Source organism: Nomascus leucogenys, chromosome 5 (assembly GCF_006542625.1).
Source record: "Nomascus leucogenys isolate Asia chromosome 5, Asia_NLE_v1, whole genome shotgun sequence".
In the NCBI taxonomy this organism is placed as follows: Eukaryota; Metazoa; Chordata; class Mammalia; order Primates; family Hylobatidae; genus Nomascus; species Nomascus leucogenys.
Genome location: NC_044385.1, coordinates 61,529,657 through 61,673,835, shown reverse-complemented (window position 1 = coordinate 61,673,835; position 144,179 = coordinate 61,529,657). Strand labels below are relative to the sequence as shown.

General features: G+C 40.1%; 1 long non-coding RNA gene across 1 annotated transcript; it reads left to right on the top strand.

Moving 5' to 3' along the window:
* The first annotated feature begins 55,833 nt into the window (after window positions 1-55,833).
* On the top strand, window positions 55,834-123,339 carry LOC100602322. The gene is made up of 2 exons (XR_122435.2): window positions 55,834-55,978; window positions 121,366-123,339. It is a non-coding gene; the product is annotated as an uncharacterized LOC100602322 (long non-coding RNA).
* The last annotated feature ends 20,840 nt before the right edge of the window (window positions 123,340-144,179 follow it).

Sequence of the window (144,179 nt, the reverse complement as noted above, 5' to 3'; positions counted from 1 at the left end):
TAACAGCTGATCTCTCGGCAGAAACTCTACAAGCCAGAAGAGAGTGGGGGCCGATATTCAACATTCTTAAAGAAAAGAATTTTCAACCCAGAATTTCATATCCAGCCAAACTAAGCTTCATAAGTGAAGGAGAAATAAAATACTTTACAAACAAGCAAATGCTGAGAGATTTTGTCACCACCAGGCCTGCCCTAAAAGAGCTCCTGAAGGAAGCAGTAAACATGGAAAGGAACAACAGGTACCAGCCACTGCAAAAACATGCCAAATTGTAAAGACCATCAAGGCTAGGAAGAAACTGCATCAACTAATGAGGAAAATAACCAGCTAACATGATAATGACAGGATCAAATTCACACATAACAATATTAACTTTAAATGTAAATGGGCTAAATGCTCCAATTAAAAGACACAGAGTGGCAAATTGGATAAAGAGTCAAGACCCATCAGTGTGCTGTATTCAGGAAACCCATCTCACGTGCAGAGACACACACAGGCTCAAAATAAAGGGATGGAAGAAGATCTGCCAAGCAAATGGAAAAAAAAAAAAAGGCAGGGGTTGCAATCGTAGTCTCTGATAAAACAGACTTTAAACCAACAAAGATCAAAAGAGACAAAGAAGGCCATTACATAATGGTAAAGGGATCAATTCAACAAGAAGAGCTAACTATCCTAAATATATATGCACCCAATACAGGAGCACCCAGATTCATAAAGCAAGTCCTTAGAGACCTACAAAGAGACTTAGACTCCCACACAATAGTAATGGGAGACTTTAACACCCCACTGTCAACATTAGACAGATCAACGAGACAGAAAGTTAACAAAGATACCCAGGAATTGAACTACTGCACCAAGCAGACCTAATAGACATCTACACAACTCTCCACCCCAAATCAATAGAATATACATTTATTTCAGCACCATACCACACCTATTCCAAAATTGACCACATAGTTGGAAGTAAAGCACTCTTCAGCAAATGTAAAAGAACAGAAATTATAATGAACAGTCGCTCAGACCACAGTGCAAGCAAACTAGAACTCAGGATTAAGAAACTCACTCAAAACCTCTCAACTACATGGAAACTGAACAACCTGTTCCTGAGTAACTACCAGGTACATAACAAAATGAAGGCAGAAATAAAGATGTTCTTTGAAACCAACAAGAACAAAGACACAACATACCAGAATCTCTGGGACACGTTCAAAGCAGTGTGTAGAGGGAAATTTATAGCACTAAATGCCCACAAGAGAAAGCAGGAAAGATCTAAAATCGACACCCTAACATCACAATTAAAAGAACTAGAAAAGCAAGAGCAAACACATTCAAAAGCTAGCAGAAGGCAAGAAATAACTAAAATCGGAGCAGAACTGAAGGAAATAGAGACACAAAAAATCCTTCAAAAAATTAATGAATCCAGGAGCTGGTTTTTTGAAAAGATCAACAAAATTGATAGACCACTAGCAAGACTAATAAAGAAGAAAAGAGAGAAGAATCAAATAGACGCAATAAAAAATGATAAAGGGGATATCACCACCGATCCCACAGAAATACAAACTACCATCAGATAATACTACAAACGCCTCTACACAAGTAAACTAGAAAATCTAGACGAAATGGATAAATTCCTCGACACATACACCCTCCCAAGACTAAACCAGGAAGAAGTTGAATCTCTGAATAGACCAATAAAAGGCTCTGAAATTGTGGCAATAATCAATAACTTACCAGCCAAAAAAAGTCCAGGACCTGATGGATTCACAGCAGAATTCTACCAGAGGTACAAGGAGGAGCTGGTACCATTCCTTCTGAAACTATTCCAATCAATAGAAAAAGAGGGAATCCTCCCTAACTCATTTTATGAGGCCAGCATCATCCTGATACCAAAGCCTGGCAGAGACACAGCCAAAAAAGAGAATTTCAGACCAATATCCTTGATGAACATTGATGCAAAAATCCTCAATAAAATACTGGCAAACCGAATCTAGCAGCACATCAAAAAGCTTATCCACCATGATCAAGTGGGCTTCATCCCTGGGGTGCAAGGCTGGTTCAACATACGTGAATCAATAAACATAATCCAGCATATAAACAGAACCAAAGACAAAAACCACATGATTATCTCAATAGATGCAGAAAAGGCCTTTGACAAAATTCAACAACCTTTCATGCTAAAAACTCTCAATAAATTAGGTATTGATGGGATGTATCTCAAAATAATAAGAGCTGTCTATGACAAACCCACAGCCAATATCATACTGAATGGGCAAAAACTGGAAGCATTCCCTTTGAAAACTGGCACAAGACAGGGATGCCCTCTCTCACCACTCCTATTCAACATAGTGCTGGAAGTTCTGGCCAGGGCAATCAGGCAGGAGAAGGAAATAAAGGGTATTCAATTAGGAAAAGAGGAAGTCAAATTGTCCCTGTTTGCAGATGACGTAATTGTATATCTAGAAAACCCCATTGTCTCAGCCCAAAATCTCCTTAAGCTGATAAGCAACTTCAGCAAAGTCTCAGGAGACAAAATCAGTGTGCAAAAATCACAAGCATTCTTATACACCAATAACAGACAGAGAGCCGAATCATGAGTGAACTCCCATTCACAATTGCTTTAAAGAGAATAAAATACCTAGGAATCCAACTTACAAGGGATGTGAAGGACCTCTTCAAGGAGAACTACAAACCACTGCTCAGTGAAATAAAAGAGGATACAAACAAATGGAAGAACATTTCATGCTCATGGGTAGGAAGAATCAATATCGTGAAAATGGCCATACTGCCCAAGGTAATTTATAGATTCAATGCCATCCCCATCAAGCTACCAATGACTTTCTTCACAGAATTGGAAAAAACTACTTTAAAGTTCATTTGGAACCAAAAAAGAGCCCACATCGCCAAGTCAATCCTAAGCCAAAAGAACAAAGCCAGAGGCATCACGCTACCTGACTTCAAACTATACTACAAGGCTACAGTAACCAAAACAGCATGGTACTGGTACCAAAACAGAGATATAGATCAATGGAACAGAACAGAGCTGTCAGAAATAATGCCGTGTGTCTACAATCATCTGATCTTTGACAAACCTGACAAAAACAGGCAATGGGGAAAGTATTTCCTATTTAATGAATGGTGCTGGGAAAACTGGCTAGCCATATGTAGAAAGCTGAAACTGGATCCCTTCCTTACACCTTATAGAAAAATTAATTCAAGATGGATTAAAGACTTACATGTTCGACCTAAAGCCATAAAAACCCTAGAAGAAAACCTAGGCAATACCATTCAGGACATAGGCATGGGCAAGGACTTCATGTCTAAAACACCAAAAGCAATGGCAACAAAAGCCAGAATTGACAAATGGGATCTAATTAAACTAAAGAGCTTCTGCACAGCAAAAGAAACTAACATCAGAGTGAACAGGCAAACTACAAAATGGGAGAAAATTTTCGCAACCTACTCATCTGACAAAGGGCTAATATCCAGAATCTACAATGAACTCAAACAAATTTACAAGAAAAAAACAACCCCATCAAAAAGTTGGCAAAGGATATGAGCAGACACTTCTCAAAAGAAGACATTTATGCAGCCAAAAAACACATGAAAAAATGCTCATCATCACTGGCCATCAGAGAAATGCAAATCAAAACCACAATGAGATACCATCTCACACCAGTTAGAATGGCGATCATTAAAAAAGTCAGGAAACAACAGGTGCTGGAGAGGATGTGGAGAAATAGGAACACTTTTACACTGTTGGTGGGAATGTAAACTAGTTCAACCATTGTGGAAGTCAGTGTGGTGATTCCTCAGGGATCTAGAACTAGAAATACCATTTGACCCAGCCATCCCATTACTGGGTATATACCCAAAGGACTATAAATCATGCTGCTATAAAGACACATGCACATGTATGTTTATTGCGGCACTAATCACAATAGCAAAGACTTGGAACCAACCCAAATGTCCAACAACGATAGACTGGATTAAGAAAATGTGGCACATATACACTATGGAATACTGTGCAGCCATAAAAAATGATGAGTTCATGTCCTTTGTAGGGACATGGATGAAACTGGAAAACATCATTCTCAGCAAACTATCGCAAGGACAAAAAACCAAACACCGCATGTTCTCACTCATAGGTGGGAATTGAACGGTGAGAACACATGGACACAGGAAGGGGAACATCACACTCTGGGGACTGTTGTGGGGTTGGGGGAGGGGTGAGGGACAGCATTAGGAGATATACCTAATGCTAAATGATGAGTTAATGGCTGCAGCACACCAACATGGCACATGTATACATATGTAACAAACCTGCACATTGTGCACATGTACCCTAAAACTTAAAGTATAATAATTATAAAATTTTTTTTAAAAACCCTAAAAAGTAGAAAGTGGGAAAGGCAATATACTAATATCACAATATGATTAATATGATAATATATTAAAATACTCTTGCATTTAAGGTTAAGCAGGGGTATTGAGTAATGATAAAAAGGAATTATAACATTCTTAAATTTCTATGCATAAAAAACACATCAGAAAAATATACAAGGCAATAACTATGCAAAATGCAGTACGTGATAGGAACACGTTTGTCACAGGAAAGTTTAATATACTGTTTTGGAAAATGGACACATGTAGCAGGCAAAATAAATCAGTCTTGCAGTAATTGAATACACAATCAACAAGCAATAACCTTAAACATAAGCTTGCATTTTTCAAAGGAGGCCATACATATTTGATACGACTTTCACACAAAAAAAGTGCTCATTAAATTACCTATGAAGAAAAAATAAATAGAGATTTTTAGGCCACAAAGACTACTTGAGGGGTCACAAAAATCATTTTCCTACTTGAATACTAAGAAACACACTCCCATAAAATTTTTGGATCAAAGACAAAGTAAAGAGGGAAATCACAACCTATTTAGAAAACAATAGGGAGAAAACTTCACACTAAATGTGATGGGGTAGAGCTGAACTTAGTGGGACATTTTGTATTTTAAATTATTTTGTTACTAAGGAATAAATACCAAAAATAAAGGAACTAAGGAAAAATAAAGACAGAAATCTATCATAAGGAATTAGAAAAGGAAAAACAAAAACTGCAGAAACTGGGAAGAGAGGGTTAATAAAGACCACAGCCAATCTTAATGAAATAAAAAAATGCAACAAGTAAAAATTTCAGAAAGGATACTTTAATCCAACATTTAGTTTTCTAATAGATCAGAAAAATAAAACTAAATGTTCCTGGTTCATGAAAAAGGAGAAATAAAAAGTAAAAATGGACACACTTTGAGATACCATTTATTGTAGTTGGTTTTTAAAAAGAAATTATTAAGAGTGAAGGAAAATGGTGTATACCTCCTGACCTGACAGTGTCAGTAGACACTGACAAAGGGAGATTATTTAAAATAAGGGGGTCAGGAATTTTGCTACTGATGAATGTATCTCTCAAAGCCTTTTCTAGCTTTTAATATCTTAGGATGATTAATTGACTAATGCTAAACTTTGAAGTATGTTTAAATTTGAAAAATGGAGGAGTCAATCAATGTGTTTATAGTAGTGACACTCAGTATAATAGTTATTGGTGTGCTACACACTTAAGTCTCTTGAATGTAGCCTTGGAAATCTGTTATGCAAGATTATTAATGTTACCCACAATCCACATTTAGTTTCTTTTAGTGTGTGTTTATATTTGAAAATATTACACATTTGGGAGAGAAGACTGATATCAGTCAAGATAGCTATATACAGCAGAAACCTGCAAAATATTTAGCAGTATGCTAAAGTATTCACACATGGAATTTCTCTAATTTTAAACAGTAGTAACAACAACATTAACTTGGAACTGGATAAACATATACATTATGTCACAGATTAAAGCAGCAGTGGTTGCTGTTAATATTTATAATCTTTATTCTATATGTGATACTTCTTCATCTAAAATAAAACTTGACCTTTGAAGAGGTTCGTATGAAAAATAAGAATGACTTTTTGTAACTGTAAGATGGAGTTTAAGAAAGGAGCTGAAAATTTGTGATTCAATTTTGTTCCAGGCCTTTATACCTCTCTTTTATGACACTTCATAAAGTTGCCCTTTAAAAGGAAACAAAACAAACACCAATGTGAAAACACTATACATGAGAAATACATTCAATTTTATCTTTTAACTAAAAACACAGAAATAAATTTGAAAAACAATGCAAAAAATGAAAAGAAAGAGAGATATAAACAGTAATAGTTCACCCACATAGCATTTTAGTGTCTATCTAATTTCATTTGATTTTCCAAAGTACTTTAAAAGCATAGAGGGTATAAATTTCCTTATTGTATATGTGAAGGATCTAAGATTCAAGAACAGACTTGATGAGATCGCATGTCCAGTGAATGGGCAATGAAGACTCCTAGACCAATAGTTTCATTCTACTACCCTATTTTGCCTATTCAAGGGAATAAAGTGAAGGCTGATTTCGTTTCATTTCATTCATTAGTCTATTAATTTATTCATTTGCTCTTTTTTAGCATTTCATGTACAAGTAAATCTTAGCTGTCTTAGGAGCAGGTGTAACCACGTTAAGAGTGATGATTAGAGATGGGGGCAGAGAGAGAGATGGAGAAAAGAGAGAGAGAGAGGTGTGTGTGTGGGTGTGTGTGTGTGTTTAGGGGTCTTTTTAAATAGCATACCTCAAGAGAAATCCAACCCAAGCAAAGTGAAAGTTGAAAGTAAGGACATGGGATATGTTTCCATAGTTTTCTGGGATGTAGCCTCATTTTCCACAGAATGACGTGGAGCCCTTTTCATCTGAGTCATTCGAAACTGTCCTAGACAAAACACTTGCAGTCCCAGCTTAGGGAATAATTTTGCATTGGCAAGAGCCTGGACTAACAAACTTATTTTCTCTGATTTTTACTTTGACATTACAGTGAATACAGTATCTTTAGTTTAAGCACACACACACACACCTGTTACATTATTTTTTTACATGGGTAGGAAGTTGGTATGTAGCACTGTGGACTAGATTTAATTGACGAGATCAGTTAAATAGGTGTTGCTGACTTCTCTGTTTCTCAGAGCACTCTCTAACTTGTGCTTTCTGCTAATGTGTTTTGAGGATGAGAGATAACAGCTTTTTCCCAGTGTTTTTGAGGAAGGGCAATGTCATTTTAGGAAAAAGAAATCTCTATGGTAGATATTACCTGTTCTTTTTGTTTGTATACACACACACACACACACAATCTCCTGTTGGTTCTTGGTTTTGTTTCTGTGAAGAACCCTAACTAATACATCATATAATGCAAATAATAGAATATGTGACCTTTTGTGCCTGACTTCTGTAACTTAACATAATTTTTCTTAGATTCATCCAAGTATATCAGTACTTTGTTTCTTTTTATGGTTGAATAATATTCCATGACATGTACATGCCACAATTTCTTTATCCATTCATCCAGTGACAAACGTTTGAGTTGTTTTAAACTTTCAAATGTTATGAATAATACTACTGTATTTTGTGTATAATTTTTTGTATGGACATATATTTTCACTTTCTCTTGAATATACACCTAGGAGTAGAATTGCTGGATCATAGATCATATGTTGATGCTATGTGTAATTGAGGAATCATCAAACTTTTTTCCACAGTAGTTGCACAATTTTATATTCCCAGTAGCAATGTGTGAGAGTTCCTATTTCTCCATATCCTTGCCAAACTTATTTTTCATTTTCTTCGTTTAAGATGTCCTACTCGGCGTGAAAAGGTATCTCTCATTGTGGTTTCGATTTGCATTTCTTCAGTGGCCAAGGATATTGAGCACCTTTGCTCTGGTCTAGAACCTGCAGTATAATTATGCATAGCAGAAGTGAAAGCAGCAATCCTTTTCTTATTCTGATTTTGAGGGCAAAATTTTGGGCTTTCACAATTGAGTATGATGTTAGTTGTGGTTTTCTCATAAAAGCCCTTTATTTTGTTGCAAAAGTTCTCTGCTAGTCCCAGTTTTCAGAGTGTTTTTGCTATGAAAGGATGTTGAATACTGTTAGTGGATTTTCTGCATCTATTGAATTCTATTAATGAGGTAAATTACATTAATTTTCTTATGTCGAACTGCCCTTGCAGTCTTGTGATGCATACCATTTGATCTCGGTGTATAATCCTGTTAATATGCTGTTAAGGCTAGGCATGGTGGCTCACACCTATAATCACAGCATTTTGTGAAGCCGAGGCAGGAGGATCTCTAGAGGCTAGGAGTTTGAGACCAGTTTGGAAAATATAGTGAGATCCTGTCTCTAAAAATTTTTTTTTTAAGTAGCCAGGCATGGTGGTATGCACCTGTCATCCCAGCCACTCAGATGCTGAGGCAGGAGGACTGCTTGAGCCCAGGAGTTCAAGTTCAAGGCAGCAGTGAACTGTCATTGCACCACTGCTGTTTAACCTGGGCAACAGAATTAGACCCTGTCTCAAAAAAAGTGCTGTTAATATTAATTTGCTAGTATTTTGTTGAGCTGTGGTGTGTGTGTGCGCGTGTGTGTGTGTGCGTGTGTGTGTATGTCTGCATTCCTAAGAGATGTTTGTCTGTAGTTTGCTTGTAGTATCTTTGTCTGACTTTGGTACTAGAATAATCCTGGCTTTATAGATGTGTTAGGAAGTGTTCTCTCCTGTTCTAATTTTTGGAAAAATATCTGAGTATAATTGGTGTTAATTCTTCTTTAAATGTTTAGTAGAGTTCACCACTAAAGGCATCTTGTCCTGGAATTGTCTTGTTGAGAGGTTATGATTATGGATTTATCCTCTTGTAGGTCCTTTGAGATTTTCTACTTCTTCTTGAGTCAGCATTTTAAGTTTGTGTGTTTCTAGGAATCTGTCCATGTTATCTAGATTGCATAATTGTTAGGGCATCTAATCTCTATAGTTTCTGTAAGGTTGACAGTAGTATCCTTACTTTCATTTTTGATTTTAGTTACTTGGGTTTTATCTGTTTTTTTCTCACAGTCTAACTGATGATTTCTCCATTATATTCTATCCTTTCAAAGAACAAACTTATGGTTTTGTTAATTTTAATGTTTTTATATCCTCTGCTTTTCTTATCTCTGCCCTAATCTTTATTATTTCCTTTTTCCTACTGGCTTTGGGTTTACTTTGCTCTTCTTTATGTAGTTCCTTAAAGTTTAAAGTAAGGTTGTTGATTTGAGATCTTTCTTCTTTTCTAATGTAGACATTTACAGCTATAAATTTCCCTCTGAGTACTGCTTTCATTGTTTCTTAAAAGTTTTGATATATTGAGTTTTTTTCATTTGTCTCAAAGTATTTTCTAATTTCCCTATTGATTTCCTTTATTGGGCTGTTTAAATGGGTGTTTAATTTTTATGTATTTGCAAAATTTTCAGTTTTTCTTCTGTTACTGATTTCTAGCTTCGCTCTTGTGGTTGAAGAAGATACTTTGCATGATTTCGATCTTTTAAAATTGACTGAGAGCTGTTTTATGGCCTTACATATGTTCTATCTATGAAATGTTTCATGTGAACTTGAGAAAGTGTATATTCTTTTGTTTGCTGAAGCATTCTGTATATATGTCTAATTGGTTGGTAGTGTTGCCCAAGTCTTTTGTTTCTTTATTAATCTTCAGCCTAGACATTCTATTATTATGGAAAGTGATTTGGTAAGTCTCCAACTATTATTGTGGAAGTGCTTATTTCTCCCTTCAATTCTGTCAATATTTGCTTCATATATCTTAGGTCTCTGTTTGTTACATCTGTGTTTATAATTGTTACAACTTCATAATGCACTGACCATTTTATCAATATAAAATGCCCATCTGTCTCCTGTCACAATTTTTGACTTAAAATTTATTTTTTCTGATATTAGTATAGCCACCCAGTTCTTTGTTGGTTACTATTTGCATAGAATTTTTTTATCTTTTCACTTTCAACTTATTTTTGTCTTTGGTTCTAAAATAAGTCTCTTGTAAGCAGAACATTGTCAGATCATGTTTATGTTATCCATTCTTCCATTTTCTGTCTTTGAATTGGTGAGTTTAACCATTTACTGATTATTAGCCATTTAAACTGTTTACTGATAATGAGGAATTTACTTCTGCCATTGTGCTATATGTTTTCTATATGTCTTATATCTTTTTGTTGTTGTTCTTGAATTCCTCCAGTACAGCCTTTCTTTGTGTTTGATTGACTTTTTTCTAATATACCATTTTGATTCCTTTTTTATTTTATTTTCTGTATATTTTAAAGTTTTTTTTTAGTGGTTGCCAGGGGTATATTAAATGTATAACTAGTTTGAAGTGATATCAACTTAGCTTCAATAATATACATTAACTCTACTCTTATGCAACTCCATATTTATCTTGCTGTTGTTACCTATTACATCTTTATATGTTGTCTGCCCATTAACATAGATTTATAATTACTGTTTTATGTAATTGTCTTTTAAATCATATAGAAAACAAAAAGAGTGTTCATAAACCAAAAGTGCAATAATATTGAGTTTTATATTTACGTATGTAGTTAACTTTATGAGTGATCTTTATTTCTTCATAGGGCTTTGAGTTACCATCTAGTGTCCTTTAGTTTCAGTTTAAAAAACTCCCTTTAGCATTTATTGTAGTGCAGGTTTACCTAGTGACAGATCCCTTTAGCTTTTGTCTATTGGGGAAGGTCTTAATTTAGCCTTCATTTTTGAAGGATGGTTTTTCCAGACATGGAAATCTTGGCTTACAGCTTTTAAAAATTCAGTACTTTAAATATATCTCACTGCCTTTTGGCCTCCATAGTTTCTGATGAAAAATCAGTTATTAACCTTATTGAGGATCCTTTGTACATGACAAATTGCTTCTCTTTTACTGTTTTCAAATTTTTCTGTTAACTAGGACTTTCTACAGCTTGATTATAATATGTCTCTGTAGATCTCTGAGTTTACTCTGCTTAAAGTTGAGTATTTTGTGTGTAGCTTCACATCTGTCATAAAACTTACAAAGTTTTTGGCCATTATTTCTTTGCAAATGTTTCTACTCTTTTCTCTCTATGACTTTTATAATGTGTGTGTTAGTATAGTTTCATAGTGTGCCATAGGACCCTTAGGCTCTTAATTTTTCTTCATATTTTTCTTTCTGCCTGTCAGACTAATTTTAATTACATTCTCTTTAAGTTCACTGATTCTTTCTTCTGTCTGCTTGAATGTGCGATTTAACTCCTCTAGTAAATATTTTATTTCAGTTGTTTTACTTTAAGCTCCAGAATTTATATTTGGTTCTTTTAAAGAGTTTCTTTATTGATATTCTCTATTTTTTCATGTATTGTTTTCTTGATTTCTTTTAGTTCTTTATCCATGGTTTCTTTCAGTTTTTGAATAAGACCGTTAATTTAAAGTCTTTGTCTAGTAAGTCCAATATCTCAGTTGGTCTTAGTTAATTTCTCTTTTTTTCCTATAAATGATCTATAATTTCCTGTTTATTTGTAGGTATTGTAATTTTTGTTGAAAAGTGAACATTTTGAATATTGTAATGTGGTAATTCTGAAAATAAGATTCTACCTTTTCTCCAAAAATTGCTTTTGTTGTTTGATGAAGGCTGCATTTGTCTCTTATGGAAGGAGTGTATTTCTTGTCATGTATGTTCTCTAAAGTGCCCATTGTGTTGTCTCTACAGTCAGCCAATGACTTGACAGGTATTTTCTTAAATGCCTGGGTCCAATAAGAAAAGAAAAGAAAGATACCTGTCTTTGAAAACTTCTAATGATATATGTGGTGGGAGTAGTGACTCCAGCGAGTGGGGGTTGATATAATATCTAACCTCTGTGCTGGCCTCTCAATGATGAAAAGCAGTGATCAAACTGAATCATTTCTATTTTGAGGGAACATGGTCTCTATTTCCCAATCTGGTTCTAGCTAGCCACAGCAGCATCATGGGTGCCATCTCCATATCTGCCTGTCACAGGGTTTGGGGATGGGATGATAGTGGCTAAGCAAAACACCAAAATTCAATGAAATTTACCAGTCTGTTTCTTCATCAAGTGCCTCCCAGGATGTTGAGAGTGTTCCCCTAGATTCCAGAGCTCCAAAATTGTTGCCTTACAGTTCTTGCCAGACAGCTTAATAGAAGTGTGTGTGTGTGTGTGTGTGTGTGTGTGTGTGTGTGTGTGTGTGTGGACAGATTCCTGGAGCTTCCAATTCCACTATCTTTTGTGATGTAACTTCTCATATTATATTTGTTCTTCTATTTATTAAGAAGAATCCAAAACAATGTTTAGACCCTTAGCTCTGGTAGAAATGATACATTCACTAATTTTCCAATTTTGCTGCTATGGACTAGAGACTAACAAGTGGGAATCTAGAAAATGTATCAGAATTTTAGATCATGCAAGGTGGATAAACTACTCCTTTGCACTCCAGAACCTCCTGGGGACAGTAGAGAAATAAGGTGATTTTGAAGACTATTGTGATAATGTGGAGGGTGTGTTTTAGTTAGTTTATTAAATTATAGATGGAAACTCCATTATTTAAGAGCATTAACTAATGTCAATAAAAGAGAACAAAATTAAAACAATTTCATATCTAGAATAATATGTTTAAGAAAAATTTACAATATGAATAATATGATATAAAACATCTCTTAGAACAGCTCAAACAAGGCATCATGAAAACTTGGGAAACTGTAGGTGATGACTTATCATGGGGCTTTTCCATTCCAGAGAAATACTGTTCTCTCCTGTGTACATTTTCAAGAGGGCAAGTTTCTTGACAGAAGGCGGTAATATCACACAAATGAAATTATAAGGGTCTCTATTAAAATATATGCACTTTTTGCTACTTACAGTCTGAAAATAACAAAATGCATTCATTTGTGATATTTATCATTTTTTCTTCAGTTTTTAGAAAAAAAAATGTTAACATATATACTTTTACTATATAATACTCTTAAATCTCCATGAAGTAAACTACTATTTTTATTTTCTGGTTACTAACAGGGTTTAGGGAGTCAATTCCTGATCTAAATTTATCTCTAAATTCTAATAGAAAATGAATTTAAAAATCATATACAAGACGGAAATTTAGAGATAATAAAACTCTCTATTTTGTAGGGAGACCGCAGAATGCTTATTGAACAAGAATCCAGTTTTATGTTTTGTTAAGTAAGAACAATTGTCTTAGGTCCTTTTGAATTTAATGATAAAGTATATTGTATATTTTAATGTATAAAAATTGTAAGCATTTTGCATAAAATCTCTATGAATCTGAAATGACACCCCAGTTGAGTTGTTTCTTCCCAGTGAATTTTATAGTTAGATCTTAAAAACGTGGGCACATTCCCAATAAATGCAGTAGATTATAATTTGAAAGGAGTGATAGTAATAAGCATAAAAGAAAACAAAAATAATGGCAGATTTAGGTTTTACTGGCACGTGAGAGGTCAACTTTTGAGATATTTGAAATAACATAGAGTCTCACTGTATATAAACAACCTGGTAATTTTTTTAAAGTTTCATAACCAAGTCAGCATTTCAGAGGGAAGAAATTTTGTTGAAAGCCATGCTGTATAAAAATTAGCTCCTGTATTCATTAACTCTATTGGGAAGCGAATGTTTCACCTAAGGAGGAATGTTTCTCAGGAAGCTAGTGTATGATATGTGTGTATTGATTAATTTTGTGTCTTAAAATATTTAATGCAACTTGATAAAAATCAAATTGACTATAGAGAATTAAAAATATCATAATATAAAAATTCATTTTAGGTATGTGTAAGTCGTTTTCCACTGAATTCTGTGTCACTTGAAATCCTTACAAAATTTTATAAAGAGATAATTTATAGATATGTGTCTGTATATGTATGTATGCACATGTACATGCATGATTTACATTTGTTTTTCACAGAATGGCGGCAATATTAGCTTTCCTTAAAGAAAACCATGACTCTTGACAGCTCTTTAAATATTTTGCAGGTCACTGTGACTGATTCAGTTCAAACATTATGTGGCATGAACATTTGCTCATGTGTCATATTGATGTTGATGATGTTAGCTGAGAGGGAGGAAGTACTTAACTGGAATACTATGCTTCTCAGTTTAGACGCTAATTTTCTAGCTATTGCAAAATGCATTTCATTCTCACTTTAGACACACAGGGTAAAAGGCAGACTGCATTCACAGACTTGGAGAGCTCATGGAAATTCATTGCAGTTCTTAGCGATTCCACCTTTGATTTTTCTCTTCAGAGATGAATATGATTCTAAAAACTACTCTAGGAGCTTTCAAACTTTTGTTTGGGATGCCACCATCTTTGAAACCTTTTTTTCTTGTTGGCTGGAAATTTTGTAAAATGTCTCTGAATTTCCCCTGTGACATGTCGACATCCAAGATGGTAGCCGTGGGAGGCCCCAGCCCCCTTAGTGGCGACTCCACTCAGGAATGTGCACAGCTGCAGGAACCTGGGCTGCTGCGCGGAGGGGATTGTGCAGTTGCTCAGCTGTGTGATCCAGTGAACACAAAATATTTCACTCGGAAACTAATACTGCTTTAAGGAAAACTTACAGGGGGGAGGGAAAACAGGTGAGACCAGATGATCTAATCCAATTAAAACCATGGGATCTTTCCTTCTTATCTTTAAATAGTTTGCTTCCAAACATACCGTGGTGTGATTGTTTCCCTTGTTCTAATGTGACACAAGGGTGTATTTTCAATTTAAATGCACTGTGAGGTGCCAAAAGATCACTAAGGGAGTTTGTGGACTATGTTTTCCTTAGAGCTCCAGGGCTCAATATAGAGCAATTTTGCTTGAGGAGAAATGGAGATATTAAATGAGCTCTAGAGGTCTCTTTATATCACATTTATAAAATGACAAATGGATTGAAGTAGGTTCAAACCACAATGCAAACTCCGGGAAAGTTCCAGGGTATGAGGTCAAATCTGCCTCTCTCTCTGCTATTCGTTTTTCTCTTCATGCCTTGGCTCTGTCTTTCCTTTGTTTCACTCTCTTTCTCTTGGTTCATCTTTTTCCCTTTTGTCTCTCTTTCCTCCTCTGGCAATTTTGGAGAGCGTAGCCTGTTTGTTCTTCATCTTTTCCTTATCTATGGACCTCATGACCCTTTTCTTTAAAGCATTTGTTCATGTCCGTGTTGCTTTTAGAAACCAACAAAAGTTTCTGACATTGTATATTGAATGTGACTGGGAGGAAGAAGCCAAAGTTGTACTTAAAGAAAAGAGATGCTTTCTAAGAGAATCTGGTAGTGTTTACAAACTATGTTAGTATAACACAAAATATTTATGAAGTAATTTCACAAAGGTAAGTCAAGCCCAGAGCCAGGATCTAAACTAAGGAACAGAATAGTTGTTTGAGGAATGAATGCTGTCTTCTCCCCTCTGTCCTCCAGTAAGGAAGCACACCACTGTGACAACTGAGGGGTTCAGAAGAGGGTGATTTCACAGCAGGTCATGAAAGGTAGAGGGCTGGTTAGAACTGGGCAGAGGTGATGACACAACAGCTTTGGAATGATGCTACTGTGAGGTGAGGGGCTTGAAGCAAATCTTCAGGAGCAAGCTGTTAGTCTTGATAAATAAGCTATTTTACTTGGTTCCTGTCTTATCTTCATGGAGTAAGTAGCTTAGTTATTTTTGCTTCTTCTCAGTATCATTTATCACAGGGACAGGAAAGTATTTTGGATTCATTTTTCAGCCTGCATCAACTTGCCGTGTGTACATCTCATTATGGTGCATCACAGTTAATTACTTACATGTGCTTTTCTCTCAAGACTGTGAACAATTGATAGCATTGAATTTTGCATCATGATAAACTTGTTGCCTGGTAGCAATTTCAGCCACATTTTGAAGTGAAATGGATAATGTAATGTCAAAACAAAAACTAACTCAACCTCCCCTACCGCATTCACCCCCTCCCCCACCCCATAATGAAGCACTGTGATCATAGTAATAGAGATGACCAGAGAACCTTGGCACTTGGGCTGATTCCCGGCAGCTGGACTGGCAGGATTTCATAGTAAGAATACAATTTTGTGATAGAGGTGAGTGGACCACATTGCTCATTCCTGAAAGGAGGCGTTTTGCCTGAGGTTGCTGTTTCTCATTGTTGCAGGCAAGCTTGGAAGACTTAGCTGGCTTCTGCTGGTCTCAGAGGTCAACAGGTACATTCACACGAGTTTTCTTGGAATCTGCATGCCATTGCACAAACTCTTTTAGATTTTGTAAACTCGGTAAAACCATTTCATTTATTCAGAAATAAATATAGAAAGATCTATAAGTTAACTAATGATATTTATCAAATGCTTATTTTTTGGGACACCATACCAAGCCTTTCAAGGTTCATTATAACTACGGACAATTTGTGACTCATGAATGCCAGGTGTGCCAGATTTCGTATTCTAAGGCAAAGGAAATATATATAGCAAAATAGGTTAGTAGCTCAGCTTCTTTGTTGAGATTTATTTTCAAAAGCAAATGTGACTTATTTTTTCTTGGCAAACTAGGGCCTGTCCTGAGAAGCATAACCAGGTTGGTGAGAGGATCTAGAATCTTGTAATATGAAGAGCAGGTGAGGGAATTAGGGATTTTAGCCTGGGGAAGAGAAAACATAATGGGAACAAGATAGCTGTCTTTAAATGTTTGAAAAGCTGTCAGGTGGGAAAAGGATTAGACAGATTCTGTGAAACTCCAGAGGGCATAAATATGGGTGGAAGTTTCAAGGAAGCGGGTTTGGGTTGAAAGAAATTTCTAACAATTTGAGCTATAGATAAAACAAATGATGTGTTCTAAAACACCGTAGGGTGTGTTCAAGAAAGGAATTTCTGCACCAATTAATCCATAGACGTTTGGATTAGATATCCTCTAAGGGAACTTTCAACTCTAAGGCTCTGTGTTTCTTGGGGATGAAGATCACACTTTACACAAAGAGTTAGTTTGGCTTGCCATAACCAGTCACAACAGCCAACTTACAGATGTCCTGAGAAGCAAACTCAAACACTGCTTATGCGGACCTCTGAGCCCAACCTCTGCCCGCATCTCCGTTTTCATCCAAGAATCCTCTCTTTCCCAGTGTCCAACTTGCAGCCTTCTTGGTGGTTCTAGATTTTTCTTTTTTGGTGAGAGCCATCATATAGGCCAATTTCTCTGCCTAGAATTTCTTCTTTCCACTTTTTCCTTAGCTGACTCTATGCCTCTCAATGTAAATGTCTCTCTTTCCAAATAAATCATTATTTTTCTTTTTCCTTTTTAATGTTGACAGGTCCTGTGCGATGCTTTGTTGCATGTATACACTGCATAATGATCAAATCAAGGTGATTAGCATATTCATCACCTCAAATATTTATCAATTAGTTGTGGTGAGAATATTCAAATTCCTCTCTTTTAGCTTCTTTGAAATGTACAGTACATTACTGTTAACTATAGTGACCCTCCTGTGCATTAGAACACCACAACTTATTCCTTGTGTCTAACTGTAATCTTGGACCCATTGTCCAAATTCACCCCATTTCCCCTCCCCCTTACCCTTCCCAGCCTCTGATAACTTCCATTCTACTCTGTACTTCTATGAGCTTGCCTTTTAAAAATTCCATAAGATCATAGTATCTGTCGTTCTGTGCCTGGCTTATTTCATTTAACATCATGTCCTCCAGCTTCATTTGTGTCGTTGCAAATGGCAGGATTTCATTCTTTCTGATGGTTGAATAATATTCCATTGTGTATTTGTACCACATTTTCTTTATCCACTTATCAGTTGCTAGGCACTTTGGTTGATTTCATATCTTGGCTATTGTGAATAGTGCTGCAGTGAGCATGGAGGTGCAGAGATCTCTCTGACATGCTGGTTTTATTTCTTTTAGATATATACCTAGCAGTGGGATTGTTGGATCATATGGTAGTTCTGTTTTTTATTTTTTGAGGAATTGCTATACTGTGTTCCATAATGGCTGTCCTAATTTACATTCCCACCAATATTTGTTATTGTTTGATCTCTTGATAATAGACATTCTAAGTGGAATATGGTGATATCCCATTGTGATTTGGATTTGCACCTCCCTGATGATTAGTCATGTTGAGCCTTTTTTTTATATATGCCTATTGGCAAGTTGGATGTCTTCTTTTGAGAACTGTCCGTTCAGGTCATGGGAAGCCATTCTTGATTCAGTGGTTAACTTCCTCTGTGAAGACCCTGCATGGTGTGACACATTGCCTTTTTATAATACCCTTTACTCTGTTTAAGAATTTTTTGTTCCCTGTTTGTTTTTCCTATAGGACTGGAGCCTGTATGAGGGTAGGAACGTGTCCCTTGTTCTTGGCTGTATCACCAGTTTTAGACAGTTCTGAGCAAAGGTTTCTGTTTAGAAACATTTGCTAGATTAATGTTATTCTGGTGCATTTAAAGAATACTCATGTATTGATATTGAATTTACTTTTCAATTTTCAAGAACTCATATATTGTGTGTGGTAGCAGTGTGTTGCTATGAGGGATGATGAGCTGTGAAGATTTAGAAACTGGGAAGCTTTAAAAAATTTAAAGCTTTTAGTATCTTTACAAGGTTGAAGGATTTCTTTCTCATGATAACGCCTTTGGAGTTCTTACATGTCCACACATAGCACCATAATTCTTCCCCTAACAGGATCAAAAATGCATGGTCAGAATTACCTGATTTTTGCACAGAGTGAGCCTAGCAGGGAAGAAAATGCTAATAGTGAGACAAGATGAAAAGGTAACATAAGAAAGTCAAGAAATCACTTTGCACATAATTATACTTGGTTTACTTCTCAGCTGCGGTTGATCTCAGTTACCACCTTGAGAGTAATACCCATTCTTCCCCACTCTAAACTCTAATGACCTAGTCAGCTGACCAACAGGAAACTGTTTGACTGTAACCTCCAGGAGAGAAATTTATAATACTTTATTGCAACCCAGTAATATTTACTTGTTTTATTGTCTGAAAAACTGTTCTTTATTATTCCTGCTGTTTTTGCCTAGGAAAAGTTAGTTTTCTTTCTCCAAGAGACTTTCCATCTGTTGACAGGCATTCACACCAGTTGGCATGAAAGATCATGGAACAGCTTTCCTGGTGGAGTTTGGATCCATGTTTATCATCTACAGTTAATTAGAGGTGATTTCCCTGAACTTCTTGGGTAGTTTTGAGACCAGATTGAGAGGAAGAGATTTTCGTTTCTTTGTGTTTGTGTAACCGCATGAAACAGTTTGTCTCCTCCTGCCCATCCATCCCGTTTTTGCTTTTGCTGTAAGAAAATAACTCCAGTCTTGTGCTACTAACTCTCCTGATAAAAATTATTGGCCTTTTGTTAGGCAAAACAAACTAAACTCATGGCCCAGATTCATGGATAATATTTTTGGGGTTAACTGCTTAGAGAGATCTTTAAAAGTTATTATTATCCAGAGAAGAGATAGTAATAATAGTTGGGGACCATTTTGTAGCAGTTACCACTGTCCTAGAAATTATCAGCACAGAATTGTTGATTTTCTAGTGAAAAGAGTAAGGCATACAAGTAGTTGTAATGTGTGTAGCGCAGAGAATAAGGTTGATCCATTTTCAGTAGGGAGTGGGACTTCAGTTATTTTTCCAGGACTGACGATGAGTCTTTGATGAGTCATCCTTACTCTCAGCTGGTTACAGTCAAGTCAACAAATATTTCCTGAGAAATATAGAGGAGCACTGAGACAAGTATGGATTTTACACCAAGGATTTCTTTGGGAATGAAGGTACAAGCTATCTGGGCCTGTGGATCTCATTGCATTGTTTGGGAATATATGGATTGGATTTGTGATGTTAGTCATATTAGCAAGATACTCAGGTCAACAGAGTCAAGAAGTGTGTGTGTGTCTCAGTCACATAATAGAACAATAAATTCTTTTGGTTGTCTTTTATTTTAAACATAGTGAGACCTTTTGTCTAACAAAAGCCAGGTGTGCTCATGTACGCTGGTGGTCTTAGCTACTCTGAAGGCTGAGGTGGGAGGATTGATTGAGCTCAGGAGGTCGAGGCTGTAGTGAGCTGTGATCGCTCCACTGTACTCCAGCCTGGGCAACAGAACAAGACTCTGTCTCAAAAAAGTAAAATAAAGCAGCAATTAGAGCATCCAAAGAGTGCCTCCAGATAGTCATGGTGAGAACAGGTCAGTCAGTTGGGAATTGATAACAACTGTGATGAAGTTGGCAACTGAGGTCAACTGCAGCAGTTTAAGCACTTTTGTAAACAATGCTTTAGATCCTATAGTTTGAGAACATTGCAATAAAGTCAGTTAAGGGAAATAAATGAAATTGACCAGCGAGAAGATTGTTAAAATAATTGCCCTTGAGAGACAAAGAAGTCTATCTTCTGGAGGTGCAAGCTCTCTCCACAGAGTCAAATGTCTTCACTGAGACACTTCCCTGGTATGACTTCAGTTACCTGGAGGTGCTGCCTGTGGACGCTCTAATCTTGGGGTGGCTCTTTCCAAACTCCTGCCTGTGCACTCATGCATTCCTGCAGAAGCCCACAGTGGCAGGGATTCCTGTCCTGTGCCGCACGTGCCTGTGGAATTCTTGTCTCTGGGAGTGTCAGGCTGTCACATTTGATAAATCCTAGATTTGAAAAGGAAAAAAAGAAACAAAACATTTATATCAAACTAATATGCAACGGCCAGAGCTGAGAAGAAAAATGGTCCATCCCACTGGCCTTCTCTCTCTCTCTGCCCTCCTTCTCCTCCTCCTTCTCTTCTCTCTTTCAGCAAAACCTGGCAAATTCTTACAAATTCAAAGTTGGAACAAGATTGTTTTCTCCCCAGCGCCTGCTCTTTAAGCCCTTGGATGTTTGTGGCCCCACTGCACTGCTGAGCCTGGCAAAGGGAGAGGAGGTCATGCAGGACAAATTGAAGCAGTGAAGGGATATTTGGCACCAAATTTAGCAAGAAATCCTGCAATCCTGTGGGCCAGCTGAGTCCATTACTGTGTAGGATACATCCACATGGAGCCTTTCTGTGGCCCTCAAGGACAACTGATGGAGCAGTGGCAGAATGCCATGTGGTCTTAGAAAAGGCTTTTAAATCTCTTGTTCTTATTTTCTAAAGCTCATGCACTTTTTATTTTTTTTTTTAATACTGGAAAATTCTTTTGCTATTGGCCTTCCATTACCTAATTAAAATGAGAACAGTGTGTGAGGAAACTAATGTAAAAAGCTCCTCCACTCTTGAGCAAGTTGCACTTCCAAGCCCTGTAAGATGCTCCCCCTGGAGGGCGACTCACACCCCAGGAGTACCCCTCCCGACTTTGGTGATTTCAAGCACTTCAGAAGAAGCAACATTTGGTATGTCAAAGAAGGGACGTGCGAGAAGGGGAGAATTTTCCACAAAAGCAGAGCTCGCTGCCAGAGAGCACACATGAGGCCTGAGCATTTGAGCAGAAACCACTCTCATGTTTGAAAGAGCTGCAGCGAGGCAGAGAGAACTGGAGGAGAAGGCTGAAGAAGCCAATGTATTTTTCAGAATGTGGCAAAAGTTCTCTGTGGTAATCCTACCTGAGGCAAAAATATAAAAGCAGATTTAGACCTCCTTATTATGTTAAGCCAAATGTGACCTTCACCTTCCAAGAAAGAAATCGAAAAAAAAAGTGAAAAGAAATTGGGCAGGAAACTGAAATCCCAATTTTTCATATGATCCAGCGTAGAGAACCTAAATCCTTTGTACTTTATATTCTCACTGTTTAAATGTAAATCGCATCAGATATGGTCTGTGGGCTCTGTGACGGTTAAGAACGTCAAGTCACAGTTCTGCCTTCCTTCCTCCACTGTGGAGGGTGAATGCATTTTCTCCGGGGGCAGCCTCCAGGGGGTGCCCCACACCGGGAGGAGGACTGAAGTATCTTGTTGTCTACTGAGGGCTTTCAGACTTAGGGACCTAGGCCACATGGTTAGGGGACAGGAGCAGAATGGGAATGAGCCCTTTCCTTTTTGTCTTTCTGTTGATAGTTCCATACTATTAAGAGAGATACTATTAGGGCTGTCTCTTTTCAGCTCCCCATCCACGTATTTGCCTACCTTTTTTGAATTCCTGCAGTGCTGCCTTTCTCCAAGTCCATATCTTGGCTCTTGTTGCATTTCCCTCAATCCTCCACCCAGTGGTGATGCTTCCCGGGCTGAGGTGTTGTTCGCCTTCACCTGTAGCTTTTATTGACTTCACAGCCAGCCTGCCAGCCTGAAGGTCTTGAAGGTGCCTCAAAGTCAGTATTTCCAAAATCAGAATTATTCATGCATGTGCTTATCAACAACATGCTGTGTACCAGATCCAACCACTTAACACACTCAGTGATAAAGCAGCTTTAGCATCATTTTAGGAGCATGGACTTTGGAGAAGGGAAGGCTGGGGCTCATTTAAGCTGTATGAACTTAGGCAAGTTACAGAACTTCTCAAAACCTCATTTTTCCACCACAAAGGGTGGATAACACTGTTGTCTTGAAGTGTCATTGCAAGAATAAAATGGGATGATGTTGTAAAGTATATAAACAATGCATGCTATATAATTGAGATCAGTAATATTAGTTGTTGTGAAAGAGATGTGTAAAATAAATATGGGAACACTTAACTATGTGTTAGTGCGTCAGGGACAGCCTCATAGAGACAGAGCTGTTGAGGTCTTCCCTCAGAGACAAGAGGCAGCCAGCCAGGCAGGAAAGCGGGAAGGGTGTTCTATTCTTCTATTCGTGAAGGTATGAGGAGGCAGCATGAAATAGCACAGGCATTTGGTAAACATTAAGTAGTGTAATACTGAGAGTGAGACTTTGTGCAGATAAGTGAGGAGATAGGTAGAATGTACACAGGCATCACATCATCATCTACCTTTGTGTTAAGCTAAATAGTTTCAATCTTATCCTGGAAGCTGTGGGGAACAATGACAGGGCTTTAAGCATGGGAATGGCATGATGAGATTTATATTTTAGAAATAACACATTGGCAACTGTGTGGAGTAGGCATTGGAGTCATGCCAGGCTGGAGGCGGTGAGACTAGTTAGGAGGCAGTTGCAGTAATCCAGGCAAGACTTGTTGAGGGCCTGGATTAAGGCGGTGACTTCGCAGATAGAGAGAATGGTGTGGATATGAGTGGATATTAAAGAGGTAGAATCTGTAGGACTTGGTAACTTTAGATGAGGGCTAAATGAGGAAAGAGAATCTGGGATGCTTGCCAAATTTCTGCTCTGGGCAAGTGGATGAGTCCACAGTAGCATCACTCAGTGAGATATGGAATACTGAAAGATGAAAACATCTTGACAATGGGCCCAGTTTGGGACCCAAGGAATTTTCTTTTAGATTAATTTGAGGAGAGATGGCTAATAAGGTCTGGTCATTTCTTTTCTTTCAGAGGTAGGGAACCAACATCCAGGAGATGGTAAATGGAGTAGTGTGTTCAGATGAAGAGTTGTGTGTTGAGTGAGAAGAGCCAAGGCCAAGATCTGGGAAACATGGGCACTCAAAAGAAGGAGAATGATGAACTAGTCAGTGACATAGCCTACACCAGCAAGCCGTGAAGCCCCAGAGAGAATCAGGAAAGATCCTTCAGTGTCACAGAAGGCAAAGGAGAGGCTGAGTCATGTAGTCACAAGACACAGACACATCAAGTTAGAGAAGAGAAAACTGACCACTGGGTTGGAAACATGGAGGCCATTAGTGACCTTGGCGAGAGCAATTTCATGGGCACTGTGGGAGGAATGCCTGAACGTAGTGCATCGGAAGAATGTGGGAAGTGAGAAAGGGTAGGTATCCAATATATTCTACTGCTTCAAGAAGCTTTGCAGTGAAAAAGGGAGAGGCGTAGAGAATGGAATTTAGAAAGGAATTTGAATTTGAAGAAAATCAAATTTGCTTTCTTTTTACTTTCAATTTATTTATTTTTGCAGTATAAATGTGGGAGAACACTCTGTGTGTGTGTGTGTGTGTGTGTGTGTGTGTGTGTGTGTGTGTGTTGTGGGAAAAATGCAGTAGAAGTAGAAATATTGAAATCAGTGATGGGATGCAGCCCTTGAGGAGGTGAGAAGGGGAGGGTCACAGAGCATGAGTGATGGCAGGGCCCAGGTAGAAAGGTCACCTCCTTCATTGAGACAAAAGAGAGTGAGGAAAGACCAGTGCAGGCATAAATATGTTTTAATGGTGGGAGAAAAGAGTTCTTTCTTAACATTATATTTGTATCTGTTAGGCAGGAGCAAGTTGATTTTTTGAGAATATGTAGCAAGGAGGCTTGAGGATGGAAATAACATTTTAAGTAGAGGAAAGAGCTAACATGCATTGCGTGCTTACTGTGTTCCGATTGGAATTTACTTGAAAGGTATTTTACTCTTTTAATCCTCAGAATCACCCTATAAGTCAGGTAAAATTAGCACCCTCATTTTACAGATGAGGAAACTGAGGCACAGATATTAAATATCTTGACAGAGGAGAGCTGGAACCCAAAGTTTTGCCTCCATGACCCATTCTTTTATGCATTTATACATCCATGGAGCACCAAATTCGGAAGTACTACAACTGATTGAAATAATAGACCATGAAATCCAATCTTTAAAGGAAAGAAAATTAAAACTCAAAAAGGTAACAGTGGCTTCAGATATTCCTTCACGATGTGAAGGAGTCTGGGATGGGCATCTTCAGAGAGTATCTGTGACCTGGAATGTGGCTGTGGCAAGACTTAAGAGTAATGAACCAGATCAGAAACAAACCCTGGAGGGGTTGCTGAAGAGAAGTGGAGTCAGACAAGTGAAACTACTCTAAGGTTAGGGTGTTGGCTGGATTGACTACTTATACTTTAGCTTTACTGAGATATAATTGGTATACAATAAACAGCATGTATTAAAGTGTAAAATTTGATAGCTTTCGACATAGTATATTTCATGAAGCAATCACTACAATCAGGATAATGAACCTAACCATCACCCTCAAAAGTTTCCTCACACCTCTTTGCAATCCCCCTCACTCTTTCCCGTTTCACTCTGCCCACCCCATGCCCAAGGAAACACTGTTTTAGTTCATTCTGGTTGCTATAATAAACTACCATAAACAGGTTTGTTTATAAACAACAGAAATTTATTTCTCTCAGTTCTTGGGGCTGGGAAGTCCAAGACCAAGGGGCAGGCAGATTCAGTGTTTGGTGAGGATCTGCTTCCTTGGCTCATAGATGGCACTCTTCTCTTTGCAGCCTCACAGGGTGGAGAGAGGAGGCAAGCTCTCTCAGGAATCTTATTAAGGACACTAATCCCATTCCTGAGGGCTCAATCCTCATGACCTTTGCTAACTCTAATTACTTCTTAAAGACTTTACCTCCCCATACCATCACCTTGGGAGTACAGATTTCAACACATGAGCTTTTTGAAGGGAAACACACTTTCAGACCATAGCACTGATCTGCTTTCTGTCACTATAGGTTAATTTGCGTTTTCTAGAATTTTACAAAAGCTAAATCATACCACATGTTTTTTTTTTTTTTTTGGTTGTCATTGATTTTTTCACTTGCCGTAATTATTTTGAGTTATTCACATTGTTGCAAGTATCAATAGTTAATTCCTTTTTACTACTGACTAATATCCATTGTTTGGTTATGCTACAATTTTGTAATCTATTCATCTGTTAATAAACCTGAGGGTTGTTTCCAATTTTGGGTTATTACAAATAGAGCTTCTGTGAATATCTACATATGAGTCCTTGTGTAAGCAAATACCTTCATTTCTCTTGGATAAATACCTAGGAGTTGATTGGCTAAGTCACATGGTAGCTATACACTTCACTTAGTAAGAAATGACCAGATTGACTTCCAAGGTCAAAGTGGATTGCATCATTTTACCTTCCCAACAGAACTGTATAAGAGTTCCAGTTGCTCTGTATCCTCTCTGAAACATGATACAGCCAATCTTTTTAATTTTATTAATTATAGTTAGTGTGTAATGATATCTCATTGTAATTTAATTAGCATTTTCCTAGTGACTAATGCTGTTCAGCATGCTTTAATATGGTTTTTGATATCTGTATTTTTTTGGTAAAGTGTCTAAACATTTTTTTGTCATTGTTGACTTATCTCCTTTTTTAAGTATGAGTTCTTCATAAATCTTTTGTACAAAGTCCTTTGCCAGATACATGATTTGCAAATATTTTCACCCATTCTGTGGCATGTTTTTCATATTCTTATGCAGTTAATATTTTTGGAAGAATAAAAGTATTTAATTTGGATGAAGTTCAATTTATGGATTTTTATTTTATACCTTGTGATTTTTGGTCCTATTTAAAACGTATTTGCCAAACCCAAGGACATTAACATTTTTCTCTTAAGATTCATTTGTATATGTTGTAAGGTTACATTTTTTTCTTTGCATATGGCTATTCACCTTATAGCACAATTTGTTGAAAAGATTATCCTTCCCTCATTGAAATGCTTTAAGGCCTTTGTTGTAACTTAGTTGATCATATGTGTGGGAGTCTATTTCTGGACCCTCTATACATTGCCATTGATGTATTTGTCCACCTTTATGCCAGGACCACATTGTCATGATTGTTGTAGTTTTATAATAAGCCTTCAAACCACATAAGTGCTGTAACTTTGTTCTTCTTTTTCAAAGTAGTTTTGACTATTCTAGGTCACTCACATTTTTATATAAATTTCAGAATCAGCTTACCAATTTCTGTAAAATCCTGCTGGAATTTCAGCTGGAAAAGCCTTGCATCTATGGCTCCATTTGGGGGTGATTGGGTCTTAAGAATTGGGTCTTAACCTTGAAATGTGTATTTCTCTATTTATTTAGGTCTTGAATTTCTGTCATCAATGTTTTGCAGTTTTTAATGAGCATATCTTGCACATCTTTTGTCAAATTTATTACTGAACACTGTATTTTTGGCCCTATAATCAATTATTTTTATTAACTTAGTTTATTTTAGAACACTTTTAGATTTGCAGAAATTTGAGCAGATAGTTCAGATATCAAATAATCACCTTTCACCCACACTTTATCCTGTTACTAACATCTTACATTAGTGTGGTGCATTGAAGAACCAATATTGCTCCATAATTATTAACCGAAGTCTATAGTTTATTTAGAGTTCTTCAGGTTTTTCCTGATGTTCTTTTTTCTGTTTTAGGTCCCTTTCGGAATACCACAATACATTTAGTTATCGTGTTTCCTTAAACTCTGCTTGGCTATAACATTGCTCAGACTTTTCTTACTTCGAGGATCTTGACGGTTTTGAGTCGTAATGATCAGGTATATTGTGGGATGCCCTCTATTGGAATTTGTATTATGTTTTTCTCATGTTTAGACTAGGGCTATGTGTTTGAGGAAGAAGGTCACAGGAACAAAGAGCGATTTTCATTATATTAAGAGTACATGCTATCAACATGATTTATGAATGATGATGTTGATCTTGATACCTGGTTGAAGTAGTGTTTGTCAGGTTTCTCCACTGTAAAGTTAGTGTTTTATTCCTCCTTTTCATATTGTACTCTTTGGAAAAAAAGTCACTATGCACAGCATACCATCACATAGTGGGAAAGTTATGTTCTGTGTTAGAGGGACAGAACTAATAGGATATATATGTGTGTGTGTGTGTGTGTGTGTGTGTGTAGGGTGTATATGCGTGTATATACACACACACACATATACACCCTATATATACATCCTATATATACATCTCATATATACATCATATGTATGTATGTATGTATGTATGTATATAAGTGGGAGTTTATTAAGGAGTCTTACATGATCACAAGATCCCACAATAGGCTGTCTGCAGGCTGAGGAACAAGGAAGCCAGTCCGTGTCCCAAAGCTAAAGAACTTGGAGTCTGATGTTCAAGGGCAGGAAGCATCCAGCTTGGGAGAAAGATGTAGACTGGGAGGCTAGGCCAGTCTAATCTCTCCACATTCTTCTGCCTGCTTTTATTCTGGCTATATTGGCAGCTAATTAGGTTGTGCCCACCCAGATTGAGGGTGGGTCTGCCTTTCCCAGTCCACTGATTCAAATATTAATCTCCTTTGGCAACACCCTCACAGACACACCCAGGAACAATACTTTGCATCCTTCAATCCAATCACGTTGACTCTCAGTATTAACCATCACATGTTCCTTCTCTTTTAGGGTGAAGAATACATATGATTTATTTAAAAGTCTTCTGCAGGGGAGATTTGTCTATTCTCCATTTATGGATGTGTTCATTTATTTATTTATACCAGTAAAGGCTCAGGGGTATTAATTTTAGTCTTTGGATTGCAATCCAGTACTAATTAATTTATTTCATTGGTCAAATTGTTCCAGCTTTCATCATCAGGAACCCTTACAGTTGGCTTCTATGCCTCCTTTGACATACCCCTATCAATCAATGTGTGATGTGTGCATTTTTTTTTAGTACTTTCTTACTTTCTGATATTATAAGATGCCTCAGGCTCACCCTGTGTATTTTCTGCTGCAGTCCTAGATACATCCATTTTCTCCAAGGGGTCCTGGTCCCTTGGAATTAGAAACCAAGATTTGGGCACTAGATACATTTGTTGCTACTGGATTTCATTTCTTTTAGGCCATCTCAACTGACAGAGCAAAGAAATAATGTGTATATATGCTAATCCATGTATAAACATGTCTGCAAATATTCCTACATACAACTATCAACATCAAGCTAGACATGAGTTCATACTGATGTCCCCAAATCTAATCCATTACCACACCCTTCTCCCCATGCTCATCTGTAAATTCTCACTACAACAGAGAGATACCTGACTCCTACTATCCACCATCTATTTACTTAATTTATCAATTACAGTATACTTGAGTAGCATTATCAGAATCATTAACCCCTTGCCCCATGGGGAGCAACTTTGTCAACTACAATACAATTGCTTATATGCAGCTCCTTTTGCCTTTAGTACTACAGATTCCATTCATTTCCAGAGGTATTGGTTCATCCCCTTGCCCCCACCCCCTTCATTTAGATTGTTTCACACATTTGTAATATAGTTAGACTCTCTAGTCAGTCTGCATTCTTTCCTTGGATGCCCTGACTCCCTAAATTATTTTTTTATTCACATACATTAAGATGCACTCTTTTAAAACTTTTATTATTTAATTTTATTTTTCCATAAGTTATTGGGGTACAGGTGGTATTTGGTTACATGAGTAAGTTCTTTAGTCGTGATTTGTGAGATTTTGATGTACCCATCACCCAAGCGGTACACACTGCACCGTATTTGTAGTCTTTTATCCCTTGCCCCCTTGCAACTCTTCCCCCAAAGTCTCCAAAGTTCATTGAATCATTCTTAGGCCTTTGCATCTTCATATCAATGAGAACATATGATGTTTGGTTTTCCATTCCTGAGTTACTTCACTTAGAATAATAGTCTCCAATCTCATCCAACACTGCAAATATTGTTAACTCATTCCTTTTTATGGCTGAGTATATCATGTATATATCACAGTTTCTTTATCCGCTTGTTGATTGATGGGCATTGGGTTGGTACCACGATTTTGCAATTGTGAATTGTACTGCTATAAACATGCATGTGCAAGCATCTTTTTCAAATAATGACTTCTTTTCCTATGGGTGGATATCTAGTAGTGGGATTGTTGGCTCTTGTGTTGTAAAGTTCTATGGATTTTAACAAATGCCTAATGTCATACATGCACAATTGTAGTGTCATAGAGAATAGTTTCACTGCCCTAAAAATACCTTGTATTTCACCTATGCTTCCTCTCCACCCTCCCTGACAACCACTGATGGTTTTACTCTTTCTGTGGTCTTGTCTTCCAGAACCTGGACAATTGGAATCATGCAGTATGTAGCTTTTTTGGAGTGGCTTCTTTCACCTACCAATATGCAGTTAAGTTTCTTCCGTGTTTTTTATGGCTTGACAGCTATTTCTTCTTATCATTGAATAATATTCTATTGTATAAATATACTAGTTTGTTTACCCACTCACTTACTGAAGGACATCTTGGTTGTTTCCAGTTTTGGGTAATTATGAATAAACCTGCCATAAATATTTCTGTATAGGATATTTGTGTGAGGGGAGTACCTAAGTTTTCCACTCAGTTGGGTAAATACCTAAGTATATGATTGCCTTGTTGTGTGGTTAGACTATTTTAGCATTGTAAGAAATTTGAACTGCACTGTTTTGCATTCCTACCAGCCGTGAATGAGAGTTCCTATTGCCTTGCATCCTCTTCAGCATTTGGAATCATCATTATTTTTCCTTTTTTTTTTTTTTTTTTTTTGGATTTTAACCACTCTAATAGGTGTGTGGTGATATCTTATTAATAATTTAATTTGCAATTTCACAATGACGAATGATGTTGATCATCTTTTAATATGCTTATTTGACATTTGTGTATCTTTCCTAGCGAGGTCATTGTTTAAATCTTTTCCCGTTTTTAACTGGATTGTTTGTTTTCTTATTGTCAAGTTTTTAAGAGATCTCTGTGTATTTTGGATACAGGTACATTATCATAAATGTGTTTTGCAAATATTCTGTTTCAGTCTGTGACTTTTTATTCTCTCTCTCTCTGTCTTTGTTTGCAGAGGAGTATCTTTTGCAGAGGAGTTTTTAATTTTAAAAAAGTTCAACATACCTATTTTCTTCTATCTTGGGTTGTGCTTCTGGTGTATCCAAACATTCATTAGACCCCAAATCACTTAAATTTTATCTTATGTTATCGTCTAGAGGTTTCATAGTTTTGCATTTTACACTTGTCTGTTATCCATTTGAATTAATTTTTGTGAAAGGTGTAAAGAGTATGTCTAGATCCTATGTTTTTTGCAAATAGATGTCAATTGCTCCAGCATCATTTGTTGGAAAGATGATCCTTTTGCCATTTAATTGACTTTACTCCTTTGCAAAGGATGTGTGTTTATTCTTTTGCCAATGCCACAGTGTCTTGCTATAGCTTTATATATTAAGTCTTGCATTTGGGTAGTGCCAGTCCACAATTCTGCTTTACTCCAGTATTTTGTTTGCTATTCTAGGTCTTTTGCCTTGCTATATAAACTTTAGTTTGGTTTGTCGATTTCCACTAAGTCGCTTGTTGGGATTTTGACTGAAATAGCATTGAATGGATAGATCAATTTGGGAAAAAATAATACCTTGACAATATTGAGTCTTTTTGTTCATGAATGTAGAATATCTCTTCATTTATTTAGACCTTTTTTGCTTTCTTTCACCAGAATTTTGGTGTTTTCTGCATTTAGATCTTGTAGATATTATTTATACCTAAGCATTTTAGGGTGTTTTTTTGGCACTGATATAAATAGTATTATGTTTTAAATTTCAAATTCTAGTTATTCACTACTGGTACAGGGGAAAACAACTTTCTTTGGTGTATTAACCTTGTATCCTAAAACCTTGCTGTAATCTAAGAGTTACATGCTTTTTGTTTGTTTTGCTTTGTTTTCTGTTTTGACAAATCTTGGAGTTTTGTTTTGACAAATCATTGTGTCCTCTATGAACCAAGAGAGATTTATTTCTTGATTCCCAATCTGTATTATTTTCATTTTTATTTGTTGGTTTATTACATTATCCAGGGATTCCAGTATGATGTTCAGTAGGAGTGGTGAGAGAGAACATCATTGCCTTGTTTCTTATCTTAGGGGCAAAGCATCCCAGTTTCTCACCATTAAGTATGATGTTAGCTGTAGGTTTTTATAGATGTTTTTTTACCAAGTTGAGGAAGTTCTCCTCTAGTTCTAGTTTGCTGAGAGATTTTATCATTCATCATTGTTAGATTTTGTCAAATGCTTTTTCTGCATCTATGGATACGTGATTTTTTTTTTTAATCTGTTGATGTGATTGGTTATATTAATTGATTTTCAAATGTTGGACCAGCCTTGATACCTGGAAAATGTCTCACTTGGTCATGGTGTATAACTCTTTTCTGTACCCGCAAGTGGATGTAGCCACATGTTACCTCTTATGTAAAGTCCTGCTTGAACCTCTAGGGAGTGAATTGCTTTCTACTTTGGGGGGCTCACACAAAACTTTGCTTCTACTTTATTATGGTACTTATTATGATATATTGTTTTGATGTATTTTAAGTTCCACCAGTGTAAGCATTCGAGAGCAGAATCGTTTGTTTTTTTGAATTATTTCTCTGTCTTTATAATCGTAGCCCCCAAGGTGTTGCTATTTAATGATAGTTATTCTCATTATTCTTTACATAGCTAATGCTTAGTTCTCTGCTTGACACATGTATGTATTCATAATTGTTTTTTGAAAGCAACAAAAATTAATTCCAAACACAGAGCATGTTTTGAAGCCAACCAGCAGAATGCTGAAATATTTTAGTGATATAAAGCTAGTGCTGATGGTGACACATAGAAAGGAATCCCCATTTATTTGTGCTGTTATTTTAAATTAATAAGCTGGTAGGCTTTATTAGTAATGCAGCTACAGATTTCTGACCTCTGGACCCCTCAGGACGTGGAAGGGCAGAGAAGGTAGATTTGGAACTTTATCACTTGTCTGGGCCACCAGAGATATGGATTAGATGTTTGTATTGCTCCATAAACATGCTGACATAGTGCAAGACTTTTGGGTTGCTTCAACAACCCTGTCTTGGCTCTGAGCTCAGATTCTCCTATCCCATTTCCAGCCTGTCCTTTCCTATCCCAGGAGGGAGGAGTAAAACAGGAAAATGTGTTTTGTGTAATTGTTGGAGGTTTGAGAGGTCTAAAATGAGTAGCACCATCTTGAGTCTGTACAGTCAATCAGAGCAGGAATAATGAGCAAAAAATATCTTTTCAACAAAGTTTCAATGAAATCATAACAAGAAAGAAGTGACCATTTAGGCCTCCTTCATTCTCCTTTATATTATGAGTCAGAAATTTAGGAGGACTTCCGAATGTTCCTACTCTTAAAAAATGAAGACGCCTATTTGTAAAACACTTAACCCAAGCAGGGAGCACAGCCATGTTTCTAGGGCATTCCTGATTGTTTTTGTGAGCCTTTGAAATCTTGCTATTGTTAATTGAGAATGTTTTACGGCCGTGAATGAATCGTGGAAAAAGCCTCTCAAAGTCAAGCTTGAGCACTCCTGGGCTATCATGAACATTTATCAGCTTTTTTGGTGGGAACCTTCTCTCCAGTGTAGTAGAACAGTCCTGAGAACCCCGTCTGCTAATTGCATTGAATTGCTTAAACAGGCTATTTTTGTCTTAGGAAATCACTACCCTTGCTGGAATGAACCAGGCTGTTTCTTCCTGAAAAATTTACTGTTGTCTTCTTACCCTGGTTCTCTCCTGCCCTCTTTGGGTAAACCTACATTCTAACCTTATTTATTGGTATTCTCTCTTTAAAACTTCAGATGTGCGTAATTACTTTCAAAAATAATAGTATAGAATTTTTTTGCAAGTACTTTTACTTTTGATTACTTCAACATTCCCATGAGATAAAGGTCAAAAAATTTAAGCATCACAAGATGATAGTTAAGGTCACACATTTGTAGGGGTGGAACCTAGGCTTCTGTCTCCTAAACCAGGATCACTCCACTGGACTACACAGTATTGATCACTTGCTACAGACTTTACATATATTAACTCATAATTTTGAAACGTTATTTAATGCCAGTTTTACATATGAGGGGACTGAGGCTTAGAGAGATAAAGCCATGCTCTCCAAATAATACAGTAATAAATCCCAAAGCTGGTTAATATTTGGATGCGATTGAGTCCAACCTTTGAGCCATGCTCTAACACCTCTGTGGCTTGGCCAGAGCTATTTTTCCAAGACCAAGGTCACTTCATTTGGTTGCTTAGGAAATGCCCACATAAAGGTGCCTAGCTTTGGAGATTGCCAGGCTGAAATCAGCCCAAGGTTTACTGGCTGGATTCATCAGGCCTTGGGCATGTCAGAGTCATCAGGGAGGAATAACTGAAACTGGAATGTCCAGTGGGGACACTTCTCCCAGGCTTTTTGGAGGGGTGCTTTTTCAGCACATGCAAAGATGCCGTATGTGCTGGCTGTGAGCCTGGCTGGGTTTTTCACGTGTATTCCTACCTTGGGATCATAGTCCTTGCTGTCTTATCCAGCCCTCCAATAAAATCAGGGGTATGATCAGGGCTTAAGAGGGAGGAGTTTAGAAATCCCAAAGTTAGTTTATAACTTTTCAGCTAAGTCATGAGGGAAAAATGTGATTTTCATTGGAAATTGCCTCTATCCCATTCAGGTAGAACTCAATATCTAGGCTTGAGATTATGTACTTTTATAAAGAAACTTCAGAGTTCATTGAAAATGTTATCAGCTACCTACTTGCTACTGATTTTAAAAAAAAGACTATAATATTTACTAAGCAGTTAAAGTATCAGGCTATAAACTGTAAACTTTCCTATTGCTGATATTTGATGTTTCTGGTGAAACTCAATTCACTGCCTGAGATGATACCTGGAAAGTCTGTAAAACTTCAAAGATCTATAAACGAGTCAACTTAACTACCCCAAATATCCCAGTGTGCCATTTGTACTTCAGCTTTCCCATGTGTTTACTGAGAAAGAAAACTCAAACCACACACAGGGGTTTGAAGCAAAGTGGGTCTATTAGTTGGGGATTCTGAGCTTCCAAAAGAGATGTAGAGTGATTGAGTTCCAGATTACATAGGAGAGGTTGTTAGCCTTTTAAGAGTATCCTTTGTTCAGGCCCAGGTAATAGGAACTAGAGTGCTCCTTAGGATAGGAAGAGATTTAGCAAGTGTTATTTACACAGTGAATACAATGATGGGCCCAATTGGTTTGCAAGTCAAGGAAAGTCAGGGAACTGGGCAGCTCACTGGGCTACACTGTGTCTGCATCACACTGCTAAACATAGCACCTATTGCAGGAGTGGAAAATGCTATGGACACATGAGTTACGATTGCTGTGAAAACCATAGCTTTGCATTTATTGACTTCGTTGTGTTTAAAGATTTAGTGTTGTGTCAGCATGTTTGAGGAAGGAGTGCAGGGTAGAATATATGTCTCACTTTCAGATGAAGGTCAATCTAACTTAACACATTCTTTCCCCCTTAACAGAAAGTTATAGAAAGCTGTCAGACTTCAACTCTGGTTCAATAGCTCCAGTTCCATTGGCCCGGCTTAGAAAATACATCAGTCTGGGTCCAACTCAAAAAATTTAGACCCAGAAGGAAAAATAAATTCCTTGTGAGGTCATCCCTCCAGTCTGAACACTATCTGGTAGACTCCTTGAGCCACTAAAATGGCAAAGATCTTGGCCGTCTGCCCAGATATTGGAGAGGATGGAGGAGTTAAGCAAAGGGGCCAGGAGTTGTGGCGCAGGAGAGCATTGAGCCTGAGCAGGGAAACAAGCGACTCAAGGCTCTATGGACTGAGTGGCTGCTTGTGGTGGAGCAGAGAAGAGCAGACTCCATGTGTGTGCTTGGGGTGGGGAATTGGGGATGCCTGAAAACTGTTCAGAGAAAAAGAAGATGCTTACTTATTACTTTACAAGTGTGGAGTCACAAAGAGTTTCAGAAAATGCAAAACATCACTGTCTGTCTTTTCTTGTTTTCAAAAGTCCAACAGAAATTTAAAGGTATAGAAAAAGTAGGGGCAGAGCTTTGATGTTTGTGAGCTCTATTTGGTAAGTAGATTGGGTGTAGAGTGTGCATCTGTGCTTCTGGCCTTGCTCCTCAGTACTCAACACCTCCTCAGTCTGCATTCACAGCCAGCAGCCTGTTGCTAACCTTTATAAAAATCAGCCTGAGATGGGGCATTTCAGCAGTGCAGCTCATAAGCGGCAAGCTGCGGAGATCCTTCTTTCTGTAGGGTTGTGTTTTCAAGCCGACTGGTTATCTGAATGAAGTTGAGAGGACCAGCAATCCCTGAGTCCTAATACTGTGTGTCTCAGATTTGCTTTCCAACAGTTGTTTTTTTCCCAGGCATTTGAGAATATTGGGAAAATATTATAATGTTTATTTTATTTTATTTTAAAAATGTTTCTAAAAAGCAATGTGGTACCTTTGTATTTCTCTCTGGATAAAATCATGTGAAATTATTTTTTATTGCTGGACAGACTGCATTGTTAACCCTTATCGTATGCAGTGTGTGTCAGTAATGCATTACAGACAGCACACACTTATTGGACTCTGTAGCCTCTTAAAATACGGGTGTAAAAGCTGCTGTAAGCATCAAAATAGCTCTGTTCTCCCAAGAGCAGTAGATATTGAGTTACTGATTTTTAGTTTGATGGATATGGTTTAAACACTTACTTTAAATAAAAGTACACATAAAACAGACCCCATTTTTGAAACACCTTTGATCTATAAGAGGTATGAAACAACAATAGATTTTACTGAGGACTAACATCTTCTCCATCAACCTGGTTGGCTTTTTACATATTTTTATAAAAGATAAATATTTTGCACATCCCTTGAGATGGAGAGAAAGTTCTAGAAAGGTGTTACAGTGCAAGTTTTCTTTTTTAAAAGCTGTTTTTGGTTTGCCAGAATCTTCTACTTCTGCAGAATTTCCCTCCAGCCTATTTCAGCCGAAGACCTAATGGCAGCTGATATCCATGGGAGAACATTCACAAGCCCATGCATTCAGGTCCTCTGGGCACTTTCATTATGAGGATAACATCTTTGTTGGTTTAAGTTACTCTTGCACGTTACAGGAGCCTGATATAGAAGGTTGCCTGACTTTATATTTCAAATTTTTCTTTGCTGAGAATACACAAAAAAATCCGTATCTTTGAAGATGGAAAAAAGAATAACCCGCACATCTGCATAATGTCCTGGATGTGTTCCTGACAGTAAAAACACTTCTCTGCCCACAGTTGGTGGGGAGAATTAGGCTGATAATGGTTTATTTATTCAGCATTCAAAACTTATAAGTATACTTAAAAATTATATGAACCTAAAAGTTTTACATATACCAAGCTAAAGTCATATGTATAATACTGAAACCATTTAGATCTTCATATTCATATGTATATGAATCCAAAAAAGATGGTCTTTTGTTATGACAAATGCCTTGATTGGTCATTTGGAAGACAAGTCAGGCTCCAGGGCTGTCCCCAAAGACAGAGAGAGGACGTGGCAGCCTCCTAGAGAGCTGAAGCAAGAGTTGGAAGAAGTAAGCACGTTTCTAGGAATAATGGATCAAATATGCAAATATGAGAGTAGTTTACATTGCCCATTGTCCTGATGTAAATTTTTTTGTATCTTCAAACCTTTAATAACTTTGGCTTTTTATGTGATAGGAATCATATAAAAGGGGCCCAGCTCATGTAGACTTACAACCCAAGGTGTGAGAAAAATATATTTTTTAATCAAACCAGCAGACAAGCATCATCTTGTGGACTGTGATTTTGTTTAGTCACTTTAATGTACACAGACAGGTTTCCATGTGCAGGAGAAAAAGGACTACCTTCCATGAAAATTCATTTTTCTACAAGAGTTCTTAAATTCATGAATGTAGTCACATTGACCTTTCTCTGGGGGTACGTATAACATGGTTAGGCATCTGTGTTAAATTAGATTTGAAAATTTTCTGCTACTATAACAGGTTTTAAAATATAGGACACTAGCATTTTTTTATTTCAAGCTGATTTCATATATCAGTTCAGGCTTTTTATTACTATGATATTTCACTCAGTTGGTTTTTTTAAATCCCTTCTGTGCAGTTAGATTTAATTGTTTTCATTAAATGTGCTAAAATAATATTTTAAATAGCTTTATAAAATTGGCCATAAAATGAGTTCTTGTTTGGGGAAAATATGCCATATACACATATAAATAGAGGAAAAAATTAGACTTGCAACATACTGGGTCTATGAAATCTGCGTAAATGTAATGGTGTAACATTTGCTTATTTTCAATAAATTATGTTAGATTTACTGATTTCTGCAGTATTATGGGAAGGTCGCATTGCAGATATTAAATCATGGTTCTATACAGAAGTCCTAATGAATGAGTTTTTAGATGGATGCTAGATTAATGAGATTTCTAATCTGTGTTACTGGGCAAGTTTTTCAAAAACAGATACAAAATCAATTACATAAATTGAACTACTGAATTAAATTGATCGCTTGGATGATTGTTCAAGCAAATACAAACAAAAGAAAATGTTTGAATCATTAAATAATGGAATTTACGTAGGGCTCATGGCGAATAATTCAGACATTGTGCCCAGATTTGCAACTGTATTTTGAGTGGTGCTCATTAGGTACAGAATCGCATTTGTTGACCTAATTGCCTATCGCCTGCATTGATCACGGTCCTTTGCAGCTTCTTTATGTGGCTGCACATCGTAGTGGCTGGGGGAGTACTCACGACTGGAGATCCTGACTTCCCTGCTCTGAGGGAGGACTTGGTCAGTGGATTTTCCTTAAAGCTCCCCAGGAGAGGCCAGGCGCGGTGGCTCATGCCTGTAATCCCAGCACTTTGGGAGGCTGAGGCGGAGTGATCATGAGGTCAGGAGATCGAGACCATCCTGGCTAACACGGTGAAACCCCGTCTTTACTAAAAATACAGAAAGTTAGCCGGGCATGGTGGCGGGTGCCTGTAGTCCCAGCTACTCGGGAGGCTGAGGCAGGAGAATGGCATGAACCTGGGAGGCGGAGCTTGCAATGAGCCGAGATCACGCCACTGCACTCCAGCCTGGGTGACAGAGAGAGACTCCATCTAAAAAAAAAAAAAAAAAAAAAGCTCTGCAGCAGAGTCTAATACACAGCCTTGGGTTGAAAACCACTACTCTACTTGCATTTGTTGGCTTTTTACATTTTTGTTAAAACAAGAAAAAAAGCAAAGTTTGTTTCTCCAATTCAGCACTCAACTGGGGACAGTACCTAGTATACAGTGTGGCCCACCATGAGCCTCAGGAAGTGTTGCCTAAACGAGCTGCTGTGTTGTCTTCTAAGATGACTACATGGCCCTCTAAGCAACACCGCTTCCAATAAGACAGTCCAGAAATTAAGCTGAGCTGCTGACAAGTAGAATCAGCCTTAACTCAACAAAATATGAGGGCAGAGGAAATTTTCTCAATGGTCCTAACTAGTTGACCTCAGGAGGAGGTGAAGAAAGGGGCTCTAAGCTCAGCACTTGAAGGCATGAGGTACAGAAGATTCTAGAATGGCATCATCATCCTGACACCCAGGCATCAGGAAGGACACAGAGAGGACCAGGGAGGTGTATGTTTTCTAATGGTGTGTTGTTCAGAGGAGGAAATGGCCACCCAAGCCCCATGGAACTGTATCCAGGCTTAAAGGAACTGAGGCTGCACCACCCAAAGACATAATGACTGCCCAAGAACACCTCAGACAGATAAGAAAACTTATCTGTTTGTGTTTGTTTCACTTCTAACCCAAACAGGTTTAGGTGAGAACATTACCAAAGTCTAGGTGTCCCATAAACCAAGTTAGGTGAGTCAAAATTTATCTAAGATTACAAACTTTGTAATAGGTAGTAGTTTTGTCTTTGATACTCCCATGCTTTTGAGTCTGATAGAATATTTGATTTGAGATAGTCTAATATTGTCACCATTAAACCAGGGCGTTGGTAGAAGATTTGTTTCCTCTAGGCTTTGGTCAGCATTAGGAATGATGATAAGATGGCAAGCATTTAGTGTGAATTTGCTTAGGCACAGGCACTATACGAAGTGTTATCCAGGCTTATGTTATGTAATTTTCCCAATAGACTTGAACCAGGATTCTGTGTTGCAAGTGACAGAAAACCCAATCCATACTGGCTTAAACAAAAACAGAAAATGTGCTGGCTCTTATAACAGAATCCAGGTCCAGTGGCAGTTCCAGCTTCAGCTGCAGCGCAGATGAAATTGCCGTGACCTGGCTTCTCTCCTGCTCTCGGCCTTGCTTCTCCTGCAGTGGCTCTGTTCCCTTGAGGCAGCTTTTCCAGGGCAAAACCTGACTCACCCCAAGCTTCATGTCCAGTGAGGAAGAGAAAACATCTTTGTTGTCAGCAGCAACAGAACGCATGAGATTCAGCTTGGTTATTTGCTCACTCCTGAGTCTATTGCTTTGAGCAGGGGACCACAGTGAATGGATTGACTTCGACTTGGGGCACTGCAGCTGCAGGTGGAAATAAGCATGAACGACACGAAAATGTGCAAATAAAAATCAAAGGCAGCTGTCAAAAGAAGGAGCCATCTGGAGGCTTGGAGAGTCGAAATTGTTCACCTGAGCTGAAACAGTTAGCACGTGGCCTTGTTGGCATTTGGAGGAGGAGGGGGTGACGGAGCACAAGTCAAGTGGCTGCTCTACAGGGTCATATTTTCTTCCCAATCATGTAGTGGGGACAACAGAGCCTGGGGGAGGACCAGATCCCAGGAGGATGAGCAGCCTTCCTTCCACAGGGTCCCTCTCCTAGTCTCTCCAATCGCAAACCCATGTTTTCAAAAGAAATTCTGTGAGGCACACAGCTGTGAGCACTTGTTTATAATAAGTTGTTTCTTTTAATAATAACTGTATTAAAATATTGGTCCCATGACCGTTTTTCCCCCACCTATTAAGAGGCATTTTCCACACAAGTTCTTATAATTGGCAGTAGGTTAGTCTTTTTAAAATCCTCAACCTTTAACAAATATTTTCACACTATGTAAGCCAAAGATAAAGAGGAAGGGCAATTTTTTGACAAAGAAAATTAAAGTAAACTTTGGCCATGCTTGCTTTGTGCAGATCAAGCCTGTCAATACAGGCTTGTGGGATTTGCTCTGCGATGTCAGGTATGTTGCATATTTTGATACATTTAGATGTTTTCTGTTTCTTCTTCTAGTTGGCCTTCGACTGTCAAATTATCTTTACCCTATCCAGTATATTATATGTGTAGTTTTTCCATTGCCTCTAGGATAGTTGTCGATTTTATATAACTCTTTTATGCTTTTTGCATTTTTTCTTTAAAACTCTTGCTAGCCACAAATTCAGTTTTCAGTCACAGACTGGTTTATCATTGACAGTTCCTCATCTTGTATATTACCTACTCTTATTCACTGGCTGCCAATTAAAAGACTTAGCCCTAATTCTATACAATCAGGTTCTGACACTTGAGGTGTTGCTTTTTTGTTTCTACATCATCTTGTCTGTGAAAACTTTCTTGTCCTGATTTGCAATTATATTTACTTTATATGCTACCATTTTTAGTTCATCTTCTTTAGTGTTAATTACTTGATCAAGAATGATGGATTCTTAACAGTATAGAGTGTAAACATCCTGAATCAAATGCTTATAAAGATGAAAATGTAAGTGTAACATTTTGGTTGTATTTGGCAAGAGAATCCTGAAATATTGAACATTCCCCTTGATAAGTTACCTCATCAAACCAGGTCTCTGTACAGAGAAAAAAGCAAAATAATTTAACTTTTCATACAAACAGTGCCTTTAGCCCCTAGGTTACAAACTCTAGTAGACTAGGTGAAATTCCATGGAGAATGATCTTCAGCAGTCATTCCGAATGAACACTAACAGTGCACAGGTTCTAGTCTGCCTACGGTCACCCATGAGCTGGCCTTGTCCCCATCTTTCCAGCCCACTGCCCAGAAAAATGAGAGTAGATCTGCCCATGAGAAAGCCAGAGGAGATCAGTGAACAAGACGTTTTGATCTAAATCAGAAAAAGGAAGTGGCTGCAATTTATCAAGACTTTTCTTGGTTGGTGGCTGGACACGGTAGCTCATGGCCACTGAGGTCAGTCACGCCATTGCACTCCAGCCTGGGTTACAAAGTGAGACCCTGTCACTAAAATAAATAAATAAATACATGCATGCGTACATACAAAGACTCTTCTCGGAAAGGGGAAGGATTTGGGAAAACAGGATGTTGCTTCCTAGGTCCACCTGACTTAGCCATATCAGAGAAAAGAACACTATAAAAGGCAAAAGAGGTGGCCAGGTGTCTCCAAAGAGGAGAGCCACCAGGCCTGAAGTCTCCAGGTTTCTTGGATGAACAGATTCAAGCAAAAGAGAAAAAAATATGAGGACTCATCAGTCTTGCTTCCTTGGAGGAATTGCCCAGGCCAGACTTTGTACTTCTTCATGCAAACATATGTGCACGTGCACATACACACCAGGAGAAACAAAAAAGAGTGACTGAGACAGGGACAGAAAAAGAGAACCAAGTAAAAAGAGATGGCTAGAACTTCTTTCAAGGGAAGTAGAATGTACTTACTTCTCTTGATAGCTAAGAAAATAATTGTCAAACCTTCACCCTTTCAACCAGTTTGAAAGCTTTACCTTGGGGTAAAATGAGGGGCTTATGCTAGAGGCTTACTAAGAGGAAGCATATGTGAAGGAGACAGGAGTCTCTGACATTTTCCCCATAGAGATCAGTGAATTCCATTATATCCTACCTTCAATACAGAGCAGGTGAGTGCAAATACAGAGCAAAATAGGTGTCTGCTCACTTTGTTTCACCATTTTTTTAATACTGTGGACTCCTTTGCCAATCTGGTGATGCCCATGGACCCCCTTCATGGAAAAATGTTTTTAAATACATAAAATAAATGACAAAGAATTATAAAAGAGACTTATGCTGAGATAGACTTCTACCAGTGGATGGCTCAGGGGAGGGAATTCAGGGAGCCCAGGTTAGGAATCATTGTTACATAGGGCTGAGCACCAAGCAAGGTCCCTGCAGGAAACAGGTGGCATACTCAGGCTGGGATAATTTGAGGATGATTTCATAAAAAGATATTTATAAAGCATGGGCAGATACGGGGAAACCATGAAGTGCAATGCAGTGCATGTTTCCAGAAAAGGCAGGCCTATGATCAACCCCAGATCCAAAGGAAAGAGGGGCAGCATTTACTGGAAGGAGGGTAATTTCAGAAGAGAAGTTACTCATCTTGAGATTGGGTCAACCACAGGTGACCCTTACAGAGAGGGAGTCAGGAGCATATATGCTCTCTCCTTACCCCTCGCCTGATCTGCTGGGATCCCCAGAGGTGCCATACATTAAGCAGACTTTTAAAAAGTGTAAATCAAATTAGGTTGCAAGAATTCTCATGTCCTAGAGCCAGAGCCAGCCCAAGCCCATCAATCCGCATTCGGGCCGACCTCCTGCCATTGGATATACAGCATTATGAAAAGGTGGAGCAGGGAAGGAGACCAGTCACCAAGCTCAGATGATATTGGTAAAAAGTGCCTTCACTGTAACCCGGTCTTTATTTTTGTTGGCAAATATTTAGAAATACTTTAAACCATATGTGGAATTAGGAGTAATTGACCCCCCTCCCTTTTGCTAGAGTAATTGTTCTTTTGTGATTTATTTAAAAAGCAACACCCACTGGTAGATTTCCCAGGAAATATCTTTATTTGCAGGTTAGCTGGCCCGAGATGTCAACTGTGCTGAAGGAGAAATCCTTTACAAGTTTCATCTTGAGAAATGGTTAAAATCACCAGATTCTTTGGGCACAGCTATTTGGTCTTTGAAAATATAGGTGGAGTACTTGAAAACTATTTGGAAAGTCATTTGTTCCAATGGGTTGTATTGTCATTCTGCAAATTACCCAAAACTATTTTAAAAATGAAAAAAAAAAAAAAACGATTATTATCTACCCACGGAGATTCATTGACAATGTATACACAATGTTCTGTGATGGTTTTGCCTCTTATAATAATAGAGGGTTAACAAAGATCTGACCCCACCTGTCCATGTTCCCCAGACAAGAGGCACGTATGTGGTCAGTTACCTTGGTGCGAAGATAGCGCCGATACAGAAATGAAAATCGTTTACTCTGGGAACTCAGCCTGCCAGCACGCCTGTGAAATGATTTGCATACGGTTGTACCAGGAGTTCCCAGAACTCGTTCCTGGGTGTTCCCTCCTCTATTTCCACTGCTGGCTGGCTGATTCTGGGTGTATGTCTCCATGTGTCATGATGTTCTCTTTTAAAATACAGCAAAGTTCAAGAAGTTTTGCTTCCTTAAAAGCACACTTGGTGCTCAAATATGAAATACTGAGCTTTTTTTCCACAGGGCATTTTTGTTTGTTTTTGAACTGCAAAGCAGTTTTCTGAAACTGATCTCCCAGAGTGAATGATGGGAGGATATTTTCTTCTAACGCTGGCTTTCCTCAATACTAAACTGCCACCATAGGTGTCCTGCTGGTTTATCTTCCTTTCCTGGAGATCCCAACGTTGTAGGGGACTTGATGACTAGAGAGGGCATTTGCAAAGATGAGGATGTCTGCAAAACATTCCCTTTTCTTTTTCTTTTTTTTTCAGGCAGTGATTCTCTGCAGAAGCATTTTTCTTTTTAAATGAATTCTCAGAGGGCAAGCAGAGATGAAAAGGGAGGAACAGCTGAATATTTCTGCTAGTGTTTTGACCAGAACAACCCTAAAATGTTCTGTTTATTAACAAGAGGAGAACGGTTTGTGTAAGGTTAACGTTGGCATTACTTAGCCGGGTCACTCCTGTAGAGCGTCTGCATGAATTAGGAAAGGCTGCCAGGTTTCCATCTGTCAGCAATGCAAGCCCGGCCACAAACACAACTGTCGTGACAACCACACCGAGTTAGTCTTTCAAATAAAACTTGTTAAAAGCTACTGCCTCCAGCCTCCACCCACTGCAGCTAACTGCATTAAATCACCCTCTAACTAGTATTTATTTTCTTAGGCATTCCTTACTTGTGCAGCTGTGGGCATGCTGGCCTTTGATTTAAAATAACCCCACCGGGATGAGCGTTTACAGTCCTGAAGGTCGAGATGTGTTGAGGAGGATGTCTGAAAGCAATGTCCCACCTGAACCTTCTCAGGCAGTGCCTGTATCCGGGCCCTCTGCATCTTCCCTGTGGGCCATGGTCTGTAAGTCTGGGAACTGCTGGATCAGCTGATTTCTTTCAGATGATGGCAAACCACTAAGATCCCCTTAGAGTAAGCCACACTCTTGGTGGTGGAAGGCCCGCCGTCAGGCCAGTTCCTCTCCCCAGGCCCCCTCCACCGCCCCGGTTTTCCCATTATGATGAACTGGGGTGGCAAAGGCAAGTTTGGATTAACTTTAGCTCACCTGTGAAATCCGAGTTGACAAAGGAATCAAAGCTATCACAGAGTCCACTGGCACTGCGTCTCCTGGGGTGTGCGTTTTCTTTTAACTCACATGCTTGAAATCTGTGAGATCAAATGGCCTAGTGACCCCCTGGTAGGACTCTGTTATGTAAAAGCAATTTAATGTTCTCAATATGCTCTTTTAGGTGCCAGGTCCTTTTAGAAGATTTCTCCACGTAGAGAGGTATCTTCCCTACTGGTCAGTGTGGGCTGTAAAAATGGGCACTTGGTTAAAAAAACCCTGAGGGTAGAAAAAGTGAAGTGATGGTGAAACATACTGTGTATTTCTGTACTCTGTATACATTTTTGAAAAAAAGGGACAGCCCTTTCTGATTGTTAGAGGAATACTCAGTGGCTATGCCTGTATCTGAACAATGTGGTTAGTACCAAACCTTTAAAGAAACATTTATGCCTAAAATATTATGAGATAAATAGAGGCTTTTAAATGTCAAATTCCAACTTCTGCGCAGCTTCTGAAGTGTTGTAGGAATTGAAGGAGCTTATGGTGTCTAGTACTTGGTGGTTACTCAACAATATCTGTTAAGTGAATGAGTGAAAAAATAAAAATGGTGATGATGATGATGGTGTTAAAGGATAAACTTTAAAAGAGAATAAGATCATGATTCTCAGGCAAATATAAAATCAGCACAAGTCAAAAACTGCATTTAATGTGTAAATTAATGAAGAAACCAATATGATAATATTACAATTGGTTCATAAGAGAACTCAAAAGAACTATATTCCTTATAGTCAGACAGGGATTGCTGAAATGAATTTACAAATGGATGTAACCTGGCAAAATTGGTCCACATCCACAGGGTGACACAGAATTGTCTACCAGGAGATGAGACACAGTATGTATGTCTACAGGCAGGAATTGTTTGTATAACTAAGAGTTTTCTACAAATCAACTTGCGTTTAACAGAGTTGTAAAGTAGCCTAGTCAAAGAAAAGCAATCAAGCAAATGCGCACACCCTATAGAATCAAATAATCCTTGTAATAGTAGCATTCCATTGAGGGCTATCCAAAAATCCTTTAGGCCTATTTCAAAATCTTCCACAATCTTCCCCACAGTAGTTAACATATCCATAGTACATATTCAGTGCCAGACACTGTTCTGGATGATATGCTTTATGCAATAATTTATTGAATCTTCCCCAGCAACTGGCCCAAGTTTACAAAGCAAGTCAATAAGGGGTCAGAATTTGAGTCCAGTTTGTCCAACTCCACCACCTCAGGCTCTTGCTGACCATGCAAAATTCCCTGAGAATGGATGTGGTCAATGGGTGTCTGCTAGCGCAGCTGAGAGGCTACTGCTACCTATGCTGGTCTTCAATTAGCATAAGATATCATGGGAGGAAAAGGGGTGATTGAGGCTCTACTAGATTATCCCAGGTCTTTGGTAGTAGACATAGGTGCATTGTGTTTTCCGGTTTTCCTTTGTTTACTCATCAAATCTGCACCTGGCATAGCATGTTTCATCTCACTGTGATTGGCACAATAACAGACTGATGCCACAAGCCACAGTGTGACGAAAGGAGTTCATTGCAGGTTGAGTAGAATGGAAAAATCAAGTTAGGTTTTTTTTAAAAAATTATAAGCCCAAGTAAAACAGGAGGATTATGGCAAAATACGAGTCAAAAATGGTTGCTTTGGGACCCACCCTGGGTTTGCCCAGAAAGGTCTTACAAGAGGTTGTAGGCCTGCTTGTTCCTACACGCAGGAGGCCTGGCATGGCCCATGCACTGCCTTCAATCTTAGCCACAGGGGACCAGGCCTAGTTTTGTAAAGTGGAGAGTGGCAAATACAGAAAGCTGCAAATTCCCAAATTGGCAAAAAGTTCGTCCTATTCATTTTCTCCCCCAGTTTTACTGCTTTGTATTAAAAAAGAAAGTCCAGGAAATATTTAGTACAGTTGTAGAGCTATACCCTGGGAATTCTCAAATTTACTATCCTTGGCCTTTTACTCTCTGTCATCCCCACACACTGTAACAATGGGAAGATTATGCTTGAAGGCTTATGCATTGTGTTATGTATTTGCAAAGGCTCAAGAAAAGCAGAGCACCTACAAAGCTCACATCCTCTCTTGGCCTCTGCCTCCACTGAGTGGGGACAGCTTATTCCACAGTTCAGTGGTCCCCGAGAGGAAGAAACCGTGGTGGATTCTCCCTCATTCTGTGCGGGATCCCCTTTGCTTTGGGTAAGACCAAAGCAAAGAGAGTAAATCATTTATAGTTTTGGAGAACTGCAATTTTTTTTTGGCTGGGTTTTTGTTTTTAAATAAGCTTTAGTCCCTTGTATGTAAGTAAAATTTGGGCAGGAGCCCATGTTTTATTTGATGCTTTGGGAAGAAAAAAAAAAAAAACAATGTCGTGATGATAATGTGAATAGTTTAAAGTCGATATCACTTCTTTTATGTTCAGCACATCTCTGAAAACCTGCTTATAAGAAATTGGTGAAGGAGAGGTATTGGATCATATTTCACCCTCAGGGGGTAATGTCAGAAAGGGAGGTCTGTGAGGGTGGATGGGATTGGGGGTGGTTTATTTATTGATTCATAAATAAGCCATCTGGGAGCTGGGCTGGAGCCAGAGCTGATGCTGCACATTCTCTTCCTAACTCTGCATCTCACAGGTCGTTGGAAATTGGCTGTGGCGGAAGAATTTACACCACAGTAACTGGCAAATGCTACAAATCAGGGCTTCCTCATTGCCTCCTCTCAGAGTGTCATTTGGTCGTTGAACACTTACTAGCACTCCACTTAGGATACCCCAGGTACCAGAACAGTGCTTGGCATATAGTTAGTGCCCCCAAAATACTTGGAAATGAAAGAATGAATGTTTCTAGGAACCCTGAAGTAAATTTCACTCTGGTGAAATAATATCTTCAAGTTATGTAAGTTCAGAATTTTATCGTCAATTTCCCTGACAGCATAATTTAATGTACTGTTTGGTCTGCCGGATGCCAGTTGCTTTTTCATGCTTTGCTTCTTCTAGTTTCTATACAATCTCAGGAAAAGTGAGAATTATTCTCATTTTACAGAGAGGAAAAGGAGGCTCAGAGTAGCAAAGTGTCACTGCTCTATTAAGAAGCAGGGTGTGTGTTCACTTCCAAGTTCTGGTTGATTTTCAGGCTGCTGCATGGCTATGAGACAACACTCTCTGGCCTTACTGTGAAGGGAACTTGGGTCCTGTCATGGAAGGAAGGCAAAGAGTGTCAGGCTCATTAACTGCAGGCACCATCCCGAGAGCTCCACTGCCCTTCTTCAGAGCAGAATCAGTGAATTTCCAGCTCCATGTATGCTTCCCTTATCCCCTGCTGGGAGATCTTAGAGCAGATATAATACTTATTATTAGATCATGGCAGCAGTTAATACATTTTAAACTCAGAGCAGTGAAATTCGGTTTGCTGGTTTGACTTGGGAGTGTCTTGAACAATGAGTGATGAGTACATTGGCTGAGCAGAGAAGATAGAATGATATAAGATAGCCGCAATGTCTGGTGTGACTGTCCTCCCAGGCACCCGGTGTGAAGATGGTTGTCTTTGAATATAAGTACAATATTTCACTTGCTACAAGGACATCAGCACCCACCCCAGTCTGCCTCTGTGGCTCCAGGTTTTGGGATGCTTTGTGTGTCCTGTCATCAGTAGAGGAGGCACAGGCGAGGGGATGGGAGCAGCTGGGCTCAGCTCTTTGAAGGCCTTTGGAGAAAAGGCTGAGATGATAAAGGAATTTAAACGCAACGCCTAGCAGCCCACCCACCTGTACCTGAGCCTACTCTGCCGTCAGGGATGAAAGGGCAGCTGCTCGCCCATCCATTCTCTCTTCGTTAATTTTCTTCGAAAATTGGGTCCCTTTACCTGCCCACTCGCTGGGACCAAATTTCAGTGTGGACATGGAAAGGGAAATAATGGGGAAGCATGTGATACGCAGAACAATAGCCAGTTCCACCAGGCCCACATTCTTCACGAGGTAGAGAAATAACGGCAATCAAGAACCATATTGTTATAGTCTGCTTTGAATAAAATTCACAAAAGTTCAATTAAGAAACCCTGTAGTGCTGCTTCCCTGAAATTTCAGTGCATGCATCACAAAGAATGTCTGCTATTCCCTGTCTCTAAAAGGTGGTTGATTCTGAAATGTAGTTTATCAGGCTGCTGGCTTTGAGGGTCATTCTGCAGCTTCTCTCCTTTTCTCCAAGGCATGGTCCATCCCGGGTGGATTCGCCAGGTGAGGCAGGCCAGGTGCTTCCATTTGCTGAGGAGGCCGCAACATCAGCAGTAACTGCTGACGTTATTATTTGCCGTCTTCTGCAAGAGCATAGAGAATATGGCGATTTCAGTCCTAAAAGCCCAAATCCGGGGAAATATTTGCAAAATCTGTAACAGAAAATTAATACTGTTGCTACATAAAGAGCTCTTTAAAATCAATACAATATAACTAGAGTCGTGAGAGTAAAATAAAGTTCCCATGTTTTGGGCCCAAATTGCAGGCATCCATGGGAAGAGTCGGGGGGTGAGCTGGGGCTATTGGTGTGGCACCCTGTAGGGGTGAGTCCAGGCATTTTGACTTCACTCCTGGTGCAGAGAGCAGATTGTGAAGGGAGGGTGTTGGGGATGGATGGAAGAGAAGGTGACACTGCAGCTGCAGTTCAAACATTTCTTTCTTGGGGAGAGAGCAGGATGAGGGGGCTGGAATAATAGCCTGTGTTAGAGAAGCTGGGAGTTCCAGGAGAAAGACCCCTGTGGCATTGAAAGAAACTGAATGGTAGGAGGAAAAACTGACTTAGTGATAGTTTGGAGGTTAGACTGAGGGAGAAGAAGGTTCCAAGGCTGACTCCTGGCTTTCTGTCCGAATAACAAAAACACTGCAGGTGGCACCACCTCAGACGATGGATAAGCTTGGGAGAGGACCCGGGTTGTTGCTAGAGACCGGAGGAGGAATCAGGGGTTTGGTCTGTGAGGTTACTGTGTGGTTCCCTGTTGAATGACAGAGGAAGGGCTGAACTGCAGGTCTCAATTTGATACTTATCTCAGCATAGATAGAATTTTGGGCCCAGACAGAGAGTTAACCTTTGATGAACTTGAGAATTAAATGTCCAGGTGGAAGATGATGACTTTGCAAATGACTCAGAGAAGGAAAGGCCAGGGAGAATGGGGAAACCGGAAAATAAGGAGAGAGAGCATTGGACGTGAAGCACGTTGGATACTGCTGGGAATGGACTGACAAGTCTCCTGGGTTCAGCAATGGGGAGCTTATTTGTAACCTCTGCAAGAGTTGTGAAGTTACGCAGTGAAGGCAGGGACCAAGCTGGAGCAGGCTGAGAAGTGAGAGGGAGCTAAGAAACAAAAATGGCAGCTCCCAAGATCTTTAAAGAAGCTTGGTTATGAAAGAGCAGGGAGGAACCAGGAACCATTTGATAGCCATGGGGTGAGCATTGAAGACACAGAAGAGTCAATGAATAGAAAAAGTTCCAAACTCCAAGGCACAGGCCTTGGAAAGGGGGACAGATTAAATGGAATTGTCAGCATGGTGTCTGGAGACACTGGGAATTCCCATTTGATGACTCCAAGTTTTTTATGTAAATTAGGACTCAGGTGACTTGCTGGAGGAGAGGCGAGAAGAACTGGACCATCCAATCAGAGTGGACAGTGGGCTTACTGACTAGACAGGTGTCATGGCAGAACATCTGCTGAAGACAGTGGCTGTTCTCATCTCTGCTTCAGAATCTTGTCTGCATGGAGTTAAAAATTGTTGCTTTGCAACTGTAGCTAGGATGGGAAACAGCATGAGGTAGTGTCTTAGTTTGCTGGAGCTGCCTAACAAAGTACCACCGATTGGAAGGCTGAAGCAAAAAAATACATATTTCTTTAGGTTGTGGAAGCTGAAAGTCTGAGATCAAGGTGTCTGTAGGGCTGGTTTCTCCTGTGTCCTCTCTCCTTGGCTTATAGATGGCCATCTTCTCCCCGTGTCCTCACATGGTCATCCTGTATGTGTCTGTGCCCTAATCTTTTATAAGGACAGCAGTCATATTAGATTAGAGCCTGTCCTAATGACCACATTTAACCTTAATCACCTCTTTAAAGGCCCTGTCTCCTGACACAGGTCTATTCTGATATACTGGGTGTTAAGGCTTCAGAAACATTTGAATTTTGAGGGACACAATTTAGTTCATAACAGGTAGATGAAGATGAATGTTTCTTGTTAGAAAATGGCAATGTCTTACTTGCTATCTTTAAAGTTTTATTTATACGTACCAAGTGAGCGCTTGCCTTTAAAAACAAAAAACAACAACAAAAAACTTTTATTACCTCTTGTATCCCTGAAGTCTGAGTGTACACTTTGCACTGCATTTACAGCTTGCTTGCTTTCTCATTCACTGAAGTATCAAATACTTCATAGAAATTTTCCATACTTTGTCTTAGTCCAAAAATTTGTTTTGAGAGGAAAGGGCAAGTAAAAGTCACCCAATTCTCTTTCAAGTAGATCCAGAGAAATGATACTGTTTTTCCTGTTTCTTTGAGAATTCTCTGGAGCAGCTTTGCTCTAAAATGCTTTTAATAGGAGCTGAATTAAAGTTTTTTTTTTTTTTTTTTTTACAACAACTAGTCTTGTAGTAAAGATAGGTTTAAAAAAGTGGATATTGATATTTTTTACACCAAAAGTGAGATCGTTTCAGTATTATTTTTCTGAGAAAATGTTCAATTTCATCTTAGAAGAGTCTGACAAAGTAAATGAAATGCATTGTTTAAAGGTTTAACAGGTATTTTTCCCCTCATTTAAACGTATAGATACTATGATCACATTCTTTATGAATACATAACCTATTTTACTCCTTCACACTCTTTGTATTAGGGTAAAAATGCTGATGGCTTATTAGGATATCAGATGTATCACTTCACGTTAGATTTATCTGTGAGTTACAAAGGCCTGAAAAACAGTAGATTAAACAGGATAGGAAAACGTTTATTCCTCAGGTAAGTCGGCTCAGAGCAGAGGAGTCCAGGAGTTGGAAGTGCCTCTATAGCCATGTGGAATGCAGACTGATGCCTTGGTAAAAAACCTCCTCCTCATAGTCCAAAGTGGCTGCAAGAAGTCCAGCCATCTCATCTGAGTTCTGATCAAAAGTGTGAATCAAGTAGTGAAAAATGTCATACCTTCTCCTTTCAAGGAACATTTCCACAAGTTGCATCCATTTGCACTTAAATCTCACTGGCCAGAATTTACAACTAGATTCCTGGGATCTTGAAGAGTATGATCTTTTAGTGGGGTGAAATACTGTCCAGAATAAATTCTGTTGAATGCTGTGCAATGCTTCTAGGAAGAGAGGGAGAAGAGATGTTTGTGGCCACAAGGACTGCTGGTTCTTTTGCGTATCATATGCCTACCATGGCTGGTCACTCTGGCTCTGGGCAGAGAGAGGCCTGGGCTGCACAAGAATAATAATGGTAGCAAGAAATTAAGAAAACACATGAGCAGTGTTTTCCACAGCCGGCACTTTCAGAGCCATTATCTCAATCAGTCCTTATAATGATGTTCTGAGGTAAACAGTATCCCAGTGCCATGGACACTCATGGTATAATGTAAATTTTCTAAAATAATTCAATCCATAAGGGATGAGTCCCTCATTCTGGGATCTGAGTAAAAATTCTGCCTGCTGTCTGCTAGGCCAGGCTGCCTGGCATCCCTTGTGGTAGTGAACGCTCTGCCAGCTGGTCCCGCAGGGAGGTGGGGTCATCTCTGCCCCTTCACCTGACCTCGCAAATCCCATGATTTTTCTTTGCTCATATCCTTTGCATCTGTTCATTCCCTGTCTTTACCACCACTACTATCTCTCCCCTGGATGGTTGCAGTGGCCTTGCGAGTTACACGTGTTTATGGCGTTCTCATTCCCTTCCAAATGATCCAAAATGTAAAGCCAGGCACATCCCTTACCTCCATCAAACCCTTCTGTGGCTCTTCTTGCCTTCAGGATAAAGCCAGCTTCTGGGTCAAACCCCACCCTCCACGATCTGGTCCTGACAGTCTTCTCTCTTACTGGCGCTTTTTCCCACAAGCTTGGGCTTTCCAACAATTTTGAGCTACTTTCATTTTCTGAATTGTTCCCCTCCTCATCTGTCTCTGTTTTTTGTGCTTCCTGCGTCTAGATGTTCTGTTTGCCTGACTGACTCCTGTCCACGCCTCAGGGCTCGAGAGAAGCTTCCACAGAGAAGCCCATCCCTCCGGAGGCTGGCTAGGGGCCCCAGCTGTGTGTTTAGCTGTGTTGAATGGTCATCTCTTGCTCATCCCCCCAGGTAAACAGCTAAACCTCAAGGGCAATGCATTAACTGTGTCTTTTTATTCTGATGCTTTGACATCTGGGTCCTGTGGACCCTGAGAGGCTGCCCCTCCCAGGGTGAGCCAGTGTCTGTAGTGTTAAAACACTTGCCTGCAAACACACCCTCTTTTGCAAACCAACCAATCCGGAGCCCACACCCCACACCTCCTCCGTCAGGCTCCCGCCCTCTGGGCCGCTATTCCCCTGATCACCCCAAGGTTAGGGACCAGACAACTAGGAACAGCGCTATGCCAGGGCCTGCTGAAATTATTCAAACCAGCCAGTCCTAAGCCTGCCCACCCTGCTCTGCCTGTTCCTTCCTGTGGAAACCACAGTAATGCCTCCTCCCCACCATGTCCTCTTGCTCCTGATGCCAGTGGTTCCCATGTGGCCCTGTGTGGTTTGGAGTGCCCCCTCCTCTTGGGAACTAACACACTCTCCAATGGCGTTGTCTCCTGAGCAGTTGGCCTCATCATACCTGAATAAGAATGCAACCTCCATTGTCAAACAGGCAAGGGCTTTGTCTTCTTCCCATGGCACTGGGTGTCCTCACAGCGCTTGACACACAGTAGGTGCTTAGTGTGCTTATTCAGTGATTGGCTGGAGGAAAGAAACGAGGGTTTGAAAGAATCCAGGAAGGCTTCCTAAAGGGTGTCATTCAAATAGTGCATCAAGGGGAAGCAGGGCTCTCCAGGTGGGGATGCCCAGGAAGGACGTCCTAGGAGGCTGCGCAGCCATCGTCTCTGCCTGGGATACTGTTGGCTTGCCTGCCTTTCTTAGCTGTCCACACATCCCTGATACCTTAGCTGCTTGTTGTGTTCCCAAGAAGCTCCCTGCCCACTCAAACAGAGTAAAAGCACTCAATTATGTGGATTTTCACAGCACTTCGTCACTCTCCTTTTGGTACCAGGAACAATTTGTAATTTTATACTTGCTTGTGTAATACGATGGCTGGTCGTGTCCCTTCCTCTAGGTCATTAGCTCTTGGAGGGCAAAGACTTGGCTCACGCCTGTAATCCCAGCCCTTTGGGAGGCCAGTGTGGGCAGATCACGAGGTCAGCAGTTCGAGACCAGCCTGGCCAACGTGGTGAAACCCTCTCTCTACTAAAGATACACACAGACACACACACACACACACACACACCACACACACACACACACACAAAATTAGCTGGAGATGGTGGCACATGCCTGTTATCCCAGCTACTCAGGAGGCTGAGGCAGGAGAATTGCTTGAATCTGGGAGGCAGTGGTTGCAGTGAGCTGAGATCATGCCATTGCACTCCAGCCTGGGCAACAGGGCGAGACTGTCTCAAAAGGAAAAAAAAAAAAAAAAGAAAAAGTTCGGTAATATTCGTTGGATAGATGAACGCATACATTTAGGACACAGAGGGTGTTTTAGAGTCACTGAACAATATGGTCCCCACTGGGGCATGCAAGGAAATGCCCTGGAAAGGTAGGCTGGGGCTGGGTGAGATAACCCTGCTCAGGTTTCGGTCCTGCAGCCGCCATTTTGGAAACAACCATGTTATAAAGAGAAGGTGAGACCATTGGTGAGGGTGGAAATAGGGGAATGAGGAAGAGGTGGCAGGGCATTGGAGAGAGGGAAGGGTGTTCTGAAGTGTGTTTCTGCAACTCTATGGAAGGAGTTGAGGTTGAACCCCTTACAAATATCTGTCACCATTTTCTGGCCTCAACTCCACAAACAGTGTGAAAGCACTCCCGGTTCTAGTGATGGGAAATGTAGTTTCAGGGTTCATTCATCTGCCCCTTGTCAGCAATTTTCTACAGGCCCTCTTTTTTTTTTTTTTTTCAAGTCAGAAAAGATACACGTAAGAAAATGCAGCACATTCAAGAAAAACACATACAAGCTAAACGCAGATCCATTGTTTACTGAGCTGGTGAACCCATGGCTCCCTTGCAAGGCTGCATTGTGAGACTTCTGGGAGAATTGATCCTATGCTTGTGGGTTGCTGTATGAAGCGCTCCTGTGATTAGGTTTTAAACAAGGACAGTATGAAAAGGAGAAAATCTGATCCCAACTTTTCTATTTGTAATAAAAAATAATGACAAAGAAAACTTAAAGGGCAAAATCTTGAATTCTTAAGCCTCTAATCACACACACATAGACACAAGGTACACATTAATCCATCTCCTTTTGTATGAGGAAAGGCCACTATGTCACAATTTCCCTTTGCTAACAATTCCATGTTATCTCTTAACTGGAATGGATTTAATAACTGGGAGACTGAGAGCCATTGAGCTTTGATGACCCTTTAGTGGCCTCAAGTTATAGGACAAAAACTACTGAGGAAGTATCTTCTAAGGACTTTGGTGATTTCCGTAAATGACTCCACTTTAAATTGCTGGGATTGTGTAGCCTCCTACAATTACTGGTGTTCTAATTTCCTGGGACTAATTTTAGAGGGTGGAAGATTTTAATCATGGAAAGGAATTGTTTCCATTGTTCAGACTAACTTCAGAAGCAGAGTTGAAAGCCAGTGCCAGAGAGAGCCCCCAGAACATTCCACAGGGGCTGGGCGGGCCCGGCCCAGGGCCTGCCTATCGCCTGAAAGAGAAAACCTGCCACAGAGCCCAGGCTTCTCTGATCCTCCCGCCAAACTTTGTCTCTCATTTAGCTTTCTTTGTGTCTGAGGATTTAGCAAAGGCCTCAGGGTGAGTTTCTGCATATCCTTTTTCCTCGGGAACCCCAGTGGCTGACGGGGGCCCCGGTAATGTGGCCTTAGGATGCTGGCCTTCTGAGTTCCTGTGGAGGGAGCAGGCATGGGGGAGGGTTGAAGTGTGGGGCTCTGTCTCTCTTTGGCGTCCCCCAACATAGAGTTTTGTGCACCTTTCTTTCTCTCTGCTCACACCCCCGTGCCCTGGAGATGGGAGCAGACACCAGCAGGGCTTCCCATTCTAGCCCCAAGGAGTACCCATGTGCCTGGAAGGGCACCTCAGCATCCAGCCTGCCCAGCCTTTCAGGCCGTGTGACCTCTTCAGAGCTAACTCGCCTTTCATTCCTGTCCGTGTGGATCCGCACCCCCAACCTGCACCATCTTCAGATTAACATTTTGTATTTATGGAAAAATAGCTGTTTCATTCACTGTCACCTACTAAAGGTGTGCCACAAGTACCAGGTGATGGGCAAAATCATACTACTGGTGTCTGTGGCTCCCTTCCCTGCTTGGTCTCCTATGCAAGACCTTCTAGTGGGAGGAAGCCATTCTCACTAATTTTTATTTGGAATTTCCCCACGCTGCCTTCCTGCCCGTGGAGTACTCTGCTTTGAAATGTCCTAGGAATACTTGCATTGGAAGAAAATACTCAACACAATACGTTTCAGTAGATACAAGTTCAAAAGGAAACTCCTGGGTGGTGAGGTGGTCAGAAGACTGTATTAATAAAATTTACAGTAAATGAAAAATGAAGAGAAAAAATACATAGACACTGCGTGTCTCCCGCTAACTGTGTTCATTCCTAATACATTTAATAGTGATTCGTTTTCTTTCCTATGTCTCTAATTTTTCTGTGAAGAGCATATGGACCATGGAAAGGACACATGCCGAAATGTGTCATTGCACACCAGCCTGGGGATGCTGCTCTGAGTCACACTTCAGGTCCTGGGATCTGGGCTCTTGAGGAAATGTTAGAGGTTTTCCAGTCCAGGCTCCCGCCTCATTTAAGCTGGTATTTTCCTGAATGCCTTTCCAGAATGCTGTCCACCAGGACCTGAACAGTCCCAGCTAGAGGGAGGTCACCACCTTCCAGGCCACAGAGTCCCTTCTTGGGCAGCTTTATTGTTAGAAACAAAAAGAATGAAAAACAGTGGGGTTAGGTAAAGATGAGAAGGATGGAGAGGGAATAGAAAACATTGCTAATACGTTGAATTTCATAGATGTTGGGCCGGGTTTCCCATTTGAGCCACACAGAACCAGGCGATCTTTCGCAGGCTTGGCACCCTCTCCTCTTTGAGAGCCGAATCATGCTTCCTCTTCATTTCCACATTCTCAACACCCCAAGTTCCTTCAATCCCTCATTAAACAGGCTTGCTTTTAGCTCCTCACCACTTGAGTTACCTCCTTCTAGACTAATCATAGTCAAATTGTCCTTGAAAAATGTATTTCCCAGAGCCCAGCGTGGCGCCCTGCAGTGGGCCTGGGCACGGGCGGTGCACTGCATGGGACTTTTCCTTCTGTCCACCCGGGTGCTATACACGAGGGTTTTCAGCTTAGGGCAGCATTCGCGTTTTCAGTGGTTACATCACACTGTCAGCTTACATTAACTTTGTGGTCATCTCTGCTCCAATATCTCAAACTCGTCGAGTGAGTCAGTTAGAACCAGGGTCAGGAGAGATGTTTCGATTGTGTCTGTGTGGAGGTGTCAGGGGATATTAAGGCAGTCACCATATGGGACCCTAGGAGAGGAGCCAGCAGGGAGGAGCGGTTCTCTGACAGCAGGGCCTGCGGGATGAGGGAGCAGCACCTGCTATGAGAGTCGTTTCAGAGCCAGCGCCCCTTCAGGTGAGTGCACACTGTAGGGATGACAGAGTTGTGCAAAAACTAAAAGCTTCGGCTGGGTGCGGGGCCTCATGCCTGTAATCCCAGCACTTTGGGAGACCGTGGCAGGTGGATCACCTGAGGTCAGGAGTTTGAGACCAGCCTGGGCAACATGGCAAAACCCTGTCTCTACTAAAAATACAAAAATTAGGCATGCTGGCACACGCCTGTAGTCCCAGCTACTCAGGCTGAGGCAGGAGAATCACTTGAACCCAGGAGGTGGAGGCTGCAGTGACCTGAGATCACACCACTTCACTCCAGCCTGGGCGATAGAGCAAGACTCTGTCTCACAAAAAACAACAAAACTCTAAAAGCTATGCCATGAGGGGCTCAAGTATCCTTGTGGTGGAAAGGCAGGTTACGCAGAGCACAGCCACTGGGGGCCCCAGGCAGTGGTGTGCCAGGCAAGCCAAGTGGAGGGGAGGACAGAGGCAGGTGTCAGGGAATGGGGAGCGTTGGGGGCATGGCCGCTATCTAAAGAGGCAGAGTGGACTTGGAGAGAATTCTGGAGCAGTGAAGAGACACAGAGCAGGCGACAGCCTTGAGTTTAGTACAGGGACTGAGTGGCCCCATCGGGCACATATAAGTGGGCAGCAGCAGCTGTGTTGTGATTCGAGGGCCACAGTCCACGTGGCCTGGGACGAGGACAGTCCTTCCTTGCCTGGCTATTTTCTTAGAGATGATAGTCTGAAAGGAGAGCAGTTCATGCCTCGAACAAAGCCCCACCCAAGTGCAGGTCACAGGCCATGCGGATATCAAGGCAGATGAGAAGCTTCTCTGGGACTTCCGGGAGGATGCTGGAGGAATGAGAGGACCTCAGAATGGGGCCAAATGAGGTCCTGCCAAGGGCAGATAAGAGCCATTTGGGCTGTTGATGGAACCTTAGTGGTATCCACAGATAATCTGGCCTGAGGGTTACAAGGCTTTTCTTATCCACAGAAATGTTTTAAACTAACCACATGAACATTGTTTTAATAGAAGCTTTATGGTGAGAAATCACAGAGTAAAATCACCGTTTAATTCTGTGACTTCCTGAACCGAGCTGGGTCCAGGGCAGACCCGCATGTTTGGATTGTGTGGACTGGGCCACATCTGGGGCTATTAGCAGTTCTCTTCAGTTCTTCCTCTCAGCGTGTGTGGCTCTCCTGCATGGGAGCCCCAACCCAGACAATGGAAGACTTCCTCACACACTCTGGAAGACTTGGGGATAAAAACTGGTGCCCAGATCAGACCACAGGGATGTTTAAACCTTGATTTTAACTTTAAGGTTTGAAAATCAGACCATTTTAATGTTTCATTTTAGACTTACTCGTGCTGTTTCCCTATTGCCAAATTTCACTTTCAAAAGGATTTTACTGTAGAGGAGATTCTCAGGTGAGATTCTCTGGTTCACGCTTTGACATTCTAATCCATAAAATTAAGCAACCGGTAGGATCGCTACAAAAAACCCACTTAATATTGTTATGATGACTTACATGCCCGTTTGTAAACTCACTTGAATCATCAGCATGTGTCTGTCTTCAAGAGAGTGTACAGACACTGAAAAAAGGATTTTGCACATATCTTGGGTTGGAGATCCGTTATAAGATGTGTGATACATTTCGATTTAGAATTTTTCCAGAAAATATTTTTAATTTATAGTCAATTGACTTGCGTTTTCTTTTTCTCCCCTCTTCTATTGTGCTGAACTTAAAACCCATTTTAGCTGTTATTTTTGTTATTTATTGGATTGCAACCCTCTTAATGAGATTTAAATGAAAAGTCCTGAAGTGCCCAATCTAGACTTCATATTGCGCCCACATGGTTTGCTAAAGCAGGTACCGTACCAGCGGGGATCCCTAGTTGTCACAGCTGTAGGAGCCTCCTAATTGCTTGTGACATGGTGCTGCCTTTTGATCTTGACCATGTTCTCCTAATTATTTAATCTTTGACAACATGAAAACATGTTTAACCACATACCATGAATAAAGATCCAGCACGACTTTTCTCCTGAGGCCTAGTTCAGGCTGCATATTCTTTATGTGCACAGCAGCTAAGGAAAAAAAAAAGTTTATTTCCTGTAATCTGTTGAAGGGGAACTAGGGGATGGGGGTGGTGTGTGTGTATGAACATCCCTCCAGCCTCTCCCACTCTAGACTTCTGCTGATACATTTCTTGTTTGTTCTGAATTACCACTGAGTTGTTGAATTCTCAAATGCGCTGTTTTTAGGCTGGTATTGTCTGACAATTTTTTTCTAGCCTGGAGAAGGCAGGGAGTGGGAACTCATTGTTAGACAAAGAAACAAGGAATTGATTCTGGTGTGTCACGCTTGTGCTCTTCTATTTAGGAATATTTACGCTTTATTTTATTTAGTTCATGTGTCTGTTTTCTTCAATGGATTCTAAGCTGCTTGTTGGTAGGGCCCTTACCATGTCATCTATGAATCACCTGTGCTTGAAAAATAATTGCTGTGTGTGGCCGGGTGCGGTGGCTCATGCCTGTAATCCCAGCACTTTGGGAGGCTGCGGCGGGCTGATCATGAGGTCAGCAGATGGAGACCATCCTGGCTAACATGGTGAAACACCCCGTCTCTACTTAAAAAAAAAAACAAAAATTTAGCCAGGCATGGTGGCGGGTGCCTGTAGTCCTAGCTACTCAGGAGGCTGAGGCAGGAGAATGGTGTGAACCCAGGAGGGGGAGCTTGCAGTGAGCCGAGATGGCGCCACTGCACTCCAGAGCCTAGGCAAGAAAGTGAGACTCTGTCTCAAAAAAAAAAAAAAAATTGCTGTGTGAATGAATGAATGAATGAGCAAATGAGTACATTAGTTTCATGAATCAATGAGTGAATAGTAAATGGCGTTTGTCTTTGGGGACTTTGCTAATGCCATATGTGTACCTACTGAGGCATGTCTGTGAAAATCTCAGGAAAATCTGCGTCGTTTCTTATTGGGGCATCTTGCTCTGCTCGCTCTCTGCATCTCTTCTTAATTATGGCAAAAAGAATATACCACATAAAGATTTTTCTCCTGGGTCTGAACAGTACAGCCCAGTGTTCTGTAACTGACAGAGGCACACCAAACTTTTTGGCCTGGGGCACCAATATCCACCACTTATGCTAGAATGATTTATCTCAGCTCCTGACCTATTGCTATTTCCTGGCAGAATTGTTTGCCAGGGTAACAGGCTGCCTATGTATTTTGTTTAATATTTGTTGGGTAGAGGGTTTGGGTGAGGGTGGGGGTAAGGGTTAGAGTTAGGGAATCGAGGCTGTGTTGGAATTCTCACCAGTGGCTTGGAAATGGAATACATCATAGGTTGCAAACTTTTCTGCAAGGGTCAAGGTAATAACATGTCAGCCTTGTGGCCTTGTGGGTCTCTGTCACAGTGGCTCAACTTTGTGGTTGTAGCGGAAAAACAGACCTAGACGATGCAAAATGGCCACGGTGTGTTCTAGTAAATCTGAAATTCGAATTTCTTGTAATTTTCCATGTCATGAAATATTATTCAACTTTTGATTCCCTCCGCTGATCATTTAAAAATGTAAAAACCATTCTCACCTCGTGGACTGTAGTTGGCTGCCCCTGCAAGGTGGGGACAACAGCTATTTATTGTACTTTGGGGGATCCATGAGAAGACTGCAGTGAGATGGAGCAGGATGAAGACAGCACCCCTACTGAGGAAGCCTTTTGCATAAAAGGACAGCATTGTTGTGAAGGACAGTATTGTTGTTCACCATAAACTTCCTTTCCATTGGCTTCCAACAAGTTGTTGGTGGGTTTTTTTTGTTTTGTTTTTGTTTTTGTTTTGAGACAGAGTCTCACTCTGTTGCCCAGGCTGGGGTGCAGTGGCACGATCTTGGCTCACTGCAACCTCCAGCTCCCAGGTTCAAGCAATTCACCTCCTTCAGCCTCCTGAGTAGTTGGGATTATAGGCATACGCCACCATGCCCTGCTGACTTTTGTATTTTTAGTCGAGAAGGGGTTTCACCATGCTGGCCAGACTGGTCTCGAACTCCTGACATCGTGATCCACCCACCTCGGCCTCCCAAAGTGCTGGGATTACAGGCGTGAGCCACTGCACCTGGCCCTGTCGGTGGTCCTTGTTTGTTTGTTTTTGTTTTTTGAGACAGAGTCTCTCTCTGTTGTCCAGGCTGGAGTGCAGTGGCGTGATGTTGGCTCACTGCAACCTCCATCTCTCGGGTTCAAGCTATTCTCCTGCCTCAGCCTCCAGAGTAGCTGGGACTACAGGGGCACACCACGGCTGATTTTTGTATTTTTAGTAGAGATGAGGTTTCACCATATTGGCCATGCTGGTCTCGAACTCCTGACCTTGTGATCTACCCGCCCCGGCCTCCGAAAGTGCTGGGATTATAGGCGTGAGCCACTGCGCCTAGCCCTGTCAGTGGTTCTTAAGGCCGTTCTTAACTTTAGGATTCTACCTTTGGTTGTGTTGCCCTCTGAGACTGTGCAACCTTTAACAGGCTGTGAGGTGGAACTTCAAAGTCCCAGAGTCGTCTCCGCAGAAGGCATATTTCTGCCAGCACCCTGTTTTCTGTATAAGATTATATCATGACTGTTGTCCCTGTCAGTTTGGCTACAGAGAAGAGATGCTTTGGGATTGGAAAAAAGTATGCTTTGGCGTCTACGCCACTGAGCAGCTCCATGGGAGTGACTGGAGAGGAGAAGGATCAGGCAGTGCCAGCCAAGAAGTTCCTTGGACTTTAATGTCAGTGTTCGCCTGCACACTTACAGGGGTTACAGGTCTTCCCTAGTCTTTGTGTGGGGTCTCAGCTGTCCTATTTGTACTAATAACATAAAGGGAAAGGGTAAAAGAGGTTCTTTTTGCCCTTCTCATAATAGCATTTTTTTTTAACTCTAAATGAGTTAATCAAGCCATCACATATTCCAATGCCTTTATCATTACTTAGGTAAAAGTCTGGACTTCATGCCTGCAAGAATTGATAAGAAACCAATCCTTGGGATTTTAGCCTCTAATTCTTTTTTTTCTTTTTATAAAATTACTTTTGAAATGAAAGGAGATACAGGGAAAATACAACATTGAGTCATCTGAGACCAACTTCATCCCATGACGTTTTAATTTCAGGAATATTTTTCCAGAACTCATTCTGGAATTGGACCAAAAAATAGAGTAAGTCTAAGGAAAGATTTACCTGCATTTTTTTTCCGATTTTTTGTTAAGTCCTCTGTTCCAACTCCCATTTGTCACACACAGCCACATTATCTGATACTTATGCCTGAAAAATAAGAACGATGCATTCACATATAGATGGAAAGTTGTTTTCTTAGAAATTCAAGGAGCACAATCAGCTGTCAATAAGCTTTTAGAGGGAAAGGAAAGGATTGCTAGGAATGTGAGTGTGATGGAGCATTTCTAGTAATATTTGAGACACTATTTGCAACACCTGTTCCAAACTAAATAAAACATTATATAGAGCATGCGGAGCAACTTCTGCTCACATGTCATGTTTGCTGCAGGAATACAGAACGCACACACACTCATGTCATGGACACATGTGTCAAATTGATCATACTCCAAAATCTGCATGATCAAACAGTTCTCAAGTAATTTTAGTCCTTGACATAATCCACTTCTCAATTTCAGGACCTTTTAAAGCTGTTTCCATGAATACTGATTTAAAGTCACCCATGTGTGCAGAATGAAGAATGGAATGAGAAACATCACATGGCAGCAGAATGCAGAGGGATCTCTCATTTCAAAACAAAACCAGTATTTGGGTTTCCCATGACTGCACAACTGTACTTCTGCACAAGTGTCTTCGTTGCAGGCACATGGTTCTTTTATTTAAAGATTTAGAGCAGAGGTCAGGGTCTGTGCTGATTTTATGGATCAATATTTTAAAACTTAGGAAGAGATGAATCTAATTTCTTTAAACAATTTCCATGCAGTGCTATTTATTCTTATCACTTTAGAAAAATGTGCTTGATAGTAACCATTTGTTCTAGGTGGGCATCACATAGAACTGGGTAAGCGGGTCCAGTCCCACCCAATCCATGCACCCATCATCTGAAACACAGCAACATATAGGGAGACATAGTATGGCTCGCCCTGCTGGGATAGAGTTGTGTTTGTCTCCGTTTTAGTGAATTTTCATTCACATTTCTCCATTGATCATCCTTCTCAATATAGAGTGTATGGGAAATAAAAGCCTAGCAACATCTCAGAGAAGTGAGTTTTAAGGAGAGTTATAAAACAGCTGCAAAGGTTGACAAACGTTTTCTGGGAATCACTACACGGGAGGATTTACTGAGTTTTGAGGGTATACTCATGTGAATCTGCAGATACATTTGTCATAAGGTTTGGGCAGACAGTAGGACAAAGTGGCTGAGACAAATAGGAGTCCTAACCTTCAAGGCTTTTAGGACCTGGGCAGATAAACTGACCATGGGAAGTAGCCAGACCTAATACAGAGGTGGCGGTGAGGCTTAGCAATCCAGAGAATGTTTGTCGTGGCTCCAGGGATTTGGATCCAATTTTTAAATAATAAATGTGCAGGCCAGACAAAAATGCACCTGTGGGCCATGATTTATAACCCATGAATCAAGTGTTCATTGGGGGCAGGGTGTGTCCCCACAGTCGAACCACCCAAATGCACAGACAGAATGTTTGAACTCTGTGTAGCGAACAAAGGGCTATCAATAGAGCTGAGTTCTGGAGTCACTGCTGAATCTTGGCAAAGAGATCTCAGGATCACAATCAGAGAGGGAAGGCATCCAACGATCAAGAGGAGGAGGAAAATAACAGCTCAAATTCTTCAGGAAGGTGGACAATTGCTCATTTATCAACTCATTTATTCTTTCTTTTTTAAATTGTTGCTGGTTTTGAGTAATATATTGCCTGCTTTCATTATTCATATTCCTAAAAACCAGGTAGTCATCTCTCTGGGATGATGTCAAAACAGAATAAAAATGGCAAACGTGATCTCCGCCATTGTAATCTGTCCTTTGCCCTGCTGGGGTCATTCCTTGCTTTCCTGAATGCATTTAAGAAGAAAATTCTTTCCTTGCTGCAGAGACTTTGTGTCTGTTGGGTGGTGGGACTCTGGGGACACAGTGTTGATGTGGCTGCCTCAGAAGAAGGAAAATCTTCTTCTGCACTTCCTAAAGAGAAGGACAACTTCAGTGAGTGGCTGAAGCTGTGAGGGCTTTTCAGACATCAGATGGATGACTTCTATGAACCCTACAGAAGATAATGTTGCGTCGTGCTGGCACTTTACATTCTAAAGAGCATAGAAGACACAGAGAAATACATTTCCTTTTACAGTAAAAAAAAATGAAAACTTACGTGCAGGTCCTCTTGATATCAAACCTGAATTGTGTGTCTGATCAGTGTTCCCTAGATGATGAATGTCAGGGAAGGATGACAATTGTAGGATGACAATTGGGAAACGAGGTGCAGGATGGAATCTTGGAGAACCACAGACCTTAAAGAGAAAATGTCATTTCCAATGGGAAGATGAGGATGAAAATGGCACAGGGTTGGGTGATGACATCATTCCAGCGCCACTGTCTTTCGCCTTGCCTTCTTGTCTTTCTCCTCGCTCCTCTCTTTTGTTCCCTGGTTTTCTTTCCACTTCCTGCTGCTTCCTAGGAGACTCAGGAGACTGGACCCAGTGCCTCAGCAAGTGAGTCTTTCCCACCCTGTTCTACTCATTTTTCTCAACCCAGGTCTGAAGACCACCTTGAGGGATGACAGGGTAATTCAATTTCCAATCCCATTTCATTCTTGGTCTCTCAGTAGAGACTACCAACAAGGCACCAATTAGGGGAAACAAGAGGCCCAAGGAAAACAGAAGTTTGCTACTGTATTGCCTGTGTGTGTTTTGACATTTAGTTTGAACTTCAACCTGGCCTGTGCTCCTTTGGGAGCTTTTAAAAAGAAATAAACTTCATCTCATTACCATCAGATACAATGATGGGGGAAATGGGCTGGAAAAACCCTGAATCTTTTCTGAGCCCTATTTTGCGCTTACAAAGAGAAGGGCAAATTCTTCACTGCTGTGCCATTCAGCTATTATGTTTAACAATCTAATTAGAAAGGCCGGGTAGCCTATTCCCATTGTAAAAGCTAAGACAGTACACACAAGCAAATCCAATTAGACAGCTGTCCTTTACAGATTGGAGCTGCCCTCCGGCCAGGTTCTAATGAACGACCTGCCACCCCAGCCCCTCCCTGCAGCCCCCAAGAGATGGATTTTGTCCATAAACTGGGCCAGATGACAGTGGCGGCACATTGAGTGCTGCCCACCCTGCGACAGGCATCTGCAGTTACCTGCTCATTGGCACACAGCAGGAAGTCTTCGCTGGGGCTCCTGCCCAGCGTACTTTACTGCATCCTCACCAGCCTCAGCTCCTGCCCAGACCTGAGCCCTGTTCTCCTTCTGGACTATAATGCCTGCCCCATTCAAGCAGGTCAGAGTCATGCTAACAGGTGGTAATAAATCAGAGCCATTGCTTTCGCTTTTATGGATGTTACTTTCTGCACACCAGGGACTTATTTAACTTGAAACAGACCAAAAGCTGTACACTGAGCCGCATGTTTGCCGTGCCTTCGTTTTTCACCACGTATGGCTTAAATTAAGGCACCCTGTGTTGAGCAGATTGCCCACTGCAACTTAGTCATCTGTTTAGTGTTTGGCATGTCCCACAAGGCAGTTATGGTTATTCACAAGTCTATTAATTAAAAGGAGAACTGGTAGGGGACTACTACTAAGTGGGCTGGGGGATCGTGCGGCCACTTCAAATAAAAAGATGTATGAAAAGGTGTGCCTTCAGAACCTCTTGCGCTCCCTCTCTGGGTTCATCGGGCATCAGCAGTAATTGTTGGGACCCAGCTTGTGAAGAAACACTCTTGTCACCACTGCATCCAAGGAAGTTCTATGTCAAAAATTAGAGCAATGTCGTCTGAGTTGACAAAACTGAGATTGTGTGAAGGTTTCCATTTTTCACCCTCGAGTTTCAACAGGTAATGACTCACTGAAAAGCGTCCAAATTATGTTGAAACTGGACCCTATCAGAACAGAAAACACAAAGGATTTCTAAATTCCAGGAAGTGGAACAGAACATACTGTCTATTAGCAAGGTGTAGGTACTAATGGAACCTACCTTCATTTTCCTCAGCATCTCAGGAACCGATTACTTTTCACATCATCTATTTTTCTCTAAGCCATGATGCAAGAACCATGGAGCACATTTGTTTTATAGGTGAGGAACTGAGTGATTAGTATTGCAAGCTTATCCAAAATAGTTTTACCACCTGCAGTCATGGCAGAAGTGAGAACTATTGAATAATAATTGTTTGCTTATGAATTCCCAATTTTTTGACGTCCTCCTACAAAAAAGAACTAGATTTTGAAACTATCCTGGAAAGCAAGTGTTGCAAAGTTTAGATTTGGTCAACATTTTGTGAAAATAACAGCTTGCTTTTCCAAGCATGTCCTATGATAGATTGTTCCTGGAAAGACTAGGTAGAGTGATTGCATATTAGCTGATGGGTACATAAGACAAATATCCTGGCAGATGAGACTGACGTTCCTGGCTGGTACCAAGCACCGTTTCCATGTTTTGTGGGATATGGGAGTTCAGGGTAAAGTTGAAAACAGTATTCTTACAGAAATGCAGGCGTGAGAGGCAAAGTCATTGGATTAAAGTAAGGGCCAGTGTCGTTAGCAAATGATGATATCTCAATGGCAAATCAGTTAGCAAATGTATACTTGGTTCCGTAAAAATGTATTGATTACCTACTCTGTGAAACCAGAGAACGCATACAGACTTTTCTGTGGCTCCAGCAAGTGTATAATCTAATTGGGGAACCAGACACTTGCCCCCTAAAACATAACCAATAGTTTATAATGGCCAACTTTATATTCATTGGAAATGGTGGAGAAAATGCTGTATACTGTTTGATATAGCCGTGAGCAATGTATTTGTCAAGGTTTTAAAATAATTTGTAGAATAAATAAAGCTATGAGCAGTTGAATTCAGAAATGTGCAGATGGTATGAAGTTTCAGGTATAGTTTTATGCTGGATCCATGAATAAGAACCTAAGAAGCGTATGACAAGTTGGATGCTGATTCTCACAGAGCAAAATTTAATGAAAACAAAAATAAGGAACCAGACTTAGGTCTTAAAATATAAATGCCTAATTGCCTAATGGGGCACATATTTTTCAGCAGACTACTTAGCAAAGCCTGTTGGGGCTGGATGCGGTGGCTGACACCTGTAATCCCAGCATTTTGGGAGGCCAAGGTGGGTGGATCACCTGTAGTTAGGAGTTTGAGACCAGTCTGGCCAACATGGTGAAACCCCATCTCTACTAGAAATACAAAAATTAGCCAGGTGTGGTGGCAGGCGCCTTTAATCCCAGCTACTTAGGAGGATGAGGCAGGAGAATTGCTTGAACCCGGGAGGCAGAGGTTGCAGTGAACTGAGATCATGCCATTGCACTCCAACCTGAGCAACAGAGCGAGACTCGGTCTCAAAAAAAAAAAAAAAAAAAAAAAAAAAAAAAAAAAAGCCTGTTGGGTAAGTGAGTCAAGAGTGAAAGAGGAGAAGGGGAGAGGGTGAACCTGAATTAAGCAGCTACTGTCAGGGCCCAGCAGCTGAGCTAGGCGCTCTACTCAGGTTTCCTTGTTTCTGCCCACAGCAACACTGTCCCATCGCTGAGCACCATGCACAGCATGAGTATTTTCTCCTGTTCACTGTGCAGGCCCACCTTTCAGGGTGGATGCCATCTTCATTTTACAAATGAGGTAACTGAGGCTCAGATAAGTTAAGTCCCTTGGCCAAGGTACTACAGACGGCAAATGAGAGGCAATGTGATGTTTCTTAAAGTCTCTGTCTTGTGTTTTAAACCAAGCCATTCTGTCTTTCCAAGATGTGATGTAGCTTCACGGATAGGCAAGCAGTACCCAGAGTAGGGGAGGTAGCAGTCCTGTTCTGTGCGGAGAAGGCGGATTTCAGTAATAAGTGCACGATCATGGCACCGGATGGCCTGGGTTCTCTTAAAGCAAGTTTAGCCTAAAGCTACCTCCTTACATATTTAAAGTTCAGCCTAAAGATTTCTCTGTATATAGTGAATTATAACCTAAATGGAGGTTTAAACAAACTGTAACCTACACTTGTGCCAATCACTGAATTCTGGCCAATCAGAGGCATCCAGTTGTTCAAACCGTTTTCCAATAAGGCAAACGCTGAGCTGTAACCAATCTGCCTGTTGGTGTGCTTCCCTTCTGTTTTCTGCACGTCACTTCCCTTTTTCTGTCCATAAATCTCCTTCCACCACGTGGCTGTGCTGGAGTCTCTCTGAGCCTGTTCTGGTTCAAGAGGCTGCCCAATTCGTGAATCGTTCTTTGCTCAGTTAAACTCCGTTAAATTTAATTTGGCTAAAGTTTCTCTTTTAACAGTCCTGTTGCAGCTCTGCCACTTAGGAGCTGTGTGGCCGCAACCAAAAGAATGAAAAACAACAAACAACCCTCTGTGCCTCAGTTCTTACTTCTCTAAAGTGAGAGGATGAGTAGATAACGGCAGTACCCACCCCCCTGTAGGTTGCTCAGATGATTCAATGAGGAATTTTGTATAAAGTGTTTTCACGTGGGCCTGGCACCGTTTAAGGGCAGATGTTGTTATTGCTCTGCCCAGACCAGATCCCACCTAGAATACCAGGCCATACACTGCAAGAGACACCTTGGCAAGTAATTTTTCTCACAAAATGACAGAGCCGGAAACAACTTCCCTGCAGAATCATAGAAGGATCTGAAGGCATTTAGTCCTATGTGATGAGAGCCGCTTAAAAATATTTGAACTAACTTTGCTCTAAGCCCCAAAAAAGAGCAATAGAAGAAAATTAAGAGTGCTTTGTTTCATAATCTCCCCCTAAATAATGACATCGGATGTTTCCAGAAGCCTTAAAGCACTGCCTGGCACTTGAGAGGTGCTTCTGGGCCGCCTCTGTAGGGTCTTCTGCATGCGGGGCTGTGTCTGAGCATCACAGGCATCCCCATGGTCAGTGTCCTCCAGGCACGATGCAAAGACACTGCTCAGATTCCTCGGGACAGTGACCAGGCTCTGAGATGCAGGGAGGCAAAGTCACTTGTCTACCCTCATATTAATTTATTCAGAAAATATTTATCGAGTGTCTCTAATGTTCTAGGCATTGTTCTAGGCACATGAAAAAAAACAGACGCAGCTGTTGCCCTGGTGAGGCTGACATTCCAGCCAGGGGCAGTGGAATCAGGAACCTGTCAGCTTGACCTTGACCTCACACATGGGCAATGAATGAACCAAACAAAACCACAAGTGTAAAAACTGAACCTTCTAAGTATCTGACACCTCTCTTTTACTCAATATGCATTCAATTGACCAACATCCAGCTAACCTATTGGCTACCAAGCATTCGTATATGCTGTCTATTATTTAACTCTCAGAGTGAACCTTTTGGGTAAGAATTAGTCCATTTCACAGATAAAGAAGCAGGCTTAGGAACATCCGGTAACTAAAGCGACACCTGGGGATTCAGGCCCAACATGATTTTCGTTACAAAGGGCTGCCCTCCAAATAGAAATCAAGTAGGCAGAGTATGTGGCATCCTCTGTGGCAGTTTGTCTATAAAAATTAGTACCTGGGATTCCTTGACACACGGACTAGTCAAGATTTGGCTGCCATCTCTAGACCTTCTGGCATATAAGCATCTGATGGCCATAAGCTGCCCTAGTGGCTCTGAGTGTCTGCACATTCTAGCTTGTGGTACTGATTCAATCCAGTGTCTCTAGGAGTGGGGTCTGGCAGTTGATTTTAAAGCTCACCATGAGCTTTAAAGCTTCTGAGGGATGTAGTGCAGGATTCAGGTAGTGTGCATGTGGGTGTGGTGGGCACAGGAATGGATGTGGATCTGATTTGAGCTCTGCAAGCCGCACCAATTCTTGGCCTGGTATGGTGAGTCTGTAAGCCCCATGGCTTCCGCTTCCTTACGGGTCACTAGAGAAGGATTATGCATTGGGTGCTTCTCCCTGGACCTTTGCTTCTTTTGCAGTTCCAGGTGGGAGAAGCAGTTGCAAAAATGCATGGATTTAGGGTGAATAGGGTCCTCCTGTGTTCTTGGTACAGTTACCTTGAGAAAACTGGTCAGAGGCAGCTAATACGGCAGTGAAGTCTGCATTGCTTGTGGTATCTTCAGTGCCTACCAAGCAGTGGCTGTGTTCTCAGCTCAAGAACCACTGAGGTGGCTGTCTGATGATCAGAGCCGTGTTTCTGCTGTCTGTTACAGAGCCCATCACAGGTAGCTCCCCAGGCAAGGTACTGAGATAGACAGCACTCCTTTCCCTACAGACGGATGGGACAACAGGGCTCTCTAGGGCGAAGGTACTCAGGGGTATAGGGAATCATCCTCTCATGGGGCCTCTTTGGTGGCTGCACATCCTGAGAAACATCCTCAAGGCTGGAGCCTGCTGGGTTAGTGCCAATGCTCACACACAGACCCACTGCAGCTCTGAGCTGCACAGATGTGGGAAGCTGGGCAGCATTTGGGCCATGTTATGGCACACTGGGGTAGAGGCATGGCAGCACGTGATTCTCTTCCATGTCCAGGAGCCTCACATTAGGCAGAAAGTGGAAATTCAGGGCAATACACATCTTACTGGGACATCAAGTCCTTTGCTTGAGACACATGAGTTCAGGTTTTCTAAGACTTTCCCTTTACAATCCTATGAGTATTCTTCCTTGGGATAATTTTCTTTAGCTTAGAGCAATCTCTAGGAAACATTCTTCTGGAGCTGAAGGTTTATCTTTGCTTTTAAAGCTTTAATCTCATTCTTCTCTCCGAGTCACAGCCTCCTGGTGCCATGAGAAACAACAGTCCCCTTTTTCCTCAGTGGCACTCACATCCTCTAAAGACTTGCAGGCAGAGAGCCAGCAGCCATTTCTCTCTTGGTTCACTCGTTTGTCTGCTTCCAAACTCATCTTTCTCCAACTTAGATACAGTTATTTTACTTTCTTAAATAGCCAGTTCCTTTTAATTAATCTTGGGACTCATCTCCACTCCGGCTGCCTTATGTTGGTAATACTATAGCACTTTAAAATAGACTAATTTGCACATGTAGACATAGCTATAAAATTCACCCATTATAATGAGGATATATATATACTTCCACATTTATATGCAACACCTTCTGGAAAATTCTACTTCCAGTCTCCATCCCAACCTTGTCCACTCACATCATAGAATGACAGAGGGGCAAACATCTTGAGTTCATACATTCTCGGTCTATGCCAGGAGACAACTGCACAGACACAGTGTTTAAATGTTGGCTCTTGTTATGCAAATTGTTTACATGAAAATGATCACAAAAATCACTTTATTTGATATAGGAAAGAAAAAAATTTAGTTTAGAAACTCTTAATAGAATAGAAATGAATTCCTAGTTCTCATAGTCCAAAGAGGAGCCTTCCCTTTTCCATGTTGTTATAGAAATGATTTCAGGATGTACAAATAGGTACAACCAACCAAGCGGGATTATTTGATAAATATGTAATTTCTACAGTATCATTTGGAAATGATTGCAAATATGCCTATTCAGTTTGGAGGAAAATCCTGCTCTGAAGACTGTGGTCCATGCAGTCTGCATTGTAACCTGTGCGACATAAAGAGAAAGCCGTGTGCTCTGAAAGGCTGCTCTTGAATCCCTGTCCCAATGGGAATGAGCCGAATTCAGCACCTACCTTATAAAATCTGAATGTGTGTCTCACTAGGGCTGGGGTTTCTGGAGAACCACCCCCATTCACATGGAATGAAATTACATCGAAGCACTGAAGGGAGAAGAGGCATCTAACATAATGTCCTAATAAAAAGGCCAAGAGGACTGGCCCTTATCTCAGGTATGCACACACATTAGCTCCTGCCATGGGCAACTGACTGTTTGGGCATTGGGATTAAGGATAAAAAGAAATCATTCTTAATAATGAGAGAGAGTGCCAGGAATTTTTCTTGCCTCATGAAATAAGGTAATTCCCTGAACTAAGAAATAATGAACAAGACAAACTGGCAGGCCGACCGGGGGGCTCAGACAGGTACCTACTTTCAAGGAGTCTGTAGGGCAAAGAGGCGTCGGCTCCTGAAGGAGGACTTTAAATAGCCATTTGTTACACCAACCTTTTTATTAATAGACTGAAGTAGTGATGTGATTAGGCTAGGGTGGGGAATGCGTGTGGATAAATAGCAGTGGAGGAGATGTGCTTTAAATACTCTTTCTGCGTAGGATCTGAGAGTAGCATTGAGGATGATGTTAACCCTTTAAGGAGCCACCTTTTGAACAGATAGCAGCAGACAACAAGGGCATTTCCCCAGGGGTGGATCAGACTCTGCTTTGAAAGCCAGTCACCCTGATGACTTCTTGACCTTGCTGGGAGAAACAGCCTATTGTACCTTGCCCAGTCTTTCCTGAGGGGATTCTGATTTGGAGGGAAACTGTGTGGCAGGAGGTGGCTCTGGGGACCCTGTTTTCATGTTGGGGATGTCCAGCCTTCTATCAGGGATGGTGCTGGCACAACAGCACCTGAAACATGGCCTCCCACAGGGTAGCTACTTGATTAATATCAAGTGAATGAGTGAATGATTTAATCAATGATGTTCAGGTTCATCAGACTCCTTTTGACCTCTATCCAGAAACCTAAAACTATATCTCATTGGACACTTCAGTAGGCTTGCTTCAACTGTCCCTTGTTCCTCTTTTTTTCTTCAACTTCTTAACTGTATGTGGATTTGTGGAAGATACAGGAAGAAGGCACACTTCATTGCTCAGCCTGAGAAGACTTTGCAAACCTTTGAGAGCCACCTCTCATTCTACTTTGTCTCCAGTCTGAGCCCTGGAGTATGCTCGCAACCTGGGGAGCATCTCTCTGCCCTGTGAAAACTGGGACTAGCAAACGAGTGGGTGGGGAAGCTGCCATAAGCACTCCATAACTTCTACTGGTTCTTGGCTCAAGGGATGACAGGTGGAGTCGTGTCTCTGAGATTTGCCAGGTGGCTCCCAAAATCTGCGTCCTGTTTGTCTACTTTAGAGCAGTGAGGCTCAAATTTCAACATCCCCACATACCCCTGAGGATCTTGTGAGAATATGGACCCTGTTCCAGGAGTCGTGAGGTGGAGCCCTGACTTTGCGTTTCTAGCAATTCTGCAGGTGACGCTGATGCTGCTGGACCTCCGGCCAGCCTGGCACTGAAGCAATTTGAAGCATGAAGAAGACACAGCCTCTGTCTGAGTTCTTTTTCTTTTTCTTTTTTTTTTTTTTTTTTTTTTTGGTTTTAATAGAGATGAGGTATCCCTCTGTTGCCCAGGCTGAAGTACAATGGTGCAGTCATAGCTCATTGCAGCCTTGAACTCCTGGGCTCAAGCAATCCTCCTGCCTCTGCCTCCTGAGTAGTGAGAACTACAGGTGCATGCCACCGTGCCTGGCTAATTTTTTAAAAAAATGTTTTCGCTATGTTGTGCACGCTGGTCTTAAACTCCTGGCCTCAATTAATCCCCCAGCCTCGGCCTCTGAAAGTGTTGGGATTACAGGCATGAACCACTGAGCTCATCCTCTGTTTGAGCTCCTATATCAGAGCAAAACCTCAACACTTGTAAGGATTTATTGAGCAACTTGATGATGCAAGCTAAGGACTTTGGTACTGACACTCATTGTAACTGCCTGCAGTGTGGCCTTTTGAGGGTGCTGATTTCTCAGTGGAACTTAAACTAATGGATGATGTACCTTCTGATTGTCTCCTGGATGTGCTGTCATTACTCTTTTGGGAGTGTGCACACACACACACACACACACATATGTGCCCCAGGTCAACTGTTAGAAAGCTCCATGGCTGGTGGTTGAGCTCAGTGATGATGTACACAATACGCACATGTGCAGGTGCGACCCACAGTCCTAGGACAGGGCCGGCTTCTGGAAGAATAGTGTCTGTGCCTAAAGAGCCTAGCAACTTACAAGGCTGTTGAGCACTTGCAATACAACACATGACTATCCAGTCTATTAGAAAAAAATACATATGATACCTTTGATTAATTAAATGCTTGATTGATTAAATAACTTTTGGTTTAATTATTCCTACAGGGACTTCTAGGAGAAAAAAAGCCAACCAAGCAAACAAACAAACAAAAACACAAGAATTCCATTCCTTGCCAAAATACTGGGAGTCAGTATTTTCAGGCAGGTGTGCACTGTATGCTTTGTGGGACAGGCCTCGTGTGAACTGATGTTGGAGGATGCTGTCCCCAGATATGGGAGATTCCATCTCTGTCAGGTCACATGATGATGGACAGCAAGAGTGTTAATAAGCCTAAGACAGAATTCCTAGACAAAGGCAGCCCTCTGCACAAACTCGTTCCTGCTTGGCTAGAATCCCGTGTCACCTTGGGACCACACTGCCCAGGTGTGGCTTTCGATCCCAAGCCTTTGATTACCCACAGGTCTCCCCGTTGCTCCTCCCCTGGCACTGAAATCATTTCAGCAACATTCTAAAGTGGATTTCAGGGCATTTCCTAAGCCGTCAGGTGCATAAAAATCAGTAAATAATGTGTATGGAGCACTCACTATCTCTGGACGTGATAACAGGTAGAATTGGCCTTCTGATGTTAATGAAGTAAACTGCAGTGCTATTGGGGTTGGACAGAGGGTTTCTATGGAGAATCCATGTGCGAGCATTCTAAACCATGCACCCGCCCCCCGAGAGGAATTCCCGGTAAGCAGTGGGGCTGACTGAAACCCACAATGTTGTCTTTCTAAAGTACAGGCTCCCACACAGACCTGCTTTGCTTTAAAATGTCATTACAATGAACCATCACTTGAAAACCTCCATGATCTTGACAAAATTGGAACAGTGATATAAAAATAAAAGGTCAGAAAAACCATGTATGATAGAGCTGAGCTGGCCTGGTATAGATTTCTTCAAAGACCTCCTTTGCTCACTACTAAAGCCAAGATGATGTGTCAAAGTTGTTTAAGAGAGGAATCATTTTTAATGAATGCGACCTCAGCTTTCCAAGGTGTTTAGGTCTGGGAACACTTAAAGTACATCTGTTATTATTTTGGTTGTGCTGAATTTCTTATTTTATATGGTTTCATTTCAAGAGGGGCTGTTGAGGGAATATGGAGGTAAGCTCTTGTCACCATATTCTGGTTGAGTTTTTTAGGCTTATTTATGTCTCTAGTTCTTATTGATATTTCTTGCTTCCATAAACTTGCCTTCTGGTAGTAATTTTACATTGAAATTTTACTTTAGAATCTACATCTCTGCCCTTTGTGATAAAACCTAGTGCCAAATTGTCTCTCAGTGACTTAATTGGTATTAGATGTATCATCCCATCAATCCCCAAATTTAAAACAAATCTGTTCCCTACCTGTGGTTTTGTACTAGTTCGTAATTCTACTATTCATCTAACTGCCCTTCTCTCTATCCCTTCACTCAGCCATGCATCCATCTATATGCTCATTCATCCATCCATCCACTCACTCACCCATCCAGTCACCCACCCATCAACCCATCCATCCATCCATCCATCCATCCATCCACCCACCCACCCACCCACCCATTCATCCACTTACCCATTCATCTATCCATCCATCCATCCATCCATCCATCCATCCATCCATCTGTCCATCCATCCATCTGTATGAAGAAGTTCATAGAATAGAAAAGAGTTGTGTTTTGTATAGCCTCAGGTATTGCTGATCTGGTTTTGCCAGACCTTGAGTGACATAGTATAAATATCTATCTACAACAAAAACTGGACGGGTCTTTTAACTAGGTACTATATGTCTTTTAACTAGGTACTATAAGAGTTGGGTTTTGTATAGCCTCAGGTATTGCTGATCTGGTTTTGCCAGACCTTGAGTGACATAGTGTAAATATCTATCTACAACAAAAACTGGACGGGTCTTTTAACTAGGTACTATATGATCTATATATAAACGAAGGATAAGCCAAGAAAACACCATAGCAATAACTATACTGGTAACCTAGATATAGTTAGGGATAAACAAATATTGATTTGTTTAGTCTCACCAAATTGTGAAAACCTTTAGCCACGTTTGGTTAAGAGATAGATTTCCTTTTGATTTGGTCAAGGCTATGCTTTGTGAGTGACCTAATTTCTGCTCAAATTGTTTCTCTCCCACTAGGATGTTACTTTCTAGTTTCAAAGCCCTCATCATGCTTTGTGGATGATCTTTTATTTCTCTAAGTTCACTTGAATTTCAAATCTTGATGATAGGCACATTTGGAAATGGCTTTTCCCTGTAGCATGTGCTGGTCAGCACCTGAGGCTATGTATGTTCCTCCCTGTAGTGGGGTCTCAGCTGGCCTCCCTTTCAGTGTTCTGTGTCTGGTGTATGCAGGTTTGGCCCAACAGCATTTTGCTTTTGATGTCTTTGCCATTCTGAGAAGCATAAGAAGGATTGTATTTTTCCCTTTTCCCATCTGCTTTCTGATGAGATGGGTCCGTTCCTGAATGAGGTCTAAATTGAAGAGGGACCCTCTGTTGGATACAAATATTGATACTAGGGTTAGGGTTAGGGTTAGGGTTAGGGCACAACATTGTCGAATAGCCTTAATGATAATGAGAGTTTGAATGGTCACTGTTTCTGACTCTATTCTCTATGTCCACCTTACTCAGTGTAACAGCAAATTAGTTCACTTAAGAGCTATCTTGCAAAGCTCTCTTAGTCCTGCTAAACGTGCAACCTCCTGAGTACTACCAACCTGTTTTTGGCCTAGGTCCTTCACTTTGCTGCAGGAAGTGTGCTTCATCTAGCTCAGCTGGTTTCTGGGCTCAGGCCAGCCTGTGCCTATTGCCATCCTTCCATAGTTACTGGTCCACACTACTTGGCTCCCAGCTGAAAATTATTTTCAGTTGTCTCTCTATTGTCTAGACATTTTCCCCTGTGGACCCAAATCTTCCCGGTTTTAAAAGAGATGTGGCAGTAGCTCACGCCTGTAATCCCAGCACTTTGGGAGGCAGAGGTGGGTGGATCACTTGAGACCAGGAATTTGAGACCAGCCTGGACAACATAATGAAACTCCATCTCTATGAAAAATACAAAAATTAGCTGGGGGTGGTGGTGCACACCTGTGGTCCCAGCTACTCGGGAGGCTGAGGTGTGGGGATTGCTTGAGCCCAGGAAGCAGAGGTTGCAGTGAGCCAAGATCACGCCACTGCACTTCAACTCAGCCTGGGTGACAGAGTGAGACTCCTGTCTTTCTCTCCCTCTCTCATGATTGAATTAAACTCTCATGTAGTCTTTAACAGAGGGATACCTGTTCACCTTAGCTACCTATAATGAGACCTGGACCCTCATTCCAGGTGTTTTACATATTGGTAGTTTCATTTTGGTTTGAGATAGTTTTCAAAATGCTCTCTCACTGAACTATATGAGGAAATAAAAAATGTATAATACTTGAGTGCATCAAATGGCCTCATTTCCTTCCATTTGAAAATTGATAGCTGAAAAGGCAGCACAAGTTAAAAACAAAACAAGAAACAACTTTGGACTCAAAGTTACACTAACCATGTAACTCAGGGCAAATTTCTCACATCTGCCAGACCTGTGTTATTCATATGGTAAATGAATATGACCCCACTGTCTACTTTTTAATAAGGTGCTCTTGGACTGAAAAACACTTCGATCCTCTTTAACAATGTGAATCCACTCTTAATTTTAATATTTGTTAAAGCACGCAATTAAGTTTTTGTCTAGAATTAGCCATATAACCCGCATGCTAACTTTTGAAAGTAGTTGTCTATTTTACTAAGTGTGTTTTCTAGGTTAATACTTTATTTTAAAATCTATACTTGCTATTTTATTTTGAATGAGTTTAAATTTTTTTCACAACTAAAAGGTCAATTATAAAATACTATCCGAGTCTCTAAATTTGCTCTTCCTAAAATTATCTGAAAAAGTCTGATCTTATTCAGGTTCAAACATATGGAAAAAGCAACAGTGAATCATTAAACCTCCTTGAAACCAGCTGCCACTTTCTTCCATACACTTCTGATGCCTGCACATTATTTAAATATCAATATTAAAAAATTTAGTCTTTAAAATAACTGTAAGATAAGCCCCCAAATATTTGGTCTGCCAAAAGATTTCATGTTCCAAAAAAAGTATTTTTCTTAATCCCCTATACAATTAATCTTCAAAATGCAACTTGGATAGCAGAACAATTAAAAAATATCTTTGCCCACCCAAATTACTTACAAACACAAAACCTTGACATGTGTACAATGCTTAATTTACAATGTCCTTTCACTTGGTCTTCACAACCGCCCTAAGAAGAAGGCAGATGTGTTTTTTATACCTACTTTATAGATGAAGATAGTGAGGTTTGTGTAAAATTATTCAAGGTCACACAGCTAAGTGGAGGGAAGCCAGGACTAGAACTCAAATACCTACATTCAGTTCTAACAGTCCTTTTATTATAGCCACAAAGAGAAACAGCTTATGAAATTTTTCTATAGCCCATTACATAGAATTCTTCAGGTTCAGTCTGATTTCTAGGCACATGTTATTCTAAATTATACAGAGACCAACCTATAATATTATTATAGCTTAATCTTTTTAAGGTCTGTATCAGTTTCTGGAATACTGCTGTCTGACCGCCTGTATTAAGGCTTGAATTTTGGCCACTCTTTATAGAAGTCTAAGACACCGAATTACGTATTTTAGTGTTACAGGAAAAGGTTTGTTCCGGAGGATCTGTTCATTTTAACAACTAAGGATTAGAGCGTGGTAATTTATGCTTTGGTGCTTAGAAAGTTTATTTTCTGTTCTGGTGTACTCCCTTTTACAGCTAGCCACCTGAGTGTTTGGGAGAGCTGTGTGGATGCTTTTGAAGGTTTGGTTTGGCACCTACTACTGTACCGACATTGCCATTGACTGGAGCGGGTACATCATTCACATCGGAGTTAATGCAGTTATTTTCTGGTCATAAAGAGCAAAAGGCTTTTGAATATTTAATTATTCTTATTAGATAACTTTAGAATCCTTACCAGGTATCATCATGGCTCAGATAAATATATCCACTTGTTAAATTCTTAGTCACACAAACTTGAAAAAGGCTGTTCATCAGTGATATGATTTCCACTGGGACATTTCTAAGTCTTCAATGCTTAAGTTTTCCCACAGCTGTAAAACAGCCCAAAATAACTATTTCTTTTCTTTTCTATGTGTATGGCCATTGTGGAAAGAGGATGTGCTGACACTAGAATATAATTATTCCTCTCCCGGGCTGCCTAAAATGTGGTCAGCCAGCCTTCTTTAGATTTCCAGTGCCTATTCCACAGGCTGTGGTGTTTTATTTCTGAATGGATCAGCGTTTGTTTTTGTTGAATTATGCAATTTATTTTTCATTACACATTCAAATATGTTTCTTGTTTTCAGCTGACTGTCTTCATTCATGACACTTTTTTTTTTTTTTCATTCTGTCTCCCAAATTCTACCTCTATTTTTTTTCTCTCTCGTTTGAACATTTCCATGTGAAATAGATGAAATTTTACATGGGCAAACAGGAGAGCAATCACTCAGTCAGAAGCCAACAAACCTACTTACAGTTGGTGATGCTTTAAAACAGACGGATTGAGACTGGGGGGTGTGGAGGAGGGGCTTTCCAATTACTGTTTCTCATCAACCTGACCACCCTAAACCATTAAGCCACTGTAATAGTTTTGCTAATTTGATTTCCTGCGCATAAACAACCTTTGCTGTTCTTTGAAGTTCTTAGGAAAGGTATGAGGAGTTTCAAATTGCAATAATTCAACTCCAAGCATAAGGCTAATTCATCTTTTTTTAAAAAATAAATCAGTAAAACAGAAGTTAATTAAAGTGTAAACAATGGGCAGCATTGTGGCTGAGAGTCTCAGAAAAGGAACCTTTGAAATTCTTTGTGTAATGGATATTACCTGATTGCACCAGAGCAGGGTGGGGTTTAGGAAAGGATCACATTACCGAGCTCTTTCTCCTCTTCCCCTTACTTAAAAAAAAAAAAAAAAGAAGAAAACCACCAACAACAGATGCTTTCATTTTTTTTACTGAATTGGGTGATAGCTTCCTAAACCCAAGCTTCTCCAAATGCTGGGGGCTTCCTTTCCCCAGGGAGGCCCTGACACTGTAGGCCCTTGTGAGGGCTGACTCTATGTGGGGCTGAGAGTGGGTGGCTGGGAAGCAGTTTGCAGGGAGTTCTGTAGGCAGGATGTCACTGCAGTGTGATTCACACCAGGCCAGGTTATGCAGAGGACATGGGGTTCCTCATCACTGATGCCATCGAGCTCCTCATGGGTAGATAGGACCCTGCCAGTGACACAGGGATGAACAGCTCCCACCCCCTGCCCTCGTCTCAAACCACAGGCCTCGCTGAGAGAGGTGCAGAAGAGGGAAAATGGGCCAAAATAGCTAAAACACCGAAGTGTTTTCAGTAGGGATTCTCTTGTTTTGATCTTGAGAGAAAGGCCAGGCAAAAATTCCAGCACCCCTGGGGAGGGGGATTCAGCTAAGCCTCTCTGTCTGCAGGAGTAGAGCCTCTCCTACACAGAGCCAGGAAACTGAACTCATGCTTTCTTTTGAAGGTCAGTTTGTGTAAGGAGATGAAATATTTTGCTTCAGAAGCAAAATCCAAAGAAGAGCAGAGTGATACTGCACATCGTCTCTCATCACATAATAGGTAATAGGTAAACCCATTTGCTGGGGGTACCTGCTGACCATATGACACCACAGATGGCGTGTGCGTGTGTGTGTGTGTGTGTGTGTATGTGTATGTGTGTGTGTCTGGGTGTCCACATGTGTATGCATGTGTGCAGGTGATTCTCTGTGTATGCTCTTAGTGAGGGGTGGGGGGCGAAAGTGGGGAGCCCAGAGGAGATGCAGTGCCAAAACCAGTAGAGGAGTAGATGGTCCCCCATGTGAGGTGTGTTAAGAGGTTCCAACACGTCTCCTTGCAAAACAACACATTCCAGATTGTGCAAAAATTCTTAATTTCACTTTTTGCTGCCAGAATTTCTATCATTAATGATCGAATTTTACAGATAACAAGGTTCTCTTTTAACAGGCAGACATTGCTTTTAAATGGCTAGAAGCCACAGATATCTTAGAATCAGTCAGCCTAATGAAAAACTTTATAACATCAAGCTAAAAATGTCAACTTAATGGAGAAAAAAATAAGTATAATTTTGAAAGCAGAGAGGTGTGAGCCTGGTGTCAGGTTCTGAGCACAAAAGGGGATACAAGCTGCAGTAAATGATGTAAGAGCTAAAAAAATAGATCTGGAAGAAATATGCCACTTACTTACTGGCTTCATCAAGGGCTGGCCTTGGATATTGGGGAGCAGAGCCCAGGAAGAATTTCTGGGCTGATGGCTGGCGCGTCAGGTCTCTGTCCACCACTCAGGTGGGGAAGTGTGCTTTCCCTGGGGCCCTCAAATACCCTGAGCCAAGTGTAATGGAGCTGATGCATTCTCTCCAGAGTTGCTGAAGCAGCCGGGGCTCCCTACAGTAGTGTACCCCTGGCCTGCACACAGGGCCCTGTCCCTGGAAGGGTCTCTCAGACAGCCAGCATGCCCCAGGCCTTGAGGGCACCCGGCAGCTCTCCAAACAGAAGTCACCCGTGTGTACAAATGCAGGACTCCTGTCTTCTCCAGGAGTAAGATTCATGGGCATTTAGATTTAAAGTAACTTGTAAAATATTCTAAACTTTAAAACTTATTTATGGATTGAAAAGTGTATCTACTAGCAAGTGGGTTTTTTTTTTTTTTTTTGGAAAGATTTATCCTTAGCTACAAAATTTACTGTGGCTGGAAGAAGGTAGACCCACATTTACCAAAATCCTATGGTGTCCCAAGAATGTCACAAGCAGTATTTTACTTAATTTAATCATCCCAACAACACTGTCAAATCAGTATCCTCAGTCCCATGATACAGATGATGGGAATGAATTTCAGAGCTGGTAAGTGCTAAAGCCAGGATTCAAATACAGGCTTGCAGGTTTCCCAGGCTGGTGTGCCTCTTGCTGTACTGTGCCACCAGGCTGAGGATTAATGCCTAAAATTTTATGTGTCTGTTTTTCATCTAAATGTTGGCTACCCTTTAGAAAAGCATGGGCTTTTCTAGGTAATATCTGGAAAAGCAGTAAGTACATTGTTCCACTCTCTTTTCCTCAATCCACAAACTGAGAGCTGAGATCAGTTTAGCATCATATGGAATCATGGCAATCTAACTGGGTAGCGAGTCGCCCTGTTTATCGCCTGGTTACGTTGATAAACGGAGCTTCGTCTACAATTCAGGAAGCTAAGTCAAACTTGGAGCATCTCACTTACTCCTCTCAGATGCAAACCAAATCTATGGAACCTTCCCTCATGAGGTGTATTTGTCAGTCTTCGTACACCTGTGGAGATAGATTATCTTTTGGTCTTATCTTTTCGTCTGGCTTTTGTTTTTTCTCAGAAAAATTAGATCCCCTTAAAAAGTAAAAAAGTTTATCTTCCACAGGTAGGTGCTCTCTACAGGCAGGGAAATGAGGCAGTTGACCTAGGCTTCATGGCAGCTGCTCAGGGACAGGGCATGCCCCTCAGCTGGACCTGATCAATGCACAGGACAGGACCCTGAACAAGGCTTCCTGGGCTCTGACTTCATGGAGTTTACATTCCAGAAGGAAAGAAAGGCAACTAACAAGCAACTGAAGGAGTAAACAATGTCGAGCTATCATGGTGCTGGGAAAAAGGACAACTGTGTGTATTGAATGTGTGTATGTGTGTATGAGTATGCATGTGTATGTGAGTGTGTGTGACTGTGCATATGAGTGTGTTAGTGTGGGAGCATGTGTATGACTGTGTGAGTGAGTGCGTGTGTGAATATGAGTTTCTGTGTGTCAGTGCATGTGTGTTTGTGTGTGTGAGAGACTGAGTGTGTGAGTGTGTATGAGTGTGTATGGGTGTGTGGTTGGGGGTCGGTCATAGTGCTACTGTGGAGACTGCTTTCTGGAGTAAACCCGCCTCCCGTCACCTGGTGGCATAGTATGGCATTCATCTGAGTGCTGCCACTTGCTGCTGTGTGATCTTGAGTAAGTTCCTTAATGTCTTTGTGCCTCAGTTTCCTCATCTACGAAATGGGGATAATGACAGTAACTAATTCATAGAGTCATTTTCTGAATTAAATGAGTTAATATGTAAAGTCCTTGGTCTAACCCAGTGAGTGCCACAGACAAGTTAGCTAAGGAGACCTAAAGATGAGCGGAAGTCTCATGATGGTGGAGGGAAGGGGTTGCAGGCGGTCAAAGAGTGAGGACGCAGGGGCTGGGATGGAAAAGAGCCCTATTGGAGAAGACTTTCCATATAAGAGTTTTCATTTTTTAACCATTTAGATAAAACTGTAAATTTAAATATTAAAACTTTTATCATATGGAAATATAGCTATAATTTTTAAAAAACAAAATTTCCTATTTACTAAATGTGGATCATTTTAAGCTATTTCTGAACTACTCATTATTAAAATCGATTGCACTATGATGCAGTCAGGTTCAGAGGACTCTTGTTCCCTAAACTAAATGGCCCCAGGATTTGGCTTTATGAGCCAATTTTTTACTTTCATCTTTTTCCTTCTGTTCACATGGTCAAACTCTGTCTCTTTTTATGTCTGCATGTCTTATTATGCCTGACTGTAGCAACCTAGAGTCCTTCTAATGTTCTGTTTCCATCTGTGAGAACACATGTAACTGCACTGGCATTTGGAGGTAATATGAATGATATGCACTTGGAAAGAGGGCTGGAGAGACTGCACATCATTACAGATTTGGTTCTGCTGTCTCTGTTTCTTTTATTAAGAAACACCATCCACTTATATTTGGGCTCTCTTTTCGGTTCTGGTATATCTACAGCAGTGGCTTTCCTGTAATGGTAACATGACTGTGTGAATGCAGTGCTTCCTGGGGCTCACAGGACTGTAGTGGGATTGGTGGCCATCCCTCACTGAATAAGCAAAGACTTGAATTAGGAAAGTTGTGTTGCCCTCCTGAGAGGCATAGAACTTTAGGGCCAAATGAGCCAATTTTATCTAATTCCATCCCCGTTATTCTCATAATGAAATGGGAAAATTTCCCTTGTCCCCCAAAATCTGGGGGTCTTGACCAGCCCAGTTAGGGTGGAGTTTTTAAAACTCCGTGAAGGGAAATAGAGCCTCTTACCTGCAGGAAAGAGAGGTGGCAGGGTTTTGGAAGAGAGGCAGGCCCGACAGTTTCTCATTCATTCACATTCACCTCCCAGGATCGCGGGCAAGGTCCCCAGTTGTAACAGGAAAAGTTCCCTTGTCCCCCTAGCAGTGTGTGCGACGGCGGAGTGCCTCACTTCTTCAGTGCCCTGCTGCTCAAACCTCTAGGGGAGCATACAGAAGGGCAGGCTATGGGGCTCCAACCCCATAGCAGTGTCTAGAGGTGAACTAGCAGTGAACATTTACAGCTCCTGAACCCCAGTGGGTGTGTGTTACAGGGTGCTGTTGTAGTTTAGCTGTCTGTAGGCAGCTTGTGTTAACCAGCTCAATTAGACCCTCTACCTTGTCACAAGGATGGAGGGCTTTCTGTATCCTGGGTTCTTGCCTTGGTGAACCAGAAGAATCAGATTCCACCTGGGCTTGGAGGATGAGTGCAAGGCTTTATTGAGTGGAGGTAGCTTGGGGGAAGTCAGAAGTGGGTAGAGTGGAAAGGTTTTCCCCTGGAGTCGGGCCACTCAGCTGCCTGGCCTCTCTTCTGACTGTCCCAGCCAAACACTGCTAGTTCTGCTTCGGTCAGTGGGCTGCTGGGGTGCTGCTGCCTGTCAGTCAGTGTGTTCCTCTTGACGTCCAGCCGCCTGTGTGTTCCTCTGCTGATGTGCTCTTCTAGACATCCAGCCACCTGTGTGTCTGCCTGCCAGGGTCTTGGGGGTTTTTATAGGCTGGATGGGGGTGTGGCAGCCCAGGGTGGTCTTGAGAAATGCAACATTTGGTCAGGAAATGCCTGTCCTCACCTAGGTCCATGGGGGTGGAGCCCTAGCCAGGGACCATGCCCTCCTCTACCCAGCACTCCCCTTCCTCACTTCTGAATCATTTAAAGGGACCACTCTTCCCTTCCCAGCACTTCTGTATCAATAAGAGAAATCCAAGCTTAATAATGGGACAGGTGAGTTATTCAAAGTCATGCAGCATCAAAATGCCAATAGGACCATGTGGACTTCCCTGTCTGGCTGGAGCCGCTGGAGCAGCCATCTCGCCTAACAGTTGAACCTAAAAATTTTTCACACCCCACCCCCCACAGCAAAATGAGCCCTGGCACTTGCCCAGTGGGCCCTCTGAGCTCCCAGGGCTGCCCCCACAGCCCCTGGGCTACCTCCTCCATCCCACCTTCCTGGTTTCTGAAACAGAGGATAAAACAAAAGAAGGAAAACAGTCTGTGGGTTTGGAGTTTAAATAAACAGGGAGGTTAACCAAAAGGCTGGTTTCAATAGATCAGAGGCAAAAGGGATTCCTACAGCTGGAGGCAATTAAATGAAACTAAAAAAAGGATTCTCACACTAACTACCAGACACGTTCTAGAGACCGAAGGAAGCTTTTGTTGAAGTGGACAAATGCTCACTTTAGCTCAAGACTAAAACAAACAGCCTTTTTCAGCATCCATTTAGGGATGAGAGTTCTTCTTTCTTTCTTTTTTTTTTTTCCTAGTTGCCCCTCAGTCACTACAATTATGATAGTTCTTGGAGGAGATACTAACTCTCTTCATAGACCAAATGCTGCCCAATCCCAGCAGTATAGAGTTAGAAGCGACCTTACCATCAGTGGAATGCTGTTAAATATTAAACAACTGAACCTCCAAAAAAAATGAAAGAAAGGAAAAAGGCCTGGTGTGTAGCATTTGGCAATTTTTATGGTGTAAATACCCTACGATGGCTGATTTTAAGTAACCAGCATGAAGTCACTAGTCCACGGATTGTGAAGCTGGGAAGAAGGACTAAAGATCAGCTGCAATGCACAGGTACAAGCTCAGGACTCCACTGCTGGCCATGTGAGAGTGATAGGAAATGCTCATGTGCCATTGTGGAGAGGGAAAATTTGGATATAAGCCTGTATATGTAGTATGACTTCAACCCATTCTGTCTGTCCATCTATCTGTCTATCTATCTAATTATCTACTCACCATCTATCCATCATCCACCCATTATTTATGCATGTATCCTCCATCCATCCATCCACCCACCTATCCACTCGCCTACTTAGCTACCTACCTCATAGTCCTCAATTATAAAATTAAGTGTAGAACCAGATAATAAGGTACTTTCCATTTTTAACCTTTTGTGATTCTACATATAATATTTCTTTTCACAGAATCACTTGATTCATGGATTAACCAGAATCACTTGATTCATGGATTAGCCGAGGAAGTTTACTTTATTTTTAATGTTGCCAATGCTCTCCTTTACTTATCCTTATAGTACTCATTACATCTCAAAATCTTAGCTATTTACTTCATATTGTGTTTTCTCTAGAAGGTGAGCTTCCTGAAGGCAGGGGCTTTGTTTGTTTTGGTCACTTCTGTATCCTAGGATCTCAACGGGGCCTGGAGGATGGAGGAGCCCAGTAGGTGTGCATTGAAGGGCATGATCAAAAGTCTTCCTTACACACTTAAGGACATTGAGGCCTTAAGGAATGAAGTGACTTTCCAGAAGTCACAGAGCAAATTTGTGGCAGAACCTAATATAGAACCTAAATCTTGCAATTCAGTTGTATTCTCTTTATTCTTTAGCTTACCTCACAAAGACAGGGCATACGAAGAAGTACATGTATATTGCTAGATTGCAAGTTGCAATTTGCGGAGATGAAGTAGAATAAAGAGAGTTGAGCAATCTACCTGCTCTTCTCCACTTACTCTCAGACCCTTTGCCTGAAGCCCTTTTCCCCTCTGCTAATTTTGGTCTCTGCTGGAAAGATGGGCATCATGGGCTTGCTTTACATGATCATACTAATTTGTGGTCTGCATATATCTCACTGGAGATGTAATCGGGTAAAGTTTTATTGTTTTGCACTAGAGGAACCCTTCTTTTTAGGTCCCATATCATCAGAAGACCTGTTTTCTTTTTGTTGTTTTTGTTCTAGCTCCCAGTTCACTTCAGCAAATATTGGTAACAGGTACTAATTTAGGTGCTGGAGATACAAACATGAATAATACAAGGCAGCTTATCTCCAGGAATGGACATTCTCTGGGGGGACTGATTAAGAAAAGATATTATCAATGTAATGGTGGTAAGTGTAATGCAGAAGAAAATTCCAAACCTGTAGGAGTCCAATAGAGAACTCAGCACAGATGTTGAGGGACGGCTGTTTAAAAGAGACTAATTTGGGTAATCTCTAATTTATCTGATTAACAGTTTTCTCATTTCTAAAATAAATAGTGTTTGTGAATAATGAAAATGTCTACCCATTTGTATAAGGTTCTACAAAAGCAATAGAGTTCATGGGCCAGCCAAGTCGTCTCCAGCCTCCTTCCAGAGCCTGCAGTCAGATGGTAGACCAGGTAGCCCTGCATGCCAGGTCCTACCCGATGCTACCTTTTAGTTGTGTCAAAAAATGGATGCCCTAATTTAATCAGCTATTAGTACTTGTGTACTTAATGGAAAAAGCAGCAGTGACATTAAACATCATTAAAACATCTCAGCCTGATTTTAAAAAAATTACTAGATAGAAATTCAACTGACTGAATCATCAACACTATTCAGTTACAGTGAAGTTACTTTAGGCATGGGGTTGTTATAAAAAGTTACTGGTTTTCCAAATTATTGAGGGTCTGCAGTTTTAGGGTTTTAAATAAATAAGGGCTCACTGAAAAGAAACCTCCCTGTAGGTCAGTGTCGATTTTAATTAGCTGGTAGAGTCCAGTGTTAAACACCTTGAGAAACTGTCGTGGTGTAGCTTCCTTTCTCTGTTGCTTTTGTTCCTTTGAACTGCAGTGCAAACCCATGCACACAAAGTCAAGAAAAATAAGAGCGGTTTCGTGCTTCGGGAGTCATAAGTCATCTCAGGTAATGGTGAGGTAGGAAAACGGTTTTGGTCTCAGCCCACTGATAATGGATGGAAGTTACACCCAGTGTGATGGTTGCTCTATGTTTTAGCTGTTGACAATTGAAAGGGAACACATCAACATTTACTTATCTGACTTAATGAATGTTATCATGTGGAAAAGGTAAATCAATAACAGCCAAGATCAAACATACCAATCTCCTTTTGAACACACAATGCCCTCATTTATATAAATCACAGCTGCTTGACTGGTCCCCATTTGAACACCCCTGGGCCAGCCTGGGTAAGAGGCCTTCCATCTTAGGGCGCTGGTGTCAGAATTTCAGGAACTTTTAAGCATGGAAACTGATTTAAGAGCCGGCAAAGCTATAATTCCAGTGGTTTCCTAATTAACGTGTGAGTGGAGAACTAGAGTGGTCATGGGTTATCTGAAGTTTTTAGTTCCTGCCTTCCTGCCCCTCCTCCCCAGGGCCCCAGACTCATTGAACAGAAAGGTTAGAAGTGGCCTACTGGTGACCCCAGGCAGGAACAGATTGTGATCTGCTTAATTAGGCTGCTGTCTTCATCTTACACCTCCAGTTTTAACACAGCTTTCCCCTGAGGGGATGTTGCTGCTGAGGTTGTGAACAGGTTTAAAGAGGGGATCTGAGAATGGCTGGGTGGGCTTCCAACTCTCAGGGTCCCCAGTAGTTGGTCCCCTCTGAACTCAGCACTGCTCCATTTACCCTTCCTCCCATCTTTTTCGCCCATTTCCTCTCCCTTGTCAGTCCTTCATAGGGTGGAAGGGATTCAGCTGGGGGACCACGGGCCCAGCCAGACCCAGCTGTGAGAAGCCACACCGGGGAGGCCATCTCACTGTTTTCATTCTTGTCTCCGGCTTCTTGTTTCTGTTCCACTTCATCCCTCTCCTGCAGATCCCACCCTCCAACCTGAATTTCCAAGCCTTGTGATTCTCACAGAAGCTCCTTTCTGGGTTGAGGTGGTTTTGAGCAGTAGAATACTCCACTTTTCATTTTACTTGTGTTGAACAAAGTTTATGGGACTGAGCTGCTAGACCGGGATCCAGCAGATCAAACCAAACCAGAATGGAGTTGCTGGTGCTAAGTGGCGCTCATCAAAGGGAACTTTGAAATGGGCCAGTTTTCCCCCAAACTAGAAGATTCCAGTCAACCTTTAGCCCTAAGGAGGTTAACTTTGAAATAAATGACCAGTTGCTTTTTGTTCTCTGTGTCTGCTCTCCTCAGCTCTTTCCTGCTTATGAAGCTGAACTCCTCTGCTTCGTTCGTTGGAACACCCATTCTGTTTTATAGAATGAGGCATTGCTGGATTCCACAATAACAAATCAAAGCCAATGAGCTCATTAAACTAAATCTGTTGTCATTTTGTCTTTTGACACTTACCTTGGTGGTGTTCTTCACTCTAAGGCCTTAAAATAGCTCCCAATACCCTTTTTACTGCTTTTCTTAAAGGTGTGTGTGTGTGTTATTGCTTCTGGTTTGATACATCTATCAGTTCAGTTTCCTTATATTAATACTTACATGGTTCTCGATTACCTCCAATTGCAACTATGAGTGAGGGCTTTAAAATATTTTAAAACAAACAGAAAAAATCGAGTGCCTTAGTCTGAGGAAATCAGAAAGGCTATCTGTAGACCTTCCTGCCAGTTCACAGTCAAAGCCAGGCCCGTGTCTGCAGCTCCCTGGTGTCCTTGGAGAAGTGGGAGCACGGGGTGTGGTCAGTGGTTCCCTCTGTATTTCAGGCCTCGGGGGACTTGAGCCCATCTCCCAGCCCTTGTCAAAGGCTTTTCGGGCTTAAGAGCAGATTCTCAAAGTTTAGCATTCTTACATTAAAATATGAATGTAGGGACCAAATTCCATAGACATCAATTCAAGACATACGGAGTGAGGCCCCAAAATCTCTTAGAAGCCAGCACTAAATTCCGAGACCACATTGCTTTGGGAAACTAAAAGAGAAAATCGCTTCACCCTGTAAAAGTTTGGACACACTTAAGATGAGAATTCATTTATGATTTTTGTTACTCGGTATTTTGAATTCTGCCTTTGAAATATAAACATAGACTCAGGGAGCAGTGTACACATACACTATCTATCTATCTGTCTATCTATCTATCTATCTATCTATCTATCTATCATCATCTATCATGAACCTCTATCTATCTATCTATCCATCTATGTAGGTATCTGTGTATCCGTGTATGTATGTATCTACATATGTATCTATGTATGTATCTATACATGTATCTATGTATGTATCTACGTATGTATGTATGTATCTATCTATCTCCCTCTTTACAAATAGCTGTTGATCAAATAATAACGGCATTGTTACAAAGTCAGCCTCAGGGCCTCAGGATGCCCTCTTAGAATCTTTAAGTGTATGAGGCAGATCTGTAAGCTCTGTTGCTGCTAGTACGTTATATTTCAGTGTGGTAGTAACTTTGGCAAGACCTATTTATTGGATGAGAGGGAACAGTGATTGATGTGGGGACAGCATGTGAGTGAGGCATTCTCACTTTGTCACTGGACTCTTCTAGTGGTCCCTATCATTGTGAGAGATGCAGGATCCCTGTCCCTGTTCAGGCAGAGCAGCATTCCTTCTCCTCCCACCAGCTCCCTGCTGCCACCCTGCTCTGCACACCCCGGCAGAGCACAGGCAGTGTTGACTGGAGTCTCTGCCATCCCTACCTGTCAATTCTCCAGCAGAGTCCTTAAAGGTAGGTTATATCCCCAGCTCCTAGCAGGGGGCCTAGCAATTAGTATGTGTTCAATGAATTTGTGAAAGAATGTGTTTATTGAAGGGAGTCTAAATGTACCCGGATTTATATAAGGGAGTTGAAATGTACCAGAATGTACCCCTTCTCTGCTTACAGACCTCAATTCCTACGTGTCTGAGTCAGCTCAGGCTGCCATCAGAAAGGACGATAGACTGAGTGGCTTACACAGCAAACATTTATTTGTCCTAGTCCTGGAGGCTAGAAATCTGACATCTGGGTGCCAACATGGCTGATCTCCGGTGAGGACTCTCTTCCAGATTGCAGGCTGCCATCTTCACATTCTGTCCCCATGTGGCCAAAGAGAGTGAGAGTGCTCTCCCGAACCTGCTTCCTAAGGGCAAGGATCCCATTCATGATGGGATCCGCCTCTTAATATCATGTATTGGGGGTTAGGATTTCAACACATGAATCTGGGGGGAAAACAAATATTCAATCCATAATACCAGGGATCCCTGTTTCATCTAAAATGCCATATAATGAAAACTCAACTCACAAGTATTCTTCATGGAATTGTTAGTTAAGTAGAAGGCATAGATAACTCTGAGGTATTCCTCAGTCAGCCCTCGAGCCAAGATGAGTGGGAGGTTTCGCCAGTGAAAGCCATATTGAGTTGAATCAATGAGATCTAGAGTCCAAGTCCTGGATGGTACATAACTTTTTTTGTAGGGACTAAGGCCATTTGAAATGGCTTCCTGTTTGTCTAGGCAGATGAACAAAGTACTCCAGAAGTCCTTTCTTAGTTTACTCTTCAATCCCTAGGGTTCACAATGTCATGTTATACTTTCATAAAAGAAGGAGGCATGCTTTACTGCTGGTGTGTGGTGTGGGTAGGAAATCATCCTTGCCTTCTAGACAGTCTTGGTTTAGGAGAATCAGCTGAGCCTTGATCCACTTAGATGGCAAGGACAGTGAATTAGAGAGATTTCTGCATAAAGAGAATATTTCTGAAGTCGTTTTTTTCATGGAATAATAATCTCTTATGTGGTACATTACAGCAGGATTCTAGTTTAACTAGAATTCTTACTTCTTACAATGAGATTCTGAGACTATTCTGTGATACTGCCTTCTAGGATTATTAGTGATGGAGAGGGCAATCTTTAAGACTACTTGTTTCTTAAAATTACAGGTGAGGATTACAAATCAGCAAACCTCTCCCAATAATGAAATACTCATCACCTTTTCTTTGTGCCTTATAAGCTCTCGCAGTTTAAATGAGTTAGCAAGGCTCCCATGTACATCCACGCAGGTCGTGGTTGCACGAATCCAGGGAGCACCATCACATAGACATCAATTGCAAACAGTACCTCTGGTGGCTGTTCGTTGCACAGTCTGTACTGACATCAATAATAGCACTGTTTTTTGGCATCTTTCACCCTTACGGAGTAGAGACCATAGATTTTGGAACTTCTATTTTCTAACAAAGGCACCTAGCCCATGACAGCACTCACAGTTCACCCTTATCTCCCTGCCCCACGCTAATGTCCAAGAATGGCCAATTAACTGATCACCTGTAACCTCTGTGTTGAGTCATACTTTCAGAGTCACCTTCCCTTTGTCCCTCCTGATTTATTCTTAGGCCTTGTCTTTCATGACCAGGAGGCTGGCCTGCCAGACTGCATCCCCTATGCTCCTCTGGTGTTTGGCTTCTGGCTGGGTTTAGTCAAACAGAGACACTGGCAGGCGAATGGGGAACAGATGAGAGAGTTTGGGGTATTCACTTCTGCTGCACTTTTGCCAGGCTGTCGTTTTGGTAGTGATGTGCCTTCTCAAGCTGTCACCACAGTTCCTACAGGGCAGCCCCTTTCCAGGGCTACAGCTCTTGCAAGACTTGAAACATTGCCTTCTCCCCTTCCCTGACAGTCCCAGGTGGCAGTGGCTTTCTACTGACATTGTCCCTAGATCCCTCACCATCCCTTGCTGCTTCCTTTACAACTACAAATAGGACTTCTCTAAAGCTCCTCAGTCTTCCCTTTGAGAGTGGGGCTGTCTGTTTTGTTCTGGAGTCACGACTGATACAATCTGCCGTTTCCTTTTGCTTCTTCTTACCCCCGACATCCTGGATGTTGATCTCACCAAAATCAGATCTCCTATCATAATTTCCCTTTGGGTATCCTGGCCATTGTCTATTGCCCTCTGAGCCAGCTTTATGACCAAATTAGTCCTCCTTACTCCACAGTTACTCACACTTTAAAACTTTTAAAACGTTTGAAGTGGGGATTTTAGAACATTCTCCACTGCTATGATTTCTGCACATTTGCTACCAAGGTCTCAAAAGATTTGGATCAATTCTTGTTAGTACTTCATCAAAGTCTTTTGCGAGAGTGTAAACTCCATGAATGGAGAGATTGTAAACGCATCTTCGTGTTCTCCATAGTACTTAGAAGAAAGCTTTTTATGTTAAGATTGCTCACTAGATTTTCATTGGTGTAAGTGGCATTTGGGCGCAGTACTGACAAATATGGTGCATCCGACATTAGACGTTAGGATATGCATCTTTAAAAAATATTGATTCAAATGGAATTGAATCTCTTATTTCATGTGCATCTTTAAAAAATATTGATTCAAATGGAATTATACTACATACACTTGCTTATCTGCACCCATTTTGATTTAACAATATACATATATATCTGAAAGCTGTCCATATCATTATGGGATTGTTAGTCTTTTTATTATTTTATTAATCTCTTTGTTTGAAATGTGATATTTTATATATAGTTTTTGAAAATCTATCTTTAATAATAAAGAATTTCAGCATACAGAAAGGGCTGAGAATAAGATAAGAAACTTTCATCCAGATTATAAGTATAAACATTTTGACCCTTTTGATTCACATCTCTTTCTTTTTGAATAAAGGAAAAGACATTCGCCATGCTCTTTGTAACCTTCCCCATCCCACTCCTTGCTTCCTTTTCTCCCTTCTTCTTCCCTCTCCAGAAATACTCACTGCAGTAATTCCCCTTATCCATAGTTTTGCTTTCTGCAGTTTCAGTTACCTGCAGTAAGCCTCAGCCTGAAAATATTAAATAAAAATTCTAGAAATAAATAATTCATAAGTATTAATTCACTCACATTTCTGAGTAGTGTGATGTACAAGACATGAATCATTCCTTTGCCCAGCAGACTCACTTAGTAGCTGTCTTGGTCATCATATCAACTGTTTCATTATCCCAGGGCTTATGTTCAATGGCCCCAAGCTCAAGAGTAGTGATGCTGGCATATCATCATGATTGTTCTATTTTATTATAAGTTATTGTTGTTGATCTCTTACTGTGCCTAATTTATAAATCAAAGTTTAACACAGGTATGTATGCACAGAAAAACACAGTGTGTGTATAGGGTTCAGTAGTGATAGGGACAGGAGGCAGGGAAATTCTGGGCAGAAGAGGGTAGGTCCCCAGCGAGAGCCCCACCCTCAAGCCTGGAACTGTGGCCCAAAGTGAGAACATACATCCCTGTTTTCCTGTTCAAATATTGCCTTTTCCAGAACCACCCATGGCCCGCCCCACCCCCTTTCCTGTGCCTGTAAAAACCCCAGGCTGAACTGGCGGAGAGAGGAGATGCAGCTGGATGTCAGAGACTATGGTTAGACACTGGAGAAAAGTGGCTTAACTTCAGAGGGATGGCTTGACAGTGTATCTTTAAAGGGAAGTCTGACTGTAAGATGGCCCGACTTCAGGGAAGATTACTTTCTCACTCCATCCCCTTTTCAGCTCCCCTTCCCACTGAGAGCCACTTTCATCACAATAAAAGCCCACACATTTACTGTCTTCAAGTTGTTTGTGCAACCTTATTCCTCCTGGGTGAGGGACAAGAACTCAGGTGCAGGTGCAAAATGCAAAAGGCTGTCACTGACCCTCCACTGAGCTGTTAACACATAAACCATCTGCAGATGGCAAAGCTACAAGGGCAGTGTAACACTTTCTCTGGGGCTTCAAGGGTCGTGGGCACCCTCCCCTAGATGCTGTTGCAGGGCTGGCATGGAGTTCACTCTTGCTGGCATCCAAAAGTGCTCACCCCAGCTCCTGCACTTCTCACCTGCGCTCCCCCTCCTGTGAGAGGTGAAGCAGCGAGTTAGTGGAGTTTGCCCCTGCCAGTGCCTGTGCACTCCAGATCCTGCCTGTGAAGGGGTCAGGGAAATTTCCTACTTCAGTACTATCCACGATTTCAGGCATCCACTGGGGGTCTTGGAACATATCCCCCACTGATAAAGGGGGACAACTGCATTCTTAAGTTAGTGGAATCCTTCTCACTCATGAACTTATACTCATCCTACGTACCAATGTGTCCACACACAGTACTACAGTGCAATTTTTGTTTTTAAAATGATCACAAACTGTATTGTCAACTCTATTTTAACAGTTTTAAACATTTTATTTGTTAATAATTTAAAATTTAAAGAAAAGTTACATGAATAGTATAATTCTCTTATATACTTAATCTGGATTCACTGATTTTTAATATTTTGCCACATGAATTTATCACTTCCTTTCATATACACTCATACACACATATCCATCCCCCCATATGCAATGTTTTTAAGCTTTTGAGAGTAGATTATATACATTATGTCCCTTGACCTCAGTGTTTATTTTGTAATGTACAAGAATAAGTGTCTTATCAAATTTAGAAAATTTAGTATTGGTATATTTTATCTACTGTTTCTATACCAACATTTGTCCCAACAATGTCTCTTATAACAGCTTTTGCTAAGACTCAGTGTAGCCCAAGATTATGCACCAAATTTAATAATCATATCTCTTTATCTGCTTTATCTAGAATATTCCTTGGTTATCTGTTGTCTTTTATTATGTTTGCATTTTTTTTAAGCACATAGGTCACTCATTTCATCAGATATCTCTAAATTGGAATTCTCTTAAATTTCCTTATGATTATATTCAGCTTTTTGTTTGTAATACCATTTGTTATGATTACTAATAGATCAAGACTTCTGTGTATCTATTTTTATATACCAAACCTTTTCTTTGATTTTTGTTTTATTCTTTAACATTCTTTATTGGATAATTGGATTTACATCATTCCTCTTTTTATCAATATTGGTGTAGACTTTCCCTTTGTATTCTTTTAGTAGTTACCTTTGAATTTTAAATGTAATGCAACTTAAAGACTTCACATCTTAATATTGCTGTCTAGTATTCTTATTCTTTTAACAAATGCCTTTAACTTAGTCATTTGCAGGGTAAAATACATACTGTGCATTCCTAATGTTTTCTTTGAGGGCAGGAACATAGACTTGTCACAACTTGGGCCTGTCTTCACCCCTTTATCTGTCCACCCCAGGGGCGGAGGCAACGCTTTCCTCATGAATGAGCTCTGGAGGGGAAGTGAGCACAGAAAGCAGTTTCTTCCCTTCTTCTTTCTCATTGGGAGCTGGCTGCTCCTCCGTGTTTATTTACATGGGAAGAAGTGCTTGCCGCCGTAAATGAGTACATTTCTGCGGTTCAGTATGAAGAAGCTCACTGTTGCCACCATCTTACTTTCTCAAATATCAGCTTGTTAAGCAAGGAAGGCAATATTTGATATTCAACTGCTAATGCTTTTGTCTTGTTAACAAGTTCAATAGTTAGGTGCAAGAGGTGCACATCATTTACTGAGCATCCTCCAACCCCACTTAATAGTCATTATTATTATTATTATTATCTTTACTAACCATAGTAACTTACTAATTTACTTTGATATATGAACATGTATTTTTGTTTCTGTTTTTGTTTTTTTTGAGACAGTCTCGCTCTGTCTCCCAGGCTGGAGTGCAGTGGCGCAATCTTGGCTCACCACAAGCTCCACCTCCCGGGTTCATGCCATTCTCCTGCCTCAGCCTCTCCAGTAGCTGGGACTACAGGCACCTGCCACCACGCCAGGCTAATTTTTTTGTATTTTTAGTAGAGACGCAGTTTCACCGTGTTATCCAGGATGGTCTCCATCTCCTGACCTCGTGATCCGCCTGCCTTGGCCTCCCAAAGTGCTGGGATTACAGGTGTTAGCCACCACTCCGGGCCTGTTTTCTTTGTTTTATTACTATTATTTTGCTTCTTTTTGCTTTTTGAATCCTAATGATGGCAGCAGCTGCCCGTCTAGAGCCATGGCTGCCAAGACAGGCTGCAGGGGGGATGCATGACTGGGGCTATAATGCTCCATGGCGCAGGCAGCGGCCCTGCCCCTGTGGGCTGGGCCTCCCGCTCTGGGTGACACAGCAGCCGCCCTGCCATGGCTCCAGACACCGTCATCTCTGTGCTCTTGCGGGGCCAGGAAGACTCCTCCCCGCCACAAACCCTTGCAGGCTCAGAAGTGCCTGCTGCCGCTGCCTGGCTTTTCCCTGCTGTTGCTATTGGTGCCTGCTCCAGTCTCAAAGGCGCCCCCAGGGCTGCATGCTCTATGGGGAGCCAGCGACTGCCAGGGTACAAGTGGGAGCCCCGCCCTTTCCGAGTTGGTGGGGTGGGCCCTTCCCTAGTGCAGCTTTAATCGTCCTCCCAGGCCCAGGAAGCAGAGGAATTGTTTGTGAAAAAGCAAGAATGTCATAACTAGGTAGCTCAAGGTGGCTGCACCATTGGTGCGTAGGCAAGTGTGGGGAGTGGGGTGAGGAAAGAAACATGGAAAGGCAGAGGTCAGATTATATGGGAATTGATATGGGTTTTTTGTTTGTTTGTCCCACACTGTTGCCCAGGCTGGAGTGCAGTGGCACCATTTTGGCTCAATGCAAACTCTGCCTCCTGGGTTCAAGTGGTTCTCCTGCCTCAGCCTCTCTGAGTAGCCAGTAGCTGGGATTATGGGCATGCACCACCATGCCTGGCTATTTTTTGTATTTTTAGTAGAGACGGGGTTTCACCTTGTTGACCAGGCTGGTCTGGAACTCCTGACCTCGAGTGATCACCCACCTCGGCCTCCCAAAGTGTTAGAATTACAGCCATGAGCCACTGCACTTGGCCTAATATGTTATATAAGGATTATGGAGTCCATCCTGAAAAGGGTGAGGAACAACTGGAATATTGCAGGTAGAGGGTAAAATGATGAGATTGCAATTTAGGAAATTTAAGCAATCATAGAATATCATGGCGGAGATGAGGCAGCACTTGAAACAGGGTGTGGGTGGGGAATCCATCATAATACTCCAAGTCTGAGACAACAGGAATGGAAGTGTGAGGAATAAAGAAAACAGCAGAGTGGTGTTTTAAAGATTGAGAGACATGACTGTGTAGTCAGTTCACAATAAATGTGGCAAAACGGATCAGTGGGATAATTAGAATTATGAAATCATTCATGCACAACTGATTTTGTGACACCATGTGTATTTCTTTTTGACTCACTGATAGCCTGAGTTGGAGCTGAACCTATTTGAGTTTTGTGGCTATAGTACATTGGTTTCTGTCTGCGTAGCTGCTTCCATTATTTGGGTAATTTTTTAATCTTAGGATGTTGAAATGGAGGTCAAACTTCATTCTTTGTGGCATATGTCCTATGTGCAGGATTCTTAATCTCTACGCCTGATCTTTACAATACCCTCTACAGTATATGCCAAGAAATGTAACCAGAGGCCTTTATGGTCTAGGAATTTCATTTTTTTATTATGTCATATGAGAACCTATAATTACAAAATATCTTTTATATCACTAACTTCTGGATTAAGAACTTAGTAAAAAGTTAAAATATAAGTTCCACTCACGTAGAGCAAACATTCTCATGAATGGCACTTAAGATTTTATTTCTTATATTTGTTTCTAGCTTTTGAATTGTATCAATAGCCTTAGGCTTGTTTAATAATATGCATACATAGCTGTATAATATAGAACAATTAGAATGGGCTTCAGGTTCTTAAAAGCACTTAGAGACACAGACAGCCACAGAATGAATCCATGGGCTGTTCTACTCTTCATTTTCCATCAAGCTTGTTGACCTTGGTCTTTTGACATAATGTATTGTGGCTAAGGTTTCAGACACTTGAACTTCTCTAATCATAAAGTCGTGGAGATGGTTTAGTTCTCATCACTTTTATCTAAACATGATATAATAAATGGGAAGGTTTTTTGATGTTTTTAATCACTCTATGTGTAGAAACAGCTAAGTGTTTGCAGACCACTGTCTTTTCTTTCCTAGGGTAGATGTTCAGGCTTCTCCGCTGTGCCAAGGACATGAATAGGTAATATGGAGTCCTGTGCACAAAGCTGCTTTCTTAACTTTAAACATTTTTCAAAATCTATCTTCTTCATATTGCAAAAAAAAATCAAATGTGGTAGAAATTCTTGATTTCTCTAAACCCTGACGATTTTATTAGACTTTTTACCACGTCAAAATTGAAAAGTGATACTTAAGAGAAAGGAAACAGCTATTCATTCATTGCTCACATCTTCATTGTGTGTTAACTCTGGACAGTGATGTTCTCAGCTTTGGGGAAATAAGGATAAAAAAGTGTCACTTCTGCCTTTAAGGATTTTGATGTCTACTGGGAGGGAAAAACATTACTTAACTGGAGCATAGTAAGTACTACAGAAGAGGTAGAAAAAAGGGAAAGTGGGAACAAAGGTTAGGACTAAAATTAAAATGATGAGAACAAATTATATCAAGTTATAAGTTATATGCATGTGAAGACAGCTTAAATTCTATTAGATAAGGGCTATAGAAACTATTATCATTTGATAATAAATGTAGATGTTGGCTCATTTCAGAAAGTCTTTGGGATATGATATACTGATACGTTAATACCAATAGGAATAAAATTATTAATTGTGAGAAGCTATTATAGGCCAGGCACTTTTATGGAGGTGTTACATGTGATCCAAGAAATAAAACCACATGTAGAGCATTGTGGCTTATGAAAAGGATGTGGAATCAGATGGTTCAAATCCCGGTTCTATCCAAATTGCCCATTTGGCCATATTCAAGTTACTTTTCTCCAAGGCTTTCTTTTTTTTTCCATGGAGAGAATGTCAATAACTTACTCATTCAAGGGTAATTATGAGAAAATGAGTTAATTGATTTAGCATAGTGAATTAACATTAACAAGGTGTGTTATTATTATTATTATTATCATTATTATTACTTGAGACAGAGTCTTGCTCTGTCACCCAGGCTGGAGTGCAGTGGTGTGATCTCAGCTCACTTCAACCTCTGCCTCCTGGGTTCAAGCAATTCTCCTGCCTCAGCCTCCCGAGTAGCTGAGATTACAGGCACCCGCCACCACGCCTGGCTAATTTTTGTATTTTTAGTAGAGACAGGGTTTCACCATGTTGGCCAGGCTGATCTTGAACTCCTGACCTCAAGTAATCCACCCGCTTCAGCCTCTCAAAGTGCTAGAATTACAGGCGTGAGCTACAGCGCCTGGCCTATTTTTGTTGTTGTTGTTGTTGAGACCAAGTCTCACTCTGTCGCCCACTGGCCTATTTTTTTTTTGACGCTTGAAACATCTCTGATTTAGAGTTCATATAACTTTCCAAATACCACAGGCATGGTTAGCCCAAAACTGAGGTTCAACACACATTTGCGTTCTCCAAAGCCTGTGTTCTTTTAACCCTGTACTCTGTGTGTGTGTGTGTGTGTATACTATTTTATATGTATAAAATATGTTTATATATGTATATTTATATATATTTATATATATGAAATAGCATCTATATATTTATGATGTATATCATATATACATCTTAAAAACTTCCAACCTCAACTACCATGATATTTAGAAATAAAAGGTGACTTCACTTCCACTTTTTAGATTACAACTTTATTTATCCATGCTTCTAATATAAGTTTAGCATTAATTAAATGATATAATTTTATGTAGTATTAAAAGTTGGCATGTCTAAATTATTCCATTTAACTGATATCAGATTAGAATTTGAAAACTTTATGCTACAATTTAGATGTATAAATATTGATCCACTCAGACATAAAAAAGTTCCCTTTTTTACCAGCTGCATGAATGATGCTATCTTTAATTTTATTAGTTTTGGAACAATTTGGAGAATGTGATATTATAGCTGAATAGTGAAACTAATATTTAAGTAATGCCGACACAGCAAAATCAAAACAAAACAAGTCTGTATGTTATTCTCTTTGCTGTCATCATTAAAATCAGTACATTAATAAGGGAGAACTTGGCAGCCTGGGCAGCAGGCAGGTTGGCAGCCACAAGGGGGTGTTCCTCCTGCTGCAAAGTTTACAAATTTTTTTTCCAGCTACATATGCCTCATTTTTCTTGGAATTCTGTTCTTTTACTTGAATATGCAATCTCATGGTACCAACCCAAAGCATCAAAACACTAGCAATTTCTGATATACTTTGGGGAAGGGAATCACGTGTCTATTTCATCGCATGCCACCACAATATTCTTCCATGATGGAAGATGTTTTCAGACTTCCTCTTTCAATTTTTTTCTTTGTGTTTTAATTTTCAGACATTCTTCTTTTATTTTCATCCGATAGCTCATGCATGGATACTCTGAGAGAGGATGCATGTAATTCAAAGATACACTAAAGTAATAAATAAATTTCTGTGTGTCATTTTTCCATGTGGTAGTAGATGGAAACTTCTGTCTATGTGGAGAGCTAAAGATCCCAGCTCACATCAAAATGTTATTTAGAAATGCACACCATGGCCTCCTTTTGCTTCTGTTTATCTTTCGTATTACAAAGTAGAAGAAAGATGATCATTGGATAGTGCTATTTATGGCCACTGGATCCACATCACTTCTAGGAGCTAGATCACCTAACATTTTGTCCTGATTTGTTTTCTGTTTTAAATTTCTTTGATTTCTGCTCTTAACTTTATTATTTTTCTCCTGCTTGCCTCAGGTTTCTCTTGTTCTTCTTTTTCTAGGTCCTTGAAGTAGGAGATTAGATTATGTATTTGAATTTTTCCTCTTTACTATTACAAACATTTAATTTCCTAAGGTTTTCTCTCAGCACTGCTTTAGGTGTGTCTTATAAATTTTGACATGTTGTGTTTTTATTTTTATTCAAGTATGTAAATATATATATATATATATATTTAATTTTGCTTGAGGCTTCCTTTGCGACCCATGGATTATTAGATATATGTATTTCCAAATGTCTGGAGGTTTTTCTGTTGTCTTTCCATTATTGATTTCTAGTTTGATTCCACAGGGGTCATAGAACACAATCTGTATGATTTCAGTTCTTTTAAATTTGTTGAGGTTTGTTTAATGGCCCAGAAGATGGTCTCTCATGGGTTAAGGTTATGTATGTGTAAAAAATGTTTCTGATTGGAGTAGTCTGTAAGTGTTGGTTAGACTCTGTTGGATGATGTGTTTTGAGTTCTTATAGATCCTGGCTGATTTTCTCTCCACTTGTTTTTTCATTGTTGAGAGAGGGATGTTGAAGTTTTCAACTTTAATTGTGAGTTTGTCTATTTCTCCTTTTAGTTCTGTTTTTGCCTCACATATTTTGCAGCTTTGTTGTTGCATTTATACACATTTAGAATTCCTATGTTTTGGTGGATTTACCCTTTTATCATTATGTAATATTCTTGTATGTCTCTGGTAATTTTCTTTTCTCCACAGTCTACTTTGCTTGATGTTAATATAGCTACTCTTAATTCCTTTAGATTAATGGTTGCATAATATATTTTCCCCATCTTTTAACTTTTAGGCTACTCCTATCATTATATTTGACCTTAGTTTCTTATACACAACGTATAGTTTGGTCATGTTTTCAAATTCACTCTGCCAGTCTCCGTTACTAAATTGATGTATTTGTAACATTTACATTTAATATGATTAATGATATGTTAAGGCTTAAGTCTGATATTTTATTTTTGTTTTCTGTTTGTTCTGTCTTGTTTTGACTTCTCTGTTTTCATACATTCCTGTGGGTCACTTGAACACGTTTTAAAATAACATTTTGATTTGTCTATAGTGTTTTTAAGTATCTCGTATAGCGATTTTAGTAGTTTTCCTAGATGTTACATTATATGTACATAATTTATTACAGCCTACTGGTCTTGATATTTTACCAGTTAAAGTGAAGTATAGAATCCTTACTTCTCTTTACATTTCTTTACCTTCTCCCATTCATAATAAAATTGTTGTAAATATTTTGTCTCCATATATTTAGAACTGCATTAGAGAATATTATAGTTTTTAAACCCTCAAACATAATTTAGAAACTTAAGAGGAAGAGGAAAATGTATTTGCTTATACTTAACTTTCCTTTGTTCTCTTCTCTTTTTCAAAGTTCCAAGATTCTGTTATGATTTCTTTTCAGAGAATTTTTATTAGCAACAATTTTTTTTTAAGATAGATCTGTTGGCAGCAAATTCTATTCCTTTTTCTTCCTCAGAAGATGTCTTGGTTTCTTGTTCATTACTGAAGGATATTTTTCACTGGATATAGATTCTTCACCTGACAGTTCTCTTTCAGCACTTGAAAAGTAGGTTACTTCCTTATGGCCTCCATGATTTCTAATGAAAACTATGCCATCATTTAAATTATTTTTTTCAATATAGATAATTGCTCATTTCTCTCTTGCTTTTTTTCAAGACTTTTTCTTTGTCTTCAGTGTTCAGAAATTTGACTGTGCTATGTCTTGGGGTGGACTTCTTCAGAGTTTTTCTGTTTGGATTTCTCTTAGATTCTTAAACATGTAGATTTAGGTCTTTTGCCAAATTTGGGACATTTCAGCCATTATTTCTTTGAGTACTTGTGAGCTTCACTCTTTTTCCCCTCTGCTTCCGAGGTCTCAATGCTAAGAATTTTAGGTCTCTTGTTATAGTCCCATAGGTCCCAGAGGCCTTGTTTATTATTTTTTTCCAGTTTGTTTACTCTCCATTCTTAATATTGGGTTATTTATGTTGTTCTGTTTTAGCTCACTAATTCTTCTTTTTGCCCCTTTAATTCTACTATTGAACTCATACACTAAGTTTTTTAAAAAATTTTCTGTTATTGTGTTTTTTCAGTTCTACAATTTCCATTTAGTTTTTTTTTAATCTTCTATTTATTTGCTGAGAGATTCTGTTTTTCAATTGTTTCACATATGTTCAGAATAGCTCACTGAAGTATTTTTATTGTAGCTGCTTTAAAGTATTTATCAGATAATTGCAACATTTTTGTCATCTTTGTGTTAGCCTCTATTGATTGTCTTTTCCTTCGTTTAGATTTTTCTCATTCTTGTTGTGATGAGTGATTTTTTTTTTATTGAAATGAGGACATTTTAGGTATTAGGTTATGAGACTCTGGGTCTTATTTAAACCTGTATCAGTTGGCTTCCTCTGACATCCTCTGACAGAAAAATGGGGAATGAGTTGCCTCATTATCTCCAGTTAGGGGAAGAAATCCAATCCAGTCCCTTGGCATTCATTGATACCTGAAGTGGAGAGTTTCCTGTTACTGCTGGAAAGTGTTGGGAGTTCTGGGTCCTCCAGCCCCTGGGCCCCTGTTTATTCCCCTGGAAAGGAGAGGAAGGAGTACATCATGAGTGCTCCCTACATGGTCCCACTGACACCATGGAAAATGATCTTATGATCACGGAGTGATGGCGAAAGACCTAGTGCACTTACCTTGCACTAGGCCACCTGTGACACCAACATATCAAGGAGAGGGAGGGGCATCTTATTACTACTGGGTTGGGGTGGAAGTCCAGGTTTCCCACAAAGTCTCCACTGACCCTGCAGTGAGGCAGCCTCATTACCACGTGGCAAGGATGAACGTCCCAGCTCCCTTCTCTGCCTTCTCTAACACCACCCCAATAGGGGGGTTGAGGTGTCTCCTTTCACCCTGGAGTAAGTGGAAGTCTAGGCTTCTCACTCTGTCTTTGCTGGCATGAGGATGGGGCCACTGTCTTTTCTTTGGCTGGAGCAGAGAAGTTACACTCTAAAAGTTTACTGTCTTGCTAAACTGCTCCTTTCTGGTTCTTTGGTTAAGGATAGCAGGCATTTTTATTGGGGGTTACTTTTATCTGCTCCTGTTGACATTTGGTCTTGTCAGCTTCTCCAGCTAAAACCCAAACTGAAACCCCCAGGAACTCACCATGATGTTGTTCCTTATATCCTACCATCTCTAGACAGTGAGCTTTCTCCTTTGTCTTTTAGAGGCTTTTTATGTTTGTTTTATACACAATGTGCAGGGTTTTAAATGGTACTTAGCAGAAGGAATGAGAAAAAGTACTTCTATTTCATCTCTTTGGAAGTGGAAGTCTAATATTAACGTCTTGTTCAACCTTGCCAAGACTTAGTGAAATACTTAAGAAAACTTTGTTCTAATTCTAGTATTATCTTTTTTCATTATCCTGGTCCTATTAAATGTACATTCCATATTCCATCCAGTATACTATTATGATGATAGTAACAGTGATACACCTCTATGGTGTTATGTATAGAAATGTAGTCATTTAATATTCATGATGATCTAATAATTAGTTATCATTATTTCCTTAATGCAGATGAGGAAGTAATGCACAGGGAGACTAAATAATTTCACCAAGGTCTTTCGGCTGAGCTTTGAGGTAAGGCAGATGTGGTCACTCTCCTGAGTTTCAGAGAATTCAGTGAACATTTCAGAGAAATCTTACTAATTATTTTAATTTGCAATTTCTTCAAGTTCAAACTTGAAGCACAATCTTTACTACTAGCTGTATTTCTAAAAGGGCTTTGATTTCTTCAAAATGCCTTCCACCTATGATGATTATCCTAACAGTGGTTTCATGAGGCGCACGGTGCCTGTTGGGAGACATTCTTCACTGGGAGTCTTGTGCTCATTTATGTCTTACGATGTCCCCAAAATGCAAATCCCTGACTGATCTTTACCTGGCCTCAGGATTTTGTTTGCAGTGACAGCAACTTTGAGGCATGAGATACTGTCTCCCCGCAGAAAAAAGAAATCTGGCTTTTGCTAACTCTAAAAGCAGTGAATATCCCAAACTCAGGGTTTCTCTTTTGTAAAGCCACCCATGGTCAGTATAGATGTCTTTTGTCTGTTTAAGCTCCTGTGGGACTCGGGGCTTGGAAAATTGATGCAATTACACAGTCACTGACTACTGCTTTTGCTAGGAGTAATAAAATTTTTTGTCTCTAACCCAGGAGTCTCATATCTTCAGGGGTAACCATGAAATCGTGGCAGGCTAGGGTAAAATAGCTGATCGATCACGGTTTTCACAGTGGTACACGGTCCACTCTTGCTTTCTGAGGACTCCAGGAGCTCAGCCCACACTTAGATAAATGGAATTTATACATTGTTTCTTTAGGCAGGAAGAGTAAGTTAACATTTGAGTCCAGGCAGAAACAAATTTCTTTACCCTTCAGAAGTGTGAACTTTATGATTTTGCCTGTGTAACATTACTGGAAATTTTAGCAGCTTAAAATTTCACCAGTTAATCATTCCATGCCCACAGCCACATCGACTAAATTGACCATTTGGCAATTTGCTATCTTCTAATATTATCTCCTTCTAACCATACTGGGGATAATTCTAGCAGATACAGGCTAATGGTGTGTGTGTGTGTGTGTGTGTGTGTGTGTGTGTGTGTGTGTGTGTGTTTGGCCCAGTCAAGAAATAAAGACAAATTGGAGAAATGGGATGAAAATTAATATGTGTCCTTCTGGCACCTAGACACAGTAATAAAAAAAAAACAACAGGCCAGGAGTTTAAAGATTTCTAATTAAGGGTTTCCACCTCAGTTTCCTCCTATTGCAGGACATTTGACGTAATAGGCTGGCTCCTGCAGGCAGAGCCTTACGGAGAAAGGTGGGCTTCGTGTTTCAGTGTTTTACTTGCCTCTCCCTTCTGTTCTTTCATTTCCCAGGCCTTCCCATTGTGTAAACACACTTGTTCATGCTGTTTTTCTTGCTTCCTTTTTTTCCCCCATAGTTTGCTAAATATGCCTTTCAAGTATTCTCTTTAAAAAAAAAATCTGTTTTTTTTTTTCCCTCCAGATTTTGCCTTCATTTGCTTCATTTTCTGGGCAGAAGGCCCAGTCTGGTTTATACTTATTGTGCATCTATATCTTCTCAAAGTGATTCCTTCATTTATGATTATTATTCTCATTCATTTATTTTCTCATTAGAGAATTGAGTGATGTGGAAAGGTGACCGCCCTGCTGATCTTTCAGGAGGAATACTTCCTTCTGTGTCTTTAAAAATATTCTTCTGTGATGTTGGAAGATGAGGCTTAATGCCTTCCTTACATGCTTTGCTGCTGAGTAGAATGACATTTGTTTTGACCAGTGCTCCCTTCATTTTCTTTCCTCTTATTGAATCAGATAGAAATCATGCACTTGTCTCTGTGTGTTTGTATGCCTGAGTGTAGTGGAGTTGCAAAGGCAAATGCTCTGTGTGTGTTTGTGTGTCTGTGGGTTTGTGTGCTGAGTGTGATGCAGCGTAGATGCATAGGAGAATGCTCTGCTGCACTTTGGCATGTTTATTTTGGAATGTCATTTCCAATCAAATCTAACATTTATAACTGGCCTCCCTTCATGGCTTTCTGTGCCACAGTTTAAATGCCCAAGAATAAACATGTCAGCTGTAAATGGAAGATTATGGCAGCAACCAAGACAGATTGCCATCTCATCAGCTGCGTAAAAATTAAAATTTCCTTCTGTGGCTAGACTTTCTTACAGCTATGTCTATGGGCTGTGGATAAAGCAGATATTTAGTGGAGTGAATGGGGTATAGGATATAAGATGTTAAAATAACACAAAGTGCCTTGTCTGTCAGTAAAAGACAACCATAGGGAATACCAAGCTGAGCCAGAATGCTTTTTAAGAAATTTCTCCCAAGCAAGCAGAATCTAGTGATTCTAGGATCTAACAAGAATAAATTTTCTAGTGGGATATGTATTTTATAGGTATGGAAATGCAGAGTTAGATATTCACGTGTAAGCCTATAAGTTTTAAAGATGCAAAGAGAAGTGTGACAAGTTTTATTTTTCTATTTGAAAGTAGAGTATTTTTCACAGATGACTACACTCAGCTTGCTGACACATTCTCTGGATTTATCAAGTGGAATTGCACGGTGTCAGGAATGATTTGCCAGTGTCTTCAGTAGGTATGAACTTAATACATCTTTCACATTTAAGAAGCCACCAGAAGCTGTCAACTGGCCAAATGAAGGGGTATCCCACTGAGCTGGGTTAACATCGTCAAATGAATGCGATGAAATGTTACTTCATTGATGATGGCATATTGTGATTCCATCCGAGTCTTCCCTTAGGAAACACTATGCACTGTGGTACTTTTCTTGATTATTACAAAATATATGGATTCCTATCCTTTATTTTAGCAGGTTGGAGGAATCTGAAAAAAAGATGTTTCATGAGCAATCCAAACGGATTCTTTACCATAAAACTCTGACTTTTATTGCTATTATAACTTTGGACTTTCTCAGTAAAATAAACAATCCTCTGGGTGCAGCAGTTTATTCCTTTAAAAATCAAGCTGTGGGCCAGATGCAGTGGCTCATGCCTATAATACCAGCACTTTGGGAGGCCGAGGCGGGAGGATTGCAAGGTCAGGAGATCGAGACCATCCTGGCCAACACGGTGAAACCCCGTCTCTACTAAAAAAATACAAAAAAATTTAGCCGGGCATGATGGTGGGCGCCTGTAGTCCCAGCTACTTTGGAGGCTGAGACAGGAGAGTGGCATGAACCTGGGAGGTGGAGCTTGCCGTGAGCCGAGATGGCACCACCGCACTCCAGCCTGGGCAAGAGTGCGAGACTCCATCTCCAAAAGAAAAAAAAAAAAAAAATCAACCTCTGGTGTTGTGGGTGGGGATGGTGGAAAGAGTGATGCGTGATACATTCATGGCTATTTCGTCATGCTCCCCTGCTTTCATCAGAGATATCAACAGATGAGCAGCTGTTGACCCAGAAAGGTGGATCAATGCTTACAGCCATACCCTGTATTAGTTTCCTTATCTTTGCAAGTTGGGTCCTATTGGGTTTCAAATCCAGCTGCCTTTAATAGACAAAACGCTTAGGGCCACACACGTGAAGGACTTACTAGGTATTGCTTCACTCTGTTTTTGTTCATAAACAGGCATCAAGGATGGAGATGCACTAAGGCTGACGATGTACACAGTACAAATAGTGCAAATAAGGATGAGAATACAAGTGCCCTGGTGATTAAAAAAGGTCAGTAATGTTTTTCAAGGAGCACTTAGCTTTTTAAATGATTGTTTAAAAAAATGTTGCTTCCATGTATTAAGTCTGAATTGTCCTTAGATGAATGACAGGAAATTATGTCTATCTTTTCTTTTAATATGTCTATGTTCATCTAAACACAATGAAGTAAAACACTGAAGCTTTATCTGTGTGATTCAAGTCCCCTAACTTATCTTTATCTGAATATTACAGAGAAAAATCTTGGTAGATATGAATAAGAACTAAATTATCTACAAAATTGATTTAATTCTCATTTTATTTTTTTTTAAATTTTGACATGACCTACAGGACATCACTTGTAACACAATAAAGAAAAAGATATTGTTCTTTAATACAGATTACAAAGTTGACAGTGAAAATTGCATCATGATTGGTTGAAAGAGATATTGATAGGATTTAATAGACCTCTACTTTAATTGCTACTGTTTCCAATTAGGCAGAGTTGGTGTTTCTCAGCCTGAAAATTCTGGACTTTGACTTCTGGAACCTCTACAAATCTAAAATGTTCGTGTTCACTGCTGTGCTAACTTTACATTTAAGCATTAGTAATGATATTTTTAGATAATTTTAATGTTTTTTATAGTAGTTTTGAATACACTAACCTTTTTCATCCCATGCTTACTGTAAAAATAAGATTAGCCAATGATTATCTCATTTTATATATATATATTTGACAATCCCCTGGTTATGGTAAATTTTACACATACTGACATTACTTTGAGAAAACTGATTTGTATCCCTACTCCCATCCCAGGAGAATGTTCTTATTATCTCAGTAATGTCCAGCAGATGATATCAAGATATGGGTCAGCTGGTGAGCACATGTGGGATTCTAAGAAAATCGGCCTGATACAGCTCAAATTCACCAATAAGCCATCCCATGCATGGTATTTTATTTATCAGGAATCTTTTTTTTTCCTTTTTCTTTATTATTATTATACTTTAAGTTTTAGGGTACATGTGCACAATGTGCAGGTTTGTTACATATGTATCCATGTGCCATGTTGATTTCCTGCACCCATTAACTTGTCATTTAGCATTAGGTATATCTCCTAATGCTGTCCCTCCCCCCTCCCCCCACCCCACAACAGTCCCCGGAGCATGATGTTCCCTTCCTGTGTCCATGTGTTCTCATTGTTCAATTCCCACCTACGAGTGAGAACATGTGGTGTTTGGTTTTTTGTCCTTGCGATAGTTTACTGAGAATGATGGTTTCCAGTTTCATCCATGTCCCTACAAAGGACATGAACTCATCATTTCTTATGGCTGCATAGTATTCCATGGTATATGTGTGCCACATTTTCTTAATCCAGTCTATCGTTGTCGGACATTTGGGTTGGTTCCAATTCTTTGCTATTGTGAATAGTGCCTCAGTAAACATACGTGTGCATGTGTCTTTATAGCAGCATGATTTATAGTCCTTTGGGTATATACCCAGTAATGGGATGGCTGGGTCAAATGGTATTTCTAGTTCTAGATCCCTGAGGAATCGCCACACAGACTTCCACAATGGTTGAACTAGTTTACAGTCCCACCAACAGTGTAAAAGTGTTCCTATTTCTCCACATCCTCTCCAGCACCTGTTGTTTCCTGACTTTTTAATGATCGCCATTCTAACTGGTGTGAGATGGTATCTCATTGTGGTTTTGATTTGCATTTCTCTGATGGCCAGTGATGATGAGCATTTTTTCATGTGATTTTGGCTGCATAAATGTCTTCTTTTGAGAAGTGTCTGTTCATGTCCTTTGCCCGCTTTTTGATGGGGTTGTTTGTTTTTTTCTTGTAAATTTGTTTGAGTTCATTGTAGATTCTGTTTATTAGCCCTTTGTCAGATGAGTAGGTTGCAAAAATTTTCTCCCATTCTGTAGGTTGCCTGTTCACTCTGATGGTAGTTTCTTTTGCTGTGCAGAAGCTCTTTAGTTTAATTAGATCCCATTTGTCAATTTTGGCTTTTGTTGCCATTGCTTTTGGTGTTTTAGACATGAAGTCCTTGCCCACGCCTATGTCCTGAATGGTAATGCCTAGGTTTTCTTCTAGGGTTTTTATGGTTTTAGGTCTAACATGTAAGTCTTTAATCCATCTTGAATTAATTTTTGTATAAGGTGTAAGGGAGGGATCCAGTTTCAGCTTTCTACATATGGCTAGCCAGTTTTCCCAGCACCATTTATTAAATAGGAAATACTTTCCCCATTGCCTGTTTTTGTCAGGTTTGTCAAAGATCAGATGGTTGTAGATATGCGGCATTATTTCTGAGGGCTCTGTTCTGTTCCATTGATCTATGTCTTTGTTTTGGTACCAGTACCATGCTGTTTTGGTTACTGTTTATCAGGAATCTTAATAAACATTTCCATCATAATTCTCTTCCAAGTAGCCTTGGCACAGCTTGGATTTCCCCCTTCTTATAGTCTTTATAACTCTGCTTGCACAAACTCTGTTACAGCAGTAGATGACTGAGGGAAGTTAGCTGGTTTGGTAGCTCTAAGTACCATCCCCAGGATCTGGATTAATAACCAGCAGAACATTTATTGTTGAATAATGAATTCACTCCTTGTCTAATGCTTTAATGTAAGAAATTTCTCCCTTGATTGGTTTGAGCCCTTTCTTAAACTCACATGTCATTAGCGAGCTAGGAAGTGTATTGTTGGACTACTGGTAATTCTTAGCAGTGTACAAAGACCACTATGTTCTGTGTATTAGTACCTAACAATTATTGAGCACAAGCTTTATGTGCCAAGTGCATTGGCAGGTGCTCTATATTTAAAGTGGAAAGTACAACGAGTACTTGTTCCTTCCCCTGAGTGTAAAAGGAGTAGGTGGAACTCTTAGTATGGAAACTAGCAAATTTGAGTGTATCTGACATGGGGTGGGGGTAGGAGGGGGTGCAGATCTTGGCTAATAGCAGGAAAAAAGTAGGTAAGTCATATATGCATACCTAAGACCAAGACTCACTTAGGGCATAAGAAATTGTGTGAAATTATTTGAAGTTATTGAGATAAGATTTTGTTTTTAACAAAGGCAGAACTTTTCTACATGCCGGCTTTGCAAACTATGTCTTACGTATTTTCAGTCCATGTGCCAAAACTGTACTAGTCTCTCCTCCATCAGAGACTAACAAAAAACATCATGAAGATCCACCTGCTGTTGTAGTAGCCTGAATGATGCAGGAGAAGGGAGTTTCTGAGGGGGAGTATCACCAGTCATAAAACCTGAACACATGTTATTGATTCTAGAGCCAAGATGTTGACACTGTCTGCACCCAGATCAAAATTAGATAAAATAACATTAGATTTCTATAATTACAGAAAGTAGCATATAACTTCAGACAAAGTTTCTAAAATACTGCATTACAGAACACTTAGTAATTAAATCTTCCATTGCTTCCTAGTTTAAACACAATGACTATTCATTACTGTGCTGTCTTCCCCAAAACTCCATTGGAGCCTTCTACTTAGCTCCTAGTCTTTCACTCTCCCTAGAAAACCTTTTCTATTTTACATGAAAATTTTAGTGGTGTAGAGGCTATAGGAGTCAGAGTACAGACTTTTCAGGTTGAGTAACACCAGCTCTTCCATATTGGTAACAGTATATAAAGTTATATACATAAAATATGAACAGAGATAAAGTTATATACATAAACTATGAAACAATTCCTTGCCTTCCTTATTATTTGCCTGTCTGCTCAGCAAAGCTCTGCTCTTTAGTCTCTGTTTCTGCCCAAGACCAGTCTCCCCTCAGGCCCTTGATCTCAGCTTCTTCTGTTCCAACAGTGTATCTTAGATTTATTCCTTCTTTACTAAGTTCTTTTCCTCAACCTATACATATGCTCAAATACCCTATCCTTACAGAAACTCTCTCATGACCCTGAAATGCTCTCCTAATTACTATCCATTCTCTTTTCATTCTCATCCAATGTCATTCATTAATCCAATAAAAGTTTGTTGAGCAGCTATTATTTGCCAGGTACAATGCTAAACTTCTTTAATTCTATAATCAAAACAACAGTTATTATTCTTCAGTCTCAAAAAGCATATATGTATTAAATTAGAAATATAAATCAGGAAAATATAGAAATGTATAAAAAATACATAAAAATTATAAATAATCCTACTCACATGCCCAACACTGGTAATATCAATATATAACCAACCACATATGTACTGCTGCCTATTGGTAATGATGTATTCTAGATACAGGTAGAGTAAAAATACAAAATATGCCTTACAATGTAAATTATTTTAAGTTTGTAATTATTTTAAGTATTTTAATGAGATGTTTCTCACCATCTTGAATAGTCTTGGAATGCAAAGTTTGTGCTGTTAATGGTCCTGGATTGCAGACCCAACTTCTCATTGTATCCTTACATGACAGAGAGGCCTGTCCCTTCTGTAAGGACACTCAGCTTATTCATGAGGGCTCCATGCTTACATTCTAATTATCTCCCAAAGGCCCCCACCTCCTAATGCTATCACATTGGGCATCAGGATTTCACATATGAATTTTATGGGAACACAAACATTCAGCCCATTGCAATGCTCTTTTTCCCTTCTGTAAGGTTGTTTCTGGGGTGTGGCTGTCCTTCCAGGACACCTTCATCACAGTAGGGCTGTGTGACTAGTACTTATTAAGAGTGGTGTGTGTAGCTTATGGGCCAAAATAGTGAAGAAGGTAGGTATTCTCCAAGTTCTATGACTTCTTTCATCTGTTTACTGGGTCACAATGGCCAAGGTCACCTTGGAAGCCATGTGTTGAGGATTGGCAGAGCCCCTATCAAAGTAGGGTCATGAATGACCCCACAGAGTAGAACACGGTTCCACACCCCCACCCCCTGACTGCCTGCTAGATTTACAGAGTGAGAAACAAAATTTCAGGGGATTAAGCCACTGAAATATGGAGTTTATCTGTTATATTGATTAGTGTTACTTTAATATAGAAACTAGTATCTTAAAGTGAGTGCTAGTATAGTAAATATCCTAAAACATGTGACATTGCTTTTAGATGCCAGGCAGGGAACAGTAAAAAACCTTGCGCTGAAGCATGGGAAGACAGAGATCCAGGGTATGGGGTAACAAAACATTTGGTTAAACTGTCTCCAAAAATAAGTTTAAAAATAATCAATTTGCCTGTAGCCATAAATGCAGAAAGTGAAAATAGAATATTTGTAGGATGTGTTGAGTGAGTGCAGACTATATTAGTTTCTTAGGACTGCCACAAACTGGGCCCTTGAAACAACAGAAATTCATTCCCTCATAGTTCTGAAGCCTAGAAGTCCAAAATCAAGTGGTTGGCAGGACCATTCTCCTTAAAACCTCTGGGAAATAATCCCTCTGTGCCTCTTAGCTGCTGGTGGTGGCGGTTGACGCTCCTTCACACTCCTTGGCTTGTAGCTGCATCATTTTAATTTCTGCCTGTATCTTCACCTATCTTCACATGTCCATCGTAGCGTGTGTGTGTGTGTGTGTGTGTGTGTGTGTGTCTAAATCTCTCTCTCCTTACAAAGATAACAATCCTTGGAGGTAGGGCCCACCATAATCCAGTATGACCTTATCTTAACTTGATTACATCTGCAAAGATCCTAATCCCAAATAAGGTCACACTCACAGGTATCAAGGATTAGGGTCTTCAATACAGCTTTTCCAAATTCAACAAAATCTTATCCAACCCACAAAATGGACATTGGAAAATTACATGGCCTCAGGCAAAATTTTTCTGTTTGTAGGCAAAAATTGAGAGGTAATAGAAATAATACACGTGTTTGGGAGTTTGTTGGAAAAGCAGAATGCTGCTGCATTCGGTCACGTGGGGAGCCAGACTGACCAGGGAATCTTAACACATTCAGCATGGGTCTTCCAAGTCTACTGGGGTGTGGGGAATAGATCCTGTATGTAGGAATGAGGATGCACATGGATACATTTTGACCAGAGAAGAGGACTGTGGCAGAGAAGGCTAGCTATGCACAGAGATCCTGCTCCCCTTCCGTACTAGAAAATAGTTGCTGGGAGTAACTGCCTATTTAAGGACTACATTTTTTACTTCCCCTTGCATCTGGAGGGGGGATGGAAGGAATGTATTTTACTTCCACCTGGTTAAGAAGTGCATATGCCTTCTTCTTTCTCTCTTCCTCCATCTTCTGACTAGATAGATTCAAGATGACTTTGGGCTCTGCATGTTTAATAGGGCGGGATTTGTGTCAGACCGGATCCCTTAACAACTGGATGGAGAAATAAAGGTATATTTTGTTAAGCCACTGAGAATTTAGGACTTATCTGCTATAGTAATATAAAGTTTTACCTTTACCAACATATAAAGTGTTCCTTAATTTATTTGAAATGTCTTCCATGGTTAGGCATTTTAGATGTTTTTAGGTTTCTACTGTTACAATAATATTAACCTATGAAGTTTTGGATTCATCCTTCTTTCTTTCTTTCTTTCTTTCTTTCTTTCTTTCTTTCTTTCTTTCTTTCTTTCTCTCTTTCTTTCTTTTTTTTTTTTTTTTTTTTTTTTTTTTGAGATGGAGTCTCACTCTGTCACCCAGACTGGAGTGCAGTGGTGCGATCTCAGCTTACTGCAACCTCCATCTCCTGGGTTCAGGCAATTCTCCTGCCTCAGCCTCCCGAGTAGTTTGTATTACAAGCATGTGCCACCACGTCCAGCTAATTTTTTGTATTTTTAATAGAGACGGGATTTTGCCATGTTGGTCAGGCTGGTCTTGAACTCTTTCTTTTTTGAGGTGGAGTCTCGCTCTGTGGCCCAGGTTGGAGTGCAGTGGCGCGATCTCAGCTCACTGCAAGCTCTACCTCTCAGGTTCACGCCATTCTCCTGCCTCAGCCTCCGGAGAAGCTGGGACTACAGGCACCCACCACCACGCCCGGCTAATTTTTTGTATTTTTAGTAGAGACGGGGTTTCACCGTGTTAGCCAGGATGGTCTCGATCGCCTGACCTCGTGATCCGCCTGCCTCGGCCTCCCAAAGTGCTGGGATTATAGGCATGAGCCAAGCCACTGTGCCTGACCTCGTCCCTGCTTATTTCTTTGGAATACATTCCTAGTGTGAAATGTGGAGGTTATGAGAGGCTGTCAATATTCATTGCCTTTCAGAAAGAATATTTCAGTTTTTAATTATTTCTACCAGAATTGGATGGTAGTACCGTATTTTTACACCATTGCCAACACACTTTGCAAAAATTTACCACATTGACAGGGGAAAGAAAAATCATATCTTGACTAAGCTTGAAGTGTAGCCTGTACGGGTTGCCATCACTTCATCACCTTTTAGTCACTTCTAAACCTATTACAATTTATCTTCCACACCATTAAGCAAATGAAAATGCACTTGTTAATGGTCTCTAATGACTTCTGAATTATCAGATCACATGGACGTATTTAATTCCTTGTCTTATTTTATCTCTTTGTATCACTTTAACAATGGAACAGAAGTTTTTTCTTTCTTATTTTCTTATTTCTTCGCTTCTGCTTTTGTCTTTTCTTTAATATTATTATGATGACAACTCTATCTTTGTGACCATTCCTTCTAAGTTCCCTTTCTGGATCCTCTTTCTTTGCCTGGTCCTACATGTTGGAGCTCCTTAGTGTTCTGTCCTTGTCCTCATATTTTCTATCTCTACCCCTGCTCCCAAAGCTACCTCTCATGTGCTAATGGCTTTCTTATCTATGTGGTTAGCTTGGCCTCTCACAGACCCTGTGTCGGGTGCCTACGGGACATCCTCCACCTGACCATCCCATAGAGACTTCAAACTAAACAGAACTGAATTCATTATCGCTTCCTTCCTCAAACCTATCCTTTCATCTCTACTTCCTACATAGGTTGGTAACTCCGCTCTTTAACTCTTTGCTCACTCCCCTAGGCTGCTGGAGTCAATCGGTCTTCTTGAGTGTTCATATTCAGGTTCTCTTGAGTGTGCACTGGACCCAGTGACTTGCCTAACAAATAGAGTAAATAAAAGTGGGGGGATGTCACCTCTGGGATTAGGGTATAGAAGACTGTGACTTCCATCTCGCTGGTATACTCTTCTTCACTCTACCCCGAGCTTGCTGTAATGGACAGGGCCAGATGGTATGGCGCTAAGCCAGCAAGTGGCTGAAGCCCTCAGTCCAACAGTCTTTGAGGGCCAGGATTCTGCCTGCAACCACCGAGAGATCTGCGAAGCTGATTCCAGCTCACTTGAGCCCCAAGATGACTGTGGTCTTAAATGTCACCTGGATCACAGCCTTGTCAGAAACCCTGAAGCAGAAGACCCAGCTAAGTTGTGCCCAGATTTCTGACCCACAGGAGTATTAAACAATAAATATGTGTTATTTTAGGGCATAAGTTTTGGAGTACTAATTTGTTACACAGCAAATAAACAATACAGGGATAAGACAATGGCAAAATATTATGCGAAAATTTACAAATTTTTACCTTTGAAATGTGTGAATATTAATGAGGGAAATTCTTAGTGGTAATATTTGAATACCTCTTCATATAAAATATGTCAAAATAGCATATTTTAACTTTTATCAGCATTTGATGTACCAACAATATTTTTCAACATGTTCATTCATTCTTGATATAATGAACTATATGAAAATTATAAATGCATATTTAAATGGCTAAGAAATTACATAAATTTCAATTAATTGTAAAGTAATGAGAATATGTGGCTAAATTAAACCTCAGTTATTTGGCAGGAAGCTATAACTGATCAAAGCAGTGTCCCTTGAACTTACCTTGATTAGCATTTCCTGTGTAACAAAAATGCCCCAGATTCCTTGAGAATACGCACTGTTGGTTCATTCAGTGAAAATTTGTGTTATAATTTTACATACACAACTACATGGTAAGTGGCTGTAGTTCCCAGTACCTTGGCTTAATTGGGTGGATGTGACTTAATTTAAGTAGCCGTCTTGTTTAATTCATTATCTTAATACTTTCACCCTCCCCCTCTATATTTCAAATTACCTCCAGGATGAAATAGAATGCTGTAGTTCTGAGGATAGAAAAACATTACTTCTGAGCAATATTTTAGTCACAGGTCAGTAATCTTGATAGCTGGTGTTACATCTGCCTCATCTAGCAGGGTGTATATAGATGTTCTTATAGCTCAGAGAGAATCACCAAGGTACTAAATACATGCATAGGACAAAGACAGGCATCATTAGGAAGGGCAAGTATTGCAACATATTTTATTGTGTGCTCTGGCTGCATGATGAAGTTTGGTGCCCCAACAGCCATAAATCACATTCACAGATTAAACTCATTTTCTGTGGCCTAAAGGAGCTTTTCTAGATTCAGTCATTAAATTTTTAGTTTAACCATTTTCATATGTGGAAAAAATGATGTTTTTTACAGAGATGTAATGGTTATCCCTACTCTGGAGAAATTTACTGCATTATATTGCTGAGGCTTAATAGAGATTTAGGTTTCATGTTGGGAATATACTGAAGATAAAATTTAATGGTGCATTCAACCACTAAGGTGGATTGTCATCATAAGTCATACAAAAAAGCTGTAAGTGATGAGACTTGCTATCTTCCCACTGAAAGAAAAATATGAAAAACCAAATTGAAAATAATGCCTTATACCATAAATTTTTATTTCCATGTACTTTTGCCTGTCACCGAGTATCATAGATCATTTCATTCTTTGATGTGTTGACTGTAAGTCTACATTGAACACTAAAAATAATATCAAAATAGTGTCTTATTAACCTGATTTAAAACAATGATTTTTCCCTCTTTGTATTTTACAACACAAAAAATAAGCAGATGGATTTAGATGATTGAGTGGTTTTTCCCCTGGGATTTCACCCTCAAAACAAATCTCCAGGTATTCTGTATGTCCCCATAAAAATGTATATTTTTCTCCTTTTTTTTTTTTTTTTTTTTTTGAGATGGAGTCTCACTCTGCTGCCCAGGCTGGAGTGCAGTATCACGGTCTCACTCACTGCAACCTCTGCCTCCAGGGTTCAAGCTATTCTCTTGCCTCAGCCGCCCAAGTAGCTGGGATTACAGGCGTGTGCCACCATGCCTGGATAATTTTTGTATTGTTCGTAGAGACGTAGTTTCACCATGTTGACCAGGCTAGTCTCGAACTCCTGACCTCAGGTGATCAGCCCAGCTTGGCCTCCCAAAGTGCTAGGATTACAGGCATGAGCCACCACGCCCAGCCTTTTTTCTCCTCAATTTGGGTATCACATGAATTAGCTTTTCTGTAAAGTACTGTTTGCTCTGTCCTGTCTGTGTATTTCCTCCATCAAAAATTTCAGAGCCGTGTTTTATTCCTTCAAGTGTTCCGGGCAATTGTTTAGAGCAGCGCTACTTTTAAACAGAACCTTGTTTGATGATGAAAATATGCTATATCTTTGTGTCTACTACAGTGTACATACAGTCCTAAGTGCCTATTAGTCACTTGAAATGTGTCTAGTGCAATGGAGGAACTAATTTTTAAATTTCATCACATTTTAATTAAAATTTAAATTAGTCACATGTGGCAACTATATTGAACAGTTCAGTCTAGATAACAAAGTGATAATGCATGCTTTATTTTAAATGTATTGTTCCTTTCAGTTAGATTTCATGATGTTATCTTGCTGTTTAATCTTATTTTGTTTTATTTCATTTTATTGAGTGTTTATTATGTGCCAGGTACCGTGCAATATTCATCAACATGGATGCTTATCTATTTCTATTGTTTTTATTTATTTCGGAACTGCAATTGGCCACTAAGCCTCATAGGAAACTATCTTTGACCCCAGAGTGACCCGAAGATACAGCGTCTTGGAACTTTCACCTGGAACACCAGGATTCTCTCAGCCACATGCCTTCAGTAGCTAGGCTGTCTTGCTGTGATCTGCCTCTGTCACCATCCAGTGGGGACAGGTCCTAGGTGCAGAGCCAAGAGAACGATACATGTGATTTGATGTAAAATATGATAATCAAAGGCCTTCTGTCTCCCTTTTTTGTCTTTTTCCGAAATTCTCTCTGAGATTTTCCATTAAAGGAGTGAAAATTTCTTCAGATGGAAAAAGAACCTCATATCGTAATGTCTATGGGATTTTCATAGACTCTGAAAACCAAACTCCAAATTCCTAAATACCTAGACACTGTTGAAAGCACTTTACTTGAGAGCATTCAGGTATTATAATAACAATTACGTAAATTTTTCAGAACACTTCTGCCTGATTGGATTAAGATCAAATTTATTAAAATATGTCTGAACCAATTAAGTAAATTGTGATATAATGTAAAGTACAAAACACCCACCAATGATAATAATTTCTATCAACATTTCACATCTGCAGTTAACTTGAAGCAGATGCTCTAAGACACGGCCCATTGTTTTATATTTGCATGTGACAACATGTTTTGATGTTTTCTTTTTAATTGTAACATCATGTCATGCAGCTTTTTAAAAAAGTACATGTGTGGTAAGTGTCAAAGCCTGAGCTAAAATTTCATTTCAAAAACTCTTTGTAGCATTTCCAATGATCCTATCTTTTTTCCATATACTCCACAGGATTCAACAGAGTTGGATTGCTGAGAATAAAATTACGGATTTCTCCATAATGGACACACATACTTTTTGTTTGTGCTGTTTCCTTTAGAATGGACGATGAGTCAAAATTGTTCGTTTATGCTTTTTCACAGAAGGATCTTCTATGTTGTAGGAGGTGGCCCGCAGCAATCTGGACATTCAGTGGTCCTCCTGTGATTAATAAGTGAACGGATGAGCTATTCTGATAAGAACTGGGGGGCTTTTGCCATTCAAAAGCAAATAGAATAACTGGGAGGTTCCTCAACTTAGCTTTTCTTTTTTTGGTTCTAAAGTGACTGCGAATGGAGGTAGAAGAGAAGAAAAGCTTTCAAAAACATCTTCCATTAAGAAAAATATGTATCTCCATTAAGACCTATCTGAGTAAAATTACTAAAACATAATGGCTTTCTTGAGATAGAATGGAATGAAAGGCATATTAGGGAGTATGAAAGTATGAAGATTTTATTAACGTACTTCTAGAAGTTTATTAAATATCTGCACAGGAACTGTAATTTGAGATCAATGGTGGAAAGAGAATAAAGGAATCGCGTGGACATCAGCTCTGAGGCCTGTGGCCCCACTTGTTTCTGGGCTTTCTATAGACATTTGCTGGTGACCTGCCCAGGCAGGCTAGAGTACCCTTTCTCATTGCACCCTGTGTTCCCTTCCTCCTTTCCTTCCTTCCTTCCTGTCTTCCTTCATCCCTTATGAAACCCTCGTTGGGCCGTTACCTATTAGGTGCTGCGTGAGCGTCTGAAGTCTCCCTCACCCACTTTTCCATTTGGGCCACTTGGCCAGTGATTGCATCAGTACCAGGGTTCTAGGAGCCATGCAGGGATCCCCAGTGGGCAGAGCTGGCCGTAGCATTTGGAAAGGAAGAGAGAGAACTGGAGACAATGCCTAGGAACAAAAGCAGAGTCCAGACCCAGGCATCAAGTGCAAATCCAAAGGCTCTGGATGAGTCAGTTCCCAGCAAAGGGACTGCAAGTAGGCACAGAAGGAAGGACAGCAGAAAACACTGGTCCAGAAAGGGCCTGCAGAGCCAGAAGCGATGACGCATCCAAGGTTGTGTTTGACTTCTGCACTGTCTCTGCAACCTGTAAGCACATGTGAGCCAGTTCAGAAAGTAGGAAAACCAAAGTATATCAGAAATGGCCTCTTATCCTCAAGATTTTGGTCTAGATTGCTTATTTCTCAGGAGAAATCACCACTTTTTAAAAAGATATGATGAGATAGGATTTAGTTGGGATAGAAAAGTTTATTAAACTATGGGACACCCTTCCTTTACAGAGTGTAACCACTACTACCCCTGTTGTTTGTCTTGTTTTTCTTATTTTTCTCACAGATGCAGTTCCTGCATTAGTATTGATAAATGTGTGGTTGCTCCACTTGGAGTGTTTTCAAAGCATAAATCACAGCATTGACGGTGCTGTGGTTTGGCTCTTCCAGCCCTCTTAACAACGGTCTGATGGACTTGGCGAGAGTCTAGCCACGTGTTCTGGCCTCTCTCACTCTCATGGCTGAAACACATGCACACCCACGGATGGGGGCCCCGTGGTAGCGATGTGCCTCTACTTGTCAAATAGACTGATTCCAAATTCAGAAATATGCCTCAGGAATCTAGAAAGATAGAAAAGGAGTCTTCATCACTGTAGGGTCTCATTCACAATATGGAGGAGAGATGGAGGGGAGTTTTTGGTATAAATTATGCCTCATAAAAATTCACGTTGTTTTTGTACTGTATGAGGGTAGTGAGAAATTAGTTGATGGTTAACAATCAAGCTGGAGAAGAATATCCCCAGTTTTTCACATGGAAAATGAAAAACTACAACTCCTTCTAAATATATGTATGTTTCTTTTCTGAAGATAGACGTGTGTGTGTATGTGTGTATCATATAACATTTATTTTTTGATTTCTTTGTTATCAACAGTGAAAATACAGAAAGTAATGCCAAAGAGAATTTCTGATTTTTCTTTCTTTGTTTTCCATTATAATGGATTACAAATAATAATGTCTTCAAACACAATAGCATGCATGGTGGCTTAAATTGGGTTCTTCCTGGGCCACTCTCTTTAGGATCCAGGTTTTTAACATTGTTCTTCTAAGTGCATTCATGTTTCCTGAGATCCACGAAGCTTGATCTCATCCGTGGAACCACCTGGCCTAGAACCAGCTGCGGCTCTTACTGTGGTCCCCAGACAGGCAGCCTCTGCATCACCGGGAGCCCCTTTGAGAGGCAGGTTCTTGGGCTTCACCCAAGACGCACTCAATCAGAAACTCCAGGGGCAGGCCTAGCCATCTGTGTTTTAACAGGGTGAGGCTGATGCTGGTGCAGGCTTTACTGCTTCCAGTAGTTGTGCAAACTTGAACTAGATGATTAAATCTAGTTAAAACTAGATGAACTGATTAAATCTCAGTTTCTTGTAAAATGAAGCTAGTATTATTTACTCACTGGACTATTAGGAACACCAAGTTTAATACATTGTCTAACACGCTGTATGTATCACTTAATAAGTGTTTCCTTCCTCTTCCCCATCCAGAGCACTTTCTACCCTCTTCCCCTCGCCTGCCTCTAGACCAATAATATATCAATTCTGTTTTTATAAGGACTCAGTCAACATAAAAATTTCAATGTAGATCTTGCATCAGTTTGGTGCAGTGCAATACTTGGGGGCTATTTCTATTAGTACGCCTTTAAAACAAAATGCTGAACAACTGCTGTGTTGTTTTCTAGGTTAAAAACAATCCCCCCAAAGAAGTAGAGGTTTCAACTTTTACATCTTGATTTTACTGCAAAGAATATAGAAGGTTTAAAAGACAGAGTCTCTCTATGTCTCTAGGAACTTTTGTGCTTCCCTCATCTCCTAGAAGAACCAGGAGTAACTCCTTCATTGGAGATCGTCTTTCACTTGGAGTTTAAAGCATTTTGCTTATGTGACACCCTTTTTTGAAATGGCCTTTTTGATGTGGAGAAGGAGAGGGTATCTTGATGAATTCTAGACTGCTTTCTGCACAGTCCGTTTCTGAAAGCTGAGGAAGATGGATCATGTTTTGTCATCTAGCTTCTTGCTACTCAGTACATGTTCCACAGGGACCAACAACAGTGGTCACACCTGGGAGCTGGTGAGAAATGAGGAATCTCAGACCCCTCCCTAGGCCTACAAAACCAGAATCTGCATTTTAATAAGATCTTCAAATAATTTGTACTCATATTACTGATTTGACACTGGATGAGTTCATTGTATCTGTTTAGGCAAATAGATATGAAAAATTAAAGGGAACTTTTCTGGCTGTTTGAAAACACCTTCTTTTCAATGAAAATTTTAAAGTGCTTCCTGTGGCTCACGATGGACCCAAAATTAGAACTAAATTCTGCCTAAGTGCTTTTCTTTAAACTGTATCACCTAAGGGATATAAAGAGGCAAGAGTTCAGAACTCACTAAATCTGGAAGATGTAACTCTAAATAAGAGCGTGACGCAGGAAGTCAGTTGGTTGGTGGTGTCCCTGCATCACCTTCTTGGAGACCGTCTTGCCCATCCTGTAACCACACACTCTTCCTTCTTATGCTTTGCATGTCTCCAATTCCCTAAGCACCGACCGGAGCATTGCCATTAATGGAGTTGCCCTTCCCAGAGATTTTTATTACAGGGTTTTAAAAATAAGGCCTTCAAATTCTTAAGACCAAAAGGAATGAAAGTATAACTGTGATCATAAGATTATAGAAATCATCATGGGTTGAACTTTGGGAGTAAGAACTCCTGTCTTGAACTGTTTAAAACATGCTAGGAAGGTGACTGTTGATTTGTTAAAGTCTGTCTATATCCCAAGAACTGTAATCGGTGTGAGGGATACTAGGGAACGGTGTCCTCTTTGCAACACTTGGAGTCTGTTTTTTTTCTTGGGTATACCATCTTGTAAGATTTTGAACCAGCAGAATACTAGGGTGTACCCAAGTTTGTAATGTAGCTGGTGCCCCCTGCTGGAACAGGGTTACTTAAATTTCCATCTTTTGGGCCATCTGTGCCAGCAGCCCTGTTAAGACACAGCCTTGCCAATGTAGCCTATGGGTATGAGAGTAAGTCATTTAATTAACCTTTGCTTCAGTTCCCTGACATATAAGAGTAGAATAACAATAGCAGCCAATCCCGAGCTTCTTGTTGAAAGGTAGAATTAATTAGGGATGACAGTAAAATACTTCATGAAAACTGGATACTAAATAGTGATAAATGTTTGAACATGCCTCCAGTGTTCCTCTGGCAGGAAATGACAATGTGGTATGTATTATTACTAGACTCGATGTTGCTAATTTTATCTGGTTATTAATTCTCACTTGTCTTAAAGTTGAAATGCACACATACACCTTCATCCACCTTCATCCACCCCAATCAATATTACATGAGCTGAAGATTTTTTCTGATAGCATTCTCTGGTGAGCAAGATATGATGAAGAATGTGCTTCAAACAGAGAGGACAAAATAGGTCAGTAAGTGTCTTTGTGTATTACAGGTATAATACTTTGAAAATCACTGATTTGTACTCCTTTATTGATAGGGGGACTTCTCCTAACACAAGAGTGAGTCCCAGAGAATAAGGGTCCCAGAGATTGAATTCCATATGAAGAAGGAAGGGAGTATGAGATTGAGGAGATGCAAGGAAAAATAAGAGTCCCCCATTTCCCTGGCTGGGAAGCTGATGGAAGAAATAAAAAAGAAAGTGCTAAGGTAGAAAAGTCAGTGTGCATCCTGATCTCTCCTTTCATGGATAGAACCCAATGTGGGTTGGGAGTGGGGGAGTTTGTAGCTAGAGGTAGGGCAAAACCCCAAGGACATTCCAGAAGTGCTATAGCTGGAAAGCTGTTTCTCCCAGGAGAAGCTGGGCTCAGGTGGCATCCAGCATGATGTGTGCAGTTGGCTGAAAGAGGAGGCGAAACAAACAGGACTGAGGCAGGCTCCTGGTCCCACAGCCTGTGTGTGATGTGCAGGAGATTTTTAAAGTCCCTGCAGAAAATGATGAAGGAGTCAAAACTCCTAGGCTTGAGGCCAAGGCTGCAGTTTGCAAAATCTTCAGGGATGAGGCAGGTGGCTGAGACCAAGGATTTTGGAAAGAAGTGCCATCACGATGCCTGGATGGCAATGGAGTTAGGCTCACCGCAGTGCTGTGGGCTCAGGGAGGGGCAGCTCACCTAGGGCACAGGGGAGATTGCAGAATGCTATGCATTTGTAGGGCCCTGCTCTCTGGCACTCATGCCACAGCCAGACTGCAACAGGCTCACCTAAAAGGCCTGGAAGTTACCTTGGAGAAGAGCAAAAGATATGGAACACCCAGAATTTCCCTAAGGAAATATTTGAATTATTGGATCAGACTAAGTTTGACAAACTGAGAAATTGGATCAGTCCCAAGAAACAAGGAAGCTCCACTTGTCTTCACACATCTCACCCTAATGTATACAGTTGTGAACCTTCTACATGGCTCAAAAATTGTACCAAAATATGCCCAGATTTCCAGAATAATTGGTGGCCCAATTCTTCTAAGTACTGTCAAGTATCAAAACATTTGTGTGATGCCAAAGCCTACATCTTAGAGCTGGATCTGGTATTTGTAGGAATATAAGGTTAATAGAGTTTATAGAGCCTCGATGAGATGAGGAGGCCATTGTGACATCACATTATCAAAATTATTATGGGATATCATGTTAGCAGAAAAGAGATGTGGGAAAAAGAAATGGGGGTAGAAAATCTTTAGTTGTTTACTAGAAAAGAAAAAAGCCAAATGTGTTCACTGTGATGACACAGATGTGTTAGGGGGGAAAAATAATAAGACAAGAAGCCAAATTCATGAATGTTTAGAAACAAGTGGAAGCTGCGCACATCTCTGATCATTCTATTGACGCCAGCTTTACAAAATGGAAACCCACTTTAAAAATAAGTGTACTGAAGGGTTAGGCGAAGAAGATGTTTTGTTTTTTATCCTGAAATCTGCGGTCACTGAGATTGGTATTAATGACATCACTGTTATGAATGCTGAGATTTCATATAATATCTTTTCAGTTAACTGTGAACTTGAGGTCTGAACAAGTCCTCTCTTCCTGCTCCTCCCTGCTAAATACAACTTGAAACTCTGGAAATAACCCAAGAGACAATCAAAGGAGGGTACCAAAAAAACGAAGAGGAAGGTGGACTGATGAGGGATCCTACGGGTGAGGGACAACACAGAGCCAGTGTCCTGTGTCTTATCCAGGCATCTAACCTAACAGGAAAGAGAACCCCAGGCCTGGCAGAAGGCAGCCCAGATAGGCCCATTTCTCCTTGGATCCAGTGGGAATCCTACTGAAAACACCGGGTGGGCTGGAGCAGCAGCTGTCAAGGACTGAACGAGAGTTATGCCAAGGGCCGACACCTAGGGCCAGGGTCAGGGCAGTGATCCTGTTTCTGCAGGTGTGAAGGGACTCTCTTCTTACATCTGGGGACACCTGGGTGCAGTGGGGAGGCCAAGCACCCTGCCAGGGAGTCCTTTTCACACTGACCACAAAACCAATATCCATTAAAAATGGACGAGTCCAATATGATTTATAAATAATAATATGAAAACAAATACAATGTTAACATATAGGATTCCATAACATTTAAAAAGTGCACATGATCAATGTGTTTATTTCAGGAATGCAAGCCTATTTAATATTTATAAATCTATTAATTCTCATCCACATTAATGAATTTAAGCATAAAAATTATATGCTAATCTCCCCAGATATTACAAAGGAATAAGTAATAGCCAATCTTAATAAAAAGAAAATTTGTTATAGAACAAGTATAGATGAATTCTTCATTGGCACGATAAAATATATTTATAATAATGCTAAAGATAGTATTATGACTAGCAAGAAAAAAATGTTAGAAACATTCCCATTAAAATAAGAGATAGGACCAGGATGTTTGCTGTCTCTGGTCTTTAGCACTTTTCTGGAGCTATAAGCCAATGCAATCTGACAAGAGAATAAAATTTAAAAACTGAAAATTGAAAAAAGGAAGGGTACAATTTTATTTATTGGCAAATTGTATAGTAGCATATCTTCAAATAGTCTAGACAATTAACTGAAAAACTCTTCCATAAATTAGAGGCACTCAAAATGAATATGCAGAATGTATACAGAATCTATACAGCAAGAGAAGACCCAATTTACAATCCCATACAAATCATAAAGTACCTTGAAATAAATTTAATGAAAAATGTGCTAAAAACAACAAGGTTATATTTCTGGGCTTTCTTTTTTTTCTTTGAGACAGAGTCTCACTCTTTCGCCCAGGCTGGAGTGCAGTGGCACAATCTCGGCTCACTGCAAGCTGCGCCTCCCGGGTTCATGCCATTCTCCTGCCTCAGCCTCCCGAGTAGCTGGGACTACAGGTGCCTGCCACCACGCCTGGCTAATTTTTTGTATTTTTAGTAGAGACGGGGTTTCACCATGTTAGCCAGGATGGACTCGATCTCCTGATCTCGCGATCCACCCGCCTCAGCCTCCCAAAGTGCTGGGATTACAGGCGCGAGCCACCGCGCCTGGCCTATTTCTGGACTTTCTTATTCTGTTCCATTGATCTCTTTAACAATTCTTGTACCACTTTTAATCATTATAGCTTTATAATATGTTTTAATATTTAGTAAATCTAGTTCTGCGTAAATGTCTCTGAATAGGAAGCTTGTTTTATTAATGTCATGTAGAAGTCTGCATCCATTACAAATACTGGATTTTCAGATACTCATCTAAAATTATTTCTTCTGTGTTGTTCAGTGAAAAAAAGCAAGGTGCAGAACACTTTGAGCAGTTGTACAAAAGCAGGTATAAAATGTATATACATTTTTAGAATGAATAGACTATCTTTGGGATGGTTCGTAAAAAAAAAAAAATCATAACACTTATTTCCTCTGGAGAGGAGAACTGGCAATAAGGACAGGACAGAGAGTGTCATTGTAAAAAGTTTTGTTGTCATTGATTTATGAAACACGTAAATATATTATTGCTTACTCAAAAGTAAATATAAATTTTAAAATATGATCATAGTCTCTACGTTTTAATCCTCAGAGATGCCTTTTAAGTTTTTCTGTTAGAAACTTTTAATTCTGTTATGCATATATAGGCATTACTTTGCTCTTTAATATTTTTTCAGGGAAAATGACATAAAAATTTTAAAAACCCAGGCAATAACTTTCTACATTATCAAGTTTTATTACACTAAATTAAGTTTACTAAATGCTATTAATTAAATTTTAGTAAATGTTTTTAGAGTATATGTTCTTTTAATTGATAAGATGGTACTATTCTCATGATACGTTATATGGAGTCTATAAAGGAAAGTTAATATCACAGTGTCTAGAAAAGGTAAAGTTTCTGCCTCATGGGGAAATATGGCTGGTCTTTATTCCAGACTATTTTCAAATAGCCTGCTCAGCCCTCCAAAGCTATGTTGTCTTCTCTGGCCTGTTTCTTAATTTATATGTAACTTTTAAATCTTGAAAAGGATATTTCAATTTATTTTTATTTTATTATTATTATTTTTTGAGACAGAGGTTCACTATGTTGCCCAGGCTGGTCTGGGATTCTCCCGCCTCAGGCTCCTAAGTAACCAGGATTACAGGCTTGCACCACCCTGCCCAGCAATTTTAGTAGTTTGGACTTCCTGTGTCATCCTTTCTGTTTCCCTGTGTCCATTATTCATCTCTAGTCACTCATCATCCATGCACATCCAGTTCCTCATGTTCCTTGACTGTCTCACACCTCCATGCAAGCATAGACCCAGGTTGGCAATGTCCTCTTTAAGAAACATAGTATAAACTTAGAAATATATAATTAATACCAAAGCAAATATTTGTTTAGAGAGACAGAAACAACATAACAAATTATACATTTTAAAAAGCTTACAAAGGCTGTAAACATAAAATCCAGAAAAATAAGATTTCTTTATGTCCTAACACAACTTCATAACATTTTTTTCTCCTCTTTTTTTAGGGGTTTGGGGAGCTACTTTTATTTTGCCTTGACATATAACAAAAATTTGTAAAACTAGGTTCTGTTGGGAAAATAGAAAAAAATAATTCAGCCTTTTTTCCAGGATTGTTGGTTAAAATAATTTGGAAAAGTTACTTTTAGCTTCACAACGCATCTCCGGTAACATGTAGATTATTAGGATTGTTGTCAAATGTGGATAATCCTCTACTGAGTCTCTTTCGTAGATGAGTTGTAAGAGTTCAAGTCATTTCAAGCATTCTTGGTCCATGACTAATCTTACATACTCTTTGAAATGACAACATCCATTCACTCATGGAAGTGGTGTATTTTGAGTTTTCACTATATTTGTGAAAATCAGGGAGAAACTTACATCTTCTCCCAATGTGTTCATGCAGTTTACTCTCTTTAGTCATTGCTACAGTCCAAAAAGTTATTTATTATTTCTTTTTGCAATTTGTTTCTTCCTCTAAATGAGTTACAGCTTTTGTATGATCTGAATTTTTATTATTGCCACGGCTACAATTTGCTTCTTGATGTCAAAATAATATGTGTTGATTTCATTGCCACTGTTGTTTGTATTTCATTAATTGAAATTTCTCTTCATCCTTTAACTATAAATTTTAAGATGACAAAAGGAGGTAACAGAATGATCTTTAAAAAAGATCACCCCGGTTGCCCCCGCTCCCCGGCCCTGGCTCAAGATTCTTTAATGGCTTCCTGTTTTAATCAATATTGAATGGGAACCACATGGCCCTGTACTACCTGGCCTACGTTGACTCTCAGCCCTTACCTCCCACCATAACTTCCTTTTGTTCCTCAGGCTTCACCCCCTCTGAACTTCCTTTCTGTTCTGGGATACACTGAGCTTGCTCTACCTCAAGGCCCTTAAACCTGCTCCTCCCTATTCCTGGGATACTTTTTGTTCAGATCTTTGCATTAAGGACTCTGTCTCATCATTTTTTTTTTCTTTCCTTGTAAGACAGGGTCTCACTCCATATAATGTATCAGCCTGTCAACCAGGCTGAAGTGCAGTGATGTGATCATGGTTCCCCACAACATTGAACTCCTAGGCTCAAGCAGTCTTCCTGTCTCAGCCTCCCAAGTAACTGGGACTACAGATGTATGCCACCGTGCCCAGATAATTAAAAAAGAAATTGTATAAAGATGGGATTTAGCTATATGCCACACAGGCTAGTCTGGCACTCCTGGCCTCAAGTGATCCTTCCACCTCAGCCTCTCAGAGTGTTGGGATTACAGGTGTGAAGTACTGAGACCAGCTTCTTCTCACCTTTATGTACCTGTTGCATGAAACTTCCCTGATCACTCTTCCCTAGTCACTCTTCCACCCCTTCCAATCATGATTTCATTAATTATTTTATCCTCTTAGCAGCACTGATGAAAGGATTTTTAAACTCCTCTTTGTATTTGATCATTTGATTTTGTGTTTGTTTGGCTGTTTATTGTCTGTTTGTCCTGACTGGACAGCCATTTTTTTTTGGATGACAGGGACCCCATTCACTCACTGTTTCTCCTCAGGGCCATAAGCAGTGCCCAGGGCAGGACGTGCAGCCCGTGAGAAGTGTTGGCATGGTGTGTACGTTATGAAAGGGTTCTTTGGCCCACGGAAGCTTAGACAATACTTCACACAGCCCCCTTTTGTAGACTTACATTTCATCTGAGTATTTTGAAGCTTTTGAGACTTTTCTGCAATAAAGAAATCTATTTCATTTTGTTTACTCCAGAGTTTGACAAGTGTATTTAACCACAGAAGCTTCTTGTTTTATTACCCTATTACCAACTACCATTTTGGAAATAGTCACATAAAGCCTTAAAATAATTTCTAACACCAGAGGAACTCTACACAATTCCATAAAACTACTTAGGTAAGGATTTAGGATAAAAAGACATTGAAAAATAATTCCTTTATAGCTCTAGTCTGGTCATTCATTCATTCAATAAGCATGTCTTGGACATCTACCCTGTACCAGACATGACGTCATGTCTCAGAGATACAGTGATTGGTACAATCCCTGTATCTCTGAGCCTCAGCATCTATGATATGGTGTGAGAAACACCGTGCTCTATGGGAGAGCATGTCGGAGCAGCACTGAACCTAGTCTTGGGCTCTGGGAAGGCTTCCTGGTGAGGGGTCCTCTAAGCCAAGACCTGAAGGATTCATAGACATTTGCCAAATGAAGAGCCAAGGAAGACCGTCACAGACATGGAGAGCAGCCTGCATCCCAAGCTGGCAGCGTGAAGCAGCTTGGGCATCGGAGGGACTGGGGGAGCACGGTGTGGTGGGGCAGACTGCGAGAAACAAGTGCTGAGCTATGAGGACAGAGCAGTAAGCAGTGGCCAGGTCACACAAAAGCGACCTGAAACTACTAACTTCTTTACCTGTCCTACTAACCTGAATGTAAATTCATTTAAGTGGCTTTGTATTGTTGACTATATTTCTCTGGCTTACCTTGTCACCTGGTGCCGAGTGAACATGTGGTAAAATTTTATGAAATAGAGGAAGTAAAACAAGTTGAAGACTGAAGGAGTCTTTCAGTAACATTGCCAGTGGAGGAAAAAGCTGCTCTTGGGTGTACTGTGATCAACTGCTTCTTCATTTACTACTCATTTGCAAGCAACCTTCTAGGAGTAGCAGGAAAACACACCACAGACATGATAGCAATCGCAGGCCTTTCTGATGGAGCAACTGGCCCGAGTAGCTGTCTCAGGAAAAGGGAGCAGCCGTTCCTGACACCATTGGGAATATCTTTCTAGCTTTTGAGTAATTCTAAGTGTCAGGATCATTTAACTTTTCAGAGTGTGCAGTGTAAAACAAGTGGTAAATTGGGGTGGGGGGAGGAGTCCAAAAGGAGAAAAATAGTCGATGTTGCAGACTTGTTTCCACTATTCAGTGGCCAATAAATGATGTCTAGACTCTGTCCCTCATTCCCATCTGGAGAGTTCTGCTGTTCTTACATAATAAACGAATCAAAAGAAAAACAGTCATGGGTGGGAGAAACAGCAGGGTCTTCGCATGTTGTTTCCCTTATGATTTCTTTGCCAACAGGAAGGCAACTATTCTAACTGAGCCAATGAACACTTTATGAAAACTGCTTTAATCCCAGACTTTCTTACCCTCCTGACTAGCCAAGTCATTTTTGGGTAGCTCAACACTTCTTATTTTGGCCCCGGCCCAGGGCTTTCTTATACCCTGAGAATTCATATGAAGACGATTATATACACTTTCTGGGACTACTTCTTTTTGTCAGAGTTTGAAACCCAAGAAATATTTAAACACTTTATTGTCTTTTTATGGTGATTCTGTCTGTATAACTGATCAAACTTTTATAAGGGAAAGAAAAATACAGGTTTTGTTGAGTAAAGGGAGATGGTAAAGAGCTTGTTTCTTGTGAAACTGGTTCTGTGAATAAAGGAAATAAGGACGACAGTTTTGAAGGAATCGTCTGAATTCCTCCCCAGCCTTGGAGAGTTTTTCACCTCTTTTTTTTTTTTTTGGCTAAAATTTAACTTTTCTTATTCTTTTTAAAAATTGATACCTAAAACTGTACATATTTATGGGGCGCAGGCGATACTTTGATACATGCATACAATGTGTACTGATTAAATCGGAGTAATTGAGATTTTGGTTAGACTTCTGTTCATATTTCATAGTTTTCTTTGTTGCTCAATTCTTGCCTTAAGCAAGCACAAGTGTCTTTGCTTCCTGAATTCTTCACAGGAGAAAGGGATTGTCAAACGGTGAAGGCAAGGGGCCGGGGCAGGAACCTGGTTTTCCAGACTGGTCAGGAATGGAGGCTCCTGGAATTTTCCATAGTGTTTTATGATTCCCCCAGTCCCCTTCTTCTGCATCTTTGGACGGTTGAAAAAAGGGAAGCAGTTGGAGGTTTTGCGAATTGTTTTTGAGCAGGCATGACAGGCTGTGGTGTGGAACCGTGCACCTGTGTTTGACCTTGGACCCTTGAAAATGAGCAAGAGTGCTGGATCTACAAGCTCAGGCACTGTGTTGAGGACTTAACTCTGTCAAATGACTACCTCTCCTTACACGCCTACAACTCCGGTTATTGGCCTATGTTGTCATCTTGCTGCTGTGTTTCTGGGCATGTGGTAGAATTCAATGTGTCATGACAAAGCAAACATAAAGCGCACACTCACTTTTCTCTAAGCCACACAGCTGTTGCGCTCACTCTTCCATTACATAAAACCTTGTTTCTCATTCATGTATCTTAAATTGGTTTGTTTCAGGCTGGTGTTTCTCCAGCAAATCTAGAACAAGAAAGCAGATGCTAGATTCACATCATTTTCTGAACACTAGGTTTTTATGTGACACTATTAGTTACCTAACATCTGTAAGTTTAGATGCTTGAGGTCAGCATGTAACACTCTTACAGGAATGTTATATGATCCATTCATGTCTAAAATTTTACTGTTTTAATAACATCAAGGACTACAATAATACTAAATTACACTGTGAGCTCAAGATCAATGAGTTATCTGTATTAGTCTGTTCTCATGTGGCTAATAAAGACATATCTGAGACTGGGTAATTTGTAAAGGAAAGAGGTTTAATGGACTCACAGTTCCACATGGCTGGGGAGGCCTCACAATCATGGTGAAAAGCGAAAGAAGAGCAAAGGCATGTCTTACATAGCGGCAGGCAAGAGAGGTTGTGCAGGGGAACTCTCATATATAAAACCATCAGATATCATGAGACTTACTCACTACCATGAGAACAGTATGGGGGAAACTGCCCCCGTGATTCAGTTATCTCCACCTGGCCCTGCCCTTGGTACATGGGGATTATTTCAATTCAAGGTGAGATTTGGGTGATGACACAGCCAAATGATATCAGTATCTCATTCATTACTGAATTCCTAATATTTAGAATGAAACCTTGTATTAGATGAGACTCAATGAAAAGTTGTTGCTGTTGTTTAGTCTGGGACTTAGGTTCCCACAGAATTAGAGCCTAAGGCAAAGATTTAAATGCTTTTTTGGAGGGTTCAGGGTCATTATAAGAGGAGTGGGGAAGTGATCTAAAAGAAGAGAAGGAAGCCAGTAGAATGTGCACTATTCAGTCTACTTCCGCAGTAGCGTAATGTGGGAGCATAATCACACAGAGAAACTCTGGGGCATATTGCAAAACACATGTCTCAGAATTTTCCCACCCAAGAAGCAATGGCGCTGCTCTATTTAAACACCGACTTCTGAAAATGAATTAAAGGCTGCTCCCAGGGGTGTTCATTCTATCATTTCCAGCCTGCCTTTCTGTGACCAGAGTGGCCTTCCTTGGCTCAGGAACTGAGTGCCCTCAGGCACAGAGATGCAGAGCGAGGCAGAAAGATGCCCAGCAGCCAGCCGCAATGGCAGTCAAAGGCTGTGCCAGGAATGTGGGCAGAGCACTGACTGTGTCTGCTCAAGGTAATTTTGAAGTGAAAGTAGTTGCTAATTATTCTAATTCCTCTGTATATTGCTTTAAGTGTACCAATGACATTTTTATCACAGTCATTTGAGTAATACAAAATGGCTGTTTAGTTGTCCCAGCACCACTAGTTGAAGAGACTATTTTTCCCCCATTGACTGGTCTTGGCACCCTCATCAAAAATCAGTTAGTCATAGAGGTATGGGTTGATTTCTGGACTTTGAAATTCATTGCTTTTGTCTGTTTGTCTATCCTTCAGCCAATACTATACTCTTGTAACACTGTAGCTTTGTAGCAAGTTTTTAAATTAGAAAGCATGAGTCTTCCAGTGTTCTTTCTCAAGATTGGCTATTTGAGACTCCTTATAATTCCATGTGAATTTGAAAAACTGATTTACCATTTCTGCAAAAAAAAAAAAAAAAAAAAAAAAACCTGCTCGGATTTTGATAGGGATTGCATTAAATTTTTACTAGAGTTTGTTTTGGGCAGTATAGGGATTGCTGTCCTAATGATATTAACTCTTCTAATCCATAAACGTGGGATTTTTTTTTTTTACCATTTATTTAGAGCTCCTTTAATTTTTTTCAGTAATGTTTTATAGTTTTCAATGTACAAATCTTTCACCTACTTGGTTAAATATATTCCTAGGCATTCTATTTTTTTTAATGAAAATATAAGTAGAATTGTTTTCATAATTTCCTTTCTGGGTTGTTAATTACCAGTTTATAAAGACAGTGATGTTTTATGTGGTGATCTGATACCCTGAAGTTTGCTAAATTGTTTATTAGCTTCAGTTTTTGTGTGGAATTTTTGAGATTTTCTATATATAGGATCATGCCATCCATGAATAAAGATAATTTTACATCTTTCCTTTCAATTTGAATACCTTTTTTCTTGCCAAATTGCTCTGGCTAGAACTTCCAGTAAAATGGAATAGCAATGCTGAAAGCAGGGATCTTTTTCTTATTCCTGATTTTAGAGGGGAAGCTGTCAGTCTTCAACATTGAGTATGATATGAGCTGTGCATTTGTCACAAGTGCTTCTTACCATGTTGAGGAAGTTCCCTTCTATTATTGTGTGTCTTTATCATGAAAGAATGCTTGATTTTGTGAAATACTTTTCGTGTGTGTTTCTCTGAATGAGATAATCATGCAATTTCTCCCCTTCATGCTTTTAATATAATTTATTACATTGATTGATTTTCTTATGTTGAAACACCCCTGCATTCCAAATTTTTGTACATCAAGGAACATTCTCAGGAAAGTGAAAAGGCAATTTTCAGAATGGGAGAAAACTTGAAAATCGTTAATATGAAAAGTATCATGTCCAGAGTAAATAAATATGTCTTACAACTCAACAACAACGACAACAAAAAACAAAAAAACTAATTAAGAAATGGGAAAAGGACTGCAACAGATATTTCTCCACAGAAGATACACAAATGGCTTCAAAATAAGCACATGAAAAGATGCTCAACATTATCTCTTATTAGAGAGATACACATTAAAAACCACAAGGAGAACACTTTACACCCATGAATATGGCTACAAGTTTAAAAAGAAGAAGTAAAGAAGAAAATAGAAAACAGCAAATGTTGGTTAATATGTGGAGAAACTGGACCCTTGTGCATTGCTGGTGGAAAGGTAAAATGGGTAAGCCACTGTGGAGAAGAGTTTGGTGGTTCCTTCAAAAGGTAAACAAATTTACCATAAGACCCACTAATTCCACTTCAAGGTATAATCCCCGGAGAATTGAAAAGAGACATTCAGACAAATACTTGTGCATGAATATTAATAGCGGCACTATTGAGAATAGCCAAAAGATAGAAACAGCTCAAACATCTATCAACAGATGAATGAATAAGCAAATTGTGGGATATCCATACAATGGAATATTCTTCAGTCATAAAAAAATGAAGTACTGGCCAGGCACAGTGGCTCACACCTGTAATCCCAGGACTTTGGGAGGTCGAGGCGGGTGGATCACGAGGTCAGGAGATCGAGACCATCCTGGCTAACATGGTGAAACTCCATCTCTACCAAAAATGCAAAAACAAAATTAGCCTGGTGTGGTGGTGGGTGCCTGTAAGTCCCAGCTACTCGAGAGGCTGAGGTGGGAAAATGGCGTGAACCCGGGAGGCAGAGCTTGCAGTGAGTCAAGATCGTGCCACTGCACTCCAGCCTGGGCGACAGAGCGAGACTACGTCTCAAAAAAAAAAAAAAAAAAAAAAGAAATACTAGCGCATGCTATAGCATGGATGAAGCTGAAAAAGATTAAGGTAAGTAAAAGAAGCCAGACAAAAAGATTACATATTGTACAATTTTTAATTAAATGTCAAAAATAGGTAAATATACAAACACAGAAAACAAATTGGTCATTGCTGGGAGCTTGGAGTTAGGGGAATGGGAAGTAATTGCTTAATGGGTACAGCATTTTATTTTGGAGCAACAAAAACATTTTGAAACTAGATAAAGATATGATTCAACAACATTGTATTGTTAATGTACTAAAAGCCACAGAATTGTCACTGACGTCTCATATATTATGCATTTTTGTATGGGTTACTGTCTTTGGAAACTATCGTCTTGAATGTAGCTGAAATTCTGGGAAAATTTGAGTTAGCCTTTATTTTTTACACATAATTTTTGCATCTATTTTGGTTACTATTATTTTAAGAACAAAATAAATGTGTGTATTGGATGGCTTAACTAGCCAGGAATGCCATATGGAGTCCAGACTAAAGAAAAAGAAAAAATATATTGTAGATTAGTTCTTATGGCAAAGTACTTAGTCACATTTTAGAAGAATTTTTTTTCCCTCTGTATGACGTTTGGAGAGGTGTTCTGACAATTTTTTTCTCCAATTAGTGGTTGAGGCTGAGTATTTTGCAGGGTAAAGTATGGTCTTAGAAAGGAGCCTTTGAGTCCGTCTTTGACTGGAAAATCAGAAGGCTGGGCTGCCATAGTCGTTTGGCCTAATTTGGGGCAAATGATGTTTTCTGAAGCTAAAAGATAGAAAGGAGGTAAAAAAAAAAAAAAGTGAATGGTTTTTCTGAGTATGTCATTTAAATGTTATTTAAACAATCATTAGGGTTTTACTAACCAGTACTACACTTCATTCAAGCACATTTACTTGCACCTCACCTGTTTTAACATTAGAGAGTTTAGTTGGGAGTAGGGTGTTGAAGCGAATTCAGTTATAAGCAGGCTTGCCTATCCAACTTAGTCTATGTTGTGACTAGCAGACAAAAGAGGGGGACAAATGTCCTCTTCAAGCCCTCCCGGAAAAAGTGATGCTTAACAAAGTCACTCTATTCATGAGGAAGCTGCCAACTTCACTTACTCATCAAAAGGTGACTGCACAATGCATGTTTGCTGTGAAAGTAAAGGAATTTGATCTCCTTGGCTGAAACCTACTAGAGGAACCAAGGAGAAAGATTTAATTACCAAACTAGTTGTAATATCCCACAGTGCTGTGTGCAACACCAAATTCCTGCATCTGTACACATGAGAGACTGCATTCTGTGAAGCCATGATGATTCGAAAGCAACTCCCTGGGCTCATTCTATATAAAGGAGAATTGATGCTTTCTATGAATCATGCCCCAGTTATTGTATTATGTTTATGGCTTTCAACTTGGCAGAAATGCTTTTAATAACTTTTTAATATTTTATCTTGGCATTATCATTTCCTGGCTCCCATTAGTTCAATGTCTCCTGCTTTGTACAAGTTTGGCTGAGGTAGTGATTTTAGGTTGTTATTAATCCCCTTATTTGCTCTCATGGCTTAAGAGTGATGGCCAAATAATAGTGAATTATTATGACCCATATTCAATTCATACTTGAATTAGAGTTTTTAAGTTTACATTTTTGTGTTTATATTACATAAAAACATTAAAGGAGATGTAGAAAACACATAAATAATAAGTGAAAAATTAGAATCAACCATTACTCAGAGATAACAGCATTAACTTTAAAATTTCCATTCCAGCCTTTTTTACATATATAATTATGCATTTCGTATAATACATGTTACAAAATTACATTCATGCTGTATGTACAGTTGGTATCTCACTTTTAATTTAAAATATATTGTGACTGTTTTTGCGTGCCATTAGTTCCTGTTTTATTAACTTTCTTACCTTTAATTTCTGTCTTTCTGTGTATATAAAATATATTTTGTTTGCTAATATCTTCTGTAGTTATGTGCAAAGCCCATAATGTGCTATTTATAGTAATAGTTATCTTTCCACATTTCAAAATACTCTTAATTGATGACTTTTGTATTGTCAATGTCAATAAATCAGAACATGTTTAGATTTTTAATTCCTTCTGTAAAAGAAAACTAAACACCCTTTCTCTTTTTTTTTTTTTGATTGGATTGTTTAATCCATTCACATTTATTTTAATGTTAATACGATTGTATTCATGCTTGCCTTTTGCTTTTTGTTTTCTGTAGATACCATGTCTTTTGTTCCTTTGTTTCTCCATTCTTCCTTTGTATTTTTTTGCATTAAGTGAATATTTGCTTTTTTTCTTTCTTTCTTCCTTTTAGTTCAGGTTTCCTACATAGGTAAACTCATGTCACAGGGATTTGTGGTACAGATTATTTTGTCACCCAGGTATTAAGCCTAGTACCCATTAGTTATTCTTCCTGATCCTCTCCCTCCTCCCATCCTCCATCCTCCGACTGGCTCCAGTGTGTGTCCTTCCTCTCTATGGATTTTTCTATGCTCTATTTTCTTCAATATTTTCAACATCAGTTAAAATCTGTGATTTTAAGTAAAACATAATTTAATGGAATTGTTTTATTTGTTATCTTCCTTACAAATAATTAATGGTGTATGTTTTGTACCAACATTTATTACATTTTATTTAATGCAATAGCATTCTGATTTCAAATGCCCAGCTACAGTATGAATATGAAAGTGTTGATACCACCATACTCTCAAATCTGATTCTCTGTCAACGTAAGTGCATTTCTTACTCCACTTTTGTTGACAGAATTTTTTGTTAATAAACTTTTCAGTTTTTAGATCAGTTTTAGGTTTACAGAAAAATTGGGTGAAAAGTACAGAGTTCCCATATATTCTCTCCCTCCCCTCAACAACTTTCCCCACTATCAAATTCTCTTAATATCCACCATTAGAGTGGTGCATTTGTCATTACTGATGAACCTACATTGACACCTAAAGTGTATAGTGTACATTAGCGTTCACTCTTGGTGTTGGAGTCTGTGTTTTGACAAATGTCTAATGGCATGTCTATACCATTCCAGCATCATACAGAATAGTTTCACTGCCCTGAAGATCCACTGTGCCCTGCCTACTCATCTCTCCCTCTCCTTGACCTCTGGCAGCCACTAATAATTTTATTCTCTCCATAGATGTACCTTTTCCAGAATATCATAAAGTTGGAATCATAGTGTAGCCTTTTCACATTGGCTTCTTTTACTTAGTAATATGTATTTAAGTTTCTTCTATTTCTATTCATGACTTGATAAGCTCTTTTGTACTAAGTTTATTCATTCATCTGCTATTTTGATTGCTTCCAAACCAATGTGGCAATTATGAATAAAGCTGCCATAAACATCCATATGCAGGGTTTTATGTGGACATACATTTTCAATTACGGGTAGGTACCAAGGAGCAGAAATGCCGAATTATATGGTAAGAGTATATTTACTTTTGTAAGAAACTGCCAAATTGTCTTCAAAAGAGGCGGTACCATTTCACATTCCTACCAGTGATGAATGAGAGTTTCTGTTGTTCCTCATCCTCACCAGCATGTGGTATTATTGTCAGTGTTCTGGATTTTGGCCATTTTAATGGATGTATAGGGGCATCATGAATGGATTACCGTAATCTCTGGAGTCGCTTAGTTATTTTAGGACTTTGGCCCCCATTTCTTTTCTTGCTCTCTGTGCACTTCCTCGCCATGTGATGCCTTCTGCCATGTTTTGCAGCAAGAAGCCCTCACCAGATTCAGCCCCTCAATCTTGGACTTCCAAGCCTCCAGAACCATGAGCCAAATAAAGCTCCTTTCTTCATTAATTACCCAGTTTGCGGTATTCTGTTAAAGCAGCAGAAAACAGACTAGGACACATATTTTACAGGTTAGGCTTAGAGAGTTTGCCCCTGAAGTCAAACTCTTCTCTTTTCCAGGTTAAATGCCCAAACTTCAGGGATCACATCTTTGACTTTGGTCTCCTGTTATTCGTATTTTAAGGGCCTCTGACTTTTTCTGCAAACTATTGATCACAATTATAATTAAACACTTTCACAACCCATATGGGCTGATGCTGGCCTCTCTTAGACTTAAAGGTTATAATATTCAAAGCAGATTTCTGACTATAAAAGAAGTGAGACCTAACAGATTGTTATCCATAGAGATTGAGAAGGCTGATGACCTGCTCGTTGCTCAGCAAACTCACTAAATGTCATCTTTACACACATTCCTTTTATCCCAGATTCCTTCAGCTTTAAGTTCACTCCTTCATTTCTCTTCAACCCCCTTTTCTGAAAGTCTCTTTCTTTTCTCAGTCACAGTGCTGTGAGGTCTTTCCTTTCTAACCCTTCTCCAGCCCTCTTGGCCACACTGCATTGGTTCTGTGCTTTCTGCTACACGTTTCCCTTATGGTTTTCTGGACAAGCATTGATATCACAGCTTGCAGCAAAATCCCCATGAATTTTGCCATTCTAGGCCAACACTGTAAAAGGGTGGGTGTCTGGAGACAATGAGGAGAAGGATAATAAGTGTTTATAAATTAATATATTTTTCTTGTCACACATAATGATGGGATTATTTTCTGTATCTCCTACTGGGCAAGGACCATGTCATAATGCCTGCCTTGGTAGCTGACAGAGTAGAAGAGCAGAAAATATTTGTTGAATGGGTATATAAATGTAATTTGTTGGAAGACACATAGCTAGGCTATGGAAAGTCTTAATTCAAACCCAGAGTTCTTCATTTCTGAAATAGTGATGGAAATTTGGTTTCTGAAACAGTGATGGAAATGTACCTCCATGGTAAGAAAGGGATGGTTTTTGGAACAAAGTTTAAAAGGAAACAGCGGAGATGGGATCCAAATGGTTTGTGTAGGTGGATGGGAGGTTAACCATGTAGGCGTGCAGGTGCTGAAGGAGGAAACTTAGTGAAGCCTTGCCTAGAGGAATCTTGATCTATTAATGAGCCAGGAAAAAATCATCTACTAAGAATAAGAAGAAAAAGTGATGGCTACACAGTGAGTTAAAGGTGTAAGTTGAAAATGATTAGTAGAGACAACTGAGTATTGATCCTTAGAGATTGTTGGGCAGTACTGAAGACTATGAATTACCAGTAGCACAAATCCCCCAAGCTTTGTAGTTGTTAAAACAGCAGGATTTAGTAGTCCTTGTATAGGAAGAGCTAAATCAGACCTAGTTTTTCTATGATTTGGGTTTTGCACATAGATTAAATGAAAGGACAGTGATTCCGTGGAAGTGATGATTATAGCAAAGGGATAGATATAATGAGGATCGGTGTGACCTAGACTGTTCAAAGACTGAAGGTGCCTCAAAGGGCTATGAGCTTCTGGTAGTCGCTGCATGATGGAAATCCCTCTTCTCAGATGGACAAATAGCACTGTGAACTTAAGAAGTAATAGATCATAGTGAGCCAGCCTGGAGGTGACACAGCACTCATAGTTGGCTCAGACACACTGAATCAGATGAGGGAAGCAGAGTTTTACGACAGTAATTCTTCTCATCCTTGGCAACAGGAACATTATGTGCCATACTCCCATATCATTTGTAATTTTCGATCACTCTGAATGTCCAAGTTAACTGTAAGGAAATTTTGTGTAGCCTTTTTCTTAGTGTGCATTAAAAGACAAGTGTTTTTCATCTTTTTGTTGACCTCATAGATTCATATTAAAGTCAACGAGTTTTAAGATTAGGGCACCCACAAATTAGAGCAACTTAGTTGTTTAGTTCAAAAAACATTTATTGAGAAACTATTGTTCCTGCCAGACATAAAAGATACTGAAATGGAAAAGTAACATCCTCTGCTCCTGAGGAATGTCTAGACTAACTTTCACATTATGTGAATGTGCTTTCAAAATTGTAATACATTCAATGGTGATAGTGCTTTGATTCCAAAGCTCTGAAAATTTACCTATGAGTTCTCTCTTTTCCATCTTCTCTTTTTGGAAGAAGGCCGTCCAGCATGTACTTTAGTACATCTGACAAAGGGAAGCATGCTGTGTCCTGAGAGAGCTTGACAAGGCATGATCAGCCCGTGAGAAGTGCATGAGTTCCCTCTCCCAGGACCATGCTAGCATGGGAGAGACATTTTCATGCATCTGAGCTCATTCAAGTAAAG